The sequence below is a fragment of the Hippopotamus amphibius genome, chromosome 16, assembly GCF_030028045.1.
Source record: "Hippopotamus amphibius kiboko isolate mHipAmp2 chromosome 16, mHipAmp2.hap2, whole genome shotgun sequence".
NCBI classification, from domain to species: domain Eukaryota; kingdom Metazoa; phylum Chordata; class Mammalia; order Artiodactyla; family Hippopotamidae; genus Hippopotamus; species Hippopotamus amphibius.
Genome location: NC_080201.1, coordinates 15353076 through 15497254, shown reverse-complemented (window position 1 = coordinate 15497254; position 144179 = coordinate 15353076).

Sequence of the window (144179 nt, the reverse complement as noted above, 5' to 3'; positions counted from 1 at the left end):
AAAGGATACACTTAAGTTGCATAAGCAGGTAGACCAGACCCCCATATCATCCACTATAGTTCACCAGAGCCCTCCCTTGCTCACATCTGTGGCCTATGTAAAACCTATGTACAGTACACCTATATACAACACACCTATGTAAACCATGTGAAGGAGGTAGATAAAGCCTGAATTTTGGGGTAATTAATAGTTAGACTCAAGCCCAAAATGGATGGTAGCTGCATTACAGCCTCATTCAAGGGCAGCCTTTAAAGACAGTGGAGAGAGAAAATCTTCCCTATGGTCAGAGCTTCAGGCAGTGGTCATCCACTCTGTATGGAAGGAGAAGTGGCTCATGGTAAGAATAAGTATGGACTAGTGGGCAGTGACAAATGGCCTGGCCTATTGTTCAGGGATCTGAAAGGTAAAAGACTGAAAGACAAGAAGCCCTAGGGCAAAGGCATATGGACAGGCTTATGAGAGTAGATAAGAAGTGTAAAGATCTTCGTATCACATAGTAATGTTCACCAGGAAGCATCTATCACAGAAAGAGCATTAAACCACCAAGTAAAGAAAATGACGTGATGAGTTAATATACTTTTTATTTTTTTGTCACAGGCCATGCAGTTCAATGGGCCTATGAATAAAGTGGTCAGAGTGGCAGAGATGGTGGCTATTCATGGGCCCAGCATCCCAGACTCTAACCAAGGCTGATATAGCTACTGTTGTCTCTAAATGTGCAACTTGCCAGCAATAGACACAGACAGCCTTCAACATGGCAACCAGCCACTAGATGTAAAGTTGATTACATTTCATCCTGGAAGGGCCAGCTGGTTTTTGTTTTGGTTTGGGTTTTTTCTCATAGGAATTGATACATATTCCAGATATGAGTTTGCCTTTCCTTTTCTCAGGGCCTCAGTCAGCACTACTATCTAGGGGCTTAAGGAATACCTATTCCATAGGCACTCAACATAGCATCCAACCAAGGAAGCCACTTTACAACAAAGGGAGTATAGAAGTAGGTCCATGGGATCCACATGTTATTTACTGTACCATCTAGAAGCTGCCAACCTAACAGAGCATTGGAAAAGACTGCTGAATAGTAAAGCCGAAGCAACACCTCAAAGGTAATACCCTTCAAGGATGGGGAGCCATCCTCTAGATCATGGTATACACACTGAATCAGAGACCTTTATATGATGCTTGTGTCCTCAGTAGGACACAGCCTCCAACAGACAAGGAGTGGAAGCAGGAGGGGCTCCTACTTACCAGCACTGCCGACAAATCCAGGGGATCCTGTGTTTCCCAGATCCACAAATCTGGGCTCCACAGAATTAGAGGTCCTGCTCCTCAAAGAGGAAACTCTACCAGGAGATATAGCAAGAATGCCTTCAAATTGGTGCCTTGGAGCTACAAGTTACAGCTGCAACATGAGTACTTTAGGTCCCTTGTAAGAAGGGTCACCACCTTGTCAGGGAAAAATGACCCCTAAAACAACAGAAGAAAATAGGGTGTCTCCTACACAATGGGACAAAAAGGAACATGTGTGAAATTCAGGTGACACAATTGGGCATCTCTTGGTATTTTCTTGCCCAAATGTGACTTAATTGTCAAGGGAAATCCTTAGCCTGAGATGAGTATGATTAGCAAGGACCCAGGCCCCTCAGTAACGAGGTTTTGTTTTGGGTCACCCTACCAGGCAGGTCAGAACTGGTAGCTGAAGGTGAAGGGAACTTAGGATGAAAGTGGAATTTGGAGACAATTATTATCAAAATTGTAGTACTGAGACTAACTTGCAACAGTGAGGTTGTAGTTCATCCTGCTAATTTCCCTATTCTAAACTTCCCCTCAGGAATAGAGGTCCACCAGAGCCCTGGAGGAGCTGCTGTCTTCATGGGCAGAATACAAAAGGTAAACCGTGGCAGATATTGAGATATACTGCTCAGATTCCTGTTTATTAAAGAATTTGTTGCCCAGTGAGGTCAGCTGACAACCTCTAGATGTTAGTTTCAGCAGGGTCTACTTCAGCTTTTGAATCAAGGTCATGCTTTTCCCAGTGCAGCATCTGGGGAATGACTGAGCAAAGCAGCAGTAGCTGAAGGCATATTCTTCTCAGGGCAGTCCCAGCAATGACTGGACTAGGTGGTGGTACCAGGGCCTAGCCAACACTTGACAAATACAGGACTCCTCTAATAGGGGATCTTTGCTTTGGAGCTCCTCATAGGGCTGACAAAGACTCGGTCAGGTCAGTATCATATATTAATTCCCTCTCTCTGCCCAGTTGAGCTTCTTCCTCTTCCTTTCAAAGATGTCATTTGCACTCCTAACTCCATTTTAGCAACTGTTTCTCAGAGAACCCAACCTAGGTCATTGATATAAGCCTGATATTTTTTCTTCTTATAAGTGGTATAAACTTTTTGCCTGACTACCTGAAGGATGCATTCATTATTTTCTGGAATCTGATAACTTTACTAGGATAAAATTCATTTAGACTATTTTGGGTCAGTTTTGTTCAACATAAAGAGTGTGACCCTTTCAATATGTAATAGATTAAGAACTTTCATTTTGGGAGTGTTTCCTAAATTATATCTTTAAATATTTGTTCTCTTTTCTTTTTATGTCTTATTCTGGGACTACAGTTACACGTGTTAGAACTCCTTTGTCTTGTATCTCTCTCTTTCTCCTTCAAACTCTTCTAAGCTAATTCTTCATTTTTATTTAATGTTCAATTTTCTCATTTCTATCTTCTATTGCTTTTATGAATGTTAATTCATTCTGTGCTCCTTTCAATGTAATCTTCATCCAGTTTTTTTCTTCTACTTCTTTAATTACAGGCAATATTTTATTTCCTTCTTTTGTTTCACAATCACTTCACTGCATTCTTGCATTTATGCTTTGTGGTCTTCATTCTAGAAGTGATTTCTTCATTCTTCATCTTTTGGTTTTCATTGAAATTATTCCTTATTTACTCATTAAGCACCTTAAATATATCTACCTTAAGTCCCAAGAAATCAATTCTGTTTAGACTGAATTCATATTCTGATTGTTAATTTGGTTTGTTTCTTTCAGATGAGTAAACTTGTTTCTCTGGAATTTTTAGCTATTTTGAGGTTTATTTCCACCCTGCCTCTCTTCCTTTAGTGTTCAATACAATTCCTAATCAGGTAGTTTTATGTTTACCTCCACCCAAATCCTGATCCCCCAACTGAGAATGTCTGATAATGGCAAGTTAGGATTCCTGCCCTAGGAAGTTGATATGGGGAATATCCCTGATGCTGTCACAAAGCTCATGGGCAGCTTGGTTCTGTTCTGGTTATGAGGATTTATCTTCCTCCAAATGTATCCCAAGGTTTCCTGAAAGTCACAGCCCAACATAGTGACCAGAAATGTTTTTCGCCCCAGATTTCTTTCATGAAAAGATCCCTTACCCCAGGCTCTCAATTCATGTTGCGATCCAGGCTTCACACCTCTGATTCTTGTGGAGCACCTAAAGTACTCCTTATCTCACAGGAGCTACACTCATGGCAAATATTGCCCTTTTGTTTTTTAAACCCACAACACCGAAGGATACTTACTTCAGCTCCACTCACTATTTTGCTTTTCTATTCTGTTTAGTCCACAGAGATATCAATCTGTTTCTAAGTTTATCTCTGTCTTTTGATGCTTTAATATTTTACTGAACATCGCTAAGTGTTGGAGTGTTTCATACCATAAACTTAAGAAGTCACTGTGACTGGAAATTCCCTAAAGGTGGCATTTCAAATAGGAAATCTTTAAGAGATGTTTTTGGACAACTGAAAGAGCATTTGGGAAAAAGCTGATTTGGATCCCTACCTCATATCTCTTATTACAATAAATTGTTGATGACTTAAAGATATAAACTAAAAAATGAAGCCATTACGTTATTAGAAAAGATTTCTTAAAGAGGACACAAAAAGTGCTAAATATAAAGGAAAAAACAGACTCACAAGAATGTTGGTAGGGATGTGGAGAAACTAGAAGACATTGCTGGTGGGGGTATAAGATGATAAAACCACTTTAGAAAACTGGGGGTATCTACTAAAGCTAACTGTAGGCCTATTAAAGGTCATATAGGTGAAGTCATAGCCCCAGTCAAAGTCACAAAGTAAGGAATTGGAGGAAATGATGTCTATTTGATATCTGAGCCTTTGTTCTTTACTGCTATTCTGCTCTTCCACCATAACCCAGGTCCTTCTACAAACACATCACTGCCTTAAATGAACTTTATTTCTCTTTCTGGTTCAATGCTACTTGAACTTGTTTAAAATGGAAATCCTTATCATAGGCTGGCCCTCAGCTGATTGTCAGGGTTTACTAAGCATGTTAATAGAAGCCTAGAACTGAAATACTGGATCAAGATCAGAAGCAACAAGTAAAATCTTGCTGCCACCTACTTTGCCCCATCCTGTTCCTGATGTTAAGTTCAATATAGTCCCTCCGAATATACATCAGAAATATTTTTTAAAACTGGCTTGTCTTGCTACTATTTGTCTTGATTGTAGCCCTCAGTGTCCAAAATGTCCTCACTTTCTGCCCCTAATCAAAATTAAAGGCCATGGTCTTATCTAGTATTTTTGTTTCTGATGTCATCTATTATCTCAGAGTCCTTTGTAGTCTCATGTTTGTGAGTCCATTAAACCTAATGATATTTTATTATTTAAGGATCTCATCTGAAATCAGTTACCTGGAATTCATTATAGTTTTTTCCTCTAGAAAATTCATTTCTCGACAGTCAAGATGGCAGAGGAGTAGGAGGATGTGGAATTCACCTCTCCCCACAAATCAATCAAGATTACAACTACAAATGGAATAATCTCACAGAGCACCTGCTAAACACTAGCAGAGGACTGCAGACACCTAAGAGAATAAGAAAGACCCCCATGTAACTGAGTAGGATGAAAGAAAGAGGAAGGGGAAAGAAAGAGGAGAGGAAGCAGGACAGAACCTGTGCCCCTTGGGGGGAGCTGAAGGAAAGAAGAATTTCCCACACCTGGGGGAGCCCCATCACCAGCAGGGAGATCAGCTTGGGGAGAAGGGGAGCTTCAGGGGCTCAGAGGAGAGCACAGCAACAAGTCTGTGGCAGGCAGGACAGTGTGAGACCTACAAAGAGGGTCTGTGCCACAGCACTGCATGCCCCAGCCTGAGACGTGTGTCCACCACTGCAGAAGCTGGGTGCTGGAACATGGGATTTGGAGAGCAGACCCAGGGAAAGGACTGCTGTTGGCTGCAAGGAGACAGCCGGACAGAATGAGAATGAGGAGCTCCGCAACTGGGAATGCTCGTGGAGGTAGCCCAGACCACCATGGAAGTGAAGTGCCATTGTTGAGAGATGTGCAAAGGGCAGGGCCACCACTGCAGCCCCTCTCCCCATGTGCCAGCCCCTGCCTCTGCAGGCACTAGGAAAGGCTCCCACCCAGGGGGGCTTGTGAGCCCCTAGCTGCCGCCTTCTCCACCCCCTCCCTGCCAGGGTGGGCTCGCAAGTCCCCAGCCACCACCTCCTCTGCCCCCTCCTGTTACGGCGGTTTCATGTGCTCTGGGGCAGCCTCATGATCAGATGCCTGTGGGTAGTCCACATGCAGAGGTGGGACTGAAACCACAGCTGAGCCCCAGGGGCAGTGCAACTAAGGAAGAAGGGCTGAAATCTCTCCTTGTGGCTGTGTGAATTGCAGATTTACATCCCCATGACCAGCTTTGTAAACTCAGCATCTGCAGAACATCTGAATGGACAAGGGCTCCCACAGCCAAGATGGGTCTAACTTTAGCAGCTGTGGACTTTGTGGGCATGTACACATGGGGGTTGGGCCAGGCTGCCTCCAAAGTGCCCACAGCAGGTACAGATCCATGATTACTACAAACCTAGGACATGACTTCAGTGGATCTATGCTGGTGGCCTGTTGAAAACCATGCCTGAGAGACACCAGGGCCAATTGCCAGCATACCCACAGTTAAAGTGGGGCCAAGAGCAGTGCCAACAACAGTGTAATCTGAGAGTTCAAACAACAGGTGAAAGATGACACAACAGAGCACACTCACAGATGAACAGCTCCAGAGGAAGAATACTCAATGGCTTCTCTCCCAGTGGGGGTGCTCCAATCCCACCTACCTCACACTGCAGATCAGAAATACAGCTAAGAAACAGATGTGGGGGCTTCTACTCTAACAACCAGGGAGCAGACCCCATCCCTGACATGGCAGTGACAACCACAGAGCACATGGGAGGCCCGACTCAAAATCTAGTGCAGGCTCTGGTCATCACAACATAAGTCACACCCCCTAACAAGGGGATAATGACCAGGATATACTGAGAAAAGAGGTGATAGATATCCATGCTAAAAACAGTCCTTGCACCAAAAAATATTAAACTGATGCAAGCTACACAGGGATGTTCTCAATAAAAATAGCCCCCAAGACAATCTGAGGGTCTGGCATTGAGAGGAAGAACTTCCAGAGCACTTACCCTTGAAGGCCAGCAGGGCTGGAGTGCAGGAGCTCCACAGAACTTGGGGAAACAGAGACTCCACAAGGTCTCATGTGCACAAAGATCCACCACAAAACAGTACCTCAATAAGAACCCAGGCTTGACCTACCTAGGGGTCTTGGAGGGTCTCCCAGGGAGGTAATGGTCAGTTATAGCACACTGTAGGGGCAAGGACACCAGTAGGAGAGGCCCCAGGGAATACTGATCGGCATCATCTCTCCCAGAGGTCCCCATTTTGGTACCAAGACCCGGCCCCACCCAACAGCCTGTAGACTCCAGTGCTGGAATGCCTCAGGCCAAACAACCAACATGACAAGAACACAGCCCTACTCATTAGCAGACAGGTTGCTGAAAGCCATATGAGCTCAGAGTCACCTCAAAACACCCCTTGGCACAGCCCTACCCACCAGTGGGACAAGACGCAGCTCCACCCACCAGAGGGCAAGCACCAGTGCCTCCCATCAGGAAGACAGCACAAACCCCTAGGCCAACTTCACCCACCAAGGTGTAGACAGCAGAAGAAAGAGGAATTATGATTCTGCAGCCTGTAGAAAGGAGCCCACAAACACAGAAAGTTAGACAAAATGAGAGGACAGAAAAGTATGTTGCAAACAAAGGAACAAGATAAAAACCCGCAAGAACAACTAAATAAAGAGGAGATAGGCAATCTACCTGAAAAAGAATTCAGAGTAATGATAGTAAAGATTATCCAAATTCTCAGAAAAAGAATGGAGGAACAAACCGTGAAGATACAAGAGATGTTTAACAATGGGCTAGAAGATTTAAAAAACAAACAAACAGAAATGACCAACAAAATAACTGAAATGAAAAACACACAAGAAGGAATCAACAGCAGAATAAGTGAGGCATAAGAACGAAAAAGTGAGCTGGAAGACAGACTGGTGGAAATCACCCCCCACAGAACAGAGTAAAGAAAAAAGAAGGAAAAGAAATGAGGACAGTTTAAGAGATCTTTGGGACAACATTAAACACATCAACATTCACATTATAGGGGTCCCAGAAAAAGAAAAGAAAGGAAAAGGACCTGAGAAAATATTTGAAGACATTAAGCTGAAAACGTCCCTAACATGGGAAAGGAAACAATCATGCAAGTCCAGGAAGCACAGAGTGTCCCATACAAGATAAACCCAAGGAGGAACAGGCCAAGACACATATTAACTCATTACTGATGGGGATTTTTGCAGAAATTAACACATGTGGCTGACAATTTATATTTTGGCTGGCCAAAAATTAATTGTTACTTCATTAACACTTTGTGGGTTATTACATTCAATAGTTACACCTGACACACCTGTAAAGTCTTCTGATTTTCATGAAATGTTGTCTTCAGTCCACTCTTCTGTAGAAGCATTCTCCAGAACCATGGAGTTTCACTTTCACTTCCTGTATCAGAATCAATCACTAAGGCTTTTTTGTCTTCTGTTGATCTAATATTCACATCGTCTGAATCAGAACTATATTCTGAAGAACTATCATCTTCTGAGGCACTGATATATATGTTGCTCAGTCAATCAGAGAAAGTATTTGCATAAAATTCACCAAAAAATTCTACTTCCCTCAAAATTTCACAATGCATCATTTTTGAAAATTTTATATTTATAATATACACAAGGTTGGAAGAAAAACTTAACAGAGCAAAATGTGAAAAATAACAACAATCATAAGTTGTAAAATGAACCCTTGATCTATTTTAAACTATAACAACTTCACACAGCGATGTTACTTGTATCACTCTCTAAAAACATTGATATGTCTCTGGTCAGTAATGTTCGGGTAACAAAAGATATATTAACACAACTCCAGTCAATAATGTGTTAACCAAACTAAAAAAATTAAGTGCAAAAAAAATATTAAAAGCAACAAGGGAAAAGTAACAAATAATACACAAAGGAATCACCATAAGATTATCAGCTGAAGCTCTGCAGGCAAGAAGGGAGTGGCATTACATATCTAAAGTGATGAAAGGGAAAAACCTATGACCAAGACTACTCTACCCAGCAAGGCTATTATTCAGATTTGAAGAAGAAATCAGAAGCTTTACAGACAAGCAAAAGATAAGTGAATTCAGCACCGCCAAACCAGCATTACAACAATTGCTAAAGGAACTTCTCTATGCAGGGAAAGCTCACCAGTAGAGGCAAACACACAGTAGAAGTAGGAAATCATCAACACACAAATGTAATATCAAAAGCAGCAACCATGAGAATACAAGAGTACAAATGCAGGAAATGGGAATTGCATTTGAAATTAAGAGACCAGCAATTTAACATTGTATATATACAAACTGCTGTACCAAAACTTATGGGAACTGCCAACCAAAAAACTTAAATATACACACACAAAAAAAGAAAAAGAACTTAAACAAAACACTACAGATGGTCAAACCATAAGAGAACAAAAGAAGGGAAGAAAAAACATCAAAAAAGCCACATCCAAACAACTGAGAAAATGGCAATAGGAATACACATATCAATAATTACCTATGTGGACTTCCCTGGTGGTCCAGTGGCTAAGACTTTGCTTTCTAATGCAGGGGGTACAGGTTCAATCCCTCGTTGGGGAGCGAAGATCCACATGCCTTGTGGCCAGAAAACCACAACATAAAACAGAAACAATATTGTAACAAATTCAATAAAGACTTTTAAAAAAATGGTCCACTCTTTCTGGCTTCCTTTGCTCTGTGTGACACACTCTAGGTCCATCCACCTCACTACAAATAACTCAATTTTATTCCTTTTTATGGCTAAGTAATATTTCATTGTATATATGTGTCACATCTTCTTTATCCATTCATCTGTTGATGGGCATTAGAGAGAAAAACAAATACCATATGCTAACTCATATATATGGAATCTAAAAAAATGGTAGTGATGAACCCAGTGACAGGGCAAGAATAAAGATGCAGGTGTAGAGAACAGACTTGAGGACACAGCGGGGGTGGGGAGGGGATGAAGGGGAAGCTGGGACAAAGTGAGAGAGTAGCAATGACATATATACACTACCAAATGTAAAATAGATAACTAGTAGGAAGCTGCTGCATAACACAGGGAGATCAACTTGATGATGGGTGATGACTTAGAGGGCTGGGATAGGGAGGTTGGGAGAGAGTTGCAGGAGAGAGGGGGTATGGGGATATATGTATAAATACAGCTGATTCACTTTGTTGTACAGCAAAAGCTGGCACAACAGTGTAAAGCAATTATATTCCAATTAAGAGATAATAAATAAATAAATAAATAAATGGTCCATTGAAACTGAAACAATGATTTAAAAACTTCCACCAAACGAAAGTCCAGCACCAGATGGCTTCACAGGCAAATTATATTAAATACACACAGAAGAATTAACACCTATCCTTCTGAATCTCCTCCAAAAAATTGTAGAGGAAGGAACACTACCAAGCTCATTCTATGAGGCCACCATCACCTTGATACCAAAAACCAGAAAGATGCCACAAAATAGTAAAATTACAGGCCAATATCACTGATGAACATAGATGCAAAAACATTGAAAAAAATTAACAAACCAAATCCAACAATACATTAAAAGGATCAGACACCATGGTCAAGGGGGATTTTCCCCAGGGATGCAAGGATTTTCAATATCCACAAATCCATCAGTGTGACACACCACAGTAACAAACTGAAGAAGAAAAATCATATGATCATCTCAATAGAAGCAGAAAAAACTTCTGACAAAATTCAACATCCATTTACAATAAAAAACACTTTCCAGACAGTGGATAAAGGGAACCTACCTCAACATTACAAAGGCCATATATGACAAACCACAGCTAACATCATTCTCAATGGTGAAAGGCTGAAAGTATTTCCTCTAAGATCAGGAACAAGCCAAGGATGTCCACTCTCACCACTTTTATCCAATATAGTTTTGGATGTTCTAGCCATGACAATCACAGAAGAAAAAGAAATAAATGGAATCCAAATTGGAAAAGTAGAAGTAAAAGTATCACTGTTTGCATTCGGCATGATACTTTACATAGAAAATCATAAGACACTACCAGAAAACTACTAGATCTCATCAATGAATTTGTTATAGTTGCAGGATACAAAATTAATACACAGAAATCTCCTGCGTTCCTCTACACTAACAACGAAAGATCAGAAAGAGACATCAAGGAAACAACCCCACTTACCATTGCAACAAAAAGAAAAAAATACATAGGAATAAACCCACTTAAAAAGGCAAAAGACCTGTATTCAGAACAGTATAAGATGCCAATGAGAGAAATTAAAGACAACACAAACAGATGGAGAGATACACCATGTTCTTGGATTGGAAGAATCAATAGTGTCAAAATGACTATACTACCCCAAACAATCTACAGATTGAATGCAATCCCTATCAAACTACCAACGGCACTTTTCAGAGAATTAGAACAAAAAAATTTTAAAATTTCTACAGAAACACAAAAGACACTGAATAGCCAAAGCAATATTAAGAAAGAAAAATGAGCTGAGGTGACCCAGCCCTGGCTGGAGCTTACAGGCTCTTTGGTGGAGCTAATGGTGGACTCTAGAAGGGCTCACGCCAATGAGCACTTCTCAGAACCCCTGCTGCCGGTGCCCCCGTCTCCTCGGCAAGACAGAGCAGCCCCCCACCTCTGCAGGCAACCATCCAACACCAGCAGATGCATTGGGAATGCACGGAAGGACGCAGTAATTCCCACAGAGAACCAGCTGAACACCAGCAGACGGCCTCGGACATCAGAAAGGACTGCGGGGTGCCCGACATAGCCGGACAAGTAACCCCAAAGGTTTGGACAACCATGAGGAAACAAAGAAACACCATGCAGGCAAAGAAGCTGGAAAAAAACCCACAAGACCAAATAAATGAAGAGGAAATAGGAAAAATGCCTGAAAAAGAATTTAGAGTAATGATAGTAAAAATGATACATAATCTCAATAACAAAATAGAGAAAGTACAAGAAACAGTTCATAAGAACGCAGAAAAACAAACAGCAATGGATAACAAAATAACTAAAATGAAAAATACTCTAGATGCTATAACCAGCAGAATGACTGAGGCAGAAGAACGAATAAGTGAGTTGGAAGATAGAATGGGGGAAATAACTGCCACAGAGCAGGAAAGAGAAAAAAGAATAAAAAGATTAGAAGACAGTCTCAGAGACCTCAGTGATAACCTTAAACATACCAACATTCGCATTATAGGCATCCCAGAAGAAGAAGAAAACAAGAAAGGGTCTGAGAAAATATTTGAAGAGGTTCTAGTGGAAAACTTCCCCAACATGGGAAAGGAAATAATTCACCAAGTCCAAGAAGCACAGAGAGTCCCATACAGAATAAACCCAAGCAGAAATACACCAAGACACATATTAATCAAACTAACAACAATTAAACACAAAGAAAAAATATTATAAGCAGCAAGAGAAAAGCAACAAACAACACATAAGGGAAAACCCATAAGGATAACAGCTGACCTTTCTACAGAAACTCTGCAGGCCAGAAGGGAATGGCAGGATATACTGAAAGTCCTGAAAGAGAGAAACCTACAGCCAAGAATACTCTACCCAGCAAGAATCTCATTCAGATTTGAGGGAGAAATCAAAAGCTTTCCAGACAAACAAAAGTTAAGAGAATTCAGCACCACCAAACCAGCCTTACAACAAGTGCTAAAGGAACTTCTCTAAGTAGGAAACACAAGAAAAGGAAAACACCTACAAATACAAACCCAAAACAATTAAGAAAATGGTCATTGGAACACACATGTCAATAATCACCTCAAATGTAAATGGATTAAATGCTCCAACCAAAAGACACAGACTGGCTGAATGGATACAAAAACAAGACCCTTCTATATGCTGCCTACAAGAAACCCACTTCAGACCAAGGGATACATATAGACTGAAAGTAAAGGGATAGAAAAAGATATTCCATGCAAATGGAAGTCAAAAGAAAGCTGGAGTAGCAATACTCATATCAGACACATTAGACTTGAGAGTAAAGACTATTCAAAGAGACAAGGAAGGACACTACATAATGATCAAGGGATCCATTCAAGAAGAACATATCACAATGGTAAATATCTATGCCCCCAATATAGGAGCACCTCAATACATAAGGCAAATGCTAACAGCTATAAAAGGGGACATTGACAGTAACACAATAATAGTGGGAGACTTGAACACCCCACTTACATCAATGGACAGATCATCCAAACAAAAAATAAACAAAGACACACAAGCTTGAAATGACACATTAGACCATCTCGACTTCATTGATATTTATAGGACATTCCATCCAAAAACGACAGACTACACTTTCTTCTCAAGTGCACACGGAACATTTTCCAGGATAGATCACATCTTGGGTCACAAATCAAACCTCAGCAAATTCAAGAAAATTGAAATCATATCAAGCATCTTCTCAGACCACAACGCCATGAGATTAGATATCAATGACAGGGAAAAAACTGCAAAAAATACAAACACATGGAGACTAAACAATTCACTCTTAAACAACCAAGGAATCACTAAAGAAATCAAAGAGGAAATCAAAAAATATCTAGAAACAAATGACAGCGAAAACACAACCACCCAAAACCTATGGGATGCAGCAAAAGCAGTTCTAAGAGGGAAGTTTATAGCAATACAGTCCTACCTTAAGAAACAAGAAAATGATTGAATAAACAACCTAACCTTACACCTAAAACAACTAGAGAAAGAAGAACAAAGAAACCCCAAAGTGAGCAGAAGGAAAGAAATCATAAAGATCAGAGCAGAAATAAATGAAAAAGAAAGGAAAGAAACCATAAGAAAAATAAATAAAACTACAAGCTGGTTCTTTGAGAAGATTAACAAAATTGATAAACCATTAGCCAGACTCATCAAGAAAAAAAGGGAGAAGATGCAAATCAACAGAATTAGAAATGAAAAAGGAGAAGTAACAACGGACACCTCAAATATAGAAAAGATCGTGAGAGACTACTACAAGCAACTATATGCCAATCAATTGGATAACCTGGAAGAAATGGATACATTCTTAGAAAAATACAATCTTCCAAAACTGAACCAGGAAGAAATAGAAACCATGAACAGACCAATCACAAGTATGGAAATTGAGGCAGTGATTAAAAATCTCCCAACACACAAAAGCCCAGGACCAGATGGGTTCATGGGCGAATTCTATCAAACATTTCGAGAAGAGTTAACACCTATCCTTCTCAAACTCTTCCAAAATATTGCAGAAGGCGGAACACTCCCAAACTCATTCTACGAGGCCACCATCACCCTGATACCAAAACCAGGAAAAGATGTCACAAAAAAAGAAAACTACAGACCAATATCACTGATGAATATAGATGCAAAAATCCTCAACAAAATACTAGCTAACAGACTCCAACAGCACATTAAAAAAATCATACACCATGATCAAGTGGGGTTTATCCGTGGGATGCAAGGATTCTGCAATATACGCAAATCAATCAACGTGATACATCATATCAACAAATTGAAGGATAAAAACCATATGATCATCTCAATAGATGCAGAAAAAGCTTTTGACAAAGTTCAACATCCATTTATGATAAAAGCTCTCCAGAAAATGGGCATAGAAGGAAATTACCTCAACATAATCAAAGCCACATATGAAAAACCAAAAGCCAACATCGTTCTCAATGGGGAAAAACTGGAAGAATTCCCTCTAAGAACAGGAACAAGACAAGGGTATCCACTCTGACCACCATTATTCAACATAGTTTTGGAGGTTTTAGCCACAGCAATCAGAGAAGAAAAAGAAATCAAAGGAATCCAAATTGGAAAAGAAGAAGTCAAATTGTCACTCTTTGCAGATGACATGATATTATATATAGAAAACCCTAAAGACTCTACCAGAAAACTGCTAGCACTCATTGATGAGTTTAGTAAAGTAGCAGGATACAAAATTAATGCACAGAAATCTCTTGCATTCCTATACACTAGCAACAGAAGAGCAGGAAGAGAAATTAAGGAAACTCTCCCATTCACCATTGCAACAAAAAGAATAAAATACCTAGGAATCAACCTGCCTAAGGAGGCAAAAGATCTGTATGCAGAAAACTTTAAGACATTGATGAAAGAAATCAAAGACGACACAAACAGATGGAGGGATATACCATGTTCCTGGATTGGAAGAATCAACATCGTGAAAATGACTGTACTACCCAAAGCAATTTACAGATTCCATGCAATCCCGATCAAATCAGCAATGGCATTTTTCACAGAACTAGAGCAAGAAATCTTACGATTTGTATGGAAACGCAAAAGACCCTGAATAGCCAAAGCAATCTTGAGAAGGAAAAATGGAGTTGGTGGAATCAGGCTTCCTAACTTCAAACTATACTACAAGGCCATAGTGATCAAGACAGTATGGTACTGGCACAAAAATAGAAAGGAAGATCAATGGAATAGAATAGAGACCTCAGAAGTAAGCCCAAACACATATGGGCACCTTATCTTTGACAAAGGAGGCAAGAACATACAATGGAAAAAAGACAGCCTCTTCAATAAGTGGTGCTGGGAAAATTGGACAGCTACATGCAAAAGAATGAAATTAGAACACTTCCTAACACCATACACAAAAATAAACTCCAAATGGATTAAAGACCTACATGTAAGGCCAGACACTATAAAACTCCTAGAGGAAAACATAGGCAGAACATTCTATGACATCCATCAAAGCAAGATCCTTTTGGACCCACCTCCTAGAATCATGGAAATAAAATCAAGAATAAACGAATGGGACCTCAAGAAACTTAAAAGCTTTTGCACAGCAAAAGAAACCATAAACAAGACTAGAAGGCAACCCTCAGAATGGGAAAAAATAATTGCCTATGAAACAACGGACAAAGGATTAACCTCCAAAATATACAAGCAGCTCATGAAGCTTAACACCAAAAAAGCAAATAACCCAATCCACAAATGGGCAGAAGACCTAAAGAGACATTTCTCCAAAGAAGACATACAGATGGCCAACAAACACATGAAAAGATGCTCAACATCACTCATCATCAGAGAAATGCAAGTCAAAGCCACAATGAGGTATCACCTCACACCAGTCAGAGTGGCCATCATCACAAAGTCTGGAAACCACAAATGTTGGAGAGGGTGTGGAGAAAAGGGAACTCTCCTGCACTGTTGGTGGGAATGTAAGTTGGTACAGCCACTATGGAAAACAATTTGGAGGTTCCTTAAAAAACTACAAATAGAACTACCATCTGATCCAGTAATCCCACTACTGGGCATATACCCAAAGAAAACCATAATCCCAAAAGAAACTTGTACCATAATGTTTATTGCAGCACTATTTACAATAGCCAGGACATGGAAGCAACGGAAATGCCCATCAACAAATGAATGGATAAAGAAGATGTGGCATATATATACAATGGAATATTACTCAGCTATAAAAAGGGATGAGATGGAGCTATATGTAATGAGGTGGATAGAAATACAATCTGTCATACAGAGTGAAGTAAGTCAGAAAGAGAAGGACAAATATTGTATGCTAACTCATATATACGGAATCTAAAAATGGTACTGATGAACTCAGTGACAAGAATAAGGATGCAGATACAGAGAATGGACTGGAGAACTCGAGGTATGGGAGGCGGCGGGGGTGAAGGGGAAGCTGAGACGAAGCGAGAGAGTAGCACAGACATATATATACTACCAACTATAAAACAGTCAGTGGGAAGTTGTTGTATAACAAAGGGAGTCCAACTCGAGGATGGAAGATGCCTTAGAGGACTGGGGCAGGGAGGGTGGCGGGGACTCGATGGGGGGGAGTCAAGGAAGGGAGGGAATACGGGGATATGTGTATAAAAACAGATGATTGAACCTGATGTACCCCCCCCCAAAAAAAAAACAGGAATCAAAAAGAAAATAAATAAATAAAAGAAAGAAAAATGAAGCTGGAAGAATTAGTCTCCCTGACTTCAGGCTGTACTACAAAGCTACAGTCATCAAAACAGTACCTTACTGGCACAAAAGCAGAAATACAGATGAATGCAACAGGATAGAAACTCAGAAATAAACCCACACACCTATGGTCAATTAATCAATGACAAAGGTTGCAAGACTATACAATGGAGAAAAAGTTTCTTCAATATATGGTGCTGAGAAAACTGAACAGCTACATGTAAAAAATATAATTAGAACATTCTTTAACACCACATACAAAAATAAAATCAAAATGGATTAAGACCAAAATATAAGACTGGATACTATAAAACTCTCAAAAGAAAGCATAAGCAAAACACTCTTTGATATAAATGACAACAAGATATGTTTCGATCCATCTCCTAGAGTAATGGAAATAAAAACAAAAACAAACAAATGGTACCTGAAGGAAACCATAAATAAGACAAAACTACAACCCACAGAATGGGAGAAAATATTTGCAAACAATGAAACCAACAAGAGATTAATCTCCAAAATTTACAAACAGCTCATACATATAAAAAAAAAATACATTTCTCCAAAGAAGACATACAGATGACCAAGAGGCACATTAAAGTATGTTCAACATCACTAATTATTAGAGAAATGCAAATCAAAACTACAATGAGATATCACCTCACATCAGTCAGAACTGCCATCTTCAAAAAGTCTACAAACAATAAATGCTGGAGAGGGTGTGGAGAAAAGGGAATTCTCCTACACTGTTGGTAGGAATGTAAACTGGTACAGCCATTATGGAGAACAGGATGGAGGTTCCTTAAAAAAAATTAAAAATAGAGCTACCATATGACAGAGCAATCCCATCCAGGGCACGTATACAAACAAAAACATGGTTTGAAAGGATACATACACCCCAATGGTCACCACAGTGCTGTGTACAATAGCCAAGACTGGAAGCAACCTAAATGTCCACCGAAAGAGGAATGGGTAAAGATGTGGTAGATATATACAATGGAATATTACTCAGCCATTAAAAAGAATGAAACAATACCATTTGCAGCAACATGGATGGACCTGGAGATTATCATATTAAGTCAGACAGAGAAAGACAAATATCATATGATATAGCTTATATGCAGAATCTAAAAAAAAATGATACAAATGAACTTATTTACAAAACAGAAACAGACTCAGAGAACCAACTTATGAACAGGGAGAGTGGGGAGGGATAAATTGGGAGATTGGGATTGACATATACACACTACTATATATAAAATAGATAATCAACAAGGACCTAATGCATAGCCCAGGGAACTCTACTCAATAGACTGTAATGACTCATATGGGAAAAGAATCTAAAAAAAGAGTGGATATATGCATATGTATAACTGATTCACTTTGCTGTACACCTGAAACTAACACAACATAGTATATCGACTATACTCCAATAAAAAATTTAAAAAATAGATAACAAAAAAGGATCTACTCTATAGCACAGGAAACTCTGCTCAGTATTCTGAAATAACCTAAATGGGGAAAGAAATTGAAAAAAAAAACAGATATGTGTATACATATAACTGAATCATTGTGCTGTACACTTGAAAGTAACACAACATTGTAAATCAACTATAGTCCAATATAAAATAAAATTTTTTAAAAAACTCATTTCTGTTGCTTATCAGGATCCAGTAAATCTACATCATTGTAATCCTAAAATTTGTAATCCTATGGTCAAAACTTTTTAAAGCTTTTCAAATATTTGTCATTTGGACAATGTTAAACTTCTGCTTCCTTTCCAGTCAATGGATGTCCAATCATAAAGAAGGAACAAACCTGGGTATCTAAATATTCCTGTGATAATTAATATCACCACATTGATCTGATGAGTTAACATACCTTATTAAAATCATAATATCAACCAAAAAGGCATACAATGGAATGTTCCATTAAAAAGCAGCAGCTTGGGGGGGGAGAAAAGATGGCGGCGAAGTAGAGTGACGTAGAGTGCATCCCTCTCCACAGATGCACTGGGAATGCACGGAAGGACGCAGTAATTCCCACAGAGAACCAGCTGAACACCAGCAGACGGCCTCGGACACCAGAAAGGACTGCGGGGAGCCCGACATAACAGGTAGGGAGGCATCTACGAAGGCTCAAAGAGGGTGAAGCGGCGGAGCTCTGGTAGACGGGAGGGAGTGAGAAACATACGGAGGGTCTGCAGCGCAGCTCAGCGTTCCCGGACCCAGACATCGATCTGCGGCTGAATGGAGGGTCCGGGAGCGGGAGCATGGGAACCAGACAGCTGGTTCAGGGGGAAAAACATTGTTGCCGGTAGGGTGACGGACTGAGAGGACAGGAGGGAGGAGGTCCGCGGAGAGGAGTGCCCGTCCCTGGAGAGCTGCCCGACCATGATGGCAGCTGGAGGCTGCAGGATCACGGGGGGGGGGGGGGAGGAGTCGCACGCATAGCCTCTCTCTCTCTTTCGGCGCCTCTGCAACAGGCAGTGGAGACAGGCCCTGCTGGCCAACTAAGGTGCTCAGGGATAACAAGCACCCTCAGGCACTCGGGCGGGGCTAGATTAAAACCCCTTGCAATGCCAGCAGCAGGGAGGGTGCCAAGAGAAAAAAAACAACAACAACAGCAACAAAAAAAAAAATCCGAGAGAGGCCCAACTCTGAGACTTTCTGTTTATGCCTGAGCCACCTGCGTCCCTCTGCAACAGGCACCTCCAAGCCCGACTGAAACAACAGGGCGCCACTGCTCAATCACTCCCAGGAGAAGGAGCCACTATTGTACCCTCTCCCTCCCCACACACCGACGCTTACAGACAAACAATACAGGAACCTCTGCTTGTCACAGAATAATGCTAAAAAACCCAAGGCAAGGAGAAGGACACTTACAGCTGAGACACTAAGGAAACAGAAATAGTAGTATCAATACGTATTGAATTGGTCCATTCTGGGATCAGTTCTGGATTTTTTTTTTCTTTCGTTTTTTTTTTTTTCTCTCTTTCCTTTTTTTTTTTTTCTTTATAAATTAGGATCTTAGCACTAAGGGATCTACAAGTTTTATAACATAATTGTTTAATGATATTTTTTATTCTTTTTTTTTTTTTTTGCCTTTTTATATACTTCTATATCTAGCTAAGTTTTTGGTAGTATGGACAATATATCTCTCATACTTTCCTTTCATCCCTATCTTTTATACATTTCTATTCCTTTCTTTTTATTTGCATATTTCCAACCACAATACGCTCTTCTGTTCCCCTTTCTTCCAGCCTTTTTAAGTGTATTTTATCTTAACATACTTATAAGCAACACTATCGATCTGCTCAGACTCCTTGCTCTATTCTCCAGATGATGCACTGCCTTGGTATTTAATATTAGGCTTTTGTCTTTATCTTAGTTCTTAGTACAGTTGTCTAGTTACATTCTGAGAATCTCCATTCTCTCTAGTGGTACTCTGGCTCTTTTCTATATTTGATCCTAGCTTACAAAATCTCCCTGGATTAATGTTTGTATGTGTAAGGTGTTATTTGTTTGTTTGTTTGCTTTTGCTTTTGTCTCTGATGTGTTCTGTTTTGGTTGTCAATTTCTGTTAGGTTTCTCTTTGAATATCTGATAGCACACTGGGGTTCTGTCAGGTCTTTCTAGAGTCTTATGTCCTAATGGATTCAGTAATTGTGTGTCTTATACATGTATGCATTTCCTAGACTGAATATTTGTTTAATCCAATACTAGGACATTAGTCTGAGGCTTGGACAGTCTTCTGTAAACCCCTCTATCGCCAGGACAAGCAACCCCAAAAGTTTGGACAACCATGAGGAAACAAAGAAACACCATGCAGGCAAAGGAGCAGGAAAAAAACCCACAAGACCAAATAAATGAGGAGGAAATAGGAAAAATGCCTGAAAAAGAATTCAGAGTAATGATAGTAAAAATGATACAAAATCTCGATAACAAAATAGAGAAAGTACAAGAAACAGTTCATAAGAACGCAGAAAAACAAACAGCAATGGATAACAAAATAACTGAAATGAAAAATACTCTAGATGCTATAACCAGCAGAATGACTGAGGCAGAAGAACGAATAAGTGAGTTGGAAGAGAGAATGGGGGAAATAAACGCCACAGAGCAGGAAAAAGAAAAAAGAATAAAAAGAATAGAAGACAGTCTCAGAGACCTCAGTGATAACATTAAGTGTAGCAACATTCGAATTATACGCATTCCAGAAGAAGAAGAAAACAAGAAAGGGTCTGAGAAAATATTTGAAGAGGTTCTAGTGGAAAACTTCCCCAACATGGGAAAGGAAATAATTCACCAAATCCAAGAAGCACAGAGAGTTCCATACAGAATAAACCCAAGGAGAAATACACCAAGACACATATTAATCAAACTAACGACAATTAAACACAAAGAAAAAATATTAAAAGCAGCAAGAGAAAAGCAACAAACAACATATAAGGGAAAACCCATAAGGATAACAGCTGACCTTTCTACAGAAACTCTGCAGGCCAGAAGGGAATGGCAGGATATACTGAAAGTCCTGAGAGAGAGAAACGTACAGCCAAGAATACTCTACCCAGCAAGAATCTCATTCAGAGTTGAGGGAGAAATCAAAAGCTTTCCAGACAAACAAAAGTTAAGAGAATTCAGCACCACCAAACCAGCCTTACAACAAGTGCTAAAGGAACTTCTCTAAGTAGGAAACACAAGAAAAGGAAAACACCTACAAATACAAACCCAAAACAATGAAGAAAATGGTCATTGGAACACACATGTCAATAATCACCTCAAATGTAAATGGATTAAATGCTCCAACCAAAAGACACAGACTGGCTGAATGGATACAAAAACAAGACCCTTCCATATGCTGCCTACAAGAAACCCACTTCAGACCAAGGGATACATATAGACTGAAAGTAAAGGGATGGAAAAAGATATTCCATGCAAATGGAAGTCAAAAGAAAGCTGGAGTAGCAATACTCATATCAGACACATTAGACTTGAGAGTAAAGACTATTCAAAGAGACAAGGAAGGACACTACATAATGATCAAGGGATCCATTCAAGAAGAACATATCACAATGGTAAATATCTATGCCCCCAATATAGGAGCACCTCAATACATAAGGCAAATGCTAACAGCTATAAAAGGGGACATTGACAGTAACACAATAATAGTGGGAGACTTGAACACCCCACTTACATCAATGGACAGATCAACCAAACAGAAAATAAATAAAGACACACAAGCTTGAAATGACACATCAGACCATCTCAACTTAATTGATATTTATAGGACATTCCATCCAAAAATGACAGACTACACTTTCTTCTCAAGTGCACACGGAACATTTTCCAGGATAGATCACATCTTGGGTCACAAATCAAAGCTCGGCAAATTCAAGAAAATTGAAATCATATCAAGCATCTTCTCAGACCACAACGCCATGAGATTAGATATCAATGACAGGGAAAAAACTGCAAAAAATACAAACACATGGAGGCTAAACAATTCACTCTTAAACAACCAAGGAATCACTAAAGAAATCAAAGAGGAAATCAAAAAATATCTAGAAACAAACGACAATGAAGACACAACAACCCAAAACCTATGGGACGCAGCAAAAGCAGTTCTAAGAGGGAAGTTTATAGCAATACAGTCCTACCTTAAGAAACAAGAAAATGATCGAATAAACAACCTAACCTTACACCTAAAACAACTAGAGAAAGAAGAACAAAGAAACCCCAAAGTGAGCAGAAGGAAAGAAATCATAAAGATCAGAGCAGAAATAAATGAAAAAGAAAGGAAGGAAACCATAGCAAAACTTAACAAAACTACAAGCTGGTTCTTTGAGAAGATTAACAAAATTGATAAACCATTAGCCAGACTCATCACGAAAAAAAGGGAGAAGATGCAAATCAACAGAATTAGAAATGAAAAAGGAGAAGTAACAATGGACACCTCCGAAATACAAAAGATCATGAGAGACTACTACAAACAACTATATGCCAATCAAGTGGATAACCTGGAAGAAATGGATACATTCTTAGAAAAATACAATCTTCCAAGACTGAACCAGGAAGAAATAGAAACCATGAACAGACCAATCACAAGTACGGAAATTGAGGTAGTGATTAAAAATCTCCCAACACACAAAAGCCCAGGACCAGATGGGTTCACGGGCGAATTCTATCAAACATTTCGAGAAGAGCTAACACCTATCCTTCTCAAACTCTTCCAAAATATTGCAGAAGGAGGAACACTCCCAAACTCATTCTACGAGGCCACCATCACCCTGATACCAAAACCAGGAAAAGATGTCACAAAAAAAGAAAATTACAGACCAATATCACTGATGAATATAGATGCAAAAATCCTCAACAAAATACTAGCTAACAGACTCCAACAGCACATTAAAAAAATCATACACTATGATCAAGTGGGGTTTATCCCTGGGATGCAAGGATTCTGCAATATACGCAAATCAATCAACGTGATACATCATATCAACAAATTGAAGGATAAAAACCATATGATCATCTCAATAGATGCAGAAAAAGCTTTTGACAAAGTTCAACATCCATTTATGATAAAAGCTCTCCAGAAAATGGGCATAGAAGGAAATTACCTCAACATAATCAAAGCCATATATGAAAAACCAAAAGCCAACATCGTTCTCAATGGGGAAAAACTGGAAGAATTCCCTCTAAGAACAGGAACAAGACAAGGGTATCCACTCTCACCACTATTATTCAACATAGTTTTGGAAGTGTTAGCCACAGCAATCAGAGAAGAAAAAGAAATCAAAGGAATCCAAATTGGAAAAGAAGAAGTAAAATTGTCACTCTTTGCAGATGACATGATATTATATATAGAAAACCCTAAAGACTCTACCAGAAAACTGCTAGCACTCATTGATGAGTTTAGTCAAGTAGCAGGATACAAAATTAATGCACAGAAATCTCTTGCATTCCTATACACTAGCAACGGAAGAGCAGGAAGAGAAATTAAGGAAACTCTCCCATTCACCATTGCAACAAAAAGAATAAAATACCTAGGAATAAACCTGCCTAAGGAGACAAAAGATCTGTATGCAGAAAACTTTAAGACATTGATGAAAGAAATCAAAGACGACACAAACAGATGGAGGGACATACCATGTTCCTGGATTGGAAGAATCAACATCGTGAAAATGACTGTACTACCCAAAGCAATTTACAGATTCCATGCAATCCCAATAAAATTACCAATAGCATTTTTCGCAGAACCTAGAGTAAGAAATCTTACGATTTGTATGGAAACGCAAAAGACCCTGAATAGCCAAAGCAATCTTGAGAAGGAAAAATGGAGTTGGTGGAATCAGGCTTCCTGACTTCAAACTATACTACAAGGCCATAGTGTTGAAGACAGTATGGTACTGGCACAAAAATAGAAAGGAAGATCAACGGAACAGAATAGAGAACTTAGAAGTAAGCCCAAACACATATGGGCACCTTATCTTTGACAAAGGAGGCACGAATATACAATGGAAAAAAGACAGCCTCTTCAATAAGTGGTGCTGGGAAAATTGGACAGCTACATGCAAAAGAATGAACTTAGAACACTTCCTAACACCATACACAAAAATAAACTCCAAATGGATTAAAGACCTACATGTAAGGCCAGACACTATAAAACTCCTAGAGGAAAACATAGGCAGAACACTCTGTGACATCCATCAAAGCAACATCCTTTTGGACCCACCTCCTAGAATCATGGAAATAAAATCAAGAATAAACAAATGGGACCTCATGAAACTTAAAAGCTTTTGCACAGCGAAAGAAACCATAAACATGACTAAAAGGCAACCCTCAGAATGGGAAAAAATAATTGCCTATGAAACAATGGACAAAGGATTAACCTCCAAAATATACAAGCAGCTCATGAAGCTTAACACCAAAAAAGCAAATAACCCAATCCACAAATGGGCAGAAGACCTAAAGAGACATTTCTCCAAAGAAGACATACAGATGGCCAACAAACACATAAAAAGATGCTCAACATCACTCATCATCAGAGAAATGCAAGTCAAAGCCACAATGAGGTATCACCTCACACCGATCAGAATGGCCATCATCACAAAATCTGGAAACAACAAATGTTGGAGAGGGTGTGGAGAAAAGGGAACTCTCCTGCACTGTTGGTGGGACTGTAAGTTGGTACAGCCACTATGGAAAACCATTTCAGGTTCCTTAATAAACTACAAATAGAACTACCATATGATCCAGTAATCCAACTCCTGGGCATATACCCAAAGAAAACCATAATCCCAAAAGAAACTTGTACCATAATGTTCACTGAAGCACTATTTACAATAGCCAGGACATGGAAGCAACTGAAATGCCCATCAACAAATGAATGGATAAAGAAGATGTGGCAAATATATACAATGGAATATTACTCAGCTATAAAAAGGGATGAGATGGAGCTATATGTAATGAGGTGGATAGAACTACAATCTGTCATACAGAGTGAAGTAAGTCAGAAAGAGAAAGACAATATTGTATGCTAACTCACATATACGGAATCTAAAAATGGTACTGATGAACTCAGTGACAAGAACAAGGACGCAGATACAGAGAATGGACTGGAGAACTCGAGGTATGGGAGGGGGTGGGGGGTGAAGGGGAAGCTGAGACGAAGCGAGAGAGTAGCACAGACATATATATACTACCAACTGTAAAATAGTCAGTGGGAAGTTGTTGTATAACAAAGGGAGTCCAACTTGAGGATGGAAGATGCCTTAGAGGATTGGGGCAGGGAGGGTGGCGGGGACTCGATGGGGGGGAGTCAAGGAAGGGAGGAAATACGGGGATATGTGTATAAAAACAGATGATTGAACCTGATGTACCCCCACCCCAAAAAAAAACGTAAAATAAAATTCTCAGGAAAAAAAAAAAAAAAAGGGAGTCCAACTCGAGGATGGAAGATGCCTTAGAGGACTGGGGCGGAGAGGGTGGGGGGGACTCGAGGGCGGGGAGTGAAGGAAGGGAGGGAATACGGGGATATGTGTATAAAAACAGATGATTGAACTTGGTGTACCCCCCCAAAAAAATAAAAAATCAAAAAAATCAAAAAAAAAAAAAGCCAGCAGCTTAGAAAGTATAGAAGCTTAATTTGTGTTATTTAATAATAGTAGTAATCACCCAGGAGGTTCCTCAGCTAATTACGAACCCTTTCAAAAACATTTTAGGAATCCTTTTTAAACCATTAAAAAAATTTAGACAGTGCCTAAGAAAGAAAGGAGACTCTCAAATTTCAGTAAAAGGTCTGACTATTTCAGTCTGCTGGAACAAAGTGAAACAACGAATTTCTCCCCAGATGTCAAGGTTTTCCCTGGAGATCAAGAGGCGTGGACATGGACATGAGCAAGGAGGAGAGTTCCTCTAAATTCTGAATCTGCAGGAGAGCTTTTTCTTCATTGATTAAAGAAGCAAAAACGGCTAAGAATTAAAGCAATCTGGCCAAATGAGAGAACAGGTTCATAATGACTTCTTCCTCCTCCTCAAGACACTTTATGACGATTTTGCACATGTGGGAATATATTGGCTTCTTTAGCACAATTTTCATTTCAGACTTTGAAACTGTGAAAAGTTCTTCCATATGAACAACATGCAATGAAGACTAAACCATTTTAACAGAAGTTAATTCTGCATTACAATAAATCACAAATAATTTCAAATATTCAATAATATACGAGAGTGAGTCAAAATTTATTGCACTCCAGTTACATCAAAACTTGTTGGCTGCACTGTCTTATCAGTGCTTTCCATTCAAGGCTACTGTCTCCCCAGTCACTGCTGTGCAGGTGTGAACATGTTACATCAGTTCATTTGTAACTGCAGTGTGAACAAAAATGGATGCCCCACTTGTGATTTGCATAAAAGAGCAGCAGCGTGCAGTGATTCATTTTTTGTGGTGTGAGTGTGTACCTGGTGCCATTGTTTATCAAAGACTTTGTGCACAGTATGGAGAAAGTGTTTTGTCTCGAAGAAGTGTATGTGAATGAATAGAGAATTTGAAGGAAGGTCACACAAGTGTTAGCCATCAAGAAAGAGCCGGACACCCATCCAAGTCCACAGCTGATGATAACACTGAGTGTGAAATGATTCTGTTGAATATATGAGTGACAGTGGATTATGTAGCAAATCATTTGCAAATCAGCCATAGCTCAAAGGTTCAACAATCAACAGTGCTCCTTACACTGAGAGGCGTATTGAATAGCTGAAGCCTAAACTTCGGATTAAATGCAGAGGACTGCTATCCAAGGGCATTGTGATCCTGCATGACAATGCACGACCTCACACTTCTGCCCATACTGTTAACATTCTGCCAAAACTTCATGTTGAGGTGTTAAAGTATCCTCCCTATAGTCCTGATATTGCTTAATCGGACCTTTACCCCTGTTTGGTCCCCTGAAAGCAGCCCTACAAAGACAAAGATTCACTTCTGAGGAAGAAGTGAAGACAAGAGGGAGAAAAGATGGCAGTGAAGTAGAGGGACGTGGAATGCATCCCTCTCCACAGATGCATTGGGAATGTACCAAAAGATGCAATAATTCCCAGAGAGAACCAACTGAACACCAGCAGACGACCTCAGACACCAGAAAGGACCACAAGGATCCCAATATAACCAGTAGGGAGGCATCTACGATGGCTCAAAGAAGGTGAAGCTGCAGAGCTGTGGCAGATGGGAGGGAGTGAGAAACACATGGAGGGTCCGCACCACAGCTCAGCATTCCTGGACTGAGATGTTGATTCACAGCTGAACAGAGGGTCCAGGAGTGGGAGCGTGGGAACCGGAGAGCTGGTTCAGGGTGAGAAAAATTGTTGTCAGTAAGGTGACGGACTGAGAGGACAGGAGGGAAGAGGTCCACGATGAAGAGAGCCTGCCCCTGAGAGTTGACCGGCCATGATGGCAGCTGGATGCTGTAGGCTCACAGGTGGGGGGGAGGAGGCGCGGGCATAGCCTCTCTCTCTCTCTCTTTCAGCGCCTGCAGTGGGCAGTACAAGGACCCCTGTGGGCCACCTAATCACTCAGGGATATCAAGTACCCACAGGCCCTCGAGCGGGGCTAGAATAAAGCCCTGGAAATCAGCAGAGAGCAGGCTTGGAACTCCAGCAGCAGGGAGGCTGCCAAAAAAAAAAAAAAAAAAAAAAAACGGGAGAGAAGCCCAACTCTGAGACTTTCTGTTTACACCGCAGCCACCGGTATCCCTCGTCCCTCTGCAACAGGCACCTCCAGGCCCAACTGAAATGACAGTGCACCACTGCTCACTCACTCCCAGGGGAAGGGCCACTATTGTACCCTCTCACTCCCCACACACCAATGCTTACAGACAAACAATAAAGGAAGCTCTGCAAGTCACAGAATAACACAAAAAATGCAAGGTGAGTAGAAGGACACTTACAGATGAGACTCTAAGGAAACAGAAATAGTAGTATCAATTCTATGGAACTGGTCTATTCTGGGATCAGTTCTGGTTTTTTTTTTTTTTTTTGTCCTTTATTAATTATGATCTTAGTGCTAAGGGATCTACAAGTTACATAACATTTTTTTAAATTCTATTATTTATTCTATTTTTTTTTTGCCTTTTTATACACTTCTATTTCTAGCTAAGTTTTTGGTAGTATGGACTATATATCTCTCCTACCTTCCTTTCATCTCTCTCTTTCATACATTTCTATTCCTTTCTTTTTATCTGCATATTTCCAGTCACACTATGCTCTTCTGTTCCCCTGTCTTCCACCCATTTTTAGTTTACTTTATCTTAACATACTTATAAGCAACACTATCGATCTACTCAGACTCCTTGCTCTATTCTCCAGATGACGCACAGCCTTGGTATTTAATATTAGGTTTTTGCCTTTATCTTAGTTCTTAGTACAATTGTCTAATTTCATCCTGAGAATCTCCATTCTGTCTGGTGGTACTCTAGCTCTTTTTCATATTTGATCCTAGCTTACAAAATCTCCCTGGATTAGTGTTCGTATGTGTAAGGTGTTATTTGTTTGTTTGTTTGTTTTTGCTTTTGTTTCTGTTTTGTTCTGTTTTGGTTTTCAATTTCTGTTGGTTTTCTCTTTGAATATCTGATAGCATACTGGGGTTCTTCTGTCAGGTCTTTCCAGAGCCTTATGTCCTAATGGATTCAGTAATTGTGTATCTTATACATGTATGTGTTTCCTAGACTTAGTATTTGTTTAACCCAACACTCGGACATTAGTCTGGGGCTTGGACAGTCTTCTATGAACCCCTCTATTGCCAGGACAAGCAACCTCAGAAGTTTGAACTACCATGAGGAAACAAAGAAACACCATGCAGGCAAAGGAGCAGGAAAAAAACCCACAAGACCAAATAAATGAGGAGGAAATAGGAAAAATGCCTGAAAAAGAATTCAGAGTAATGATAGTAAAAATGATACAAAATCTCAATAACAAAATAGAGAAAGTACAAGAAACAGTTCATAAGAACGCAGAAAAACAAACAGCAATGGATAACAAAATAACTGAAATGAAAAATACTCTAGATGCTATAACCAGCAGAATGACTGAGGCAGAAGAACGAATAAGTGAGCTGGAAGAGAGAATGGGGGAAATAAACGCCACACAGCAGGAAAAAGAAAAAAGAATAAAAAGAATAGAAGACAGTCTCAGAGACCTCAGTGATAACAAATTAAGCAGACCAACATTCGAATTATAGGCATCCCAGAAGAAGAAGAAAAAAAGAAAGGGTCTGAGAAAATATTTGAAGAGGTTCTAGTGGAAAACTTCCCCAACATGGGAAAGGAAATAATTTACCAAGTCCAAGAAGTACAGAGAGTCCCATACAGAGTAAACCCAAGGAGAAATACTCCAAGACAAATATTAATCAAACTAATGACAATTAAACACAAAGAAAAAATATTAAAAGCAGCAAGAGAAAAGCAACAAATAACATATATAGGAAAACCCATAAGGATAACAGCTGACCTTTCTACAGGGACTCTGCAGGCCAGAAGGGAATGGCAGGATATACTGAAAGTCCTGAGAGAGAGAAACCTATAGCCAAGAATACTCTACCCAGCAAGAATCTCATTCAGATTTGAAGGAGAAATCAAAAGCTTTCCAGACAAACAAAAGTTAAGAGAATTCAGCACCACCAAACCAGCCTTACAACAAGTGCTAAAGGAACTTCTCTAAGTAGGAAACACAAGAAAAGGAAAACACCTACAAATACAAACCCAAAACAATGAAGAAAATGGTCATTGGAACACACATGTCAATAATCACCTCAAATGTAAATGGATTAAATGCTCCAACCAAAAGACACAGACTGGCTGAATGGATACAAAAACAAGACCCTTCCATATGCTGCCTACAAGAAACCCACTTCAGACCAAGGGATACATATAGACTGAAAGTAAAGGGATGGAAAAAGATATTCCATGCAAATGGAAGTCAAAAGAAAGCTGGAGTAGCAATACTCATATCAGACACATTAGACTTGAGAGTAAAGACTATTCAAAGAGACAAGGAAGGACACTACATAATGATCAAGGGATCCATTCAAGAAGAACATATCACAATGGTAAATATCTATGCCCCCAATATAGGAGCACCTCAATACATAAGGCAAATGCTAACAGCTATAAAAGGGGACATTGACAGTAACACAATAATAGTGGGAGACTTGAACACCCCACTTACATCAATGGACAGATCAACCAAACAGAAAATAAATAAAGACACACAAGCTTGAAATGACACATTAGACCATCTCGACTTAATTGATATTTATAGGACTTTCCATCCAAAAATGACAGACTACACTTTCTTCTCAAGTGCACACGGAACATTTTCCAGGATAGATCACATCTTGGGTCACAAATCAAAGCTCGGCAAATTCAAGAAAATTGAAATCATATCAAGCATCTTCTCAGACCACAACGCCATGAGATTAGATATCAAAGACAGGGAAAAAACTGCAAAAAATACAAACACCTGGAGGCTAAACAATTCACTCTTAAACAACCAAGGAATCACTAAAGAAATCAAAGAGGAAATCAAAAAATATCTAGAAACAAATGACAGCGAAAACACAACAACCCAAAACCTATGGGACGCAGCAAAAGCAGTTCTAAGAGGGAAGTTTATAGCAATACAGTCCTACCTTAAGAAACAAGAAAATGATTGAATAAACAACCTAAACTTACACCTAAAACAACTAGAGAAAGAAGAACAAAGAAACCCCAAAGTGAGCAGAAGGAAAGAAATCATAAAGATCAGAGCAGAAATAAATGAAAAAGAAAGGAAGGAAGCAATAGCAAAACTTAACAAAACTACAAGCTGGTTCTTTGAGAAGATTAACAAAATGATAAACCATTAGCCAGACTCATCAAGAAAAAAAGGGAGAAGATGCAAATCAACAGAATTAGAAATGAATAAAGAGAAGTAACAACGGACATCACAGAAAGGCAAAAGATCAAGAGAGACTACTACAAGCAACTATATGCCAATCAATTGGATAACCTGGAAGAAATGGATACATTCTTAGAAAAATACAATCTTCCAAGACTGAACCAGGAAGAAATAGAAACCATGAACAGACCAATCACAAGTACAGAAATTGAGGCAGTGATTAAAAATCTCCCAACACACAAAAGCCCAGGGCCAGATGGATTCACAGGCGAATTCTACCAAACATTTCGAGAAGAGTTAACACCTATCCTTCTCAAACTCTTCCAAAATATCACAGAAGGCTGAACACTCCCAAACTCATTCTACAAGGCCACCATCACCCTGATATCAAAACCGGGAAAAGATGTCACAAAAAAAGAAAACTACAGACCAATATCACTGATGAATATAGATGCAAAAATCCTCAACAAAATACTAGCTAACAGAATCCAGCAGCACATTAAAGAAATCATACACCATGATTAAGTGGGGTTTATCCCTGGGATGCAAGGATTCTGCAATATATGCAATCATTCAACATGATACATCATATCAACAAATGGAAGGATAAAAACCATATGATCATCTCAATAGATGCAGAAAAAGCTTTTGACAAAGTTCAACATCCATTTATGATAAAAGCTCTCCAGAAAATGGGCATAGAAGGAAATTACCTCAACATAATCAAAGCCATATATGAGAAACCAAAAGACAATATCATTCTAAATGGGGCAAAACTGAAAGAATTCCCTCTTAGAAGAGGAACAAGACAAGGGTGCCCACTCTCACCATTATTATTCAACATAGTTTTGGAAGTTTTAGCTACAGCAATCAGAGAAGAAAATGAAATAAAAGGAATCCAAATTGGAAAAGAAGAAGTAAAATTGTCAGTCTTTGCAGATGACATGATATTATACATAGAAAACCCTAAAGACTCTACCCGAAAAGTGCTAGCACTCATTGATGAGTTTAGTAAAGTAGCAGGATACAAAATTAATGCACAGAAATCTCTTGCATTCCTATACACTAAAAACAGAAGAGCAGAAAGAGAAATTAAGGAAACTCTCCCATTTACCACTGCAACAAAAAGCATAAAATACCTAGGAGTATACCTGCCTAAAGAGGCAAAAGATCTGTATGCAGAAAACTTTAAGACATTGATGAAAGAAATCAAAGACGACACAAACAGATGGAGGGACATACCATGCTCTTGGATTGGAAGAATCAACATCGTGAAAATGACTGTACTACCCAAAGCAATTTACAGATTCCATGCAATCCCGATCAAATCAGCAATGGCATTTTTCACAGAACTAGAGCAAGAAATCTTACGATTTGTATGGAAATGCCAAAGACTGCGAATAGTGAAAGCAATCTTGGGAAGGAAAGATGGAGTTGGTGGAATTAGGTTTCCTGACTTCAAACTATACTACAAGGCCATAGTGATCAAGACAGTATGGTACTGGCACAAAAATAGAAAGGAAGATCAATGGAATACAATAGAGAACTTGGAGGTAAGCCCAAACACATATGGGCACCTTATCTTTGACAAAGGAGGCAAGAATATACAATGGAAAAAAGACAGCCTCTTCAACAAGTGGTGCTGGGAAAATTGGACAGCTACATGCAAAAGAATGAAATTAGAACACTTCCTAACACCATACACAAAAATAAACTCCAAATGGATTAAAGACCTACATGTAAGGCCAGACACTATAAAACTCCTAGAGGAAAACATAGGCAGAACACTCTATGACATACATCCAAAGCAAGATCCTTTTGGACCCACCTCCTAGAATCATGGAAATAAAATCAAGAATAAACAAATGGGACCTCATGAAACTTAAAAGCTTTTGCACAGCGAAAGAAACCACAAACAAGACAAGAAGGCAACCCTCAGAATGGGAAAAAATAGTTGCCAACTAAACAACAGACAAAGGATTAACCTCCAAGATATACAAGCACTCATGCAGCTTAATACCAAAAAAGCAAATAACCCAATCCACAAATGGGCAGAAGACCTAAAGAGACATTTCTCCAAAGAAGACATACAGACGGCCAACAAACACATGAAAAGATGTTCAACATCACTAATTACCAGAGATATGGGCAAGTCAAAGCCTCAATGAGGTATCACTTCACACCAATCAGAATGGCCATCATCACAAAATCTGGAAACAACAAATGTTGGAGAGGGTGTGGAGAAAAGGGAACTCTCCTGCACTTTTGGTGGGAATGTAAGTTGGTACAGCCACTATGGAAAACAGTTTGGAGGTTCCTTCAAAAACTAAAAATAGAACTACCATATGATCCAGTAATCCCACTACTGGGCATATACCCAGAGAAAACCATAATCCCAAAAGAAATATGTTCTATAATGTTTATTACAGCACTATTTACAATAGCCAGAACATGGAAGCAACCTAAATGCCCATCAGCAAATGAATGGATAAAGAAGATGTGGCATATATATACAATGGAATATTACTCAGGTATAAAAAGGAATGAGATGGAGCTATATGTAATGAGGTGGATAGACCTAGAGTCTGTCATACAGAGTGAAGTAAGTCAGAAAGAGAAAGACAATATTGTATGCTAACTCATATATACGGAATCTAAAAATGGTACTGATGAACTCAGTGACAAGATAAGAAGAAGGACGTAGATGCAGAGAATGGACTGGAGATCTCAAGATTTGGGGGGAAGGGGGGTGAAGGGGAAGCTGAGATGAAGTGAGAGAGTAGAATAGACATATATATACTACCAACCTTAAAATAGATAGCCAGTGGTAAGGTGCTGTATAACAAAGGCAGCTCAATTCGAGGATGGATGATGCCTTGGAGGACTGGGACGGGGCGGGGGGGAGTCGAGGGAGGGAGGGGATACGGGGATTTGTGTATAAATACAGATGATTGACTTTGGTGTACCTCAAAAACTGGTACAAGAGTGTAAAGCAATTATATTCCAACAAAAAAAAATGTGAAAAAAAAAAAAGTGAAAACAAAAGTGCATTCGCGGCTCGCAGCTCAACCTAAAACATTTTTTAATTTAATAGGGAACACGAAAGCTTGTTGACAGATGGACAAAGTGTATTTAAAAGCAAGGAGATTATGTCAAAAAATGATGTATTTGTCTTTTCTAAAAGTTAATTAAAATAAATTCTACAGCCAGAGTGCAGATAATTTTTAACTCACCCTCATACATTTTATATACATGCATATTATGAATTGCTTTTTATGAAAGTTTGGTTCGCATTGTGCTATATGCCCTAGTGCTCATATGGATTTAAAAAGAAACTATGGCCCAATTTCCTTTGTTCCTCTTTGTTGTTTTAGTTTTGCTCAGTCTGCTATAACAAAATACCATAGGCTAGGTGGCTTATAAAAAACAGAAATTTATTTCTCACAATTCTGAAGCTTGGGAAGTCCAAGATCAAAGCAACAGCAGATTTGGTGTCTGGTGAGAACTCACTTCCTAACTCAAAGACAGTCGTCTTTTCACTGTATCCTCACATGGCAGAAAGGATGAGGGATCTCTCTGGGGTCTCATTTATGAGAGTACTAATCCCATTCATGAGGACTCTGCTCTCATTACCTAACCACAACCCAACGGTCTCATCTCCAAATACCATCACACTGGGAATTAAGTTCCAGCACATGAATTTTGGGGGGACATAAACCTTCCATCTATGGCAATTAAAAAAAATAACTGTCCTGAAGCTCAAGTTTCTAGTATTTTCCTGTATTCCCAAGACCTCTGCTTCACCTGAGCGTTCTTCTTTTTGTCTCTGAACCTGGTATGAAAGGGTTCACAACAATCAAATTCTGAGTCAGAGGCTGTAGGATGGAACCAGCCAGAAGGGTCTGAATGAAGGCAGTGGACATCAGGTTCTGAGGTACGACAGCAGTACCCAGGGATATCCTTCCTGGAACCCATCTTCCTCTACATTTGGCCACTTCAGAGATCAAACTTACAGGTGGACCATTACTAGTTTTGTCCTCACTCAATTCTTACAGAATATTAGATGTTACATATATTTTCTTCTAAAAAGAAAAGGAAGAGGAGAAGGATATTTCTTAGAAGCATCACTTGTGCTGTATGTTATTCTCATTGCTCTCTTGATCCTTATCACAGTCAGAATTTGTTTCTAGACTTCTGTGACAGGCACGTGTCCTGCAGAGCCTTCTCATACTTCCCTGGAATTCTATTTGCCCCCAAAGGTAATTAGGTCACCTCCTTAAAAAAAAAAAAAAAGCAGAAAAGTGAATGTCAAAAATTTATAATATAATCACTAACATAATTATTAGAAACATCAGTTTCCACCTCTGACGTACTGAATTAGAATCCATGAGAGGAACCCAGGAATCTTTACTTTTAGTAGGAACCCCAAGTGATATTTTCATTAGGTAACTTTAGGACACACTGAAGAAAGTCATAGTACTTCTGGTTTTATATACATGGAGACAACATAATTTACCATCTAAACAGGACACTTTTGAAAGAAAAGCAGGGCTATTAATAATTCATTGGCTCAACTGGCAAAAACTGGGACAATTCTGGGCAAATCAGGACACATGGTCATCCTAGTTATAGATCACTATCTTCATCTCCATCTAGGTCCTTTATTTTTGTAACAGTTTTATGGACATATATTTCACATATCATGCAGTTCACCTATTTAAAATGTCCAATGCAACGTTTTCTTAGAGTATATTCAGAAAGCTTCACAGCCATTACCACAATTTTGGAACATTTTCATCATCCATGAAAGAAACCCTGTATCCTTTAGCAGTCACCCTCACCTCCCCACACCCCTTCCCAAGCCTTAAGCAACTACTACTCTCTTTTCTGTCTCTGTAGATCTGCCTGCTCCTGAAATTTCCTAGAAATGGAATCATACAATATGTGGTCTTTCATGAGTCACTTATTTCACTTGGTATAATGTTTTCAATGTGCCATATTGTAGCATGTATCAGTATTTCATTCCTTTCCAGTGCTGCATAATATTCCACTGCATGGATATGCCACATTATAGCCATCTATTCATCAGCTGATGGATGTTTGGGCTGTTTCTATTTTTTGGCTATTATAAATAATGCTGCCATGAATATTTATGCAGAAGTTTTTGTGTGGACATATATTTTGATTCCTCTTGGGTATATACCAACACCATCCCCCCCCTTTTTTGTCACCTCCATCTTGGAAGACTCTACTGAAGAGTTTTTACTAGCCTTATAGAAGAGCAAGAAATCAGTAGGAAGGATTGAAAGGCAGAAAATTGTGTTACTTAGATTAAGTGAAACAGCTATTTTATTTCAAAAATACATTTGTTCTCTTTATAGTGATGACCCAAATACCTGTTCAGAAATTAAAGTTGTTGAGAAAGAAACACAGGTAGGTTAGGAACCAACCTTAAGGATCAGCAAAAATCCCTGCTGGGCTACCAAGGATCCTTCTTTTGGAGATTAAAGTCATTCATTTAAAAGCAGACGGACTAATATATCAAAGCTAATATAATGGTTGCAAAAAGCTCCTGGGTCTTTGTTCTCTGACCAAATATTTGCATTCTGTGTCTTGAATCAAAACTTTTAATTTCTAGTGTTAATGGTTTACTCACTGACATCTTCTTTACTTTGGTCTTTTTCTTTAAAATGCATGACAGACAGGCTAAGTTTTCAGGAGATGTGTTTAACCTTATAAAGATCTACACATAGGTGTAATGGTCTTATGTGAGGAGAGACACAGTAAAGTTAGTTGTGTTAAAGTAAAATCAATACCTACAGAAGGGAAAATTAGAAAGGAAACTGCTGGTTTTCCTTTCCTCTTTCTTTTCTTTTTTCCTGTCACTACTCTGTACAAGGTTGGAACTCTAAGAATCATTACATTATAAAAGTATCCAGGTTTCCATTCTAATGGGTTCCAGGTTTTCCTGCTATAGGGATGAAACTAGCAGACTTAGTAAATCCTTATTTATTTGTCCCAAAGGCCAGGCAGTACTCTTTCTTCTCTGGTGCTGGTTTCTATTCACTCACTGCCTCTTCTCAGGTTCTTCTGCTGCCCATTATTAATCTTTCAAGATACAGCTGGTGGGTTCAGAACAAAGCCATCAGAGGAACTGAAAAATGAAATATTTACCTGTAGCAATGGGGGGAAAGGCCTATCAACCTTGTTCTTTCAATGCAATCACATTTTTATTTTATTCACTTTCTATATAGAAGACAGAATACATGCATACACACACACACGTATATTCCCTCTTTGTGTTAATATATTATTTTTCTTTTACTATCAATCCTGATTTGTAACGAGGTATAATATATAGAGCTCGGTTAGTTACCATGGAGACACTAGTGCTCTGTTTCTTATCATAGAGCTACACTATCATCTGGTGTCAGCCAAGAAAGGATGACAAAGGCCTCCCCAAGAGCCTAGCGCTGCAATTACTGAGCAATCAAGCGTCTCTTTTAATAGAGCACATCCAGGTATACATGGCACCTCACTCAGCACTTTCTCTTCTTCCTTTTTAAACTTACATAGCAGGATGCACTTACCAAGTAGAGATATCCTCCTCTGTTAGATGGTCTGTTTATTCAGGATTTCAATTATATTCTTCAGTTTATCTAACAAAGCTTACTAGCTACCATCCTCTTTACTTTGAGATCTCCCATATATTTTAACTTAAACAGTATGACCTCCTTGTGAAGATACACAGTGACTCTCCTGTTGAGTGCTAGCCTGTTTTTATGCTTTGTCATTAACTGATGAAACAAAGGAGTGGGTAAGTGAAAATCACAGTCTCTGAATTCCTTCTTACTCTAGACCTTTTTATAACATCTCTAACCAAACTGCTAAAGCTATCAACAAAAATTTTAAAACATGAATAACTGGTGTTCATTTTTTATCTTCTGGTGGTGGTATAAATGAGAAGCTAAACAAATCAAAGACATATAATAGAAGAAAACAAAAAAACCAAGTATTTCTTCAAGGATTTTTAACTTATTTGCGGGTTGGCATGACTTCTCCAGAGATGACTTGCATGCTCCAATTCGGATGTTCTAAACTCACTTGGAAATTTGGAGTGAAACAGGGTACAGAGGTATGCCCTGAGGATTCTAATTGGCCTTGGTCTGTTATTGTAGATGGCCTTCTTACAAGAATAGCTAAGTTTTTCCCTGTGTAGTATCTGTAATGTCATAAAATATATGGTTGTCCTTGATTCAGTTCAAAAGGTCTAAAACTTTGCTAACATGGCCTTTTCCTTGGAAAGAGGAATGTTCAGATGTTTAAAAAAGCATGATCATTGTTGGGTAGGAAGAAATGGAAACAATAAGAAACTAAAAATGTCTATGACATGATCACTGCTCTAAAAAAAAACAAACTTAAAATCTAACTGAGAAAACAAGCCTTTAAACTTATACGCTACACCGAATAATGTGAATTAAAAAGCAAACAGTACCTACCAGCAGGGTGAGGGGAAGGGCAAAGACCAATCAAATCCAGAGTAGGTAAGGTTTACTGGGAGGGGTAAGAGCTAAGATTGGTATTGAAGGATGGAAGAAGAGAAGAGAAAAAAGCATCTAGGCAAGGAAAGTAGCAGATGCTAAAATGTGGCTGTGGGAATGGTCTTCTCAGAGGACGATAAGGTTCGCATTACTGAAGCAAACCATTCTTGAGTTTCAAGAAAACTTCTAGAATCAGTTCAGGTGATGATGTTAGTTTCCTCCTATTATACCACCACAACGGTTCTTCTAGTCTCCCTTTACTAGAAAAGAAAGAGAGAGAGAGAGACAGAGGCAGAAAGAGAGGGAGGGGGAGAGAGGGAGAGAGAAGGAGAGGAGGGAGGAAGTAAGAAGAAAAGGAGAGGGAAGAACAGAATAGGTGGGAAGAGAGGAGAGAGTCCAGAGGATAGGAGAGGAGGTGGGTGGGGGAAGAAAAGAAAGAGGGAGAGGGAGAGAAAGAAAGGGAGAACAGTTGTATTCAAAATGATGCAATAAAGAAACAAAAAGCAGAGGTTGCCAATTTTTTTCTTTTTTTTCAGCTAGAGAACAAAGTGCGTTTGGGTTTTTGCAGGCAGAGTATGAACACATTCTGTGTTATATGATCCCCATATGCCAGGAATGTCATTAATTAGACAGAAGTGAATGACTGGAGACTTGCCAAATGCAGCTCAGGAGATCAAAGGCTACATACTCACACGTTTTCACCTATGCTCTGGAAACCTTGGCATAGCTACACAGTATGTATAGGGTTTGTCAGGAGCTTGACAGGAGCCTGAATTAATACTAGGTTTTTAATAGACCACTGGCTCCTGGCATTTTTGTTACCAAAAGATGGTCTCATAAATATAAAATTTCTTTCAGCTGGACACTGAAGAGAAAGGTATTTGATCAGTGGCATGAGCTGGGGGAAAAGCCAACATAAAAGTTTACTGGGGCTCCTTGAAAAAGTTTGTAGAGAAGGTTTACTGGGAGGTGACTGGAAGGAATGAAGATGTTCATGATAACATGATAACAGTAAGTGCTCCATAAACATGATCTAGTCTATGTGCGTAGTACTATGCTAAACAGACCACGTGCATAATCTCCTGTAATCCGCACAACTCTATGAGATCAAGAGTAGTTAGTTACCTTCACGTGTTATAGATGAGGAAACTGGGATTCAAAAGAGGTTACATAACTTGCCCAAATTCACATGTGCACTGACCTGATGGAAGACAATTGCCTGAATCTTTTATAACAAAGGCCGAATTTGCTTCAAAAGATACAATTACTATAGTATGTACTTCTTCAGCATTTTCCTCTTCTCCATTTTCTTTGATAAGATTATAATGAAAAGGCATAAAAGAAATAATCTGTATTTCCTTTGTAAATTTTATCAAAAAGTAATCATTGGGGAGAATATTTCTGAATAGTCAAAGGAGGAGGAATAGAGGTATGGTATTCAAAGGTACAGATTTCTAAGGACACTAAGGGAAAGTAGTAAAACAGTCAAGATAATTCTGTTCTTTAAGATGGTTCATCCCATCTCTTCATCTATGAAAGGACACATGCAAAAATAAAAATCTGTAAGTAAAGAGATTTTAGCATTTCTTATCTTCTCTCATTTGTCATTCTGTGGCTGTAAGATTACAAGTTCCAAGGAACCTATTTACTTTATGACCTGGCCTTGTCATTCCTTGAATAAGCCAAGTTTGTTCCTATCACAGAATCTTCACAATGCTTGTTCCCTCCACCTGGAATTTATGCAGACTTCTCAACACCCATGGCTCTGGTTCAGCTATCAGATCTTCAGACTGACCGTTCCTGACTAACCTATTTAAAAAGTTTCTCCTTTTTCCCTGCCCAAAACTCACGATCTTCCTCACACTGTATTTCAATAGCCTGCTTTATTCTCGTCACAGCACTTATCACTTTCTGAAGTTCTTTATTAAATTCATTTTTATGTTATGTATTTTTGTTTTATTTATGTATTTATGCATAAAATTTTATGTTTTGGTCATTACTATTTTTCCAGTACTTATATTAAAGTAGTTGGCACATAGCATGCCCTTGGTCAACATTTGTTGAGTGAATTAATGACCACTATACCAATCAATGGGAATGGAACAATCCTAAAGGAGATAACGTTTGCTGATGCTTCACAATTTAGAAAGTGCTTACATATACTTCAATAATCAATATCCCACAGGAGGGTAACCTGCATATCAACTAGTTACATTAAAACACCTACAAACAAGGGAATTCTGTTTGCTATCAAAATTTCTTATTTGCTTGAAGGCCCTCAGCTTAATTTAAAGTCTTGGCATAGTTGTGTGCCCAGTTACTGTTCAAATTCCTTTCAAAGCATTGGTAAGAAGGACAGTCAGTAGAATTTAGAAGAGTAACAAAATGTGTTATTTCAATGAGTTTTTATTGCCATTTCCAATACATAGTAAAGTTCTTGCTTTCATTTGAAAGAAATGTCCCTGAAAAAGTTAAGGTTTTTATTTCTGCTTTTCGGACTAGTACAAGTTTGCTGCCCTGAATAGCTACAAAATAACATGTGTTATACTCACACATGATAAGTATAGGCTGAATATTTGTGTTCCCCCCAAATTTATATGCTGAAACCTATTCCCTCAATGTAGTAGTATTTGGAGCTGGGGCCTTTGGGAGATGATTAGGTCATGAGGGCAGAGCTCTCATGAATGGGATTAGTAACCTTACAAAGGAGACTCCAGAGAAATCCCTCAACCCTCTTGCCCATGTGAATACAGAGAAAAGACAGCCATCTACGAGCCAAGAAGCAGGTTCTCCCCAGACACCAGATCTGCTGATAACTTGACCTTGGACTTCGCAGTCTCTAGAGTTGTGAGAAATAAATTACTGTTGTTTATAAGCCACCTAGTCTATGGTATTTTGTTTTAGCAACCCAAACATATGAAGATGCCATAGCTAACAAATGAAAAGTAACTGGTCAGAGCAGGTAATTTTTTGTTTATAGCCAAGAGTTAGTTTGGAATTTTCTGAGTATTCAATGAGAGAATGGCATCCAGGGCTGAGAATTCAATCTCACACTCTTGGATGCTCATGTGTTTCCTTTGCTAATTTACGTAGGAATTCAGAATGTGCCCATCATGGGTTCCATCCCATTTCAATTTCACTGGCCTGATGTTATACTGAAGAATTAGCAGCCTGAATTTGTCTCTTGCCCCTCAATCTCCCGCTACTGGGCTTGGCACATCTCATCATATTTGGATTTGGCAGAACATACAGGTAGCAAATGGTTAACCCTAAGCTGAGAAGCAATTATATTCCAAAAACAATTACTGGCATTTTTGCTACCAAATGATTTTTTTGTATGTTTTCATCTGCAAAATCCTATGTTGGAGTTGACAAAGAGAACACAATTCCTTCCAATATCTCCAATAGGAGTCTTGAGGTTTTTGGTTAAATTGATGACTGAAGGCTTTTCCTTACTGTCTTTTCTTTTCAACCAGAGGCAGAGACTACAGTTCACAATGACCTCCAACCAAATTTCTGCTCTTAATTCATCAAGGAATTCTGTTTCATTTTTAGGATATCACACGTTGTTTCAAACTTTTTTTCACTACGGGAAATGAAAAGAGATGTCACGTTTCTTGGACACATCTGGTGGAAAAGAACCCCACTCCTGTATAGTCTCCAGTCACAAGAGCCCTTCTTAACTGACTGCACATTATTAATCATTGTATTTTGTGGATTATTGTGCAAATACATATCCCATTATGTATTCATTAATTGATAATTTTTAAAGATTTATAAGTTGGAAACATTTCTAGCAGTTTCAATTTAAAAGCTTGCATTGTGGTTCATTTACCTGAAAAAAGATGTCTTAAGTAAAACACAGTGTGCAATGCTGCTTCTAGGGAAGCATTTGGCCCTTTATCATCATTCCAGGATAGGTGTAAAGTGAGAAAGCCGATAGAATCAGCACATAGGGCAACATTTAGTGAACTGCACAAAGGCAAACAATATGGTAAAGAGACCCTTAATAAACCAATGTTATCAGGATTGCAATAGAATATAGAAAATGGCAGTGCAAGAATGCATCTTTGAGCAGCTATGTAAAGCCTTTCAGATCACCCAAGTATAAAAGAAGTCCCATCTCCAGCTTTAGTAGTTACTAAAGTTGACAAATCCTGGCTTGCCCACCTTGCCTTCCTTCTTTCACTTTAAATAGCTGGTATTTTTTAAAATAGAATATATAATAAAACCATGAATAGAAAGAAAGAAAAACAACAAAATGTGGCAACATCCAAGAGGTACATATGTTAGCAGAAAATGGTAAATAAAATGAATAAAAGGCCAAATTCTGGTCTTTATCCTTCAAGTATTTTTATCCTCATTCTATAAGAATATATGTAAGAAATTATCATTATAAATTATGACTTATTTTTATACTTTATTAAATGTTTTCACTAAAAAGGTAGTATATGCAACAATACTGATGATTAAATAAGTACACTAACATTCATACAACCAAATGAGGATTCTCCCTTACAGTGGGGAAAATTATATATCTATTCCACTGACAAATGTATTATACATTTTTTGTTTTCTAGCAAATTTCTTTCAGAATTGCCTTTAGCATCAGTTTCAGAAGCCATAGACAAAATCCATCGAACTACTATTAAAAGTCATCTTTTTGTTGTATAAGTAATGATCAAAGGATCAATCCAAGAAGAAGATATAACAACTGTAAATATCTATGCACCCAACATAGGAGCACCTCAATACATAAGGCAAATGCTAACAGTCATAAAAGGGGAAATCAACACTAACACAATAACAGTAGGAGACTTTAACACCCCACTTACATCAACAGACAGATCAACCAAACAGAAAATAAGTAAGGACACACAAGTTTTAAATGACACATTAGACCATCTTGACTTAATTGATATTTATAGGACATTCCATCCAAAAGCGACAGAATATGCTTTCTTCTCAAGTGCACACGGAACATTTTCCAGGGTAGATCACATCTTGGGTCACAAATCAAGCCACGGTAAATTCAAAAACACTGAAATTGTATCAAGCATTTTCTCTGACCACAATGCCATGAGACTAGATATCAATGACAGGGAAAAAACTGTAAAAAATACAAACACATGGAGACTAAACAATATGCTATTAAACAACAAAGAAATCATTAAAGAAATCAAAGAGGAAATAAAAAAATATCTAGAAACAAGTGACAATGAAAACACAACCACCCAAAACCTATGGGACGCAGCAAAAGCAGCCCTGAGACAGAAGTTTATAGCAATACAGTCCTACCTTAAGAAACAAGAAAATGATCGAATAAACAACCTAACCTTACACCTAAAACAATTAGAGAAAGAACAAAAAAACCCCAAAGTGAGCAGAAGGAAAGAAATCATAAAGATCAGGGCATAAATAAATGAAAAGGAAATGAGGAAACAATAGCAAAGATGAAGAAAACTAAAAGCAGTTTCCTTGAGAGGATAAACAAAATTGATAAACCATTAGCCAAACTTATGAGGAAAAAAAGGGAGAAGATGCAAATCAACAGAATTAGAAATGAAAAAGAAGTAACAGCTGACACCACAGAAATACAAAAGATTGTGAGAGACTACTACAAACAACTATATGCCAATAAATTGGATAACCTGGAAGAAATGGATACATTCTTAGAAAAGTACAATCCTCCAAGATGGAATCAGGAAAAAACAGAACATATAAACAGACCAATCACAAGTACAGAAATTGAGACTGTGATTAAAAATCTCCCAACAAACAAAAGCCCAGGGCCAGACAGGCGAATTCTATCAAACATTTAGAGAAGAGCTAACACCTATCCTTCTCAAACTCTTCCAAACTATAGCAGAAGCAGGAACACTCTCAAACTCATTCTACGAGGCCACCATCACCCTGATACCAAAACCAGGAAAAGATGTCACAAAAAAAGAAAATTACAGACCAATATCACTGATGAATATAGATGCAAAAATCCTCAACAAAATACTGGCTAACAGAATCCAACAACACATTAAAAAAATCATACACCATGATCAAGTGGGGTTTATCCGTGGGATGCAAGGATTCTTCAATATACGCAAATCAATCAACGTGATACATCATATCAACAAATTGAAGGATAAAAACCATGTGATCATCTCAATAGATGCAGAAAAAGCTTTTGACAAAGTTCAACATCCATTTATGATAAAAGCTCTCCAGAAAATGGGCATAGAAGGAAATTACCTCAACATAATCAAAGCCATATATGAAAAACCAAGAGCCAACATTGTTCTAAATGGTGAAAAACTGAAAGCATTCCCTCTAAGAACAGGAACAAGACAAGGGTGTCCACTCTCACCATTATTATTCAACATAGTTTTGGAAGTTTTAGCTACAGCAATCAGAAAAGAAAATGAAATCAAAGGAATCCAAATTGGAAAAGAAGAAGTAAAATTGTCAGTCTTTGCAGATGACATGATATTATACATAGAAAACCCTAAAGACTCTACCCGAAAAGTGCTAGCACTCATTGATGAGTTTAGTAAAGTAGCAGGATACAAAATTAATGCACAGAAATCTCTTGCATTCCTATACACTAAAAACAGAAGAGCAGAAAGAGAAATTAAGGAAACTCTCCCATTTACCACTGCAACAAAAAGAATAAAATACCTAGGAATAAACCTGCCTAAGGAGGCAAAAGATCTGTATGCAGAAAACTATAAGACACTGATGAAAGAAATCAAAGACAACACAAACAGATGGAGGGACATACCATGCTCTTGGATTGGAAGAATCAATATTTTGAAAATGACTACCTTACCCAAAGCAATTTATAGATTCAATGCAATCCCTATCAAGTTACCAATGGCATTTTTCACAGAACTAGAACAAGAAGTCTTACAATTTGTATGCAAACTCAAAAGACCCTGAATAGCCAAAACAATCTTGAGAAGGAAAAACGGAGTTGGTGGAATCAGGCTTCCTGACTTCAGGCTATACTATAAGGCCACAGTGATCAGGACAGTATGGTACTGGCCAAAAACAGAAAGGTAGATCAATGGAACAGAACAGAGAACTCAGAGATAAACCCAAACACATATAGGCACCTTATCTTTGACAAAGGAGGCAAGAATATACAATGGAAAAAAGACAGCCTCTTCAATAAGTGGTGCTGGGAAAATTGGACAGCTACATGCAAAAGAATGAAATTAGAACACTTCCTAACACCATACACAAAAATAAACTCCAAATGGATTAAAGACCTACATGAAAGGCCAGACACTATAAAACTCCTAGAGGAAAACATAGGCAGAACACTCTGTGACATACATCCAAAGCAAGATCCTTTTGGACCCACCTCCTAGAATCATGGAAATAAAATCAAGAATAAACAAATGGGACCTCATGAAACTTAAAACCTTTTGCACAGCAAAAGAAACCATAAACAAGACAAGAAGACAACCCTCAGAGTGGGAGAAAATACTTGCCAACTAAACAACGGACAAAGGATTAACCTCCAAAATATACAAGCAGCTCATGCAGCTTAATACCAAAAAAGCAAATAACCCAATCCACAAATGGGCAGAAGAAGACCTAAATAGACATTTCTCCAAAGAAGATATACAGATGGCTAACAAACACATGAAAAGATGCTCAACATCACTAATCATTAGAGAAATGCAAGTCAAAGCCACAATGAGGTATTACCTCACACTGGTCTGAATGGCCATCATCAAAACATCTAGAAACAATAAATGTTGGAGAGGGTGTGGAGAAAAGGGAACTCTCCTGCACTGTTGGTGGGAATGTAAGCTGGTACAGCCACTATGAAAAACAGTTTGGAGGTTCCTTAAAAAACTAAAAATGGAATTACCATATGACCCAGTAATCCCACTACTGGGCATATACCCAGAGAAAACCATAATCCCAAAAGAAACATGTACCGTAATGTTCACTGAAGCACTATTTACAATAGCTAGGACATGGAAGCAACCTAAATGCCCATCAACAGATGAATGGATAAAGAAGATGTGGCACATATACACAATGGAGTATTACTCAGCCATAAAAAGGAATGAAATTGTACTATATGTAATGAGGTGGATAGACCTAGAGACTGTCACACAGAGCGAAGTAAGCCAGAAAGAGAAAAACAAATACCGTATGCTAACACATATATATGGAATCTGAAGAAATGGTAGTGATGAACCCAGTGACAGGGCAAGAGTGGAGATACAGAAGTAGAGAGTGTACTTGAGGACATGGGGCTGGGGTGGGGGCGCTAAGGGGAAGCTGGGACAAAGTGAGATAGTAGCATAGACATATTTACACTACCAACTGTAAAATAGATAGCTAGTGGGAAGTCGCTCTATAACAATAGGAGATCAACTTGATGATGGGAGATGCCTTAGATGGCCAGGACAGGGAGGGGGGGAGGGAGTTGTGAGAAGGAGGGGATATGGGGATATATGTATAAATACAGCTGATTCACTTTGGTGTACCTCAAAAACTGGTACCAAAGTGTAAAGCAAATATATTCCAACAAAAAGCTTAAAAAAATAAAAAATAAAAAGCTTTAAAAGTTAGTATGTATGTGTTGTGCAGACCTTATGATATCTCTTGCATCCATCTTTTCCTTTTCATTCTCGCAGTCAATGCCCCAGTCCAAGCCCTTATTTCCCCTTCCCAGACCTCTCTTTTTTAACTAATGTCTTTCTGATGATCAATTATACACAGTACCATCAAGGACCATCTTCTCAAAGCATAACTCCTATCTTTTTGCCCTCTTGCTCAAAAATTTTCAGTGGCTTCCAGGGAAGATTCTCCTTCTCTCTCTGTCTAACACTTACATAGTACTTGCTATGTGCCCGGCATTATTCTAGGTGGTTACATGCATTATTCTTCATATCAACCCTGTAAAGTAGGTAACAATATTATCCGCAATTTACAGATGAGGAACCAAGACACAGAGTTCAAGTCACCTGTCAAAGAACACAGATAATACGTTTCACTACTGAGATTTTTACCAAGGGACGCTGGCTCCAGAGTTTTACCTCCCTGTTTCTTTTCCTAGCTTGACTACTATTCATCATTCTCTGACCAAAACAAATGCTTTCTACTTTTGGGTCTTGGTTACAATTTTCTCTGTGCCTGCTATCCACACCCATCAAGTTCTATCTGAAATGCTCTCTCTTCCATGAAGCTCACTCAGATACTTCTACAAATAGTACAATGTATTTTGTACTATTTTAATTTATAAATACACTGCTAAATTATAACTCTTGGAGGAGTGGAACCATTTCTTATTTTTCACTGTGCCCCTTCGGCACTCAGATACTAACAGATGCAAGATTGGCAGGCAATTGCTATAATTAAACATAAATGAACTACTGACGGGTGAGACCATGAAATAAATAAATAGATAAACACACACACACACACACACCTCCCATAGGCACTCCATAAATGTTAACTGATATAAAAAGATGACTATTCAAAAGACAGTACTGCTAGCTCTGAAGGCAATTACAGAACTGTTTTGGACATTGATGTAATAAAGATATGGCATCCCAAAAAACTAACTTTAAAAATAACAACATATTTTTATGGACTCACTCAACTACTATTACTTATTGAGCACCAACTACATGCCAAGCACAAGAGACATGAAAATACAAAAAATAAAAGTTTAAATGGGTTACACACACACATACACACACACACACACACACACACAATCCATCTAGCCCCCTCAAATTTTTAAGGAATGATGTCTTAATCACAAAATGTAATTTAGAACTTTCCTGTGCTATGAAGTCACTAACAAACTTACCAACATGGCATAGGTCTCTCTTTAGTGGAGATAAGCAGGAGGAACCCAAAGGAAAAGTTCTAAAAACAATTAGATATAATTCATACATTTCCAGGGACTTGCATGAAGAAAGGTCTATTATTCACATATTTGAACATGCAATAACTATTATGTACAGAATTTGTGGGAATTTGAGATTCCTGGGTAGGAAATGCTATAGTAGTTCAAAGTATAAACAAAGATGATAGCTTTGTCTGCCATCAAAATGCAGCATATATATATATATATATATATATATATATATATATATATATATGGGTACATTTAATGCTGTGCTATTTCCTAGATCTCTATATGATAATATCCTCAAAAGGGAAGTGTAAGTTTTTGAGAAGTGCAGATTTTTCTTCTCTCGTTCCACAGATGTATGTTTCTATTTTGAGCCACTCTTCCTCTTATTCCTAGGGAATAAACTCAATCAAAATGTTCCTTTTCCTCCAGTTTTTGTTTATTTAATTAAGATGATCTTCTACATGATTGATTATAAGGCCATAATTATACTGTCAAATTCCTGTCAAAATAATGATCTAATGTAAAATGTTAACACTTGGCAGTGTTTAAACCTAAAACATAATAGTAATTAAAAAAACCACTGTGTATGAATAAGGTGAATTTATTCAGGCTATTTATTTCTGCTGTAGTGCAAAAGAAAGTTATGGCTACCTCATTATTTAGTATTACACACTACTGTAAGGAGAAAACATTTATAAGTTGATGGAAATAGTAGATGGCTGTGCGAAACCAAGATCCTTTTCTGATGTGTTTATAAAGGGCATCAGTTATTATCAAACCAGTAAAGATAGTGTGACAATGGAAGACTATAGCTCAAGTAAGGTACACATTAGCAGGTAACATTTACAGTAAAAATATTTGGGAGAAACAAAGTCAGAGGATTGTGGGGCTAGAAGGGGATTCATTAGAATCTTCCTGAGGGATTGGAGACAAGAGGGCAGAGTTGAAGGACCTGAGCACATCTCCTCTCACAAAAACACCAAAACTGCAACTAACTGGTGAACAACCATTGACAAAAAAAAAAAACAGACTGGAACCTAACAAAACAGATATTCTACATCTAAAGTAAAGGAGAAGCCACAATGAAATGGTAGGAGGGATACATTCGCAATATAATCAAATCCCAAACCCACCAACTGGGCAATCCAGAAACTGGAAAATGATTGTATCACAGAAGCTCTCCCACAAGAGTGAGAGTTCTCAGACCCATGTCAGGACACCCAGCCCGGGAGTCTGGCATCGAGAGGAAAAGCTGCCAGAGCATCTGGCTTTGAAGGCCAGTGGGGCTCAACTGCAAGAGCTCCACAGAACTGGGGGAAACAGAGATTCCACTCTTAGAGGGCATGCACAAGGTTTCATGTGCACTGGGGCCCAGGACAAAGCAGTGACTGCATAGAAGCCTCGGCCAGACCTACCTGCAGGCCTTGAAGGATCTCCTGGGTAGGTGGGGGTTGGCTATGGGCCACTGTGGGATAAAGGACACTAATGGCAGAGGCCCCTAGGAATATTTATTGATATGAGCTCTCCTAAAGGTCAGCATTTTGCTTCCAAGACCTAACCTCACCCAACAGCCTGCAGGCTCCAGTGCTGGAAAGCCTCAGGCCAAACAACCAAGAGGGCAGGAACACAGCCCAACCCATCAACAGACAGGCTGCCTAAAGTCCTCCTGAACCCACAGCCACCTCTAGACACTCCATTAGACATAGAGCTCCACCCCCCAGTGAGCAGGCACCAGTCCCTCACGCCAGGAAACTTGAACAAGACTTGAGACCAACCTCACCCACTAGGGGCAGACACCATAAGCAGGAAGAAGTACAACCCTGTAGCCTATGGAATGGAGCCCACAAACACAGCAAGGTAGACAAAACGAGATGGCAGAGAAATGTGGTCCAGACAAAGAAATAAGATAAATACCCAGAAGAACAACTAAGTGAAGTGGAGATAGGTAATCTGTCTGAAAAAGAATTCAGAGTGAGGATAATAAAGATGATACAAGGCCTCAGAAAAAGAATGGAGGTGCAGAATGAGAAGATACAAAAAGTGTTTAACAAAGAGGTAGAAGATTTAAAGAACAAACAGAGATGAACAATACAATAAATGAAATGAAAACTACACTAGAAGGAATCAATAGCAGAGTAACTAAGGCAGAAGAATAAATAAGTGACCTGGAAGACAGATAGGTGGAAATCACTGCCACAGAAGAAAATAAAGAAAAAAGAATGAAAAGAAATAAGGATGGTCTAAGAGACCTCTGGGACAACATTAAACATACCAACATTTGCATTATAGTGTTCCCAGAAGGAGAAGAGAGAGACAAAGGGCCTAAGAAAAACATATGAAGAGATAATAACTGAAAACTTCTCTAAAATGGGTAAGGAAACACTCATTCAAGTCCAGGAAGTGCAGGGAGTCCCATACAGGATAAACCCAAGGAGGAACATGCCAAGACACATATGAATCAAATTTTAAAAATTGAAGACAAACAGAAAATATTAAAAGCAAAGAGAGAAAAGCAAAAAATAACATCCAAAGGAAGCTCCATAAAGTTATCAGCTGATTCTTCAGCAGAAATTCTGCAGTCCAGAGGGAGTGGCATGAAATACTTAAAGTGATGAAAGGGAAAAAGCTACAATCAAGAATACTCTACCCAGCAAGGCTCTCACTCCAATTTGACTAAATATTCAAAAGCTTTACAGACAAGCTAAAGCTAAGAGAATTCAGCACCACCAAACCAGCTTGACAACAAATGCTAAAGGAACTTCTCTAGGCGGAAAAGGCCACAACTAAAAACAAGAAGATTACAATTGTGAAAGATCACTGGTAAAGGCAAACATACACTAAAGGTAGGAAATCATCCACACACAAATATATCAAAACCAGCAATTGTGCAAAGAGGAGAGTACAAATGCAGAATATTGGAAATGCATTTGAAACTAAGGGACCAGGAACTTAAAACAATCCTGTATATATACAGACTGCTATATGAAAACCTCATGCTAACTGCAAACTAAAAAACTACAACAGATACACACAAAAAAAGAAAAAGAAATCCAAACACTATACATAGTCCTCAAATCACAAGAGAAGGGAACAAAAGACTAACGTAAGAAAAAAGACCTACAAAAACAAATCCAAAACAATTAACAAAATGGCAATAAGAACATACACATTAATAATTAGCTTATATAAAAATGAACCAAAAGACACAGAATGGCTGAACGGATATGAAAACAAGACCAATATATATATATATGCTGTTGACAACAGACCCATTTCACATCTAGGAACACATATAGACAAAGTGAGGAGATGGAAAAAGGTATTCCATGCAAATGGAAATCAAAGGAAAGCTAGATAGCAATACTCATATCAGACAAAATGGACTTTAAAATAAGCACTGTCACAAGAGACAAAGAAGGACACTACATAATGATCAAGGGATTAATCCAAGAAGAAGATATAACAATTGTAAACATATATGCACCCAACATAACAGCACTTAAATATATAAGGCAAATGGTAACTGCCATAAAAGGAGAAATCAACAGTAACCAGTAATACTGGGGGACTTTAACACCTACTTACATCAATGGACAGATCATCCAGGCAGAAAATTAATAAGGAAACACAGGCCTTAAATGATACATTAGACCAGATGGACTTAATTGATATTTATAGGGCATTCCACCTAAAAGCAGCAGAATACACTTTCTTTTCAAGTGCACATGGAACATCCTCCAGGATTGATCACATTCTGGACCACAAAGCAAGCCTTGGTAAATTTTAAAAACCTGAAATCATATCAGGCATCTTTTCCAACATCAATGATATGAGATTAGAAATGAAATACAAGAAAAAAAAAACCTGTAAAAAATACAAACACGTGGAAGGTAAACAATATGCTACTAAACCACCAATGGATCACTGAAGAAATCAAGAGGAAATCAAAAATCACCTAGAGATAAATAACAATGAAAACATGAAAGTCCAAAACTTATGGGATGCAGCAAAAGCAGTTCTAAGAAGGAAGTTTCTAGCAATACAATCTTACCTCAGGAAACAAGAAAAAAATCTCAAATAAACAATTTAACCTTACACCTAAAGAAACTAGAGAAAGAAGAACAAACAAAATCCAAAGTGAGTAAAAGGAAAGAAATCACAAAGACCAGAGCAGAAATAAAAGAAATAGAGATGAAAAAAACCAATAGAAAAGATCAATGAAACTAAAAGCTGGTTCTTTGAGAAGATGAACAAAATTCATAAACCTTTATCCAGACTAATCAGGAAAATAGGGAGAGGGCTCAAATCAGTAAAATTAGAAATGAAGAAGTAATTACAATGACACCACAGAAATACAAAAGATCAAAGAAAATACAAGAGACTGCTATAAGAAACCATATATCAATAAAATGGACAATCTAGAAAAATGGACAAATTCTTAGAAAGGTACAAACTTCTAAGACTGAAGCAGGAAGAAATGGAAAATATGAACAGACCAGTCACAAGTACTGAAATTGAAATAGTGATTAAAAAACTTCCACCAAACAAAAGTCCAGGACCAGATGGCTTCACAGGCAAATTCTATCATTAACTCTTCTCTAAATGTTAGCGAAGAGTTTACACCTATTCTTCTGAAACTATTCCAAAAAATTTCAGAGGAAGGAACACTCCCAAACTCATTCTATGAGGCTAACCATCGCCCTGATAACAAAACCAGACAAATATACCACAAGGAAAGAAAACTACAGGCCAATTTCACTGATGAACATAGATGCAAAAATCCTCAACAAAATACTAGCAAGGTGAATCCAACAATACACTCAAAGGATCATACACCATGCTCAAGTAGGATATATCCCAGGGATGCAAGGATTTTTCAATATCCACAAATCAATTCATGTGATACACAACATCAACAAATTGAAGAAGAAAAACCATATGATTATTTCAATAGATGCAGAAAAAGGTCCTGACAAAATTCAACACCAATTTATAATAAAAACTCTCCAGGAAGTGGGCATACAGGGAACCTACCCCAAAATAATAAAGGCCATATATGACAAACCCACAGCTAATATATTCAGTGGTGAAAAACTGAACTCTAAGATGAGGAATAAAACAGGGATGTCCACTCTCACCACTTTTATTCAACATAGTTTTGGAAGTCCTAGCCATGGCAATCAGAAAAGATATAAAAGGAATCCAAACTGGAAAAGAAGAAATAAAACTGTCACTGTTTGCAGATGCCATGGTACTATACATAGAAAATCCTAAAGATGCTACCATAAAACTACTAGAGCTCATCAATGAATTCGGTAAGGTTGTAGGACACAAAATTAATACACAGAAATCTCTTGCATTCCTATACACTAATAAGAAAAGATCAAAAAGAGAAATTAAGGAAACAATCCCATTTACCACTGCATCAAAAAGAATAAAATACCTAGGAATGAACCAAGCTAAAGAGACAAAAGATCTGTACTCTGAAAACTGTAAGACACTAATGAAAGAAATCAAAGATGACACAGATGGAAAGATACACCATGTTCTAGGACTGGGAAATTGATTGAGCATTTGATTGTACTACCCATAGCATATTGAGAAAATGAATGTACTACCCATAGCAATCTACAGCTTGAATGCATTCCCTATCAAATTATTAAAGGAATTTTTCACAGAATTAGAACAAAAAAATTTTATAAACTGTGTGGAAATACAAAAGACCCTGAATAACCAAAGCAATTCTGAAAAATAAAAACGGAGCTGGAGGAATAAGGCTCCCTGACTTCAGACTATACTAGAAAGCTACAGTCATTAAAACTGTGGTACTGGCACAAGGACAGAAATATAGATCCATGGAACAGGACAGAAAGCCCAGAAATAAAACCATGCATCTATGGTCAATTAACCTACAACAAAGGAGGCAAGAATATTCAATGGGGAAAAGACAGTCTCTTCAGTAAGTGGTGCTGGGAAAACTGGATCACTACATGTCAATGAATGAAATTTGAACATTCTCTAACACCATACACAAAATAAACTCAAAATGGATTAAAGTCCTAAACGCAAGATTGGATACTATAAAACTCTTAGAGGAAAACACAGGTAAAACACTCTTTGACATAAATCACACCAATATCTCTTTGGATCCACCTCCTAGAGTAGTGAAAATAAAAACAAAAATAAACAAATGGGATCTAATTAAACTTAAAAGCTTCTACACAGCAAAACAAACCAGAAAGAAAATGAAAAGACAACCCACAGAATGGGAGAAAATATCTGCAAATGAAGCAACTGACAAGGGATTAATCTCTAAAATATTATGAACACCTCATGCAACTCTATGCAAAATAAATAAATAAATAAATAACCCAATCAATCAATAAATAACCCAATCAAAAGATCTAAATAGACATTTCTCCAGAGAAGACATATAGATGGCCAAGAGGCACATGAAAAAATGCTCAACATCACTAATTATTACAGAAATGCAAATCAAAACTACAATGAGGTATCATCTCACACCAGTGAGAATGCCCATCATCAAGAAGTCTACAAACAATAAATGCTGGAGAGGGTATGGAGAAAAGTGAACCCTCCTATACTGTCTGTGGGAATGTAAATTGGTACAGCCACTATGGAGAACATTATGGAGGTTCCTTAAGAAAGTAAAAACAGAGCTACCATATCACCCAGCAATCCCAGTTCTGGGCATATATCTGGAAAAAAAACATGGTTTGAAAGGATACATGCACCCCAATGTTCAATGCAGTGCTGTTTACAATAGCCAAGACATGAAAACAACCTAAATATCCATCTACAGAGGAACAGATAAAGAAGATGTGGTACATATATACAATGGAATATTACTCAGCAATAAAAAAGAATGAAATAATGCCATTTGCAGCAATATGGATGGACCTAGAGATTATAATACTAAGTCAAGTTGACAAATATCATATGATAACACATATATGTGGAATCTTAAAAAATGATACAAATGAATTTATTTATGAGACAGAAACAGACTCACAGACTACAAAAACAAACTTATGCTTACCAAAGGGAAAATGTTGGGGGGAAGGGGAAGGATAAATTAGGAGTTTGGGATTAACATATACACACTACTATATATAAAATAGATAATCATCAAGGACCTACTGCAGAGCACATGGAACTTTACTCAATATTCTGTAATAACCTATATAGAAAAAGAATCTGAAAAAGAATGTGTGTATATATATATATATATATGTATAACTGAATTACTTTGCTGTACACCTGAAACTAACACAATATTGTAAATCAACTATACTCCAATAAAAATTAAAAATTAAAAACATAAATAACACTTTCATTATACATAGGGAAAAAAAAGAATCTTCTCTTTCCTTTGACTGGGAACACATGTACATAGCTATTCTAGGTAAATTAAGCATATTCTTTGTGTTTAGCCTCTCATAGGGTTGGAGATTCTGTCATTCTCTTTGGTCATCCATACTGTATTTAGGCTACAGTTAAGTCAATTTCTCTTCTTCTCTCCTGAAGATGAACAAGAACTGGCAACCATCTTTTCTGTAACAAAAGCCTTCCAGTACCTGAAGATAATGTTTAATCTCTCATCAGCTTTATTATCTCAAGAACAAAAAAAAAAGTACCTTTTTTTTTTTTTTTTTTTAGGTTGTTAGAGAATATGGTTTAATGTTGACCTACATAAAACATCCAAAAACCCTTAAGGAAGTGAGGGAAGAGGAAAGGAATAATCAAAAGGAAAGGAACAGCAGGCCAGATGAAATAAGAAATAAAGGTTAAAAGGAGAGAATAATGAAAACATCCTTGATGGACTTCAAAAATAATATCTGAGTGCTTATCATATGCAAGGCACTGTGTAGAGGGCTTTATACAGTTGTCGTATAGCTAACACTTAACTGAATGTGAACCTCATATCAGGGATCATTCTACGTACTTTTCATATATGAGCTGATGTAATATTCACAATATCCCAAGGGTAGGATATTCCTGTCTTTCAGATAAGGAACTGTAACAGAGGCTCAAAATTCCTTCATATTCTTGGTGCATTCTATGAAGGACATCATTATTTCTATTTTACAGATGTGAAAACTGAGTATCACATTAAATAACAAGCCCACGATTGGTAAGTGACAGAGCTTGGTTTTAAACCAAGAATTCTCTTATTCCAAAGTACTTTTCAACTACATGTTTAACTTCAGAAGAAAGAAAATAGTAACAACAATGAGCACAAGAGCATATATCACATGTCAGGCACTATTCAAAGAGTTGGGGAAATGGGAGTCAAACCCAGGAAGTCCAGTTCCAGAGCTATGCTCTTACCACAACACTATACTGCCTCTTGTAATTAAAATATACAATGGGAGGGACTTTCCTGGTGGCAGAGTGGTTAAGATTCCATGCTCCCAATGCAGGGGAGCCAGGTTTGATACCTAGTCAGGGAACTAGATCCCACATGCACGCCTCAACTGAGTTTGCATGCCACAACTAAGGAGCCCACATGCTGCAACTAAGGAGCCCCCTGTGCTGCGACTAAGGAGTCCACATGCCTCAACTAAGGAGCCCACAAGCCACAACTAAGGAGCCTGCCTGCCACAACTAAGGCCTGGCACAACCAAATAAATAAATAAAATTTAAAAATATATGAATATATATAACGGGAGCAACTGTTTGGGATCATGACACATGAGAATGGTCTCATAGGTAAATATACACTGGTACTACTATATAGCTAATATTTGTTGAACACTTACTAAACACTTCTGGTAGACATTGTAACATGTCACCCAGATCCCCATCAGGAATGAAGGACTTATGTCACCAGTTGATGGGAGTCCTAAAAGAAGACAGGCCTCGATTGTCAGCTCTCATTGAAAAAACTTACCTATGAGGTTGGCTGAGATCTTTGCTGGGATGCAGTGCAGCTCATTTCCCACAAGTGCTGATCCCAAGAGCACTCCCTAATAAATAATAAACATCCTGAATATTAATTTTGAACTGAAAGTTTGCTTCCCTAGGAACCCAACCTGAAATATTTTACAGAATCTCTTTGAACTCTCACCATCCTATGAATTAGGTGCTATTATCCTCATATACTCATTTTACAAATAATGACACTAAGGCTTAACTTTCCCAAGGTCACAGAGCTGGTCAAGGATGGAAATAGAATTTGAACACAGAATGTATAATTCTGGAGGCTATACTCTCAACTTCTACAGAGAGACAGGCTCTATATATACAGACTGTATATGTTGAGACTTGTCATTAGTTCAACATGGATTTAATACTGAGGGGAAAGAGGCACTCTGAGGACTCTCAGATCTTGAAGGAAAAGAAATCTAACATTTATGTTTAAAGCATAGGTAAGAATAATGTTAGTATTTGAAATGACCTGAAATGTAAACCAGGTGGCCTGAAAAGGAAGACAGGTCAAGAAAATAGTCAAACAATTTTTACCTCTATGCCTTCTACAATTTATTTCTTAACAAGAGAGAAATAAGGACCAAAAAAAGAATTCCCATATGAAAGAGGAGAGGAAAACGTTCCATTAAAGATACCTTATGCATTAAATTATCTTAAATTCAAAGAAAAAAAGGCTTCACTCTCTAATATGCAATGTTTATCCTCTGATACATCTTTCTAGCACCTTTCCTCATGTGAGAGAAGTTGAAAACATAAAATACCAGCGTGTGGCCCAGACTTTAATGAGAAGTTACAGGGTATGATATCTGTTCACAATATCCTAAAAGAAAAGATGGGAAGGGGAAGAGAGGAGTTGACATGGCATAGAGCCATAGCTTTTGCCTGAGTTATGCTATTCAGTCACAGATTTTCTCCAATGTTGTAAATTTCCAAGTACTATTAGCCATCTTAATTTTCTCACTTTTTCCAGGACAGATAAGATTGAAGACATAAATCCCTTGACTCACATGTAAGCTTAAATTGTGTAGAATCCACTTTCTAAAATTACACTTTTTTATGGGCATGGATAATTTCCTGTATTTCCAATGGAGGGAAGGGAAAGATTACAACAACAACAAAAAATCCAAATACTAAATCTATCCTCTCAGTGCTTATACATCCTGGGTGCATCTTTGATTTCACTGAAAATCTAAAGTAAATCTAAAATATACCCAGAACATAAGAGGGCCTGAACAACCAAGTTCAGAGAAAATGGGATGCAGTTAGCAAAGATTACATGCATCAGTGAACTGTACTAAATTGAACACTTTTAAATGCCAGAGATTTTCTGTGAAACTGGGGAATTTGAGAGGAAAATCAATAATGTTGGGAAAGAGAAACCCTCTTCACATATCTCTAATTAGTCATAGCAGAATCTGGTGGATTTCCATATTACAAATGGGTCAAACTTGTGAAATTGGTTTTGATCCCAGACTCATTCAGTACATCTTCCAGAAGAAGCTCCACTCAAGGCAATCAAAGGCTTTTCAACCTTGAATGATCCCCAAGATCACTCTTTCAGTATGCATCCATCCTGTATTATGTTCAGTGTCTGTCTAATGTTGCCTCGAGCCAATCTCCCTGGAATTACCCTGAAAGAGCTCCATTTATAAGAACAGGCAAAGAATCTTCAAACTGGTCGGATTCAACTTTAGCTTGAGCCTTCAAAATCTATATTAGTAAGTGAAACCAGGCATAAAGAGGCACAGTTCTTCAGATCTTTTATTTTTTTAATAAATCGAATAAATATTGGCCATATTGTTTATATTAGGGCACAAACCCCTCTCTAAAGTCATTGCTTAAGTCTAATAATGAAATAGGTAAAGGATTTCTGTATTTTTCTGAATAATCAATATCAAAGCTGCTGATGCAAATTTATTTGAACCCCAGGGAACACATCCTTTGAAGTTCTGGGAAATTTTTAAATATAGTGTGCAAATCAATAAGTGGACCAAAACATCTCTGTCAATGTGTTCATTTTTATTTGGAGAGGAAATATATCTTTAAATGTAATCTCTCTCTTACTCCCTCTATGAACCCTTTCCCCAAATCATTTCTTTTACAAAAGAAACTCGTGACAGTCAGCTGAACATAAAACATTATTTTGGGCCATAATTAGAAGTGGTGTAGATGTCACCCCTCTAAACAGGATGACTCCTCAAGCCTGAGAGACAGTCTTCCTGTTTCTACTTTTTTGTAATACTCTCATGTTTTTTTCTTTTCCCATCATTTCACATCCAGTTTTGGAGGCTTAGCTAACTGGTATAGTTTGAGGGCATTTTCAGAAGGGATTCTACTGGCCTGGTTTGGTGGTATGTGCTGTTTTGAATGGGACACATCTATGAGATTAAAAATATATTTCTTCATTACTGCCTATTTTCACAGTCCACTAAGCAAAAACACAAAGCAATTTTTCCCTCCCCCCATTCTCCCTTTCTCCCTTCCTTCTCTTTCTTCCCCTGTGGAGTTCAAATTAAAGGAAGGTGAAAATTGAAGCTGTTGTGGGCAAGGAGATTGCAACATGCATATTTGATTTTTATGATGGATCTAAATTGCTGAATAAGGCCATGGAACAAAGGGAGACTGCAGCTTCCTGCCCATCACATGCAGCCACTGAATGCAGAACAAAAGCTTCGGCCATTAGGGGCTCAGCAGGGAGACACATTATATAAATGACTTTGTCTTTTCTGCCCCCCACCCCCACCCCGCACTGGGTGCACTGGACAGGGATGGGTGTGGGGGGTTGTGTGTGTGTGTGTTATGATAAGAAATCCTGGAAGCAGCAATGGGAATAGAAAATGTATGTTAAAAGCATGTTATGATTCAAAAAAGCCATGCTTTACTCACTGGACCAGTGTGGCTCTCAGCACTGTGGTCAGAGCACCATCTAAGACAATCACTTCTCTGAGAAACTTGGTGTCTTTTCAGAACAACCTGTAGCTTTCCTCTTAACTATTTCATTTTTCTTTCATCAGGAATGATGAAGCATAAAGAAAAACACCTGGAAAAAATATGAAGGTCTATTATTCCAAGGTAATTGCCAGACCTGTCTTAAAGAACAAACTGACATACAGTTCATTGTGGCACTAGTTTCCTAAGAAGTTACTACTTTTAATTTCTTCCAGACTCAAGATTTTTCTTTTGGCAGAAAAAGAAAACTATATATCAAAAAAAAAATCATAAGCTATCATAGCTGAGTCAACCTGTTTTTAAGAGACCTCTTGTGGTGGTGACTTGAATAAGTGCTACTGTTTATCCTGGATTGAAACAACAGCAATCCTACACATATACATTCAACAATCTTTGTATAGAATTTATTTTGTAGGATTTTAGTATGCTTCACAGAGGTGGATTATTTTTATTATTTCTAATATCACTGTAAGAGGTAGGTACTAGGAACTCTTTGCAAGTTCTTGCTTGAAGCACCAAGTGATTAAGTGCATTGAAGGTGACACAGTAAGTTGGAGGCAGGCTAAGAGTGAAACTCAGGTCAGTGGGTGCTCACTTCAGGCCTATCACTGGTTGTTTCATGAGAGGAAATAGCTCAATGATAAGTTTCTATTTCTTAGTACACTTAAGAAATTATACTAAGATGTTCTGAAAGTCCTCGTAGTCTCTAATATAGTAGAGAAAGCAGTCCCACTACGGACCAAAGTAACTGAAAGTCAGTGTCAGGTGCTGCGAAACTAGAACTGAGGGTTCTTGGTGAGACTGATTCCCAAAGACAAGCTCAACATAAGGGCATATACATCCTTAAGTAACCTAATGATGATGGAATTGTGTAAAGCTAGCTAAGCGAAATGCCATGAGACAACTGCCATCTGTCATATATGTTATTACTCTGTCTCAAAATGGGCAATTCATTTAAAATAAAGTAGACTCTTATCACTTATATGAAAGCTGAGGGGCAGACAGTGGGTTGTTACTGTAGAGTAATTCAGTTCTGAGCTACAGAGGTTACCAACCTACCTTTTTACAAATTCTTTTGGGTCTTACTTTAAGATGGTTAAATTTCTTATCAGTGGGTAGGAAAAGGTCTCTCAATAAAGCCTACTTGGTGGATTAGACAGTATTGAGTCTTATGCTTATCAATAATTTTAAGCAAATGGGATGAATAAATGGTTAAGGGGAGTCCCTAACACTATGCAGCCAGAGGAGGAGGGGGTGATAGTATGGATAAATATGCAGATAGATCAGTATAGCAGAGAAGAAACTGCTGAATAGTTATTCATTTCTTCATACATTTATTCAGTAATCAAATATTCATTAAGGGCCTACTATGATTCTATGTGCTGTGGAATCAGCATGAATAAGACACTGTTCATGCCCTAGGTAATAATCTTATATGTGGTTAGGGGTTGTGGTAAGGATATTAAATAGTTATATAAATATCTACATAGATTAACATATGGCAAGCGATATGAAGAGAAAGAGCAGCACTCTATGAAAATATTAACTGGGAGGACCTACCTCACTGGTAGGGGGTCAGGGATGGCTTTAATGAAGATGAGATATTTGAGCTGAGGCAGGAAAGAAAAGGTTAGATATGCTCTAATTACCTACATTTCACCTTCTGAGGTACATCTCAAGATATCATATACCTTCACATCTCATTTATCCTATCAAAAAGGAACACTTTGTTACTTTGCTTAAAACAAAATACAATTTGGCTACAGGCCTTCAGTAATTTAAGTTTATTTAAGAATAAAAGTCAAAGGCCAGAAGGCTATAGCTGCACAATACAACATGGTAGCCACTAGCCACACATGACTATTTCAATTTAATTTAATTTAATTTAAATTTAAAATTAAGTTCTCCAGCTACATTAGCCACACTTCCAGTGTTCAACAGCCACTATGCTGGACATCATTGCAGCTAGAGGCTATTAAAATCAAAATTAAATTAAACTAAGCATTGAGTTCCTCAGTTGTATTAGCTATATTTTGAGTGCTCAATTTCAAGTGAATAGTAGCTATCAGCGGACAGTAGATAGAGAACATTTCTATCATTGCAGAAACTGCTATTGGGCAGCATTACAAGACTATCTGGCACCGTGTTGACTCTCTAATCTCATTTTCTACCATCCTTGTTTATGCTTCCATAGCCATGCTGGACTCCCTGTTGTTCCTTGAGTATACCAGGTAGGATCCTGCCTCAGGACCTTGCATAGTTTAGTCCCTACCGTCTTCTCCAGCCACATCTTATACAACATTCTCCAGCTGCTGTCTGTATCCTTAGCCATGCCAGTTTTCTTTCCATATTCTCATTTTCTAGGTCTCCTTTTCTCAGGGGTTTGCAAATACTAATACCTTTCCTTAGAAGGCTCCTCCTTCCTTACTTTACCTTTCCTTCAAATATCAGCTTACTTATTATTTCATCAAGAAAGCCTTTTCTGACTAGGTCAAATTCTCTTCTTACAAACTCACATCCCTTTTTTGAATAGTGCTTATTACAGTGGCAGGTTTACATTTGTTTGCCATTTTTTATTCATGTCACACTCTTCATACCCACTGAGAGTTCTATGAGAGCAGGAACCATGTCTGTTTTTGATCACTGTTGTATTCTCAAATTGTAGCAGAATGCATGGAACAAAACAGGAGTTTAATAAAAACCTATGATTGAATTATCAGTGAATGAATGCTTAGGGGGAAAATAGCCAATGGTCAGTTTAAAATATACATTCTGTCCCGCTTCTTCCATGCATGTCAAGTACCCAAATTTCAAAGTAAGATTATAGACAGTAAACAAAAATGCATGATGGGGAATGTAATAATTTCAGAAGTGTGAAGTATTTCTTTCATATTCATAAAAAGTACTGCTCCCCCAAAGGATAACAGAATTAGTTTAGGTATAATTTGCATTCTTTCTGCTTATCTGAATCTTCTAATATTTCTCCATCATCATGTATTGGTGTTGTAAGGATGATACTTTTTATTGCAACATCAAAAATCATTATACTCCAATGCATCAGAAAGCCAAAATACCTAGAAGTACAGTGGTTAAAAACAAAAGTGCTTTAACCTAAATGTCCATCAACAGATGAATGGATAAAGAAGATGTGGTATATATATACAATGGAATATTACTCAGCTGTGAAAAGGAATGAAATTGGGACATCTGTAGAGACATGAATGGACCTAGAGACTGTCATACAGAGCGAAGTGAGTCAGAAAGAGAAAAACAAATATCATATTTAACACATACATGCAGAATATAGAAAAATGGTACAGATCAACTGGTTTGCAAGACAAATAGAGACACAGATGTAGAGAACAAACATATGGACACCAAGTGGGGAAAGCGGGGAGGGTTAGGGGGGAATGAATTGGGAGATTGGGATACCAAATTGTACACTCTAAATATATGCAGTTTATTGTATGTTAATTGTATCTCAATTAAAGTTCTTAAAAAAATAAATAAATAAATAAATAAAGTGCTCTTTTTTCCCTGCCAGACAAACCAGAGATGAATTCCTCATTCTGAATTTTGGTGGCTCTGTGACCTTAAGCATGTCACCTAACCTCTCTGAAACTTGCCTTTTAAATGAAAATAGTAATATGAACTATATAGAGTGGTTCGGAAGATTAAATAACGGATATAAAACATTCAATAAATAGTAGCTTAAAATGTACATGCAGAAATGGCCACATTTAAAATGTCATGGCTAGCTGAGCAAAGATCTCAATAACTATTTTGTTTCGTAATTATTAATTTGAAAGTAAAAGATTTTAAGTCACAGATTCCGAGTTTGGCTTCGCATACTAGATATGCTCCCAAGGTATCTTTCTTTTGAATGTGACTGTTCCACATACTCTAGGAATTCAAGTTAGTGCCAAGGAATTAAAAGTATTCACTTATTCAACCAATATTTTTGTGTGTCTCCTGTACATCAGGCACTGGGTTAGGAATGATACAAGTAGTAAGACAAAACATTCAATCTAAATAACCTACATCATGCCTGGGTGAGCATCTAAGATGAAAATTTAGTTACCAACTGTCACAAACCATTTGCATTATACTGGTATGAAAGTATTTGAATAAATGATTTTTTAATGAGTGCTTTTTATAGATGTGTGAAAAGTACTTTTATAAGGATATTCTCTTAGCACTGTGTTTATACTATTGAATATTTAAGTGCCCAGTAACTGTGGATTAGTTACACAGATGATAATAAATCTATCTAATGGAATAGTATGTAACTATTAAAAATGCAGTGGCAGAAGTATATCCACTGGTATGGAAAGATGTTTATGACATGTTGGTAAATCTAAAAGGTTTAGATTTTAAACTTTAAAAGGTTTCAAAGCTGCATGTTTAGTAAGAACCTTTTTATATAAAAATTACATAGTGTACGTCTATATAAGCAAAAAGACTGTATTGAAAACATCAGAATGTTATTTTCTATATCAGTTGTTTACAAATGTGACTGCATATTAAAATCAACAGGGGAATTTAAAAAAAAAACTGATGTAAGGACACAATTAGAAGTTCCGATTTAATTGATCCTCTAAGGGGCCCAGGCATCGACATTTAAATAATGCATTCTAGGTGATTCCAGTGTGAATCTAAGATCAAAAACACTTTTTCCTAAGTGGTGGAACAATATTTTATTTTGGTATCTTTTTTTCTGAATTATATACATGAGCATTAAAAAGTATTTATGCAATGAAAAGCTATGACACAAGCAGAATACTGTTATAACTATAGATTGCCAACACAGTGAATTAGGATATATAGTAAGGTTCCTCATTTTTTAATTTCTGAATTTGGTTAGTTATGCCTTTTTTAAAAAACGATGAGTTTATGATGAGTCTTGCCTGGGAATAAGTATCAATTTTATTATATCAAGAAACAACTTTTGACTTTGTTGATTTGTTGAATGTTTGTTCATTAGCTTTTTTTTCTTCTAGTTTCTTTTGGTTTTAATTTGTTCTTTTTTCTACCTTCTTCAGATGGATGCTTAGATCATTGAGTTTTCAGCTTTTCTTCTTTTCTAATATATGCATCTAAAAGCCAAAATTTTCCTTCTAAGAATGCTTTAGCTATACTCTTAAAAGTTTTGATATGTAATATTTTCAATATTATCTATTTTTAAATATTTCCATTTTTCCATTGTGATTTCCCCCCCTGAGACATGGGATATTTAATAGTGCATTTTTAAATTTCCAAATATTTGCTTATTCTAAAAGTCACTGAAAATGAGTTAAAATCTCCCCCTGTGATCATGAATTTCCATATTTCTCCTTTTAGTCTTATAAATTTTTTTCTTTTTTAAAATACATTTATTTGTTGGTTTATTTATTCATTTATTTTTTGGCTGCATTAGGTCTTTGTTGCTACGCATGTACTTTCTCCAGTTTTGGCAAGTGGAGGCTACTCATCATTGTGGCACAAGGACATCTCATTGTGGTGTCTTCTCTTGTTGCAGAACACAGGCTCTAGGCACACATGCTCACTAGTTGTGGCTTGCAGGCTCTAGAGCACAGGTTCAGTAGTTGTGGTGCATAGGCTTAGTTGCTCCGTGCCATGTGGGACCTTCCCAGACCAGGTATCAAACCCATGTCCCCTACACTGGCAGGCAGATTCTTAACCACTGACCCACCAGGGAAGTCCTAAAATTTTGTTTTCTGTATTTGGAGGCTAAGTTATTAGGTACATAGCTATTTAGAATTATTTTAGCTTCTAGGTAAATTAAGTATTTTTGTCAAGAAATGTCACTGTTTGTAACTAATAAAAATATTTTAAATGATTGTATATGATTTTGATATAGCATTCACATATTTCTTTTGGTTAGTGTTTAAATTATTTGGTACATTGTGTTGTTGACCCTACTTCTTCACCCCTTCTAGTATCTACATTCTTTGCCATGTGACTGTTCTTCCTTCCACTAGAGGCAGAATACTCCCTGAGCTTTTGCCTTTGGGTTCAGTCATATTACTCATTTTGCCCTTGAGATGGTAGTAGCTATACTGCATACAGAAATTTGAAATGTGCTTGTTCAGTTGAACCTGCCCATGCTTCTACCATTATCATAAGAATATGCCCTGACTATACTGGTGGTCCAAGGAAAAAGACCTGACCTGGACTCACATTCCAGTTTGGAGCCAAGCTAAGCTTATCAACTCATCCAAAGATGTATGAGAAGAAATAAATTATTTTTGTTTTAAGTCAGCTAATCAGGGGCATTACTGTGGCAAAAGTGAACAGACATAGAAGATGGTAAGATATAAATGGGGTGCTTTAGAAATAAAAGTCTAAAATATATAACAGTAGATTTGCAACCAGGAAGCAGGTAGTGAGGAAACTGTAATAAGAAGCTGTAAAAATGGCAAGGAAATCATTAGTGAAGATTGGGAAAATGATGACTCATGTAATGGCAAAACATTTTGTAAAAATGTTGCATGTGATTATCTGACAGAAAATTATTTAATAAACTTGGGGGAGCTAATAAGAGGCTGGGGGAGTAGAATTTGAGGGAAATTGTTAAGTGTACAAAATGTTTGTTTCTACCTGTATCTGGTCAGATAATACAAGAAAGAGGTGACTTCAGAAAAGAAAAAGTGGTCTGTTTGCAAGCAGAATTAAAGAGACTACAATCGCCTAGCCCTTTCAGGACTGGAAAATAAATCTTTATCAAACAAAAGCTGTACCCATTAAGAAACAGCTTCAGGGAGAAGACCAAACCCAGGGTATGAAGTAAAGAGCAAATCAAAGGTATGGCTATTAGACCTTCTGTTAAGGCCTCTAGAAGAACTGAGGTAGTGCCCTGCAGATCATCTTTACTCAGGGGAGAAGGGTTATTTTAAGAAATATAAAAGGCATAGTCCCACAAGAGTGTGATGTACAACCAAGTACCTGTAATTCAAGTGTAGAGAGAAGATCATGTATCAAAAAGAATTGTGGTGGTGGGAGAGGATAAAGATGGAGAAGGAGTAGGACGTGGAGCTCACCTTCTGCTACAAAAACATTAACAATACATCTACAAGTGGAACAATTCACACAGAACATCTACTGAATACTGAAGGAAGATCTCAGACTTCCAAAAGGGCAAGAAAACGTTCACGTAACTGGGTACAACAAGATACTAAGTGAAGTAAGTCAGACAGAGAAAGACAAATACCATATGATATTACTCATATTGCAATCTAAGTTAAAAAATGACACAAATGAACTTATTTACAAAAGAGAAACACACTTACAGATACTGAAAATTAACTTACGGGTTCCAAGAAACACTGCAGGGAAGGATAAATCAGGAGTTTCGGATTAACATACACATGCTATTATACATACGATAGCTAACCAACAGTGACCTACTGGATAGCACAAGGAACTCTACTCAATATTCTGTTACAACGTATGTGAAAAAAGAACCTGAAAAAGAATGAGTATGTGTACTATTGAATCACTTTGCTGTATACCTGAAACTAACACAACACTGTAAATCAAACACAATCCAATAAAATTTTTTTTAAAAATTGTGGGTGTTGTTTTTGGAATATAGAGTTTAACAGAGTCAAATATGAAATCCCAGGCAGTTTTTGAGAGAGATGAATCAGTAGAAACACTGCCATTGTGAAGTAAAAGAAATTATATACTGAGGTGTAAAAATATTTCTGGATACCACTATACACCTATTAGAATGACAAAAATCCAGAACAGTGATAACACCAAACGCTGGCAAGAATATGGAGCAATAGAAATTCTCATTAATTGTTGGTGGGAATGCAAAATGGTACAGCAACTTTGGAAGCCAACTTGGCAGATTCTTACAAACTAAACATATTCTGATCATATGACCTAGCAATTGTATTCACTCGTTCTTACTGAGAGGAGTTGAAAACTCCTGTCCACAGAAAAAATTGTAATACGGATGTTTATAGCAGCTTTATTCATAATTGCCAAAAGTTGGAGAAAGCAAGACCCATTCATTAGGTGAATGGATAAATAAACTGTGGTATATCCATACAATGGAATATTATTCAGTGCTAAAAAGAAATTATCTATCAAGCCATGGAAAGGTATTGAGAACCTCAAATGGATAATCATTAAACAAAAGAAGTCAATCTGAAAAGACTGTCTACATGCTGTATGATTCCTATTATATGATATTCTAGAAGAGGCAAAACTATGGAGACAGTAAAAAGATCAGAGGTTGCCAGGAGAAGGGGAGCTAGGAATAAATAGGTGGAACATAGAGGATTTTCAGGGCAGTGAAAATACTCTGTATGATACTATAATGGTGGATATATATCATTATACTTTTGACTAAACCCATAAAATGGACAACACCAAGAGTGAACTCTAGTGTAAACTATCAATTCTGTGATAACGCTGTCAATGTAGGTGCATCAGATGTAACAAATGTACCACTCTGGTGGGGGAGAGTGATAATGGGGTTGGGCTATGCACGTGAGGAAGGGGATATATGAGAAATCTCTGTACCTTCCTCTCAATTTTGCTATGAACCTAAAACTGTTCTAAAAAATAAAAGGTCTTTAAAAAAAAAAGACTTTTGTGGCAAGAGGGTTCTGGGAAGATAGTGAGAAGAAAATACCATACCAGGAATCTTTCTCCCCATCTAGGTAAAAATTGCAGTGACAGAATATTTCTGATGTAACTATTTTGGAACTATGGAGTCTATTTGAAGGCTTGTAACTTCTAAATAAAGAAATAACATAAAATAAACAGCAGTTAATTTTGGCCAGATCTTATTACAGTTGCAGTACCCATCCCCTGTTGCCGAGCCCCATGGCAAGCAGCCTTGCATATGTTCCATAGAGCAGCTTTGTATGTAGCTTGTGAGAGTCATGGTGGGCAATAAGGAACCTGCCCCCCAAATAATGGGGACATGTACTCTGTTTGCTGATTGCTGCTCCTGACAATGGAAGGACAGATGCAGATTCAGGCAGCCATCACTGTAAACACCTCTACCTCCACCTGAAGTGACTTCCAGGGGATTTAAAGGGCTCACACACTTTTCTCCCCCTTCATTTTTGTATTTTTCTCCCTTTAGAAGACACATATTTAAGGAGTAGGAAATTCAAAACCAACTATGTATACGGAATTTAGAAAGTCATGGCACAGGCCCAGAGAAAGGTGCAGGCAGAGAAAAGAGCTAAGAAGACCTTAAGTTTACATTTCAGCCTGAGCTCACACAGAAATCAGCCTACAACAACAGAAACAAACAAACAGCAAACCCTGGGGAAGAGGGAGAATTTGACTTTCAGAGTCACTACATTATAGGATTTAGTTTTTGTCCAGTTTTCAACAACAACAGATCACAAGGAATACAAAGAAACAGGCCCCTTCAAAGGAAAAATTAACAGAATATACTACTGATATATGACGTTAACAGAATAAAGGGAAAAAAACACACGATCATCTCAATTGATTCCAAAAAAGCATTTGACAAAATTCAAAATGCCTTCATGATAAAAAAAAAACAACACTCAATAAACTAGGAACAGTAGGAAACTACCTCAACGTAATAAAAGTCATATATGAAAAGCGAACTTTCATCCTCAATGGTGAAAGACTGTTAGCTTTTCCTCTAAGACCAGGGGCAAGGCTAGGATGCCTATTTTAGCCACTTCTATTCAACACAGTACCGTAGGTTTTAGTCAGAGCAATTAGGCAAGGTAAAGAAATAAAAGGCATCCAAAATGGAAATAAAGTAAATTTATCTGTTTGCAGATAATATGCTCTTAAATGTAGAAAGTCCTAGGGATTCCACAAAAAAATTGTTAGAATAAATAAATTGAGAAAAATAGCAGAATACAAAAATGACAAACAAACAATAGTGGCATTTCTATACACTAATAATGAACAACCTGAAAAGGAATTTAAGATAATTACATTGGGAATTTCCATCCAAAAGAATAAAAAGCTAACGAATTTTAACCAAGGAGGTTAAAAAGATTTGTAAAGGTGAAAGACTTATAAAATGAAAACACGAAACACTTCTGAAAGAAATTAAAAATGACATAAGTAGGGCTTCCTAGGTGGCTCAGTGGTTAAGAATCCGCCTGCCAATGCAGAGGTCACGGGTTCGATCCCAGCTCCAGGAAGATCCCACATGCCATGGAGCAACTAAGCCCGTGGGCCCAAAAAAAAAAAAAAAAAAATGACATAAGTAAAAAGAAAGGCATCCCATGTTCATGGACTGGCTACTTAATATCATTTAGATGTCAACACTATCCACAGTGACCTACAGATTCAATGTTGGAATGTTTTCTGTAGAAATAGAAAAATCCATGCTAAAACTCATATGGAATCTCATGGGACCCCTAATAGCCAAAACAATCTTGAAAACCAAGAACAAACTTGGAGGACTCACACTAATGATTTCAAAACTTACTAAAGCTATAGTAATCCAAACACTGTAGTACAGGCCTAAAGACAGACATATAGACCAATGGAATAAAGTAGAGGGCCCACAAGTAAACCCTCACATACAAGCTTGCTATGGAATGAATTGTATGCCCTTGAAATTCATATGTTGAAGCCCTAACTTCTCATATGATTATGTTGGAGATAGGACCTTTAAGGAGAGACTTCGGTTAAATGAAGCCATAAGGGTAGAACCCTGATCTGACAGACTTCGTGCTTTATAAGATGAAACACTATAGCATGCGCCCTCTCCCTCTCTCTTTCTCTCTCTCTCTGTCATATGAGGACACAGCAAGAATATAGCCATTTGCAAGCCGGAATAAAGCTCTCAACAGACCCCAACCATGCTGGCACCCTGATCTTGGACTTCTAGCCTCCAAAACTCTGAGCAAGTCAATTTCTGTTGCTTAAGCCACTCAGTCTATAGTGTTTTTGTCATGGCATCCTGAGCTCCCTAATAAACGGTCAAATGATCTCAACAAGGGTGCCAAGACCATTCAGTGGGAGAAAGGACAATCTTTTCAGCAAACAGTGCTGGGAAAACTGGATATCCACGTGCAAAAGAATGAAGTTAGACCCTTACCTAACATCACATCCAAAAATTTTGAGTTCAAAATGGATCAAAGACTGAAACATAAAAGCTAAAACTATAAAACTCTTATAAGAAATATTGGACAAAAGTACCATGATCCTGGATTTAGCAATTACTTCTTGGATACAACACTAAAGGTACAGGCAATAAAAGTATAAATAGACAAACTGGACTTCATGAAAATTATAAACTTTTGTGCATCAATGGATACTATCAACAGAGTAAAAATGCAGCCTACAGAAAAGGACAAAATATTTGGAAATCACATATCTAAAAAGGGATTAATATCAGAACATATAGAAAGTTCCTCTATTAAGCACATTCATTATGAAATCCCTGTCTAAAAACTATTATGTGACTCATCTGTGTAAGTTTCTTTCTATTAGGTGTTGTTTCTCTTGATTTTCTATCAGGTGGTTTTATCCTTTCCTGTTGCCTGTTTTTTATTTTGATTGAGCACCAATAAGTGTATAAAAACAACTGCAGAGAGACAGCTGGCAGACTAGGATAATTTTATCTTTCACTATAAAAGACTTAAATTTATTTCTTGGAGTGGGTAAGAGCACTAGCAATTTTATGTCATCTAAATCAGATAAAGATTTGAAATAATGTGAAGCTTGTTTTCAGTCCCTGGGTAGGCTGGTCTATTTCAGGTTCATCTTTTGTCTTAGATCTAACTAGCTATTACTTCCCCCTTTGTAGGCTTGAACTCCAGTTTTTCTCACAGGCTTCATGATTCTGAGTATCTCTAATTAGCTTCTCAGCCTTTTAGCCATCTTTATTAGAAATGACAGATACTTGGGTCTACAGGAAATGGCAGACATCTCTGGGGGAAAAGTACTTCTAAATGCCAGATTCACCTCTCTTGGATGAACTCTGAGTTGGTCTCATAAGTTTCTACTATACTGTTAGCATTACAAGGTCTCAAACAGATTTTTTGCTTCTATCTCATCCAGCTTTTCTAATTGTTCTCAGTAGGAGGGGTGATCCAAATTACTTGGTCTACGATTATTGCTAGAAGCCAAACTCCATATCTTACTTTTTAAAAGCATACTTAACTGTCAAAGTAAATTTTCAGAAACTGGTCTGCAGATCATTTATATAAGTATCTATAATGCTTGTTTAAAATGCAAATTCCTGAATTCTCTCTCTAATCTAGCTGAGTCAGAAATGTATGTTTAACCAGCATCCCAGTTTACTGAGTACTTACTGAATATATGTTTGTTAAAAATGAATAACTGTAGAGATACCCTTATTTATATAATGATAGTTGACTATCCAGTCATAAAGTAACTACTACTTTACAGAAGAGTTAAGGGAAGTATTTGTCTTCTAAACAAAAGTTCCTAGTATGATTGCATCTTTAAATGTTATTAGGTAAAAGGAAGGAAAAATACAAAGCAAACTTCCATAGTTTCAAAATGATCTTTCTTAAATGGGTAGGCAGGGACTTCCCTGGTAGTCCAATGGGTAAGACTCCACACTCTCAGTGCAAGAAGCCCAGGTGCGATCCCTGGTTGGGAAACTAGATCCTACATGCATGCTGCAACTAAGAGTCAGCATGCCACAACTGAGAGTCTGCATGTGGCAACTAAAAAGTCTGCGTGCTGCAACGAAGATCCCAAGTGCCACAACTAAGACCCAGTGCAGCCAAAGTAAGTAAATAAATAATTTTTTTTTAATGCTTAAGCAAATATACTGGCAAACTTTGCACATAAAAAACATATGTTATCTTTCTGATCTTTCATTTAAATGCAAAGTGTTAATTTTAAAACATGATTAGGAGATCTGTATCTATATGTGTACAATATGAAATGGAAAGATACAAATCAAGACAATCTCATCTCATTAATAAGATCAGGATGTGTTATAATGAGAAACTATCCAATAACAGTCACCATTTTATCTTTTCTGTACTAATTTGGGCTTTTTATTTAGTGAATTGTTAGATCAAAGAATTATAAGATGAAGATAAATGGTAAGGGTAAACATTATAGAACAAATTGAAAACTTAGCCTAATGAATCTTAGTTAAAATTTCCTAATGGTGAGCTTAAAACTTCATGTTTAAGAAGAAATGATAAGCAATTTTATTCTCTTACATATATAACCCCCAGTGGCATGTTAGACACCCTATATTTCTCCTTGAAATTTTAAATGTTTATGGCCAGTTCTCATTTAGCTTTTGCTTAGCCAAGCCTTACACATTAACTTCTATTAAACCTGTGATATTAGTTTCTTTTAACTCTTCAATGTCTGAAAATAGTTTCATTCATTTCCTTTTATTAAAAATCTTCAAAATGCAACACAATTTTCTTGTGTAGCCCTGCAGAAAGAAACAGAAGCACATAACTAAATTCCTTCCAGTTATTTGCTATATAATTTTTCATATAATTACTACTTTGCCAGGTAGGAACATTTTAATCAATTTTTATTTCCCTAGTATTTGTTTCTATCTATTACTTAGTCATTTTCATAAAAGTTCTGCATAGTCTTTGATCTTTTAACCCAGTCTAACCACAACACTTCCCAGCACTCTCTTCATCCTCTCAGAATCTTCATCTCTCACAAAAAAAAGATGACCTTCAACTGTGCTGCCCAATCCTCAAGGGATTTTGAGTCATTGACTTGTCCGCCTCTTTAAACCAGTGTGGTTTTTTTTCCCCACTCTGTAACTGACCTTTTTACAAAACTATCTATGAAACATTTTACAAAAACCAAATCCAAACTACATGTTACTAAGGAAAAACAGAAAGCCAATAAAGTTAAAAGAGAGCAACCCAACTACTGAGGAAGTTTGGGACCATATGGATGGTCAATTCAAGTTATTCGGGCCAAGCATATTTTGCTTTGGGATGAATTACATGAATTGGCTGTTTGATTATGAATTCTACATACATATATAATTGTATCATACATGCTCTGTGCTCTATCCCCCAAATACTACTCTTTAAGTCCATAAGTTAATCCTCAATAAGAAGCTTCTGGGCATCTACAACATTGAGTTTGATACTGACAATGTGGGTTTTAAAAAAAAATTGTGTTGCTTAACACGTTTTAATGTATGTGCTCAATTTTCTTGTACTTCCTGGTACTCCCATTCTCATTCCAGCCCAATTTATGCTTCTCAATATTAAAGTCAGGGAATTTGTCTATCAGTTCCTCTCATGTAGACAAAAATTGTATCACTCAACCATACCTGAAGGATTGTATTTACCAAGATTTGCAGTAATAGTCTCTACTTGTCCTCATGAAATTAACACTACAGTGTAGAGAACATTAGCAGAGTAATCTTTCCTAGTTATGATGTGAATTAGGTGAGAAGATATAATGCTGGGGTGAAGGCTAGGAGTCAATAAAACAAATTATTGTTATTAAGTAAAAAATAGTTGATATTTAATTTGGTAAAATTTCATGCCTGAGGGGAAGTTAATTTTAATGTATTTGGTTCACACTTTTGTTTTGTTTTGTTTTTTTGGCACACGGGCTTAGCTGCTCCACGGCATGTGGGATCTTCCTAGAGTTGGGATCGAACCCGTGACCTCTGCATTGGCAGGCGGATTCTTAACCACTGCGCCACCTAGCAAGCCCCTGGTTCACACTTTTTATGGAAATAGTATTAAGAGAAAAATCTCATGGGAATAATGTTAAAATCAACGAAATTAAAATGTTGAGAAAAACTTGCCAGGTTAGAAACCTAAACCCATGGCCATAAAATTTCATACGTCTCTCACATTTTCTTTCTTAGGCTCAAAAAAAGAGCCTAAGATTTGAATTAAGGGCTTAGAATGTTTTCTTTTCTTCATTCTGTAAAGATGAGGAGATAAAGGAGGTTGAGAGAAACAGGACTGTGTCCTCCCTTCCCTCTATGATCCCACCTCTAACATAAAAAACTAGATGGTGGCTCTCCAAGGAATGCCTGAATTAAAAGAATGAAAACAAGTATGCAAAACACTTGAAGCATTTTAATTACACTTTTTGTTTGCTGCATATTTTTTCCTTTGTTCAGGGACTTGCAGTGGGAAAGGAAGCTGTGCCCCTGAGAAAGAATTCTTAACATGCACCATGATTTGTGCTACATCTGAAGCCTCTGCTCATTAAGAACACCTATGAGTTTCTTTGTTTTTTTAAGAGGGCAGAATCCAGTAATAACTCAAATGCCCAGACCTCTCCCCAGACATCATTTTTAACAGTCCAAGAGGAGCTGATTCAAGGTCAGAGGTCATAGACTGTGCTCCATTTGCCAGCTGGCAGTAAGCTCCAAGGACAGAGGGTGCAAGAAGCGTGACGATTCCTCAAGATGCTCATTCACAGAGCATTGAGAGTATCCCCACGGATACCTCAGAAATACTCATTTTATCTCAGTTTGGTGGGTTGGGAGAAAAGGGGGTCGATTTTCTGTGTAGCTTTGCAAATCTTCCCATGTTATGATCCTATCTCACTGAAACTGACTTTATTTTACACTAGCACAATAAAGCTTAAGAGAGGATAAAAAGTTTCTATTATAGATAAACATTATCTGCCCTGTTACTCAGAACAGAGCAACACTGACTAAAAGGCAAACATCTGGAAGCTCAGTTAAGGCAGAAACAGTGGCTAGTGTAAATACTCTTAGAATGATAAGGAAAATTCCAAATAGAAGGAAATGGTGATATTAAAATGTTGATCTATAATTATTTGGGGTGAATTCTTTTCTCTCTCAAACTTCTTCCTCAATTTTTGTGCACTGGCCCTCTACCACATTCAGAATTTGACTGTTTTTCCTTTTCTAAATGGCTAAACTGAGATGCTCTGTGTAAGAAATGGAAAGTGACAAGATATGACCGAAGCATTGGAAATCAATCCAAACTAAATGTGCTTCTTAACTATAACTGAACAGTTGAAAACAATCCTCCTTTATAGCCATGGAGATAAATACTCTGTTTTTATTAGGAAAAAATTGCTTTGGACTGAATAAAGTCATTTGATTAACAAGTCAAAGCAGATGGTTTATTGATATTTCAGAAAGGAGTTTACAAGGTCTAGTGAAAAAAGAGACCCAGCTCTGAATTAACAAATTACCCTGGTATATAGGACACTGACAGTTCACTGCTAATAGATTTATGGGCTACTGCTGGGTGTTTCATCCCTCTTTGGTTTATTATGATAAAATATTGGGGCATGGGTAACCTATAGCCTTATTGCAATATACTATATTGACCTTTGACCTTTAGGACCTGACAGCAAAACTATGTATTAGATTTTTAATTTGTCTTAATCTAACAGTATCAACATCACTGTTGTGTGGTTTATTTTAAAGAGGCTATTCAGTATAACTAACACATGGCATGCGGGCTAGAACTCAGTAAGTTAGCTCTCAGAGGCTATAAGAGTCACACGATAAGATCCAGAAGTCACTGGCAAATGGCATGTGGTTTGAGTAAAACGAAGTGTCTATAAGGAATCTCATTGTTCAACACAGAAGGAAATTATTTTTGTCTCTTGGGAAGTTTCAGAATCTTTGTATTTGAACATAAATCTTTTGATTTCAATAAACTTAATTTTTTTTAAAGTGAATTTAATTTTTCATCTCTAGAAGTTCTTTTTTAAAAAATCTGTCTGGATATTTGATACTGTCTGTTCTTTTCTCATGTTTTCCATTCTTTCTGTCTTTAAGTATTTAGAACAGTTATTTTATATTCTCTATTAATGCTATTATTGGAAATTCTTGGGCATCTACTACTGTTACATTGTGTCTGTTGATTCTTAAGACTGACTACTTTCTTTCTGTATTTTCTAATTTTGGGCTATGTGTTCATTTTTAGTGGGGTTCTCTTTCTGGGAATCCTTGGATGAGGGTATGTCTCTCCAAAATTTTTGCTTTTGCTTTTTATAGGTGCTACAGGAATCTTTCCAGCCTAGGTTGACTTTTTATGTCAATTTCTTAGCCTGGGAATTCCTGAACAATGCAAGTAAGGTAAATTTGATCCCAAATCAGAATGAGGGCAGGCCTGTGGCAATGAATACTAAAGAGAAACTAATGTATTTCTTTTCTCTCTGTTTCTTTCTCCCTCTCTCGCCATCCTCTTATTCCAGAGCCCAGCGCTAGTTGGACAACTTCTTTTGAGCTCTTACAGTCCCAAAAAGACTTTTTTTTAATGTCCTCCCTTTCACCTGAGATGCAGTCTTTTGAGCTTTTCAGTTTTATATATGGCAAACTTAGCTATGATTCTGTGCCTTTCACAGCTTTAAGTCCTACGTGGTACTTAAACCCTTAAACCCTTGGGTATCAAGATTGGCAAACTCCTCCAGACAGCTACATGGTAGCTCATGCTTACTCAATTTCTTTATCATCTTTTTTTTGGGCTCCTGAAAAATAATTTTTCTTACTTTCTTATTAGCCCATTTATGCATTAAAATAGTTTATCAAGAAACATTTGATAGCAGTTTTCAGGTTAACATATCCACCAAATTGTCAGGATTGTAAGTTAGAATCTTATTTTAGAAATGTCCCTTTTCTTGTAAATAAATAAGGTAGAAGCACGTAGGAAACAAGGTTCAGAAAATTTGTTCTACTAACTTTACTCACTTTATAATATACTTGTGAATAATCTTATTTATTGCATTAGCCTACATATCTCACAACTGCATGTTTCTTATATTCTGTCTTTTTTAAATGTCTTGGATATTGTGTTCGATATTTTGGGACAGCATATAGAATGACACACTAATGACAGCATATAGCACTTTCTAAAATTCCTGTGCAAGGCAACCTACTGAATGGGAGGAAATATTTGAAAATCATATATCTGATAAGTGTTTAATATTTGAAATATATAAAAAACTCAACTCAATCACAAAAACAATCTGATTGAAAAATGCGTAGAGGATCTGAATAGACATTTTTCCAAAGAAGATATACAGATGGCCAACAGGTACATGAAAGAATGCTCAACATCACTAATCATCAAGGAAATGCAAATCAAAACCACAAGGTGATATCACCTCATATCTGTTAGAATAGCTATCAACAAAGAGAGAAGAAATAACAAGTGTTGGTGAGGATGTGGAGAAAAGGGAACTCTTGTACACTGTTGATGGGAATTTAGATTGGTGCAGCCACTCTGGAAAACAGTATGGATGTTTCTCAAAACATGAAAAATAGAAAATATCATTTAATCCAGTGATTACTCTTCTGGGTATATAAATGAAGGAAACGAAAACACTATCTCAAATGGATATATGCACCCCAATATTCACTGAAGCATTATTTACAATAGCCAAGATACGGAAATAACCTATCAGATTAAAGGATAAAGAAAATGTGATATATATATATATAGAGAGAGAGAGAGAGAGAATTATTTGGCCATAAAAAATTAGGAAATCTTGACATTTACAACAATATGGATGGAAATTGAGGGCATTACACTAAGTGAAATAGGTCAGACAGAGAAAGACAAATACCATGTAATTCAACTTATACAAAGAATCTTAACAAAAAACTCACAGATACAGAAAACAGATTGGTAGTTGTCAGTGGGGAAAATGGGGTAGGGTGGGTGGGGTGGCAAAATGGGTGAAGGTCAAAAGGCACAAAACTCCAGATATAAAATAAATTAGTCCTGGGGATGTAGTATATAGAATGATGACTATATTTAATAATACTCTATTGCATATTTGAAAGTTAAGAGAGTGGAGAGTTAAAATTTTTCATCACAAGAAAAAAAATATTGTACTATGTGTGGTGATAGTTGTTAACTAAACTTATCATAGTGATCATTTTGCAATATGTACAAATGTCAAATCATTATGTTGTACATCTAAAACTAATATAATGTTATATGTCAATTATTTCTCAATAGTAATTTAAAAAAACCTGCCTATCCTTGAAATACGGGATCTGCTTTAAGTGGCCCATTTTATGTAAATTATCAAATCATCAAAATTTTCATGATATAGTAAACATTTACCTTGACATATTCTTTTTTTCTTTTTTTTTTAAGTGCTCCCTATCTTGTTTATTTTTTTTCACCATTGCCTTGCCTATTCCTAGCCCTTTGTCTTTTCACCTAATTTTAGGGTCAGCTTTGACACAGTATTCTCAAAGGGATTTTATTTACATGGATCATTCCAAATATGGAGATCATTGTATTTAAAGAGCTCACAGGTACATTTTAGAAATCTGCAAGGCTTTAAACATTTCTGTTTTTCCATAGGAGCAATGACCAACCAATAAATACAATTAATGCTTCAATCTCTGTGACTCCCGTATTCCTTATTGCCATAATACTGGATGCAAGAATTTTTTTTTGGCATAACGTATTTTGATACTACAGATTACCTAACCAAAAGATAATGAAAAAGAAGTGATAAAAGGTAAGATTGAGAATTAAAGTTTTGATAGATACCTATACTTCTGTCAGACAAAATAAAGATTGAAATGGGAATAAAAGAAGCCAACAATGAATAAAATTAGAAAAAAAATTGATGAACTAATATATTTATCATAGGTTTTCTTCCAGGAGACCACGGACATATTTCAGAAAATGTTAATTTTATGGCATGTACTTTATTATAAAATATTTAAACTCTTTTTCTTACTCTGTGCTTTTGGACTAGAACTTATTATAAAAATGAGAGAGACACCACTTATTGATAAAGTAATTCAAGGGCTCTATAAAAACTGTTTTTGAAGTACAAGCAATGAAGTTACTGTTGCCTTAATCATATGATGAGTGAGACTATATCAATATTTTTCTGACCTCTTCTATCAAAATTTTGCTTTGAGCATTCCCTGGACATAAGGGAAAAGGATTCGCTTAGCAAAAATATTATTTCAAGTTTTAGCTTGGTAAATATGAAAGCAAGATTATTGAATTGAATGAGAAAACTGGTACAGAGATATTTCTATTCTTGCCCATTAAATTATTTCAAGTAGCTCTAGCTTAGTAATTCAATTTGTTATTTGGGTATGGGGTTCTTATTCAACTTCAACATTTATACTCATCATCTGATAATTTCTGCTTATGGTTCTGTCTCTGGTTCAACATACATACATACATACACACACACACACACACACACACACCCCTTACAAACTGTATACTGGAGGTTACACTTAAATGTGCCATTAATTTTTTGTTTTCTGCTTGATCCCCCTAAAATATTAACAATGAAAGTAGAGCGTTTTAAAGAACATGTCCAAGAAGTTGTGACACATTATTACTAAAGCTACAAGAAGCAATGAAATAGAAGAACAGCTGCTGCCTTTCAAAAATTATACCACAAAATATTAACTCTGGTGCAAGAATAAAAACTGACTCCTACATTTTGAAAAACTGTCTAAAAAAATGAATCAGATGATGTTTTCCTTAGGAAAATAAGAGGAAAAGGCTGAGTTATTCTGAACCGGTGGAAGGGAAAATATCAGAAATCAGGATGTTAATTTGTACCAAATTTTAGCTCTGCAGTGTTGTTAAACATTATCTGCATCTGATGGTGACAAAGTGATGAATGGGACATGAATACATCTTTTACTGCCTCTTCCAGTCTTCTTTAGTGATTGGTGCATACAGGAATTCTTATGATTTGTTATGTGGCCTTTTTTCAACACTCTACTGTAACAGGATCTGCATAAATAATTTAAAATGCTGAAAGATAATTTAGTATTTTCTCTATGCCTTCCCTCCTCCATGTCCTTTACACTTTCCACAAGCACTAGGTACCCTCCAAGTGAACTAATCCTATTGCAAAATATTATTTCTGTTCTTTATTCTTCTAATCTGTCAACAGTCCTCAGTTTTATTTACAAGGCTTTAGATTAACTCTGACGGAAGTCACTGTTCTTGATTTCTGTGTTCTCTTCAGGCTTTACTCTTATTTATTCTTTTAAAAGCTGCTATTTTTTCTCTCTCTCTCCACTTTTCTCTCTGTCCATTAGAGTGGTATTATATAAAAATAGAATTGTAGAATTTCAGTTTTTATTCTCTCAAAATTTTATTCAAGAATTCTTACTCTTTAGAAAAATAAACCCCAATTATCAGCATGGTTTTAAATATCCGGGTAAATACATTTTTTGTAAATGAAAATGTTTATTTTATAATTGAAAATTGAAAATGAACCTATAAAGTAATAATAAACAAGATTTGTTAAATGATATAGCCCACCCAAAGTAAACTGTAGGATAAGAGGAAATGTGAAGAGCTAAGAAGCTGAACATATTGCTAGGTGACTCTGCAGCACAATCTGCTATGGTTCAAGGATGGAACACTGATAATGTGATACCAAGTCTATAGAGTTAGCCTTAAACAATGGAGAGATGCAAACCTAAGCATTTTTGCTTCAGTGAAACCACCTCTAATGAGATCATTCATTTGTTTCATAAAAAAACCAAAGCATTTCGAATTGTGTGTATCTTTCAGATCTGAACTGCTTGTCATGACTAGGGAACCTCCACTGTTTCCTCCTTTTAAGCAATCTTTAGGAGTTGAAATATGCTTATGGAGGAATATAAAATGGGCCTCCAAGTCAAAGAAACTCAGTTTTAAGAGCGAGAGTTGTGATAAAAGGCACAGGTAGATGTAAGTGCCAGCCTAAGTGATGCACTGAATAACTGTTTGGGTTTACCAAGTCCACCAAATAGCTTTAGGAGAAACCATGATGCTATCCCAATTTCTGCCACTCTCACATTGGTATAAATTCCCTTTTATCAGTTGCTTGTCTTTGATCTTGAGTTTTTAACTTCTAAAGATAAATGAAAGCATATTTAAAGGTAAGAAAAAACTTGGGGGTTGTAGCCACAAATTAATCAAATTTATGATATAAAGAAGGGTTGCAGTTAAACTAGACACAGAGGGACACTATATTTTTGAAAAGCATACAGTTAAAATGAAAAACACCATAAATGAGAAATGAATTTTAAAAATAACTGTATAGGAAATAGAAAAGGGGAGAATGAAAGGACAATATGCTAATCATCAAGGAAGGCAGACTTAAAAGAGGAGACAAAACACCAAAACAAAATAATGCTCAATACAGCAATTAAAAGAAATCAAAAGGGATTCAAAACAGATTCAGAAGAGAGTGGGACAGGACCACTATAAAGCACAACAAATGAGATTTGGCAGGAATGTTAAATAGCTCTTTTGCTTAACTTTATATAAAAAGGTTAATAATAAGAAAATTAAGAACATTATATAAGACACCAGCAATTGAAGCCAAAAGTTGAAAAAAACCTACAAATGTAAAGGGTTAATAAAGAGATTGGAAAGAACAATTTATGTAATTGTACAAGTGTGAGTCAAAAATTATCCACACCCTGGCTATAGAATTTATTTTAATTAACTTTTAGAAAAGACAAATACATCATTTTTCAGCACAATCTCCTTGCTTTTCAATACACTTTGTTCATCTGTCAACAAGTTTTTGTATTCCCTATTAAATTAAAAAATGTTTTAGGCTGAGGTGCAAGCCACGAATGCACCAGTGTCTTCACTTCTTCATCAGAAGTGAAACTTCATCCTCGTTAGGGTTGCTTTCAGGGGACCAAACAGGGAAAGTCTGATGGAGCAAGATTAGGACTATAGGGAGGATGCTTTAACACCTTAAAATGAAGTTTTTGCAGAGTGTCGCCAGTGTGGGTAGAAGTGTGTGGACGTGCATTATCATGCAAGATCACAACGTCCTCTGCGTTTAATCCAAAGTGTAGGCTTCAGCACAAACTTTTCAAAACCTAAGTCTGTCGTGTATTATTTCATAGGCAGAGCCATGGCTGATATGCAAATGATTTGCCACATAATCCACTGTCGCCCGTCTATTTGACAGGATCATTTCATGTGTACACTCAATGCTGTCATCAGCCATGGACGTGGATGGCCATCCGGCTCCTTCTTGATGGCTAACACTTGTGCGACCTTCCTTGAACTTCTCTATCCATTCACACACACTTCTCCGAGACAAAACACTTTCTCCATACTGCGCACAAAGTCTTCAATAAATAACGGCACCAGGTACATCCTCCAACCTGCATGTTGCTCTTCTTTCGTGCAAATCACAAGTGGGGCATCCATTTTTGCCCACGCCGCAGTTACGAATGAACGGATGTCACACATTCACACCTGCACAGCAGTGACTGGGGGGACAGTAGCCTTGAACGGAAAGTGCTGATAAGACAGTGCGGCCAACAGAAGTTTTAATATAACCGGAGTGCGGATAATTTTTGACTCATGCTTGTATTTAAATCTACAGTTTTGTATGAAGTAGTCTCAAGAATGAAAACCTACGGAACACCCATAATTAATCTTGGAGTCCAGTGTCAAACCTATTATCAAGGGACAAGCAAAAAACAGATGGACTAAAAGATTCTACTTCCACATTCTCAAGAAAACAGAATTTGAAACCTTGCATTACATAGCCTGGCATAAGTCAATGAAGACTATAAACTCACTGTTAATTCATATGTAAAGAGCGAAGAGAAAGGTGACTAATTGATTATTAGCAACCCTAATTTTTCCTAAATAATCCTTATCAAATAAACCACATAGGCTTTTCATAAAACTTAGAATTTACTTAATGACAATTTAGAATGGAGAGAGCAAGAATATTTGGATCTCATCAGGCATTCTGCAATACCTACTTCTTATTTTAAAAACCTCTTGTGATAATGAATACATTCCAAGAAAATAAAATTATCATGGGCTGATTTCTCTATGACAGAGTCTGTAAAGGTAACACCAAAGTCCCAGTATTTCATTTTGGTCACATACTGCCTGATTATATGCAGTTGTAATGAAATGAGTGCAAAAGAAAGTAAGCTAAAAGCTCACCATACCATGTGTTAGAGTTTGATTAATAAGCCAGGAATAAAGAATAGTCATCCATGGTGAAAGGAATAATAATAGGAAAACCATAAGAAATGGAGTTAAACCCCACATTACTTTCCCTTTTTATCAGTTTCTAAACTAAGCACTGACTCTTGTTTTAAGTTAATGAAACACATATCCTACTCCTAGATTTTATGCACAAGAAAAAGATGTGACTCTTGAAATTTCTTATCAAAATTTTGTGGAAAAAGAGTAGTATGGGAGGAAATGAGTCGGGAACAATAAAAGAAAACATTTTAAACTGGCGTATAGAGATAGTAGTACTCAAGGATACTTCAGAAATCCATATGGGGACACCAGTTTGAAAAATATTATAGAGTCTATTATGACTACCTCTATAAATGTCAACATCCCTATAAAGGAAAGTAACAATAACTCAGTGAATTCAAATTATGATGAAAGGATAGAAGATAAACACTAGATGAAGTTTCTCAAATGATCTAAATGGTGTTACATTTTGTAACTCAAAGTTTAGCATACTTGCTTGCTTTTTTTTCCTACATAGTATAGGAAGTAGATCACAATAATATAAAAAGCAGTATAGATATCTCATTTCATGATGATAATATGTGAATGGCAATAATAATAGAATGGAAATCTAATGTCATAATTAGGATAATTCCATAATTATTTTAATATTTGGTTAGTCTAAATAAAAGTATAAAAAATAAGGGGCAATAGTCTGTGGTTAGGAAAAAATTTCTAAGGAAATTCTCTGAAGAGAGAGAACAACTGAGTAATGTAAAAGATGAAGACAAAAATGGAAGAGCCAGACTCAGAATAAATCACCTACTTGTTAAAGTGAAATAGAAATCATATCTTTAAAATGATGAATTTATGAAATAACTAGACAAAATGAGGCAATCAGTAATTCTAATATTAATTTTTATAGAAGTAGCACGAAAATATCCCCCAACATCTTCCAAGTGGTCCCTAATAGTACTTTTCAGAATCTAGGACAAACCCCTATAATAAGATAATGTAAATTTAGATAATAACCATCGTTCCTAAACTTAATTCATTACCCAAAAGCAGTTCTAGAACATGATAAATTAGAAAAAAATTTATACATATCATGAATGTCAGATCCATGGTAAGCTAGAAGGGCTCCTACAAATCTCTAACTTTCTGAGATTTGAAGGGTGGTGAACAACTACTGACTCCTAAAAAACATACTTTGGCATTACTTCTGGAAGTTGAGTACCATGCTGGTAGAGCTACAGGTATCACAAAGCATGGCAAGTCTTATGTTTCTTCTACTTATATCATAAGGCCTGTTTATATATAATGACTATATTGATTATATTCAGAATGGAATGTTGGAACATATTCTACTAAAATCTACATGAAAAACTAACATCAGAATCCAAAAAATCCAGGTCTAGCAGCAAATTTCCTGAGCTGTATCACACCAACTCCTTTTCCCCTTAGGACTTTATTTCTAAATCACAGATGTACATATTTGTTTTTGTATTTTAACTGTTGTCAGGACTGAAGTTTTACAGCTTCAGAATTACAACAGTAGCAAAAAGAGAGTACTTCTCATCTTTGTGCACATTATAAAGAATCCAAAGCTTGTGTTATATTTTGGCAATAGTAAGGATACTAGAAATAAATATATTCTACATTTAACCAAAACCTGTCTTGAAGTTTACAACTGTAAAATACATTTTAACAATATAGAGTTTCTTTAAAGATGTCAGTTACATGAGATTATTCCAATCCATGTGATATATATAAAGATCAATATATCACAGGTGATGATAGCTGGAGTAAAGCAAGAAGAATGATGAATGAAACAGAGAGAAATCTTAAGAATTCTTAGAGGGTGAATATGGATTTTGACTGGTTTGTTACAGAGAGGATCAAAGGCTAAGGCAATAGGTCTTAGGATGAAATCTGAAGAGTCAGGAAGTTCATTCAACACTTTTCAAAGGTGCTTCCAGGTGGTGGAGCCAATAAGAGAAATCTACCACCCACCATGATACAAAGATTAAAGGAAAATCCAGAAAAACCTGGAAATTTGCAAAATGAAATGGACTAATAAAATCTTGCTCCTGTAAATAGCAAAGGAAACAGTCAACAATTTACTTTCATTACTGTTTAACCAAGTTTGCATTTGATTGTAACAAACATCTTGTTGCTCAGTTTTTCTGCTTTACAATCTATTATAAAAATTATTTGATGGAAATAAAGGAAACTGGTAAAGCCCATAATTCATGGCTGTCATTTTAAGGAAGAATACTTGGGAAATAATTTAAATGAAAGATAATTGACCCTACCTAGAATCAGGAGCCCTTTTCAATTATAAATAGTCAAAATAGCTCCTAATATTTTGACTATAAAACGGTGAAAGATTTAAAGATAAAGACATACTAGGCAGCAAAAAACTCATGGTCAAGCGAATAGTCTTAGTTTCTAAGGAAGAGGTATAGATGTTAAGACCTAAATAAAAATTTAAAAATAGTAACTAATGGCATCTAGGATGACAAGGATATGAAGCTTTCTAAAGAAACTAATTACATTCTAGATAAGCAAAATTAGTAAACCAGATTCTTCTATGCTTTCAATTAGTGGACAGGATCAGTTTACTATCTGTTCTTGAAGTGACAGTAGAAATGACAGTTATGCCTCTGACAGATGAGTGAGAATAAAATTATGACAGAGTTATCTCAGGAATATAAAGAAGGGAGCTTCTTGGAGTTTGCTATAAAAATATCTAAAACAATAATGAACAGTATGAACTGTTCAGTATAGAAGCATCATGCCCCTTTTTATTTCTCATCATGAAGTTTTTCAAAGAAATTAATGATAAAAGTGCTTATGTCTAAACTTCTAACCTCTCCTTCCTTCCAGTATTTGGAGTTCTGAATTTTATGAAAGTTAAGATTAGGCTAATTTGGGCTCTAGTTGCCAAGCATACCACCTAGGCAACTAGAGCCCAAATTAAGGGAGTTCTTATTGTACTTTATACATTCTTGCTGTAACGTGAAATTTGCTGTATTTTATTTTGAAGAGGTATTCTCCAACGGTGGGGAGGTTTATTGAAAGAAGTGAATGGGTGATATTCTATTTTGTTTTGTAAAGATTCGAAACAACCAAATTGTGTTTGTACTTATAGGCATTCAAGTAGCCAAATGTTTAACACAAAATATCCTCAAAGCATGAGAAGGGACCTTAGAAATGATTTGGTCCTGTCTTCCATCCAGTGTAGGATACTCCCAAGTTGCTCAAAAACAAACAAAAAAATCAATTTATTTTATGGTTTAACACCCTTTTACCAACCACGTGGGGGTGGTCTTTCCTTCCATTCTGTGCTATCGATGATATTAGGTATAAAAGGAGGAGTTTGAGACAAGATCTCAAATATTCCTTTTAACTCATTGATTCTCACATATTTGTTGCCACCTGGAACTTACTGAGCTTAAACATTATGTATGCTCTCATGATTATGAATACTTTTCAGAACCAAAGTTAAAGAAATAAATATTCTTATTCTTAAACCATAAAAAAATGAAGATTCATACAGACATTTTTGTGTTGAGAAAACTTTTAAAAAGCATTGAGACTTTCCAAGATGGCAGAGGAGTAGCAGGATGTGGAGTTCATCTCTCCCCACAAACATATCAAGAATACATCTACATGGGACTTCCCTGGTGGCGCAGTGGTTAAGAATCTGCCTGCCAGTGAAGGGGACATGGGTTCAATTCCTGGTCCGCATTCGATTCCTGGTCCAGGAAGATCCCACATACCGCAGACCTACTAACCTGTGCTCTAGAGCCCATGAGCCACAACTATTGAGCCCAAGTGCCATAACTATTGAAGCCCACGTGCCTAGAGTCCAAGAGAAGCCACTGCAGTGAGAAGCCCACGCACCACAACAAACAGTAGTCCCCACTTGCTGCAACCAGAGAAAGCCTGCACACAGCAATGAAGACCCAATGCAGCCAATAAATTAAAAAAAAAAAAAAAAAAAGAATACACCTACAAATGGAACAGTTCTCATAGATCACCTGTTGAACACTAGCAGAGGACCTGGGATACCTAAAAGGACAAGAAGGATTCCATGTAACTGGGTAAGATGAAAGAAAGAAGAAGGGAAAAGGAAGAGGAGAGGAAGTAGGATGGGACGTGCACCCCTGGCAGGGAGCTGAAGGTGAGGAGAGGTTCCTGCATCTGAAGAAGCCCCCTCACCAGTGGGGAGATCAGCTGGGACAGAAGGGGAGCTTCAGGGGCTCAGAGGAAAGCCTAGCAACCAGTCTGTTGCAGGCAGGACAGAGTGAGACTTATACAGTCAGAACCACAGCCCTGGATGCCCCAGCCTGAGATGGGTGTCCACCAGTGGACAGAGGGCTGGGTGATGGAATGTGAGGTTTTGAAGAGCAGATCCAGGGAGGGGGCTGCTGTTGGCTGTGAGGAGACAGCCTGAGGGGATGGGAGTGAGAGGTTCCACAATTGGAAATTCTCCTGAAGGAAGCCCGGACCACCACAGAAATGAAGCACACAAAGGGAGGAGCTGCCACTGCAGCCTCTCTCCTCACATGCTGGCCCCTGCCTCCAGGGTCACTAGGGAGGGCTCCCATCATAGCTGGCTCACATGCCCCTGCCATCGCCTCCTCCATCCTGCCCCCTCCCACCCTCCCCACCCCCCTGTGCTCCAAAAACCTCTGAAGCAGACTCCAGTGGGAGCAATACAGGCAGAAGTGGGGCTGAAATCACAGTTGAGCCCCAGGAGCTACATGACTAAGGAAGAAGAGCTGAAATCTCTCCTCACAGCTGTGCAAACTGCAGAGTCACACCTCTGCTGACAATTTCCTAAATTCACTGCCTGCAAAACATCCAAAAGGACAACAAGTGCTCCTGCAGCTGGGATGGGTCTGGCTTTAGAAGCTGTGGACTTTGTGGGCATGAATATGCGGAGGTTGGGCAAGGCCAGAGTCTGAGCTGCCTGCATAGCTCCCACTGTGGGTCCAGGTCCACAACTACTGCAGTCCTGGACCTGACCTCAGTGGATCTGCGCTGGTGACCTGGTGAAACAATGCCTGAGAGTCACCAGGGCCAATTGCTGGCATACCCACAGTTAAGGTGGGACTGAGAGCAGTGTCAACAACAGCATACTTTGTGAGCCCACACAACAAGAGAAAGGGGACACAACAGAGCACACTCACAACTGAACAGCTTCAGAGGAAGAATACCCAGTGGCTTCTCTCCCAGTGAGAATACTCCAATCCTGCCTACCTTAGACCACAGATCAGAAACAGAGCTAAAAAACAGATGTGGGTCCTCTACTCCAACAACTAGGGAGCAGTTACCCTGCCCCTGACAGGGCACTGACAACCACAGAGCAAAGGGGATGCCCTGGCTCAACATCTAGGTCATGCTCTGGTCACTGCAACACCAGTCAAATCTCCTATCAAGGGAATAATGGCACAAGCCTTTGGACCAACCTCACACACGAAGAGGCAGACACCAGAAACAAGAGGAACTACGATCCTGCAGGCTGCAGAAAGGAGACCAAAAACACAGTAAGTTGAACAAAATGAGATGACAAACAAATACGTTGCAGACAAAGGAAAAAGATAAAAACCTATAAGAACAACTACATAAAGAAGATAGGCAATCTACCTGAAAAAGAATTCAGAGTAATGACAGTAAAGATGATCCAAGGTCTCAGAAAAAAAAAATGGATGCATGGATTGAGAAGATACAAGGAATGTTTAAAAAAGGCCTAGAATAATTAAAGAGCAAAGAAACAGAGATGAACAATACAATAACTGAAATGAAAAATACATTAGAAGGAATCAATAGCAGAATACCTGATGCAAAAGAACAGATTAGTGAGCTGGAAGACAGAATGATGGCTATCACTGCCATGGAACCAAATAAAGAAAAAAGAATGAAATGAACACAGTCTCAGAGGTCTCTGGGACAATATTAAAGGCACAATTGAATTATAGGGGTCCCAGAAGAAGAAGAAAAAGAGAAAGGGCTTGAGAAAATATTTAAAGAGATTATAATGAAAAAAATACCCTAACATGGGGAAAAAAAAATAGTCACCCAAATCTAGGAGGTAAAGAGAGTCCCATACAGGAAAAACCCAAGGAGGAACACACTAAGACACATATTACTCAAACTAACAAAAATTAAATACAAAGAAAAAACATTAAAAATAACAGAAAAGCAACAAATAATATACAAGAGAATCCCCATAAGGTTATCAGCTGATTTTTCAGCAGAAACTTTGCAGGCCAGAAAGGAGTGGCATGATATATTTAAAGTGATGAAAGGGAAAAATCTACAATCAAGAATACTCTACTTAGCAAGGCTCTCATTCAAATTAGATAGAGAAATCAAAAGCTTTACAAATAACCAAAAGCTAAGAGAGTTGAGCACCACCAAACCAGTTTTACAGCAAATGGTAAAGGAACTTCCCTAGGCAGGGGGAAAAAACATAAGGAGGCTACAACTAGAAACAAGAAAATCACAAGCGGGAAAACTCACTGCTAAAGGCAAACATACAGCAAAAGCAGGATATCAGCCATACACAAATACAATATCAAAATGAGCAACCATGAGAAGAGGATAGTACAAATGCACAAAAATGGGAATTGCATTGGAAATTAACAGACCAGCAACTTAAAACAAACTTGTATGTATATAGACTGACTTATCAAAACCTCATGGGAAATGCAAACCAAAAAACTACAATAGATACACACATGAAAAAGAAAGAGCAACCCAAACACAACACTAAATATGGTCATTGAGCCACAAAAGAAGAGAACAAAACAGGAAGGCAAGAAAACAGACCTACAAAAATAAACCCATAACAACTAAGTAAATGAAAACAGGAATATACATATCAATAACCTTAAATGTAAATAGATTAAATGCTCCAACCATAAGACACAGAATAGCTGACTGGTTAAAAAAACAAGACCCGTATATATTCGGCCTACAAGAGACCCACCTCAGACCTAGGGAAACACAGAGACTGAAAGTGAGGGAGGGGATCAAAAAAGATATCCCATGCGAATGGAAATCAAAAGAAAGCTGGAGTAGCAAAACTCATATCAGACAAAACAGACTTTAAAACAAAGACTGTTAAAGAGACAAGGAAGGATACCATACAATGATCAAGGGATCACAATCCAAGAAGAAGACATAACAATTGTAAATATATATGTGCCCAACATAGGAGTACCTCAATATATAAGGTAAATGCTAACAGCTATAAAAGGGGAAATCTACAGTTACACAATAAAGTGGGGAACTTTAACAGCCCACTTTCCTCAATGGATAGATCATTCAGACAGAAAATTAATAAGGAAACACAAGCCTTAAATAACACATTAGACCAGACATACTTAATATTTACAGAGAATTCTATCTGAAAGCAGCAGAATACTCTTTCTTCTCAAGTGCAAATGAATATTCTTTAGGATAGATCATGACTTGGATCAAAAATCAAGCCTTGGTAAATTTCAGAAAATTGAAAAACATATCAAGCATCTTTCTCAACAACAACACTCTGAGATTAGAAATCAATTACAGGAAAAAAACTATAAAAAACACGAACACATGGAGGGTAAACAATATGTTACTAAATAACCAATAGATCACTCAAGAAATCAAAGAAGACATCAAAAAATACCTGGGACAAATGACAAGGAAAATACAACAATCCAAAACCATGGGCGGCAGCAAAAGCACTTCCCTTCCCTTCTAGGAGGGAACTTTATAGCACTACAATCTTACCTCAAGAAACAAGAAAAATCTCAAATAAACAACCTAACTTTAACCTAAAGCAACTACAGAAAGAAGAACACACAAAAGCAAAAGTAAGTAGAAAGAAATCATAAAGATCAGAGCACATATAAATGAAACAGAGATGAAGAAAAAATAGAAAAAAATCAAGAAAACTAAAAGAAGAAATGGACAAATTCTTAGAAAGATACAACCTTCTAAGACTGAACCAGGAAGAAATAAAAAAAAGTGAACAGACAAATCACAAGTATTGAAATTGAAATAGTGATTAAAAATCTTCCAACAGGCAAAAGTCCAGGACCACATAGCTTCAAAGGTGAATTCTATCATTTAGAGAAGAGTTACACCTATCCTTCTGAAACTATTTCAAAAAATTGCAGAGGAACATTCCAAAGTTCATTCTATGAGGTCACCATCACCTTGATATCAAGACCAGACAAAGGTATCACAAAAAAAAGAAAATTACAGGCCAATGTCACTGATGAACATAGATGCAAAAACCCTCCACAAAATACCAGCAAACCAAATCCACCAATATGTTAAAAGGATTGAACACCATGATCAAGTGGGATTTATCCCAGGGGTGTGAGGATTTTTTATTATCCACAAATCAATCAGTGTGATACATCACATCAACAAATTGAAGAAGAAAAACCACATGATCATCTCAATAGATGTAGAAAAAGCTTTTGACAAAATTCAACACCCATTTATGATAAAAACTCCAGAAAGTGGGCATAGAGGGAACCTATCTCAAGTTAATAAAGGCCATATATGACAAACACAGAGCAAACATCATTCTCAGCAGTGAAAAGCTGAAAGCATTTCCTCCAAGATCAAGAACAAGACAAAGATGTCCACTTTCACCACTATCACTCAACATAGTTTTAGAAGTCCTAGCCATGGTAATCAGAGAAGAAAAAGAAATAAAGAGATTAAAATTGGAAAAGAAGAAGTAAAACTGTCACTGTCTGCAGATGACTTGATACTATAAATAGAAAACCCTAAAGATGCTGCCAGAAAATTACTAGAGCTCATCAATGAATTCAGTAAGGTTGCAGGATACAAAATTAATACACAAATCTCTTGCATTCCTATACATTAACAACAAAAGATGAGAAAGAGAAATCAAGGAAACAATCCCATTTACTGTCATATCAAAAAGAATAAAATACCTAGGAATAAACCTACCTAAAAGGCAAAAGACTTGTACTCAGAAAACTATAAGACACTGATGAAAGAAATCAAAGATGACACAAACAGATGGAGAGATATACCATGTTCTTGGATTGGAAGAATCAATATTGAGAAAATGACTATAGTAACCAAAGCAAGCTACAGATGTAATGCAATCCCTATCAAATTACCAATGGCATTTTTCACAGAATTAGAACAAAATTTTTTTTACAATTTATATGGAAACACAAAAGAGCCTGAATAACCAGAGCAATTCTGAGAAAGAAGAATGAAGCTGGAGGAATCAGGCTTCCTGACCTCAGACTATACTACAAAAGTACATTCATTAAAACAGTATGGTACCAGCACAAAAACAGAAATATTGATCAATGGAACAGGATAGAAAGCCCAGAAATAAAACCACGCACCTACGATCAATTAACCTACAACAAAGGAGGCAAGAATATACAATGGAGAAAAGACAGTCTCTTCAGTAAGTGGTGCTGGGAAAACTGGACCACCTCATGTCAATGAATGAAAACTTGAACATTCTCTAACACCATACACAAAATAAACTCAAAATTCATTAAAGACCTAAAAATAAGACTGGGATACTATAAAACTCTTAAAGGAAAACATAGGCAAAACACTCTTTGACATAAATCACAGCAATATCTCTTTGGATCCACCTCCTAGAGTAATGAAAATAAAAACAAAAATAAACAAATGGGATCTAATTAAAAGCTTCTGCACAGCAAAGCAATGAAATAAAATGAAAAGACAATCCACAGAATGGGAGAAAATATTTGCAGATGAAGCAACTGACAAGAGATTAATCTCCAAAATATACAAACACCTCATCCAGCTCTATGCAAACAAAACAGGAACAAGAACAACAAAAACAAAACAAAACAAAATCAAAAAATGGGCAGAAGATCTAAACAGACATTTCTCCAAAGATGACATATAGATGGCCAAGAGGCACATGAACAGATGCTCAACATCACTAATTATTACAGAAATGCAAATCAAAAGTACAATGAGGTATCATCTCACCCCAGTGAGAATGCCCATCATCAAGAAGTCTACAAACAACAAATGCTGGAGGGGGTGTGGAGAACAGTGAACCCTCCTACACTATTTGTGGGAATGTAAATTGGTACAACCACTATGGAGAACATTATAGAGGTTCCTTAAGAAAGTAAAAGTAGAGCTACCATATCACCCAGCAATCCCACTCCTGGGCATATATTCGGAAAAAGACATAGTTCAAAAGGACAGATGCACCCCAATGTTCACTGCAGCACTGTTTACAATAGCCAAGACATGAAAGCAACCTAAATGTCCATCTACAGAGGAATGGATAAAGAAGATATGCTAAATATGTACAATGGAATATTACTCAACCATAAAAAAGAATGAAATAATGTCATTTCCAGGAATATGGATGGTTATAGAGATTATCATACTAAGTGAAGTCAGACAGAGAAAGACAAATATCAGATGGTATCACTTATATGTGGAATCTTAAAAAAATGATACAAATGAATTTGTTTACAAAACAGAAACTCACAGGCTTCAAAAACAAACTTATGGTTACCAAAAGGGAAAGTTCATGGGGAGGGAAGAGATAAATTAGGAGTTTGGGATTAACATACACACACTAGTATATATAAAACAGATAATCAACAAAGACCTACTATATATCACAGGGGACTATATGGGACAATCTAAAAATGAGTGTATATAAATACATATACATATATACACACTCATTATATATATATGTATACACATATATATAAACTGATTCACTTTGCTGTACACCTGAAACTAACATAACATTGTAAATCAACTATACTTCAATAAAATTTTTTAAAGAAGACACCAAATTCAAGAAAAGCATCTATTTTATAATACTTAATAAGCATATGTGATCACCCTAAAAAGAGATTTCTTCATTTATTATCCTGAATGACTCCTTGCCAATGAGTGATAACATTCTGGGGCTACCTGATTTATGCTGTGATCATTAGAATATTGCATTGCCAATGGAATTCTGATCTGTGGTTTATTTCAGTTGTTATCTACTTAGGTATCAATTTCAATACTCTTCTCAGATATTACTCTTGCTTATGCTCTTTGTTTTATGGCTGCTGGTGGGGGCACATGCATGTATTTGCAAATAAGGCTTACAGCATTGACATGTTGATATTACAAAGGCAGAAGTCAGTTTTAACAAGCAATCAAAGAAGCCTATGCATAATTTAATACAAAATAAAATAAGAACATATTAGAAAGTAGCAATTTGTAAATTTAATTTGAGAGAGAGGGAAGATTAAAAAGAGTTAGGTAAGCTGCTCTGAGGCTCAGTATAAGTTATATACCTAAGGAAGGAAGGTTCAACTACATGGGATATGAAGTAGAATCAGTAATTATAAATGGAAACACTAGTAAAACAGTTCAGTATAATTTGCTGAAGATGAATATACTTGTCTGCAGTGTGCTAAGGCGTAATCATTTTTATTACTACTTCTATTTTGTTGACAGCAGTTAGGTACCAACTTGATACAAAATGAATTCTGTCTTCCTGATATCATTTTGCTAGAAGTACGAAGAACGGACTATTCTGTTTCTGTGGCATGCAGTATATGTAGCCATAATCTTCAAAATCACCATGTCATAAATTCATACCTACTTTTTTATTCATTTTCACCCTTAGGTCTTTTTGACCATTTGATGACTTTCAGATTTTGCTCCCTTTGAATACCTATTTTATTATTTTTCTCCTAAAGCAGTTGAAGTTTCTATTTTGAAGGGGCAGAATCTCATTTTGTTGTTTCCACTCCATATTTCTAAGCTCTCTGGGTACCTTTATATATTGCTTTGCTGCCCTTGCTGTTATTTGCATCACCTCCCAATTTAATATCATCTGTGAATTTCATTAACATCCGTTTTACTCCCTCTTCTACATTATTAATGCAGCAGCTATATAAGATAGGACAAATCACTGATCTCTACAGCACCTAGACATATTCCTCAACTTGATACATTTCCATTTATGGTTTATCAATATTTTTTATGGTTCTCCAGCCAGTTTTGAATCCATGTGACTCTGCTTATATCCAGGACAATCTGAATTAATTATCCACAGATGTCATGAGACACTGCATCATAGGCTTCACTAAATCTGATAAATACTGTCTACCGTATTTTTTCATTTACTAATATTATATATAGAAAACTCACATTTTCAGACTAGCTCAATGATTATAATTCTAGTATCTCTACATATTTACTTCTCTTTTAATATTTACACCATTACTTTCATGTAATGAACAAAGATAACAAAATGATTTTTACTACTCTTATGTTCCTTAACTTTTACTTTTGGAATAATTTTAGACTTACAGAAAAGTTACAAAGATAGTAAAGTGAGTTCCCTTATATGATTTAGAACACCACATTACATTTAGAGGTCATGTCTCCTTAGTCTCAATGATCTGTGAATTTCTCAGTCTTGTTTTTTCATTACCTTGACACTTTTGAAGAGTGCTGGTCAGATATTTTATAGAATGTCCCTCATTTTTGGTTTGTCTGATGTTCTCTCACAATAAGACTGGGGTTACAACTTTTTGGGTAGACTATCACAGAGGCTAAATACCCTTTACATTTCATCATACTGGGGGTATAAGGCATTAACATGAATTATCACTACTGGTGATTTAACTTTGATCACTTGTTTAAGGTGTTGCCAGCTTCCTCCAAAGTCAGAAATTTTCCCTATCCACACTCTGTCCCATGCATTCTCTGTGAGGGTTATTATAATGCCCCCAAAGGAATAAAAGTTTGTTCTTGGGGGGAAGAGGAAACTTACTCTTTTATGCATAAAACATGGATATACATATAATACATAAACAGATATAAAGTATATTTCTGATATTAAAATTTTCATCAAGAGTATGGGGGAGGGTGTTAGGAAAAAAAAAGTCTAAAAAGGCTCATGTGATTGTCAGGGTGGAGGGTGACAAAAAAAAAAAAAAAAAAATTAAAAAAAAAAAAAGCACTGATAGATTCTTCTCTATCCATTGGAATCCAGTTACTAAGCTGAGCCGAAATCCAAACAGAGGGAAATTAAGTTCTATTTTCTAGAGGAGGAAGTATCTGCATATGCTACTTGGGATTTTTCTCTAAAAATATTCTTCTTTTAAAAGTCAATTTTGGGGACTTCCTAGGTGGTGCAGTGGTTAAGAGTCTGCCTGCCAATGCAGGGGACACAGGTTCAATCCCTGCCCCAGGAAGATACCACATGCCACGGAGCAACTAAGCCCATGCGCCACAACTACTGAGCCTGCGCTTTAGAGGCCGTGAGCCACAACTATTGAGCCCATGTGCCACAATTACTGAAGCCCATGTGCCTAGAGCCCGTGCTCTGCAACAAGAGAGGCCACCACAATGAGGAGCCCGTGCACCACAATGAAGCGTGGCCCCCACTCGCCACAGCTAGAGAAAGCCCGTGTGCAGCAATGAAGACCCAACACAGCCAATAAAAATAAATTAAAAAACACATAAATTTTTTTAAAACAGTCAATTTTGGTCAATTTTCTGTCAGTACTTTGGGTCTGTATTTCTGTATCAGCTTAGGTCTCCAAAAAAGCAGATACAAAGATGGGATTAAACATGCCAAAGACTTATTAAAGGATTTACCTTTGAAAGGCAGCAAAGAGGGAGCAAGAGAAGGCAGGAAAGCCTTCAGATACCTGTGATGGAATAATGGAAAGAAGGAGGACTGGGTAGGAAGAATCTCAGACTGCAACATGGTTCTAAGATGGATTTGACCCAGTCAATTGGAAGTCCTTTGCCAAAATATTCCATTAATGGAGTCCTATATCTCATAGAAAAGAACCTGGATTACAACCTCCACCATAGGACTCATGGCCTGGAAGGATCACTTGGGAATTATGGCCTTGGTACAAACTTAGGGATGGGTTCGAAAAGATTACAGCACCTGGAGCAATTATGTTCCCTGCAGCAGGAGGTTGAAGTAGTACATTTTCATGCCCACCACAGTCCATAATTTTACAGTGTTATTAAAACACCAGAAATTATTTTTGAAAGAATACTACCTAATTTTTTCCCATTCTAGCAAGTATCTTTTTACTTCTCTCAATATAGCTGCATATAATACAATAACTAACAATTTCTTAGAAACCATACCTTTGTTTTTCCATTTAAAAATACCACTTTAATGGTTTCTATCACTCATAAGTAGTGAACTATCTTAAATTAGACAACTCTTCTGACAATGACAATTATAAATTCTTTCTAAAAGAAAGCAATTATTTGAAGGCACTGTGGAGAAACTGAAGGACATATAACCCTTGAAAGAAGGAAAGTCAATAAAATAATATCTACATTTTTCTGATTTTTTTCTTGTAAAATTATTTCCTTGTTTGCATGGTGCACATGGAATAGAGCTTAAGCAGAAAGCAACAGTTTTGGGGGCTGAGGAATCAGAAATTGGAGTTTGAGGCTGCTGGAGCAGCTGGAAGTTGAAAGAGGAAGTCTCCAAAAAGGGGAAGCCACTGGGGGTTATGTGAGGGAGAAGGGTAGCTCCAATATCTGTATGATACCTCTCCTTACATCCTTTGCTGACTCCTGAACAGTGCATGTATAGAGTGATATCCGAGAAACTGAGAAGAAACAGCCAAAACACTAAAACAAGTAAGCAGAAATTTCAGCAGTTTCCGAGTAATGATAAGTCAGAGTTTAGATAAGTGAATCCCTTAAAGTTAGAGGGTCTTGGTAAACACCTCAGACTCTCTACAAACCTCAGAAGGGGCAGAACTTATCAGTAAGGTCCATGCCTAAGACTAGGAGAAAAACTGAAATACATAAGCTTGAACCAAGTTTAAAACCAAGCCGCCACAGAATCAAGAAAGTATACCAGTAATTTAACCACCTCCTAATGCTCTGGTTTCTCTTCAGATCGCATAAATCTTTCGCCTTTTTTAACCACCTCCTAGAACAATATTCAAAACACTGTTCAAAGGAAGATAACAGTATCAAGTTCTTAAACATATCCACAATGGTAATACACTGTCAAAAAAACTGCAAGCTGAAAGAGAATTTGGGAAAATACAACCCAAAGTCAAAAAAAAAAACAAAGTCAACAAAAATGGACTCACTAACAATCTAGATGTTGGGATTAACAAAGATTTTAAAGTAGCTATGACATATGTTAAAGAATGTACTGGAAAGAGAGAATAAGTAAAAACATGAGAAATTCCAGTAGAGACAGGAATTTCAGTAGAGATAGGAATACCAAAAATAGAAATCAATTGGAAATTCTAGAACTGAGAAATATGATATCTGAAATGATTAAAGAAAATCACTGAATGGAATAGCAGACTGGATAGTACAGAAGGAAGACTCAATGACCTTGAAGACAACTCAACAGAAATTATTTAAACTGAAGCACAGAGAGAAAAAAAAGTATGGAAAAAATTAGCAGATCATCAATGATGTGTGAGTTCAAAATTAAGCAATCTAGCATGCTTATAATTGGAGTCCCAGAGGAAAAGGAGAAAGAGAAAAGTGCAGAAAAAATATTTGATAAAATATTGGACAAACTTTCCACAATTGATTAAAACATAAGCCCATAGACCCAAGATGCACAGCAAACCCCAGGCAGAATAAATAAAAATAAAACCATGACTAGGCATATCACAGTCAAACCGCTTAAAACCAAAGATAAAGGAAAACAATTTTTAGTAGCTGGGGTGGGGCCGCTATGGGATGTCTATACAGGGTAACAACAATAAAAATGGTGACTGACTTCTCATTACAGATAACATAAGACAATGGGACCACATCTTTAAAATGATGAAAAAAATGAGCCTAAAATTCTATAGACAGTGAAAATATCCTTCAAAAATGACGGTGAAATAGGTATTTGCCAATAAATGAAAAATGAGGCATAGGGAGGGTGGGAGGGAGGCTCAAGAGGAAAGAAATATGAGGATATATGTATACATATAGCTGAGTTACTTTCTTATACAGCAGAAACTAGCACATTGTAAAGCAATTATATTCCAATAAAGATGTATTAAAAAAAGAAAAATGATATAACACATTATCAACACACTTGCACTAACAAGAAATGCTAAGGGAAGTTCTTCAGGCTGAAAGGAATACTATACTAAAATTTAGATCTATGGAAAGAATAAAAAGCAGTAGAATAGAAAACATATGTAAATATGAAACCCTCTCTCTTCCTTTTCTTAAATTCTTTAAAAGTCGATTGACTTTTTAACAAATGGTGCTGGGGGAAAAATGGATATTCACAAGCAAAAGACTGAAGTTGGACACTTACCTTACACTACATACAAAAATTAGCTAAAAATGGCTCAAAGACTTAAATATAAGAGCTAAAACTACAAATCTTTTACATGAAAACATAATGGAAAACTTCATGATATTGTATTTGGCAATGATTTCTTTGATATGACACAAAAGTACAGATAACAAAAGTAAAAACAGATAAATTGGATTATATAAAAATTTAAAACGTGTGCATGGAAGGACACAATCAACTGACTGAAAAGGCAGTCTATGGAATCTGAGAAAATATTTGTAAATCATATATCTAATAAAGAGTTAATATCCAGAATATATAAAGAACTTCTACAACTTAGCAACAACAACAAAAGCCAAATATCCTGAATAAAATTGGGCAAAGTACTTGAATATACATTTTTCCAAAGAAGATATACAAATGGCCAAAAAGCACATGAAAAAAGGCTCAACATCACTACTCATTAGGGAAATACAAATCAAAACAACGAGATACCACATCATATCCACTAGGATAGCGACTATGACAAAAACAAACAAACAGAAACAGCAGCCTTAGAGAGGAAATCCTTACACACACTGCAACATGGATTAACCCTGAGAACATTATACTAAATGATATAAGCCAGTCACAAAATGACAAATACCATTATGATTCCACTTATATGAGGTGTCTATAGCAATCAAATTCATAGACAGAAAGCAGAATGGTGGTGGCCAGGGACTTGGGCAAAAGGAACTGGAAAGTTGTTGTTTAATAGTCACAGAGTTCTAGTATTGCAAGATGAAGAGTTCTAGAGCATAGCTGTATATCAATGCAAATGTACTTAACACTAGAGATCTGTACACTTAAAAATGGTTAAGACAGTAAATTTTCTGTTATTTTACCACAATTTTTTAAAGTCAATCAACTGTTAAAAGCAAAAATAATAATATATTCTGGAGTTTATAATGTATAGATGTAAATTACATGACAAAATAGTACAAAGGATGAGAGGGAAGTAGTATTACACCATTGTAAGGTTCTTACCTTGTGAGTGAAGTAATATATGAATTTGAGGTAGACTGTGACAATTTAAGTACAGGCATACCATGGAGATATTACAGGTTCAGTTCAAGACCACCCAAAAAACGAGACTATGGCAATAAAGCAAGTTGTGTGAATTTTTCTTTTGTTTCCCAGGGCATATAAAAGTTATGTTTACAGTAAGTCCCCTACATACAAACAAGTTCTGTTCTGAGGGTGCATTCGTTAGTCCAATTTGCTCGTAAGTCCAACAAAGTTAGCCTAAGTACTCAATCAACACAATTGGCTGTATAGTACTGTATTGTAATAGGTTTATAACATTTTTCACACAAATAATACATAAAAACACAAAAAATAAAACATTTTTAATCTTACAGTACAATACCTTGAAAAGTACAGTACAGTAGTACCTTACAGTAGCTGGCATACAGGGGCTGGCATCGAGTGAACAGGCAAGAAGAGTTACTGACTGGAGAAGGGAGAAGACAAGGGAGATGGCAAAGCTGAAGGATTGTCACCAACAGGAGATGGAGAGCAAGCTGCAAATTTACTCACACCTGATGATGATGGAACGCACGTTCGCATCTTTGAAAGTTTGCAACTTGAAGGTTCACATGTAGGGGACTTACTGTACACTATAATGTAGTCCATCAAGTGTGCAAGAGCATTGTGCATAAAAAATGTACATATATGCCTTAATTTAAAAATACTTTATTGCTAAAAAATGCTAACCATCATCTAATGATGTAGGCCTGCCACAAAACTTCAATTTGTAAAAAAACACAGTATTTGCCAAGTGCAGTAAAACTAAGTGTGATAAAATGATATGCCTGTACATATTGATATTGTAACATCTGAAGCAGCCAATAATATAATAACACAAGAAAGTATGATCGAGACAGGATGGCAGAGTAGAAGCACATGAGCTTACCTCTTCTGATGGAAACACCAGGATCATGACTAACTACTGAATACCCACTGACAAAGAAATGCTGGAATCTACCAAAAAAGATACCCTATATTCAGGGATGGAGAGGAGGCCACAGTGAGATGGAAGGAGGAGTGTAATCATGAAAGAATCAAATCCCAACCATGCTGGATGGGCAACCCACAAACTATAAAATATACCACAGAAGTTCTCCCAGAGGAGAAAAAGTTCTAAGCCCAACATCAGACTCACCAGCCTTAGGGTCTGACAATGAGAGGAGGATTCCCCAGAGGATCTGACTTTGAAGGCCTTCAGGGTTTGACTGTAGAAATTCCACAGGACCAAGGGAAACAGAGACTCCACGCTTGGAGGGCACACAAAGGGTCTCGTGCATACCAGGACGCCGGGGAAAAAAGCAATGACATCACAGAGACTGGGCCAGGCTAAACTGCTAGTAAGGGAGGGTCTTTTGCAAAGACAAAGGCTGGCAGTGGCTCACTACAAGCACAATGGCAGTGGCAGTGCTGGGGAGTACCCATTGGCATTAGCCCTCTTGGAGTCCGCAATTTTCTCAGCAAGACCTGGCTCCACCAAACAGCCTGTAGGCTCCAGTGCTAAGATGCCTCAAGCCAATCAAATCAACAGGGTGGGAGCACAGCACCAACAATGAGCATACAGGCTGCTTAAGTCTTCCTGAGTAAACAGCTGCCAGATAAATATACCCCCAATACAGCCCTGCCCACCAGAGGACAAGACCCAGCCCCACCTAGCACTGGGCAGGTAACAGCCCCCACCACCAGGAAACCTGCACAAGTGTCTTAGACAGCTTCATCTACCAGAGGGCAGACAGAAGCAAGAAGAAATATAATGCTGCAGCCTGAGAAACAGAAACCACAATTGCAGAAAGTTAGACAAAATGAGACAACAGAGAAATATCCCCAAGATGAAAGAACAAGATAAAACCCCAGAAGAATAACTAAGTGAAGTGGAGATAAGCAATCTACCTGAAAAAAAATTCAGAGTAATGATAGTAAAGATGATCCAAGATCTCAGAAAAAGAATAGAGGCACAAATAGAGAAGATATAAGAAATAGCTAAAAAAAACATAGCATAGAGGAACTAAGGAACAAACAAAGAGAGATGAACAATACAAAAACTGAAATAAATAATAAACACTAAAAGGAATCAATAGCAGAATAACTGAGGCAGAAGAATGAATAAGTAAGCTGGAAGACAGAGTGGTGGAAATCACTGCCACAGAACAGAATAAAGAAAAAGGAATAAAAAGAAATGAGGTCAGTCTAAGAGACTTCTGGGACAACATTAAAGACACCAATATTTGCACTATAGGGGTCCCAGAAGAAGAGAAAGAGAAAAGGACTGAGAAAATATTTGAACAGATTAATAGATGGAAACGTCCCTAACATGGGAAAGGAAACATTCCCCCAAACTCAGGAAGCACAGAGAGTCCCAGGCAGGATAAACCCAAGGAGCAGCAAGCATAAACACATAGTAATCAAATAGAAAAAATTAAAGACAAAGAAAAAATATTAAAAGCAACAATGAAAAGCAACAAATAACGTACAAAAGAACTCCCATAATGTTCCCAGTTGACTTTTCAGTAGAAACTATGCAGGCCAGAAGGGAGTGGAGCAATGTATTTAAACTGATAAAAGGGGAAGAACCTACAACCTAAAATACTCTATCCAGCAAGGCTTTCATTCAGATTCAATTGAGAAATCAAAAGATTTACAGACAAGCAAAATCTAGAAGAATTCAGCACCACCAGACCAGCTCTACAACAAATGGTAAAGAAATTTATCCAGGCAGAGAAGGCCACAACTAGAAACAAGAAAATTAGGAATGAAAAAGCTCTCCGGTAAAGACAAATGTACAGTAAAGGTAGGAAAACATCTGCATACAAATGTAATATCAAACCCAGCAATTGTGAGGACATGCAAATACAAGATATTGGAAATACATTTGAAATTAAAAGACCAGCAACTTTAAAAAATCCTGTTTACATATAGACTGTAACATCAAAACCTCATGGTAACCGCAAACTGAAAATTTACAATAGAAACACAAACAAAAAAGAAAAAGGAATCCAAACACAACACTAAAGTTAGTCATCAAATCACAAGAGAAGAGAACGAAAAAGGCAGGGAGAAAAAATACCTACAAAAACAAATCCAAAACAATTAACAAAATGGCAATAAGAACATCCATATTGATAATTACCTTAAATGTAAACAGATTAAATACTCCAACCAAAAGACACAGACTGACTGAATGGATACAAAAACAAGACCCATATACATTTGGTCTACAAGACACCCATTTCAGACCTACGGACACATAGAGACTTAAAGTGAGGGGATAGAAAAAGATATTCCATGCAAATAGAAATCAAAAGAAAGCTGGAGTAGCAATACTCATATCAGATAAAATAGACTTTAAAATAAAGACTGTTATAAGAGACAAGGAAGGACACTACATAATGATCAGGGGATCAATCGAAGAAGAAGATATAGCAACTGTAAGTATATATGCACCCAATTTAAGAGCACCCCAATATATAAGGCAAATGCTAACAGCCATAACAGGGGAAATTGACAGTAACAATAATAATAGGGGACTTTAAAACCCCACTTTCATCAATGAACAGATCATTCAGACAGAAAATCAATACAGAAGCACAGGCCTTGAATGACACATTAGACCAGGCAGCCGTAATTGATATTTATAGAGCACTTCGTTTAAAAGTAGCAGAATACAATTTTTTCTCAAGTGCACATGGAACATGCTCCAGGACAGATTACATCTTAGGTCTCAAAACAAGCCTTGGTAAATGTCAGAAAGCTAAAATCATATCAAGCATCTTTTCCAACATCAATGCTACCAGATCAGAAATCAACTACAAGAAAAAAAAAACTGTAAAAAAAACCCCACAAACGTGTGGAGGTTAAACATTGTGTTACTAAACAACAAAGGATCACTGAAGAAATCAAAGAGGGAATCAAAAAATACCTAGAGACAAATGAAAACAAAAGCATGATGATCCAAACCTATTGGATGCAGCAACAGCAATTAGAATAGGCAAGTTTATAGCAATATAATATTACCTCAGGAAACAGGAAAAATCTTAAGTAAATAATCTAACCTTGCAGCTAAAGCAACTATAGAAAAAAGAACAAACAAAACCCAATATTAGAAGAAGGAAAGAAATCATAAAGATCATAGCACAAGTAAATGAAATAGAGACAAAGAAAAAACAGAAAAGATGAATGAAATTAAAAGGTGGTTCACTGAAAAGATAATCAAACTTGATAAACTCTTAGCCAGACTCAACAAGAAGAAAAGGGAGAAGACTCAAATCAATAAAACTAGAAATGAAAAAGGAGAAGTTACAACAGACACCACAGAAATACAAAGGATCATAAGAGCAACTACATGCCAATAAAATGGACAACCTAGAAAGATGGATGTTTTCTCAGAAAAGACCAATCTCCCAAGACAGAACCAGGAAGAAATAGAAAATATGCACAGACCAACCATGAGTATTGAAATTGAAACTGTGATTTAAAAACTTCCAACACAACTGCCCTGGTGGAGCAGTGGTTAAGAATCTGCCTGAAATGCAGGGGACAGAGGTTCAATCCAGGAAAATCCCACATACCACAGAGCAACTAAGCCCGTGTGCCACAGCTACTGAGTCTGAGCTCTAGAGCCCATGAGCCTCAACTGCTGAGCCCACACACCACAACTACAGAAGCCTGCACGCTCTAGGGCCTGCAAACCACAACTACGGAGCCCACATGCTGCAACTACTGAAGCTGGCATGCCTAGAGCCTGCACTCCACAAGAGAAGCCACCACACTGAGAGGCCCACACACTGCAACAAAGAGTAGCTCCTGCTTGCCACAACTAGAGAAAGACTGCATGCAGCAATGAAGACCCAATGCAGCAAAAAATAAATAAATAAATAAATGAAAATAAAAATGAAAAATATAAATAAGTACAAATTTGCAACAAACAAAACTTCAGGACCAGATGGCTTCACAGGCCTAGCCTATCAAACATTTAGAGAAGGAACACACCCAAACTCATTCTATGAGGTCAGTATCACCCATGACCCAAACCAGACAGAGATACCACAGAAAAAGAAAAACACAGGCCACTATCACATAAACCCTCAACAAAATACTAGCAAACCAAGTCCAACAATATGTTAAAAGGATTATGCACCATGATCAAGTGGGATTTATCCCAGGGATGCAAGGATTTTAAATGTCTGCAAATCAATGAGTGGGATACACTATATTAGCAAATTGAAGAAGAAAAACCATATGATCATCTCTACAGATGCAGAAAAAGCTTTTGACAAAATTCAACACCCATTTATGATAAAAACTCTCCAGAAAGTGGGCATAGAGGGAATCTACCTCAACAAAATAAAGCCCATATATAACAAACACACAGCAAACATCATTCTAAATGGTGAAAAAGTGAAAGCATTTCCTCCAAGATCAGGAAAAAGATAAGGATGTCCACTCTTGCCACTATTATTTGATGCAGTTTTAGAAGTCCTAGCCACAGCAATCAGAGAAGAAAAATAAATAAAGAGATCCAAATTGGAAAAGAAGTAAAACTGTCACTGTTTGCAGATAATCTGATACTATACTGTACAGAAAATCCTAAAGATACTACCAGAAAATTACTAGAGATCATCAATGAATTCAGTAAGGTTGCAGGATACAAAATTAATACACAGAAATCTCTTGCATTCCTATACACTTAACAAAAGATGAGAAAGAGAAATCATGGAAACAATCCCATTTACTGTCACATCAAAAAGAATAAAATACCTAGGAATAAACCTACCTAAAAAGGCAAAAGACCTGTACTCAGAAAACTATAAGATACTGATGAAAGAAATAAAAGATAACAGAAATAGATGGAGAGATATACCATGTTTTTGGATTGGAAAAATCAATATTGAGAAAATGACTGTACCACGAAAGCAATCTACCGATTCAATGCAATCCCTATCAAATTATCAATGGCATTTTTCACAGAATTAGAACAAAAAACTTTACAATTTGTATGGAAACACAACAGACCATGATTAGCCAAAACAAACTTGAGAAAGAACAGAGCTGGAGGAATCAGGCTCCCTGACTTCAGACTATACTAGAAAGCTGCAATCATCAAAACAGTATGGTACTGGCACAAAAACAGAAATATAGAATATAGATCAATAGAACAGGATAAGAAAGTCCAGAGATAAACCCATGAACCTATGGTCACCTAATCTATGACAAAGGAGGAAAGAATATACAATGGAGAAAGTCTCTTCAATAAGTGGTGCTGGGAAAACTGGACAGCGACATGTAAAAGAATGAAATTAGAACATTCTCCAACACCATACAGAAAAATAAACTCAAAATGGATTAAAGACCTAAATGTAAGTCTGGATAGTATAAAACTCTTTGAGGAAAACATAGGCAAAACACACTTTGACATAAACTGCAGCAAGATATATTTTGATCCACTTCCTAGAGTAATGAAAATAAAAAGAAAAATAAACAAAAGGGATCTAATGAAACTTAAAAGCTTTTGCACAGCAAAGGAAATCATAAACAAAATGAAAAGACAACCCTCAGAATGGGAGAAAATATTTGCAAAGGAAATAATCAACAAAGTATTAATCTCCAAAATACACAAATACCTCATGCATCTCAAGTTCAAAAAAAAAAAACCCAATCAAATAATGGGCAGAAAATCTAATTAGACGTTTCTCCAAAGAAGACATAAAGATGGCTAAAAAACACATGCATAGATGCTCAACATCACTAATTATTAGAGAAATGCAAATCAAAACTATAATGAGGTATCACTTCACACTGGTCAGAATGGCCATAAACAAAATAATCTAGAAACAATAAGTGCTGGAAAGGGTGTGGAGAAAAGGAAACCCTCCCACACTGTTTGTCGGAATGTAAACTGGTACAGCTACTATGGGAAACAGTTAGGAGATTCCTTAAAAAAGTAAAAATAAAGCTACCATATGATCAAGCAATCCCACTCCTGGGCATATATCCAAAGAAAACCATGATTTGAAAAGATACATGTACCCCAATGTTCACAGCAGCACTATTTACAATAGCCAGGACATGGAAGCAACCTAAATGTCCATCTACAGAGGAATGGATAAAGAAGATTTGGTAAATACATACAATGGCATATTACTCAGCCATAAAAAAGAATGAAATAATGCCATTTGCAGCAACATGGATGGACCTAGATATTGTCATACTGATGAAGTCAGACAGAGAAAGATAAATATCATAGGATATCGCTTATATGTAGAATCTAAAAAAAGAATACAAACGAACTTATCTACAAAACAGAAACAGAGTTACAGATGTAAAAATCAAATTTACGGTTACCAGGGGGGTAAGGGTAGGGGATGGATAAACTGGAAGACTGGGATTGACAAATACAAACTAGTATATATAAAATAGATAACTGATAAGGATCTACTGTATAGCACTGGGAACTCTACTCAATACTCTGTAATGGCCTATGTGGGAAAAGAATCTAAAAAAGAGTGGATATATGTATAACAGATTCACTTTGCTGTACATCTGAAGGTAACAAAACATTGTAAATCAACATACTCTGATAAAAAATTTTTTAAATCTTGCTGCTTTTAGAAAATACACTGACAAATATTAACAGTCCCATTGGAGAACTCTTTCTAGATATAAGGTTTTAATATGAAAACCTGCATTATAGTTATAATGCCTCATTCTTCAGATAGTTCTAATTTTACAATATCTGTTCTAGTAATCTATATTACAAATGTTTTAAAAATGCTTCCAATGAGACATACTATCAGTAACACTTCTCCATGAAAAAAAGATGATGGTACAAATATGAAGAAATTAACTTATAATTAGTTTGTTCATGGGGAGGTTTTTCTGAATGAATTTTAACTCTTGTCTTCCAAATCAGGTTTCACTCTTTTCACCACGGTCTGAATTCTTTCAGCTTATAGATTTTACAGAAATAGAGGGTAAAAGACAGATTATGTAAATGTCTTGTTTCTTATGAAAATGATTTATATATCAAGGCAAGTCCGTAGTAGCAAACAGATTTTTAAATGTAGTTATAGAGGAAGAAAATGGAAATTAAAGCATTTCCCATGTATATTTCTATATAATTATACCACTCTCTTTTATAAACTTTTGGTATAACGAAAAATATTTTGTAGACCATTCTTTGTATTCCTTCACAAATATGTTATAATTTCTTATTTGGTTCTCATCTTAGTGCTAATACAACAGAGTACCTAATCTAAATGGAAAGTAAATTAAAAAATAACGTTAAAAAAATTTTTATTTTTATTTTTTATTTTATTGGCTGTGTTGGGTCTTCATTGTTGCGTATGGGCTTTCTGTAGTTGCGGAGAGCAGGGGCTACTTTTCATTGTGGTGTGCAGGCTTCTCACTGTGGTGCGCAGGCTTCTCACTGTGGTGGCTTCTCTTGTTGCAGAGCATGGGCTCTAAGTGGGTAAGCTTCAGCAGCTGTGCAGCATGGGCTCAGCAGCTGTGGCTCACCGGCTCTAGAGCACAGGCTCAGTAGTCGTGGCCCACAGGCTTAGTTGCTCCTCGGCAAGAGGGATCTTCCCGGACCAGGGCTCGAACCCACATCCCCTGCATTGGCAGGTGGATTCTGAACTGCTGCACCACCAGGGAAGTGCCAAAAAGTAACTTTTTAATGGATATTTTTTTAGCTTGGAAAGCAAGATTCTGTATTTATAAGTCACGTATAGTAATGCTATAAATTTACTTCTGTCCTAAGATGAAATTCACCTTAACAAAGTAGCTACAGTTAGCATGTCATTTATGTTTATGATTTATTTCAGGTAAACCTGATATTCCTAGGTGTTTGCCATTTTTAGCTGTGACACTTCAGTAATCTTCTGCCAGTAGGAGCAACATGACAGAATAAAAAGATTAAAAAAGAATGAAACTGGCACTAGTTTGTCTAATATGCTGATGACAGTGATGTAACTGATGGATGATGAGAGCAAGTAACTGAGCAGTGATTCAGATACCTGAATCTCCTTCATGTTAGGATAAAAAAGAATGGCAAATATTCTGTTATGCAGACTATAGTATAGTATAATCTATAGTATAGTATAGCTATAGTATACACCCATCTCCCTTTAGTTAACAGAATACCAATCTTTGTTTAGGCATCCACCCTTTAAGAAAGTGACACAATCCAAAACTTGGGGATAAATCTTGATTTGTCTAAGCCTGTTCCTAGGTAATTCATAATTCCTTTTTCCTTGCCAGTGATCATACAGGAGGTGAGGATACAGTTCAGCCAATGAGTCATGAAGGCAAGTATGCTGGAAAGTTTGGGAGATAGATTTTGCTGTTTTTAAAAAGAAACACACATGAACAAGTGGTGTTTTTTTTTTGGCTGAACGCTGATTTGACTTGATTAGATGAATGAAACTGCAGCAGTCATCTTCTGACCATGAAGAAACCTAGTCTGAAGGCAAGGGCAAACACTTTGAGGAAACAATGGAGAAGATTTGGATCCTGATGATGCCACCGAATAGTTGAAATAACCAACCTGGGAGCTATCCTATCTTGAAACTTCTTACTTGAGAATACACTTTCCAAAATTTTGAGTAATTTTGAGGTTTAAAAAATTTTATTGCAGTTAAAATTACTCTTAAATGTATACTTACTAGGTATCTGTTATTATGCTAAGTGCTATACCTAGATTATCTCATTTAATACAATAAAACCTATGAGATAGCTATTGTAATGCCCACTTAATAGAAAAAGAAATTTTGTCTCATAGACTTAAGTCACATTACTCACAGTCACATAGCTAATAAATGACATAGTTGAGAATTCAAAACTTTTTTACTTCAAAGTTAGACTCTTAGATACAGTATCTCTTGAGCTACTGACTCAATGTCCTTTTATCAGTATAATTCCACAAAAAATTATTAACATATTATGGGGTATGTACTGCGCTAATCTCCTGAAATTTGTATTCAGATAAAAAGGTTTTTAGAGGAAGCAATATCTAAGATTCTACATGAGAACAAATATTAAGCCAATTCTACCAATAGGCCTGGTAACAGTGTTTTCTATTTGATAAGTAACAGCCTCACTAAATAAGTAACATGCTTTATTTATTTCTGTAGCTTTAGTCTTAGAGTAGCTTAGAAAGCAGGGCAGATTGCAAAGATCTGTGTTGTGCATTGGAGAGGTATGAATCAATTCTGTCAGGTCTGCATCTGTTGGGATACACCCGAAGGTCACCTTTGACTAATGGGAATTCTCAAGAGTGCAGCAGCAATCACATGTTCAAGTGACAGTTAATTCTAATTGCAATCATGATATGCTTAAGGGCCTACTTAGAAATCAGCAATTACTAAAAGTAAACAAATGTTTACTGAGTATTTAATTAAAGAACACAACTGTGCTAGATGTAGGAGACACAAGAGAAACATGAGCTATGAAATATTAGCTATCTTCAAGCAGTATACACGTTCTTATTTGGGAGATAAGATGAATGCCCCCCAAAATGATAGAAAGATGGAAGGAAGTATATGTCATCAAACATTTACTTGTATGATATCAAAAATAAGAAGTTCAGAAAAGAGAAGGGATCTATAATCAGTTTCCAAATGTCTACTTATATACCACCATGCAAATTTCAAAAAGACTTCATGTTTTCTCATGTGATATTCACAAAATTGCATAAAGGTAGGAAAGTCAAGTAATATTTAATTAATAATGACAACTACCATTAATGCTAACCTCCAATAGATCAGACATTATGTAAAGCACTTTTCATTCTCTTTTTCTCATTTTATCCTCACAAGAATCTCATTTGGTAGGATCTATTGTCCCCATTTCCAGATGCTGAACCTGAATTAAATGAACTGCTTGAAAATACACAACTAGTAATTCACACAGTTTGTACTTAACACTCACATTGCAAGCTGAGAGTTCTACCACTGAATTTTTCCCGTACTATGAAATTGTAAATCTCCACAACCTACAAATACCTCAACTAAAAGAAAATTTTTCCTTATTTTGTCTGAAATAGCCTGAAACAAAACTTCAGTAAGTCTAACCTTACTTTAAACATCAGTTAGTTCATAATGTGAAGAAATTTTTAAAATATAGGTCAGTATGGAAGAGCCAATGCTATATATATGCTCATCACACCAAATCTACAACAGCCTCCAAGGCAGTTAGGTTGGGACTAAATACATGGGGATTTTTCCAGTCTCTTACAGTTAGTTGTTGATGAGAAGGTGACGCCAGAGAAATACAGGGGTTTGTTACTGTGGCACAGCCTATCCTATCCTATTAAGAGTCAATATTAATTATGTTTTTAGTTATTATTTCAATAGATAATATTAAATAGGTCATTTGAATCACGCTGCTTGTATAACAAAAGTCAGGTACTCTGTTTCTACTGGGCTTCCAGGTTAACTGCTACCTAGATACTCTACATTCTGGACTCTCAGCCTCAAAACCCAGCTCAGTTAAGCCTAAGCAATCCATAATAACTAGGCCAGTGCACCAAATTCTTCTGAGAAAGATTTGTAAAGTATCCCATTAATTCATAAAATGAATATCAGAATAGTCCTGATGCATGCATTCTATTTTTTATAGAATAAAACATATGGACTATGTTCTATTCTAAAAAAAATCTAGTTGGAAAACCTAAATAACATTAAAATAGGAATATAGAATCAGAACAAAGAAAAGTAAAGGCTTTTCTCATTAACTTGTAAGTTAGAGCAGTGATTCACAAAAACAATACTTACATTGAATTGTTATATAAATTTTAATTGTGGTAAAATACACATAAACATAAATTTTACCTCTGTAACCATTTTTAAGTGTATGATTCAATGGCATTAAGTACATTTACAATGTTGTGTGGTCACCACCACTATCTATTTACAGAACCTTTTCATCACTCCGAACAGAAATTTTGTATCCATTAAGCAGTAATTTCTCATTTGCTCCCTCTATTGCACCCCTGGTAGCATCTAACCTACTTACTGTCTTTGTGAATTATACAACTTCTGGAATCATAAAATATAGGCATTTCATATACAGCTTATTTTACTTCGCATAATATTTTCCAAGTCTATCCATCCTGCAGCATATATCAAAACTGCATTCCTTTTTATGGCAGAATAATATTCCTTTGTATGTATATATCACATTTGTTTAACCATTCATTTGTTGATGGACACTTGGATAGTTTCCACCTTTTGGTAACTGTGAACAACACTTTTATGAACATTGGTGTACATGAATCTGTTTACATCCCTGTTTGGTTACATACTTAGAAGGGGAATTGCTCTGTTTAACTTTCTGAAGAACTGCCAAACTGTTCTCCACAATGACTGTACTATTTTACAGTTCCACCAGCAATGTAAGAGGGCTCCAATTTCTCTACATACTTGCCAACATTTTCATTCTCCCTCTTGCACTTTTTCTTTTCTTTTCAAAAACAGCTATCCTACTGAGTGTGAAGAGGTACCTTATTGTGGTTTTATTTTCATGGTATATCACTACTTTAGATATTATATATGTATTGATAGTTTCAAAATTTTTGGAATACAGTTATGGCACATCTTACATTTACTCCTACTTATTTGATGTTTCTAGTGCTATTCCTAATTGTTTTCAAAATTTGTTTTTCTTGATGCTGGCATATAGAAATACAATTAATTTTTGAATATTGACCTTGTTTCAGTTGACCTAGCTATTACTTTTAACAGTTTACCTGTAGTGTTTTCTTAAATTTTTCTATGAACAGAATTTTATGATTTGTGAATAAGAACAGTTTTTCCTTCAAGCCTTCTCCAGTTTACAGGCCTTTTTTTTTTTCTTACCTTATTGCACTGACCACTTCTTGTTCAATAATAAATGAAAGTACTAACAGTGGACATTCTTATTGTGTTCCCATTATTTAATACCCTTACTTGTGTGTTTTTATACATTATCCTTATCAGATTAAAGTAGTTCCACTGTACTTCTAGTTTGCTGAGAGTTTTTTCATCAATGGCTGTTGGATTTTATCAAATTCTTTACCTGACATTATTGAGAAGATAGTACCTTATTCTTTTTATATTAATGTAATAAATTTATTATATTTTTTCTACTAATGTAATGAATTATAAAGATTGCTTTTACAAAAAATTTTATTGAAATATAGTTGATTTACAATGTTAGTTTCAGGTGTATAATAAAGTGAATCAGTTAGGAAACACAAAAGACCTCAAATAGCCAAAGCAATCTTAAGAAGAATGGAGCTGGAGGAATCAGGCTTCCTGACTTCAGACCATACTACAAAGCTACAGTCATCAAAGCAGTATGGTACTAGCACAAAAACAGAAATATAGATCAGTGGAACAGAACAGAAAGCCCAGAAATAAACCCATGCACCTATGATCAAATAATCTACGACAATGATGGCAAGACTATACAATAGAGAAAAGACAGTCTCTTCAATAAATGGTGCTGGGAAAACTGGACAGTTACATGTAAAATAAAATGAATTTAGAATATTCCTTAACACCACACACAAAAATAAACTCTAAATGGATTAAAGACCTTAATGTAAGACAAGATACTATAAAACTCTTAGAGGAAAACATAGGAAGAACACTCTCTGACATAAATTGCAGCAATATCTTTTCTAATCCATCTCTTAGAGTAATGGAAATAAAAACAAACCAATGGGACCTAATTAAACTCAAAATCTCTGCACAGCAAAGGAAACCATAAACAAAACAGACAACTCACAGAATGGGAGAAAATATTTACAAACAATGCGATCAACAAGGGATTAATCTCCAAAATTTACAAACAGCTCATGTGGCTCAATATCAAAAAAAACAAACAACTCAAGCAAAAAATGGGCAGAAGACCAAAATAGACATTTCTCCAAAGAAGACATACTGATGGCCAAGAGGCACATGAAATGATGCTCAGCATCACTAATTATTGGAGAAATGCAAATCAAAACTACAATGAGGTATCACCTCACACCAGTTAGAATGGGTATTATCAGAAAATCTACAAACAATAAATGCTGGAGAGGATGTGGAGAAAAGGGATCCAATTTGCACTGTTGGTGGGAATGTAAATTGATACACCTACTATGGAGAACAGTATGGAGTTTCCTTTAAAAAACTAAAAATAGAGCTACCATATGATCCAGCAATCTCACTCCAGGGCACATATCCAGAAAAAAATCATGGTTCGAAAGGATACATGAACCCCAATGTTCACAGCAGCATTATTTACAATAGCCAAGACAAGGAAGCAACCTAAATGTTTATCAACAGATAAGTGGATAGAGAAGATGTGGCACATATATATACAAGAGAATATTACTCGGCTGTTATAAAGAATGAAATAATGCCATTTGCAGCAAGATGGATGGATCTGGAGATTATCATACTAAGTGAAGTAAGCCAGACAGAGAAAGACAAATATATGATACTACTTATATGCAGAAGCTTAAAAAAATGATGCAGATGAACTTATTTACAAAACAGAAAGTCTCACAGACTTAGAGAATGAACTTATGGTTACCAGTGAGGAAGGATGGGGGAGGGACAGTTTGGGAATTGGGGACTGATGTGTACCAACATAAATAACAAGGACCTACTGTATAGCACAGTAATGCTCAATACTCTAATAACCTAAATGGGAAAAGAATTTGAAAAATAATAGATAAATGCGTATGTATAACTGAATCACTTTCCTGTACACCTGAAAGTAACACAACATTCGTAATCAACTATACTCCAATATAAAATAATTTTTTTTAAAAAATGTAGATTCATATGCTTCACACTGCACCAAACAGGATTTCATACATATAGTCCAGCAACCTGCTTATTAAATAAACACTTCATGTAAGTCTAAACCACAATGTTTTGGGAACTAGTGCATTAAATCAATTTTCATCTAATTCTGTAGATTCTTTTCTTTCAATGTTTCTCATCCATTTCTCTCCTTTCCTATGGCCTCCACCCTACTTTAAGCCTACTTCATTTCTTAGCTGGATATCTGTAAAAGGATTTCCTTGCCTCTAGGATATTTTCCACTCTAACTCATTCTACACACAGGGGCCTTATTAATCTTACTAAATCACAGCTCCGCTCATTTAATGTGACAAGAACTTATTGAGAGCATACTATATACCACGTGCTCTAGGGCAGAAGGTTCTAAGTGAGGCTGATAATCAGAATCATTAAGTGGGAGAAACCTTTTAAAAACAGAGATTCTCTACCACTCCTCCAGGCCTATTAAATTGGAATCTACAGAGCCAGACTGAGAAAAGTTTACTGTTAAAAAGTTCCACAGGCGACTCTGATACTTTTAAGCAACACTAGACTGGAGCATATAAAGATTAAAACATTCTTGTGTATTTCAGATTGTACTGGGGGAGATGTGAACATATGCAAATAACTAACACATTGATTAATGCTATATTAGAAGCACCAAGTGCTATTAGAAAGAGTAATTCTAATTGCATTAAACACTTTTAGTAACACACCAATCTGGAAAAAATCTTTTCTAATTTCTCACAGTACTTTCTAATTCTCTTACAGTCCCATTTTTATCTTGCACTATAATTATTTTTGTATATGTCTCCTGTCCTCTCCACTTGTACTTGAGGCCAAAGCCTTGGCCTTATCAGAGCACATAATCTGACAAAAATTTTTTTTCAGAGTCTTAATTTATTTACAAGATAATGCTGTGCCCCCCAAAATACTAAATTATGCATGGTTATGCATTTAATAGATTATCTCAAAAATTGGATGTCCTTATAACTCTTGGATATATGTGGCCAAATTTATGGATTTTAATCTCAGTAAGGCATTTACTACAATTCCTTCAACAAAACAGGTACTAAATAAAAAAGGTTATGTGTGAACCAATGGGGTCAGGGGAAAATGTCTTTGGATATGCAAAAACATACCTAATATGAGAGTGAGTCAAAAATTATCTACACTCTGGCTGTAGAATTTATTTTAATTAACTTTTAGAAAAGACAAATAGATCGTGTTTTGACATAATCGCCTTGCTTTTCAATACACTTTGTCCATCTGTCAATAAGCATTCATATTCCCTCATTAAAAAGTGTTTTAGGCTGAGCTGTGAGCCACAAATGTACTGGTGTCTTCACTTCTTCATCAGAAGTGAATCTTCATCCTCGTAGGGCTGCTTTCAGGGGACCAAACAGGTGAAAGTCTGACGGAGCAAGATCAGGACTGTAGTGAGGATGCTTTCACACCTCAAAATGAAGTTTTTGCAGAGTGTCAACAATATGGGCAGAAGTGTGTGGGCATGCATTGTCATGCAAGACCACAACACCCTTGGATAGCAGTCCTCTGAGTTTAATCCGAAGTTTAGGCTTCAGCTCTTCAATAAGCATCTCACTGTAACGAGCACTGTTGATTGTTGAACCTCTGTCCTAATAAGAGTTCCAACACTGGTCCTTGAGAATCCCAGTGACTGAGGAGGGATTTCCAAGGACCAGTCGTCTGGCCATTTACTCTAGAGCTCGGAGTGATCAATCCATTCCATCACCAGATGATTCTCGTTACAGTGAGACTGCTCTCCTTGAGAGTGACAGCCCTAAACTTTCGCAGATATCAAACACTCTGTGTACTGCTATCCAAGGAGTTGTTTTGATACCTATCTTGCACAAACTTTTCAAAACCTAAGTCTGTCATGGATTACTTTGTTTTGAAGTGTTAAAGCATCCTCCCTATAGTCCTGATCTTGCTCCATCGCTTCCCTGTTTGGTGCCCTGAAAACACTCCTACAAGGACAAAGATTCACTTCTGATGAAGAAGTGAAGACAGCAGTGCATTCATAGCTTGCAGCTCAGCCTAAAACATTTTGAAAGCTTGTTGGCAGATGGACAAAGTGTAGCGAAAATCAAGGAGATTATGTCGAAAAATGATGTATATGTCTTTCTAAGTTAATTAAAATAAATTTTACAGCCAGAGTGTAGATCATTTTTGACTCACCCTCGTATGTCCAGTATCCACTTAAAACGTTTTAGATTCCAAGTGAAATAATATGCTGGTGGTTTTTGCAAACCAGCTCCCTATGAGCCAAAACCAGTCAGCCTGTTTTTTTGTTTGTCTATTTGTCTGGATGACCTGGTATTGTGTTGGTGTGCTGGTGTGCATGTGTTGTGTTGTGCTTTTTGTTTTCTGACAAATTTTAATTTGAATGTCTTTGGGCAAATAGTCTCTGATTTGCCACAGGCTATCCCACTTCCTATTATCTTAACTAATCTGATGTACACAATTATGTTATCTATAGGTCTAAAGATGACACTTCTAATGATGACAGACAACTGCTCCCAATCATTTCTGTTTTCTGAGTGTTGGTTATTGTTATGGACTGAATTGTGTTCCCCCAAATTCATATGCTGAAGTCCTAATCCCCAGTACTTCAGAATGCAACCATACTTGTAGATAAGGTCTTTAAAGAGGTAACTAAATTAAAATGAGGTCTTTAGGATGGGCTCTAATCCAGCATCACTGATGTCCCTATAAGAATTCCAGACGCATGTGAATGTGCACGTGTACGTGTGTGAAATAAAGACCATGTGAAGACAAAGGCAAAACTACATGCCAAAGAGAGGGGCCTCATAATGAAATCAACCCTGCTGACACCTTGATATTGGACTTTCCAGCCTCTAGAATTGTGAGAAAATAAATTTCTGCTATTTATGCACTCAGTCTGTGGTTTTCTGTTATAGCAAACCCAGCAAACTAATACAGCCACCAACTATATTTAATATTAATTGTAACAGGCATTTTTATCTCAGAATTACGTTTACCATGTTCAAGTCATTCTGCCAGGTACAGTGGTGAATACAACTCTAAGCAGCTTAGAATCTAGCAGATGAGGCAAACTATATGTAAGATACATTCAACAACATAAATGACAAAAACATCACCAGGCCTAAAGGAAAAAAAGCCAAATAAAGAGTATATTTATAATTCTACAGGTGTTCTGGAGGAGGAGCATTAACTGCTGGTTACAGCTCAAAAAAATTCATAATTTGATATGGGTCTTGAGAGAGAAGTAAGATTCAACCAAGCAGAGGGGAGAGGACATTTAGGTGAGAGTAATGGGGAGTACAAAGTCAAATGCTACTACAGAGAACATTGTTTTTCCCAAGTACATCTAACTTAGATTCAAGTCTCCTTTCTCTGCTTTCTGAACTCTATAATCACTATATATTTTTTAATTAATGTCCTAAATCCTTACAAAATTTAGCCATTTTACCCCTGCAGATAAATAACAGTATAACTGACTTTGTTCAGTACAATACTGACATCCAAAGGATGGTCTGGTTCATCTCTAAAGCCTCCTGGGCTTCTGCTGAGAGTTGGTTTTATTTTCAAAAGATCTATGAGGGCAATAAGCAGCTCAGAGAATATTCTCTTGAAATCAGGCCACTTTTTGATCTCCTGCCTATCTATCAAATCTCATCATGTTAGATGGCTCCACAATGCATGTGGCCTGTGTTTTCTTAAGTGCCTCTTCTTCTGAAGAATGTGTTACTCGGATCATTAATGTTTCATACCTAAGTATTCTAATATATTTAATTTTTAATTTAGTGAAATTCCTAATCTTCAGGCTGAGGAAGTTACTCAGAATGTTTCATCCAAGCTGCTGGAAAAGTGCTCATTAGCAGGGAGTTTTGAAGATGGAATTTTAAGAAAGGGGTTGGCAGAAACCTAAACACATATAGATCTAAGCTTGCATGAATGCTTCCCTGTCTTCAGTGTAGAGGAAGAAATTCTTCTTGATAAGCAGGTAAGTTCTGCTTAAGTTTTCTTTTAGAGTTTGGTGACAAAAATTTAACAATGACTTTTGTTTTGTTAAAAGGTGTGTTTCAAAGCTGTAAGGTTTTTAAAAAAGAATTATTTGTCTGTAGAAAGCCTTATTTCTCCTTCATCATTTCAACAATGCTTGCTTTCTTCCACAAATAAGAGACTTATGTGAGACCATCATTACCAAAAGAGATACACTTTGAACCAAAGGAGACATGCTTAGCATCTGGTTTCAATTATTTTAGATTCAAGTGATTATGAAAGGAGGAGCCTCAGCTGGATTAGTTTGATTCCTGTAATGGCTTGGACTTGAAGCACCTGCCCATCTTACCGTCTAACCAGATTTATGGGAGATTAAGAATTTAAGTTAGAGAAGCTTTTAGACTGTTACATGAAATTTTAAAATTAAGGTCTTTAATACCCGGTTCAGATGAAATTCAAATGAAATAACTAAAATTTTAAATTTAATCGTAACTCAAATTGCACCCAATATTTAAAGACTACAAAATGTGTACAATAAAATAAAAAATTCACACGGTAAAACAGTACTAAATGTTTAGAAAAACAAATTTACATCTTTTTCTTTTTTCAGTACCCGCTCCCCGGGTGACAAAGTGGACTCAAGTTTCCGTTACCTCTTATACAACAAGGGAGTGGTGGTACTACACGCTTACCTTGGGGAAACAACTTGCATTTTAAAACTGGACAGGAAAATCTTTTGGTGAGAGAGAAGGCTAAAGGAAACGGAGGCCGGTGGCGTGACCGTACCACAGGCCCGCGGCTACTCTCGAGGAGACGGCCCCAGCTCCAAACCACCTTGACCACCTAACAGGACCGCTTTTCCCGCGGAGTCTCGCCTTCCGGCGGTAAGTCACTACAGCAAGCCCACCGGAAGCCGTCGTCATGGCAACGCTGTTTGGTCCCACCCCATCCCTTCGCCCCGCCCACCGTCCTGTACGTCTGAGGCCAGCCAGGCTTCGATTGGTCCATCTGTCCTTCACTCTGGGAGGCGTTCGGGGCCGCGAGGCTCTGGAATTCTTATTTGAATTTGTGGCGCGGAGAGTTCGTGAAGTGGGGACTGCAGCTGCGAGTCTTGCTGGAGCCAACAAACTCCGTGGTGAGCGGCCCTAAGGGGAGAATGACGAAAAGGGCGGCCGAGGTGCAGAGGCGCTGAGTCAGACTGGCCGCCTCGAGATGGGGGACTTCAGCCGGGCTACTTTCCTTCCTGAGGCGGGCCCTCTGTTCGCCTTCTCGCAGCCTCTAGGTTCTTCTCTCAGGTCTTTTTGCTGGTGTCGCAGAGACAACGCGCCCGCCCCTCTTCTGTCGCCCCTGGAGGGAGGCTCCTCCTGACGCTTCCTTCCCTCTCTCACGAAAGGCGTCTCTCAGCCTCCTTCCCTCCCCAGTAGCAGCCCTCAGACTCTGAAGTGCTTATCCCTCCCTCAAGCGTACGCGACGCCCCCCGACCCCTTTCGTAATTATATCCTGTTCTCCATCACCAACACTGTCAGAAACTCTCTACCTGCCCCTGACTGCGTGGAAAAGACTCCTGGGGAGCGCCCCACATCTCACAAACTGAGTCCTTGTCAAGGAATAGGATGCTGCTATCCACTTCTTCCCAACTGGCACCGAGTGAAGGTCCCGTGGAAAGCGGCAAGTGCAAGCGCTGCATAAAGCGCTACGGAAATGTAAGATCTTGTCTCAGTTGCTGACTCTGAATGATTGGATTCCCGTCGAAAACATGATTATTTTGTTTTTGGTCGGACCCTGTTGACACATACATTTCGTATTGGCGTTATGAATACTGTCCAGACCTTGAAACAGAACAGAGCCAATAGGTCTGTTGAAGTACATTGAAACTCTGAGAATTTTTCAGAAAGATTAAAAAAAAAACAAAAACAAAAAAACAGATTAAAAAGTTTTCTCTTCATTAACGTGTGTCTATTATAATCTAATTCTCCCCACTACTTCCCCATCTATTGAATTTGAAATTGAGATTCAGAACCACTTAAGGAGTTTTACAGTATAAATGGACATCTTTTCCCACATCCCCTATGACTATGACAAGCCTCTATTTTCTTTCTAATCTGATAACTCAACTTTATTTTCTGTATGTCCAGCCTCTGGAACAGGGAGTGGGGCAGGTCATAGTCCCCTTTAAGAAGCAAGAAAAACCTTGAAGCTTTTGAATAGAATATGACACACAAAAATTTTGTATCAATTTCAGGGGATTTTAAAGTCCACTCTAAACTAAGGATTTTCATTGGACCCAGTCCAGTTCTAGAAGTGTATTTTTATTTCTTAAAAAGTAGAAATAAATAGCCGAAGCAGCTAAATGCTTTACTTCTTAAAAATGGCTCTCTTTTAATTTCTGACCTAAGACTTGTTCTGAAGAAAGTTGGGATTGAGAAAGCTTGAAGCAGTTGTATTAGTAGCACAACTTTCAAATGAGCACTGGGTTAAGAATTTTAGAAGTCACTGAAACGCTTTCTAAAATTTAAGGAAGGTCATTCACAGATGACAGTATGGACACATAGGCATACAAGAAGTAAATTGACAAGATTTTTTATCTTTTTGCATTAACATAAAAATTAGGAAAATATTTGATCAACATCGAGTTAAAATAATTTTTGTGCCTTAATTTCTTGGATGTCTTATATTAAAATGAGTTTTATTGTGAAATTGCACCGGCCTGTCCTGAATGTAATTTACATCATCAAACATTATTTCTTCACATTAGTACTTTAGTTCACCTGAAACTTAGTTTTGTGTATGACATGAGAAATGGTTTTAACTAAAAATTTTCCATTGTTTTGTTGCTATGTGGAAAATATGGCACATTGGCCAAATCTGGTCCACTATCTGTTTATGTAAATAAAATTTTATGGGAACACAGGTACAGCCACTTGTTTACCTATTGTCTGGCTGCTTTTGTGGCTACAGCGTTGAAGTTGAGTAGTTGCAACAGAGACTATATGGGCTTCAAAGCCTAATATATTACTCTCTGGCCCTTAACAGAAAGTTTGCCCATCACTGAATGGATAATGTCATGTTCCCATACAGTGTGTGTGTGTGTGTGTGTGTGTGTGTGTGTGTATGTTTGCCTTTATTTTTGAGCTTTTCTGGTCTGTTTCATTTGTCTCATCTTGCACATATGACATAGTGTTTTTAATTACCTTCTCTCTAAAATAAGACAATATTCAGTAGGTTAAACAGCTTTCCTTATCCCCATGCCAAGTTGTTCTCTTGTCTTATTTTTTATAGGCCCTTAGATCTTCCATATTAATTTTTATGACCAGTTCATTAAATACCATGAGAAATCTTGGGGTTTTGATAGGAATTGCTTTGAATATACACATTAATTTGGGAAGAACTGTCATCTTTACAATATTCAGTCTTTCCATCCTTTTTTATTTCTGAAGGATCATTTTTTTTCTCTCATGTTTTCTTCCATCTCTTTACCACCAAACATCCAAAGAATATCACTTTTAAGTCACTCATTGTCCTCTCCCCTAGAAGTGTCCTCTCCAAGACCATCTCTTCTATTTCTTGCAATTGCAAGCCTCTTCCTTTAGATTCCATAGTAATCAATGCTCTGACCTAACAAGTCTTAGAACTATTTTTAGGATTTCCCCACTTTCTGGTGCTTATTGTATCTGTATTTTGTCATCCCTAACCCCCTGCTTCTCTCTCCTCTTATCTACGTGGTCTCTTTCTCTAGCATGGGCTTCAGAAATAGTTGCTGGCTTTTAGTATTCATTTCTCTACTACACGTATTTGAAGTTTATGGTAATATTTGTCTCTTAGTTATGCTGTAGATGTGGATTATGAATTTTTTCACTCTGTTTTTTTATAAATGTATTTATTTATTTGTTTATTTTATTGGCTGTGTTGGGTCTTCATTGCTGCACACAAGCTTTCTCTAGTTGCGACGAGTGGGGGCTACTCTTTGTTGTGGAGCACAGGCTCTAGGTGTGTGGGCTTCAGTAGTTGTGGCACGTGGGCTCAATAGTTGTGGCTCATGGGCTCTAGAGCACAGGCTCAATAGTTGTGGTGCACGGGCTTAGTTGCTCTGCAGCGTGTGGGATCTTCCTGGGGCAAGGATTGAACCCATGTCCCCTGCATTGGCAGGCGGATTCTTAACCACTGCGCCACCTAGGAAGTCCCTTCACTCTGTTTTTATTTTTAAAGATTTGTTGAGATTATGTGGAGACATTGAGATGTAGGTGATTGCCCTTATTTTATGGGCAACTGGAGTGTCTTCTATTTTCTTGAACATATTAACCTAAGATACTTTAAAGTCCAGGACTAATAACTTCAATCTGTATTTTCTGTACTTCTGTTCTTTTTCTTTTCTCTTCTATTCTTTTAAATCTTATTGTGGTTTTGACTTCTGGTATGCTTAGTAATTGTCAGAGGAATTCAGACATTGGATGTGATATTTTGAGGATCTGGATGATATTTACTTTTCCCAAAGAGGGTTTATTTTTGCTTCTGGCAGGTGGGTAGAGTGGAGACAATTAAACTTAATCCAATCCAGGACTGAGTTGATATATAGCTGGGTTTCATTCTTCTGTTACGTTTCTGGTTTACTGCTAGCAGTGCCCACACTTCACATTTCTTCCTCCTATGTGTGATTACTCTTAACAGTTCTGCTTAGCTTCTCCACCTCCTGTCTGAGGATTGGCAAATGACTTAATAAAGCCCATGTTGAAAGTTGAGCTTACCTCTCTAAAATTCTCTTTTGTACTTCTCGGCTGCCTTTGGTAGCTCTCTACTACCTTCACATTGTTGTTTTCCATATTTTATGCATGTTCTCTAGTTGTTTTTTATTGGGAGGGTTAGTCTCTTCTGAGATACCCTGCGAAAGCCTCTTCACTGAGCTTTAAAATTTCAACTACTGTATATTTAATTCATATAAATGTCTTATAAACATTTTATGTCATGTTTTTAATTTTCCATTCTGTGAAGATATTTTTACACTTTTAAAATCATTTTAAGCATATTAAACACAGTTATTATATAATCTATATCTGATAATTCCAAGAAACAAAATCTTATAGGTTTGTTTTTAATGGGTTCTCTTTCACAGTGCCTTGTTTACTTATGTATTTAATAGTTTGTTCCACCAGGTAACACTTGTGTTTGTTGCATTCTGGCTCCTGGGGTATGACTAGTTGCATACCACTTTATTTATTTTTTTGGATCCATTTGGGTGATGTGAATTTCGCATGTATATTTACTTGAGTGCTAGGTTGTGGTTACAACTTGCTTTATGTTTTCCCGTTTTGCTCATTTCTAAGACAGCTTTCCTTATAGTCCCTTAAGCCGAGACTCCTGGATAACCTTTACTTTGAGCAGGTAACTCTTTGAGTTCCCAGCTTCTCGGGAGGACAGCCTCTTGTTAGGCTTTTAAGTGGTATTTGTGTTTGTTTTCTATCCTTCATTCCAAACCAGATTTGTACATTTTAGCTCTGGTCAAAATCAGCAAAAGCAGATTCAGCACTCCACTCACTTTCACTGAGTTTACACTTTCATTTAGATTTTGTATTGGTAATTTCTTAGTATTGGGATGACTTAAAGTAGTTTTTGTATATTACTTTGCATTTTTAGTTGTTTTCATTGAAGGAGTTGGTGCAAATACTCTGGTTCTCTGCATTGCCTGAAACAACTTTCTGTTTGATGATAAAATTTGGAAAGCCATTCATAGGAACTTTCTTATTCTCTTACCATTTTGTTTCCACTATGCATCCACACACCCACACCCTCACCTACACACTCACACCTTTAAAAGGAGACAAATTCTTCTACTTTTTAAAATTTACTTTTAGATAAAAGGTTTATGAAATGCATCTGATATTGTCTGTAAAGTTGAGTTTTATTTTTTGGCGCAGGATTCTAATTATTATTCGTGACATTCTTTAGGCTTTGGGGAGCCCTTGAATAGTTTTCAGAAGGAAATTTAGGCTGCAATCAATGTATCTGGTATATTTCTGTTATTCTAGCAATTTACTTGTACTCAAGTCATATTACCTTTAATAGTGAAGAATAAGTAAAGGTTTAACATGAAAATCAGGAATAGTCTCCTTTTCTATTTATGTCCCACCCCTTAGCGCTCCATTTCCTGAATGGTTAGAAAGTTGGTAAATTGGAAGTTTTTTGAGAGTTTGTATAATCATGTGATTGTTTTATAAGTAGTTTCAGAATTCATTTTGTCTTACTTAAAGCATGAATACCCCAAAGACAAGAACTTGTTTTAAGATGATTTTTAAATAGTTTCCTTTTATGAAAGATTACCTAATCAATGTTAGTTGTTGAAGAGAGCTATTTTATGATAAAGTATTACATAACTTTAATGTTCCTTTAGTATTTGGCTTTATAAATAACTATGAAAAGTGATTATCTTATAACATTTTTAAAATTCACTTTCTTCTTTCCCCAGAAAGTAGCAAAGTAAATAAAACCATCATTCTTTTCTAATCTTCATGAATAATTTCTCACTGGCTCTGGGTGAGAGGCTGTTTTCAAGGCCGTCCCATGGTATCTACAAAGATACAGTTTAGACCTTGCAGTTTAGGCCTCTGTGAAAATGCTTCTAAATTACAGAAGTGAAGAGAGCTTACACTTAATCTTTGGATAATTTCAGTCTTGGACTTTAGAATGAAGCAGCTGGGGGAAAAAGATTCCTTGTTAGAAGCATAAAACCTACTGACTGTATCTTGGCCAGTGTTCTCTTTTTTCCAGTAAGCTGTCTGCTATACAGAGGTGTATAACCCTAATGGCTTGTTGTATGCCATTAAAAGGTATTGTACACTCATAAAAGAATGACATTTTGATCAATGCTGTTAAAAGAATTACTGTCTTGACACAGAAAAGCTTTCCTGCTGCAAGTTTAAAAATATGCCTTTAAAAGCTTTTTATTGAATACCCTTGCATCCCTCAGAAATGTGCCATTTTGGCATGAGGTTACCCTGAAGTATTCCACATTGTAACTTAACTACAGAACCTCCTATTTACCTTTAAAAGTAGCAGAGACAAACAGGTATTTTCCTACCAAATGGAGCTTAAAGACATGGTAGCATCTTCAACCACTGTATCTGACCTAAAAATAGAATTTTTGTAAAGAGAAAGCTGAAAACTAAATTATTCCTTTTTATTTTGTGAGGTATTGATTTTTTTTCATGCTGTTTTGTTTAAACTTTGTGGTTTTAATTTCCCTTTGGATTTAGGAATCATGCCTTTCCACCCAGTTCAGAGATAGATCTTTTCTAATCACCTGGGAATTGGTTCTCTTAAATGGTGATATGTTGGATGTATTTTTCTACTGTTTCTTTTCCTTTTATTATATTTTTGATTAGGACCTTATGAAAACCATGTCATAATAGACACATGGTTTCTTCTATACACAGTTGGTCATCTACAGATTTTCTAATGTACTAGTGCTATAATTTTAGCTTTATTTCATTCTGTGTAATACTTGTGCTATTACCTAACTTTTGACTTTATGCCATATTTTCTGACTTGTGAACTGAGCATTTTAAAATCTAATACTCTGAAAACCACAATTTTCTTAAATATGTCACTATAGAATGATTGTTTACTTGATATACTTTAAGTTTTGTACTTTTTAAATTTGACATTTAATCCCATTCTAATGAACTTCACATAAGTGGGCATATTTTAAGATAGATGGCATTGTTTTTTTATAAAGCATGTTGCCTTTTCATCTGTTTTACTTGTCAAAGCAGGTGTTTTGTTGTTGATGGCAGTGGTGGTTTTTACTATTCATTACCCACTAAGTTCCAGGTGATTTATATATAGTACTGATAAAACTAAAAGTTGTCACAGTTATCATGTTCCGTGTTCTGTGCTAAAGTGCTTTCCACGGCTCAAAGAAGCTATATGACTTGGTCAAATAACAAGTAAGTTGTGGAGTTGGGATTCAAAGGTTGGTAGTGTGACTCACAATTATTGTGTTCTTCTAACCCTTTTTATATGTTATTTATTTGTTCTAGGTGGTATTATCCCCATTTCATGGATGAGGAGCCTGAACCTCAGATAGAGTAAGTCCTTTGCGCATTGACACAGAGGGAAGGAATGACAGAGCTGGCCCTGTTAGACTTCAAAATATATTTTCTACTACATAATGCTAGTTATTTTTTCCTTTATCCTTCTCATCACAGCTCCCATTAATTATCTTTATATATTCGAAGACAGTTTTTAATAGAAATTTTGGAAAAAGAATTTGTCTCATGACTTTCACTTATGATTTCGAGAGAAGCATGTTGAACAGATAATTGAAATAGGTATCAGAGACTTGAATTTTTGTATTGTTTCTGATTATGGCCGTATGATATTGGACAAATCACCTTTTGGGGGTCTTAATTGTAAAATGAGGGCATTGGATTGGATGATTTTAAAGGTTTCCTCAAACTCTAAAATCTAATTTGACTCTACTTTGATTTAATGTTTATATTTGTTCTTTTTAGTACAGACAGAACTTTACCACCTGTATTTTAGCCCATTAAATATTATATTTTATTAAGTTTAGGGGGCAAGGAGCTCTGATTTTTATTCTCTACTTGCACTATTATATCCAATGTTGACATTCACTAATGGAAAGAAATTCCTTGTAAAGAAGTCATCTTATATAAGGACACTCTTTTAAACTATTCAACATTCTCTTACTTTTCACACTCAGAAAGAATCTGGAAATCTTAATGTTATAAAAGGAAATAAATTGTTTTTAATAGAAAATGTTTCCTTCAAAGAAGACAGGAATGGGTGACTGCCACCTTCAAAGCACTTGCAAGTTGTAACCTGTACAATATACTAATAACAGTTATAGTAATAAGTAAACTTTTTGGGGAATTAATTTTATGCTAAGCATTTTATATACATTGCATTGTTTAATACTCGTGAAGACCCTATGATGTAGGTACAATTAGTATTCCTATTTTGCATAGTAGGAAATAGAGAATTGATAGGTGAAGGAAGTTCTCTTAAAGCTACATTGTTGGTAAGTGGTGAAGCTAAGATGTTAACCTATAGAATGCCAGAGATTTTCCTCATATTTACAAAACAGAGCATAATTGTAAGAGGTTAACCAATAGTAATGCTTATCAACATACGAATGAAACATGAAACTTTTTAGGGAAGGGTGGGTCTGATGACTTGTGATGAATGGCAGTTTCTCAGTGCTCAGATTTGATCATTGCTAGTTACATATTTTATTGATATAGTCATAAAACATGTAATAACTTTTGGATAATTTTATAACACCACTTATTTTCTGAAGAGTTAATAAATTCATTATAAGTTATAGGAAAACATTTTTGGAGGTTGGGATGTGAATGGTGAGTGTGAGGGGGTGTATGCACACAAGCACATGCAAGGTGCATGGATTGGGAGCTGTACATTAGGGTAACTAATCATCCCAGTTTGCCTAGGCTTGGGTTTCTAGATCATGGAACTTTCAGTGCTAAAACTAGGAGCCTTGCAAAAACAGGTAACAGGCAAGAATGTATCTATATATACATGTATGTATATGTGTGTGTGTCTCTAAAATAATGGTAGTAGTTGAGCTACAAGGAATTCAGATCTTGTAGAGCATAAAACAGCTCTGAATTCAGTGTCTAGACTGATATTTGTCTGTTTTATTAGCAGAAAGCTCAGTCTCCTGTGTTTTCCCTGTTTCAGATAACCTTTTCTTGTCATGAAGAAATTAATTTCTTTGTTGGAATCATTGCAAGTAAACTTGATAGCAGGAGTCCTGTTATTGAGGCAGCTTACACAGTGATTTGCTAAGTATAGCCTCTTCATAAAAGGTGAAGCAGAAATCGATTTATTGATCACTACCAGGATTTCAGTAACCTGTTGAACTACCTGATTTTTTCCCCTTCTCATAAAGCCCACTATTCTTATTTCTCTTTATACCTTGTATTTAGTTGTTTCCTTTGGAAACATTTTTTACGTGTATTTTCACATCATGTAAACAGTTTTTTTGTGTGTGTGTATTTGCTTTTTTCTAGAGGTTAAATTGTTTAAAAAACACGTATTAAACTACATGAAATTGCCAAGATCTGCCTGTTTTTGACCTATAGCAATGGCACCGTCATATGACTCAACTAATAGTTAATTCAACTTTTGGTTATTTGAAAACATTGGGCTACTAACGTAAATCTAAGTAGAGTATTCTTTTGAAACCCTGTTAATGTTATGGAGGAACTGAGATGAACTTTGGGCTTATTACTCTACGCTGCCTGTTTGCTAAAATTACATTTTAAAAGGTATAAGTTATGAAAAACTGAACGTTGTACAGCCATTAATATTAGACAGGCTTTTAAAAAGTTACTTCAACCAAAGGTTGAGACCAAATTTAGCCACTTTTCTTTCTCAGAATTTTGAACCATTATATTAATTTTAAGCTGTAGTGGATAATATAAATGTTCTTTTTGGAAGAAATATGCTCCTTTCATGGAATATGATTTAAAATTGTTGCTGTAGTATTAACAGAAACAAATACCAACCAATAAGATTACTTTCTGTGCCTTTTGGATAGTTAGACTGATTTGGGGTTTGCCTTCTTGGGATTATTTAGACTTCTAGAACAAACACAGTGTGCAGCTATTAACTTTTTGAAGAAACATAGCCAGTTACTACTTGTCTCAGCTGCATACGCTATCATAATTTTGAGATTCTTGTGGTATGTGTAAAATTGTACACGTGAAATTTTGATGTTAAAAAAACATACTTTGTTTTTCTTTTTATCTCTTCCCTCTTTCAACCCACATTTGTATAACACTTGGCTCATAAAAAGGGAAGGGATCCCTTTATGGTTCCTAGTTGTGGATACAGTAGACTAAGCTGACGTGAGCAATGATTCTACCTTATAAAAATAATAAGCTAATACAGATTTTTAAGGAATTAACTATAACTTTAAGACTTTTGCATTTCTTATACTGTTACAATGACCTGGGAGATAGGTATATCTTTTAACAATATTTTGCAAAATTGGAACTCATATCTGGGTCTCATTCTTTTTTATATCATGATATTTCTTAAATACTTTTGATGTGTCTTAGCATATCTCTTGACCTGCCTCTGTCATTGATATCAAATATTTTGAGTGTCCTCTGTTACTGAAGTATTGTACTCAATGTTATGTATTTTTCACAAAGTATTTTGTGACTATTAAAGAGTAATATGCATGAATCGTGACTTGGTAGGTCTTTTCAGGAATAAAGCATCATGATTATCAAGACTATTTAAAAAATTATTTCCTAAGTCTTTAGAATAGAAATCATTGTCATTTTTATAAACTATATTATGAAATAATAGACCCAAATGTAATGAAACATGTTCTGTTGCTGTAATATATCTAACTTGAGTCTATCCTTAAACAGTTCAGCTTGAAAAACTGAAAAACAAGTAGGTGTAAAGCAGGGATGATCTTGATCAAATGGGAATTTGATACTATAGCTTTTCTCAGAAACTAAATTCATGGGGCAGTTGACTAGAGGACGTGATGTTTCTTTGATCACAAAGCTTCTTTGGTCACAAAGATTCACATATTGTGAGTGTATAGCTCAGTGAATTTTTATAACCTGATGATACCTATGTAGCTAGCACCTTGATCAAGAAATAGAACATAACTTGCACCCTGGAATCCCTCTTAGTGCTAACTTCTAAACTAATCAGGCTTTATTTACCCAGCTAAATTTTAGTTGAGTATTTAGTTTTTGAGATTTAAAACTGTCTGAAGAGCAAGACTACTTAATATTTGCACAAATTATCCAGATAGTTACATTTTCATCTTTGGCATACTAGCTATGGCAATATTCAGTTTAAATCAGCAGAATTTTAAATGTCTACGGTTTCCTTAGTTGTCTTTGTGATTGCTGAATAAGGATTTAGACAATTTCTGAGTGTGATCTTGATTTTTCTGGTTAACTACATTGCTTGGACAGTGACTGACATTCAAAGCTGATTTGATTGGCCCCTTAAGTTTCTCTGTTTTGAGCTGCTGAAATTACAAAACTCAATCATATGCAGAGAATTTGCTGTTCAGACTGACAGTTCTGTCAGGTCAGATGGTACGATTATTATGCATGCTGCAAGTGCATTGTTATTGCTGTGTGGGTTTTTTGTTCTTTATTTTGTTGTGTTTTGTTTTTTCCCTTGAAATCTAGATGGAAGCTCTGGTCTCTGAAGGTAAAAAACAAGAACATCAGCCTATCTCCATTAGGCTTTAGTTTTGCTATTGAGTTTCCATCTGTGATCCACTCATAGCCCCAAACTCAGTTTTTTTCATTAATGTTTGTCAAAGAAAGATCTGTCCTCTTTGGAGAGGTTGAAATGAGTAATAGTTTTTTGACACTATTGGCAAGTGGCTTTCACAGTCCATGGCAGATCTAATGAGCTACAGCTGCCTGGTTGGAAAAATCAGCATTTGATCATGTGAAAGAATCCTTGGAATATGGACTTAAGTTTCTGTGTGCATTAAAACAACAGCAACACTATCCTGACAAACTTATAAATGTGTTATAAATTGCTTTGTAAGCTATTTTTTAACAACATTCAGAGGTATCCAGTTTCAACTGCAATACTCACTTTTTGCAGAAACCTGGGAAAATGAATAATATAAACAATTTGACAAAGATAGTTTTGCATCAGGAACTGAATTTTTGTTATATTAGTTCTACAAAGTCAGTTGTTCATATTTAAGAGAAAGGATAGTGTGGGTTGTCTATATTGATCTTCTTGGAGCATCAAGTTCTTTCTTCATATACAACTAGGTATACCATGATATGAGAGTAAACTGTATTTCATGGAATCATATGCCTGAGTGTGATAGGCTTGTGGTTTAGTGGCTAACCCAGTGTATATAAGCAGTTACACTCAAGAATTAGGGTTGCAACTTCAGTTATTTCAGTTATTCTGAGAACAGAGAATGATCTCTTATAATGCTCATGTAGAAAAGTAGCTAAAGCATTTCGTCTAAACTCATGAGGGAAGTATTTCGTCTCATGGTTGAAGGAACCCCTGTTTATAGGCTTGGATAATGGTATTTTATTAACTTAAATAAACTACAACTTTAATGTGTCAGTTTCAGGAAAGTGTTTTCTTTGAAACGGCTTGATCACTTGTTCAAAGGGGACATTTAGTTGATTATTTTCATATCAACTATAAGAACACTTTATGCAAAACCTTGCCTGACCTTCCACTTTGTACGCATAGCTACCTAGTGATCTCTGACATGCAGTTTTTCTTCTGCTCTGGTATTTGGGTAAAGGAGATATCATTGTTCTTGAGAAAGAGAATGCAGATAAAAAGTAGTGCAAAGAGCTCATTCAATAACACTGTACAGATCAGTGGAGTCACTATTAGGCACTGTAATAATTACAGCTATAAAATAAAGCAAAAATTATTTGAATTTAATATGAGAATCTTGATACAGGAGGCATGAATCTTACACAACCTGTTGTGGTACATGGAGTGATTTAGGACATATAGAGGAATTGGCGCACAATACAGAATGAGGGTGACAAAACATAAGCATCTAAAACAGGATCAGGATGGGAACACTTCCCTCCTCTATACTTACCCTTGAGTAAAGAGCATTGGGAGTTAACATCAGAATCACATTCTACATTATTTATAATTTTTGGAATAAATTTGTTGTATATGTTGTATGCATATATTAATTGATTAGTAAACTGAAAAAAAGAGGTGGAAAGTTGTGACTTTTCCAAAAGAATCTATAAAAAGCTAGAGTAAAGAATGAGGAGGAAAGTAATAGATACTAAAATATTAAGGAAAGGTCATCAAGATCATAAATTGCATAAGACCCGCCCCCATTTCATCCTAATATTTAATCAGGTCCTCCTCTCATTGCCTTCTCTTTGTGACCCGTTTTTCTTTTAACAACGTTATTGAGATATAATTCAATACTATACAATTCACTCATTTAAAATATACAGTGCAGTGATGTTTTTTTGTTATTCATAGAGTTGTGCAACTATCACCACAACCAATTTTAGAACATTTTTTATTTTCCCAAAACAAAACCCCATGTTCATCAGCAGTCACCCCCTATTCTCCCCCAGTATCCCAGCCCTAGGCAACCACTAATCTGTGTGATCCAAGTTTTAAAAGTTGTTGATTTGAAATTCGCTGCTATCTTCCAAGGACATTCTACTTCAGACCATTTGATTTATTACACGGGTACAATCAGAAAACCATGACTATTCTCCTTATTGATATAAGTCTTATAAATCAAAGAGGGTGACATATAACTGCATTCTTAAATATATCTCATTATATATAGCTTCTTAAACACAATTTTCAAATGGTTGTTTTTATCATAGGTACAGACCTGTTTAATATGCTCCTGATTCTGATCCTTAACTTAAAGATTCAGAATATCGATTTTGTCCGAGTCCTCGAGTTTTTGGACAAGATGTTCTGACTCATTCTGACAGCATTCACAAGATACTAATGTATAACTCAGGAAACAAATTAGTCAATATAATGTAAAATGTATTTGCCCAGGGCACAGGACACTGTATCATCCCCCCTCCTCCCCACCGGCCCCAAACAGCACATTCTCTTCCTATGAGTAAGCTATAGGACAGGCTAAAGTGTTGTCAGTAAGTTGCCTGGCACACGTGGAACCAGAATAAGGAGGCTGGTTACATGGTTCAAACATTGAGTGGCACCACTCTCTTAGTCAGACTGTGGTAGGCAGAATAATGCCCCCCACCGACCCCCATAGATACCTGTGTCCTAATCCTACAACCTGTTACCTTACACAGCAGAGAGAACTTTGCATATGTGATTAAGTTAAAGTCTTTGAGATGGAGAGGTTATGGTGGACTATTTAGGAGTGTCGAATCTAATCACCTGTTTTCTTATAAATGAAGAATCTTTTTGTGGTGAAAGGGTGATGGGATTATGGAAGAACAAAAGATATGGTGGTATGGGAAGAGCTCAACTCACCATTGCTGGCTTTGAACATGGCAGCAAGGAGCCATGTGCCAGTGAATTCTGGTGGCCTCTAGCAGCTGGAAAAGGCAAGGAAGTAAATTCTCCTCTAGAGTTTTCAAAATAGAATACAGCCCTACTGACACCTTAATCTTAGACCATTGAGACTCATGTGAGACTGCTGACCTTAAGCCACAGAATTTGTGGTAATTGGTTACAGCAGCAATGAAAAACTAAAACACAGACCTCTAGATTTCTTATAATATGAATCTAGTCAGTAAGCCTTGGGCAAGCACATCTTCTCCTAGAACAGTGTATGGGTGGGCCTTGCACTTGTTTGCTTCAGTGGCTCTTCTTTCTTTGTATCTCAGGTGCCTTCCTCAAAGCCCTTTCTTGAATGACTTATTTATTAAAATGCATTTAATAGTAACATAGACTTGAGTTAGATGGGCCTGGGCTACATTCTGGCTCTGCCATTATACTAGCTGGAGAAACTTGGGCAGGTGATTTAATATTCTAAGCCTTGATTTTTATGAACAAAGTGGGAATAATAATGCCTACCCTTTGGGGATGTTTGGAGAATATAACGACATGATATATGTAAAATGGCACAATGCTTGATAAATAGTGAGCACGTAATAAATGATAGCTGATATTATCATCTCTTAAAGGCTAGAGGGAATTTGCCAATAGCATGCATTCTAACACTTGCTCAGATACAAATATATTAAGAACTCTTGGTATAGCTATTATGTTTAAGTGACTGTTCCACAGAATTCTGTTCATAGCCCTCTGCCTCCTGGTACTGAGCCTTTTAACTGAAAAAGGCTTACTTTTGGCAACTTTAATGAGTAAGTTAAAACCACCTTTGATTTATAGTGCAATATGTAATACCTTTTAATATTTCCTTTTTTCTTAGAGCTAATGTGAAATAGAATGCATTAAGGAACACCTGGAATTCTGTCTCTACAATTAAAAAAAAAACCCTAATGACTGGAATTGTTTTTTCAGTTTTTTAAATCCCTAGTGCCTGGCAAATGGCTGACACATAATAGGCAGCAATAAATGTTTATTGAACTGAAATAAACTGAGTTCTAAGTAGTTATTCTACATATGGCAATCACAATCTGCCATATATACATCACTAATAAGAAAAAAAACAAATTGTACACTTTAAATATATGCAGTTTATTGTATGTCAATTATATCTCAATAGAAGTCCTTAAAAAAAATAAGTACTTATTCTTTCACACCCTGTTTTGAGTTCATCTCTTTTGTTGCTGCCCTAATTTAGGCCTGTATTTTTTGCACCTTGCCTATTACAGCAGTCTTTGAACGGCTCTTTTTGCTCCTTGTCTTTTCCCTCTTGATATTCCACAGTTACCACCAAACTAGGCAGTGACTACTGTACAGTATATCCTCTTCTACATCTTCTACATCTCCGTCCCATCGCGTACTGCCTAATAGCCATGTTTTAAACTCAGCGTTTCCCAACTTTCTGTGGTATGGTACACTTAGAAAATGATGGTATTTGTGTGGTACACTGGGGTAGGAAGCAAGCCATCTTATGACTGGAGGTTTTGGATTCTAAGGGCTGAGTCACCCTCTCAGTACAGTTGCCACCTAATTTGGGCACAGCAGTATGCCCTGGTGTACTTATTGGGAAGCTCTGCTTAATCTAGCATTTTAGACTGGCTACAGTTGGAATTCATTCTGTCCTTTACATAGATATTTAATGAGCACTGTTCATGTCCATGCTAATCTCTGGGGGGAAGGAATTGGGAGCACTGTATCAGGTATTCTCCTACGTGAGCCCTCAGTTCCAGGCAGACACATCTGTTTACTGGCCTCCAAATAGGCCTTCAGTATTCCTCTCATACCTTTGCTCATGTCTTTTACTGTTTTTGAATAACCTGTATTTCCTTTGTCATCTCTCTGAATCTTCCTCCTGTCTTCTCCGTGATGCTGTCCCTACTACAGTTAAAATATGGCAGTTTTGTTTGTTGTATTCTTTTCCACTTGATTACATCATTAACTCATTTGGTACCCTCTGTAAAGCCTGGATTCTTTCTTCATATTAATTCTTATTCACTTTCTCTGTTATATTTTTCAATATTTTCCCTTTATACATGTTCCTATCATTCCTATCATGGTATTTACCCTGCTCCCTCTCCCTACAACTTTATATGATATAAATTCTGAGAAATACTTAATATTATTACAATAAATACAAAATATTGTTCATTGTGCGTATATATTTATCAGGTAATAGCAAATGTTTTTCAAGCCCATGCTTGGATCAGGCGTTATTCTAATAGCTTTATGTATATTGAATATATTTAATCTTCACAGCAGCCCTATGAAGTATTTTTATATCTCCATTTTACAAATGAGGAAATTGAGACATAAGTAAATTAACTTGCCAAAAGTTGTACGCTATTAAGTATCAGGGTCAGGATTGAAATGTCATCAGTTACAGCGGGCAGTGTTGACACTGAGCCCACACTAAGAACCATTCTGTAATACTGTGCTACAGAAAAACCAAGTTATATATGTATGAGCAGACTGCTAGGTACTTACACCTAATGCTAAACATTCCTACTAAGGTTAGTTAGGCTATATTACAGGTAGAAAGAGAAGTAGTCATAAGAAACATACAACCTGGAGAGTGTGATAGCATACATTCAGGAAATGGTCAGTGTTTTAAAAATCAGTAGTTAATAAAATATTATTTATGAAGCATCAACTGTATGTGCCAAGAAATGAACTGGGCACTTTACATATATTATCCCATCGAAGCCTCACCATAACACTACTGAGTAGTTGCTATCATCCCTATTTTATAGATGAGGAAAAAGACTCTCAAGTAGGTAACTTGCCCAAAAGTTACTGAGCTGAGAGGTGGTAGAGCTAAGGTTGGCACCTGAGCCCAACTGCCCTGTCTTCTTTTCACTGTGCTGTTCTGCCTCTCTGATGGTAGGTGCCCTGGCAGAAGGTCAGGAGAGACACCACTGTTAGGATGTAGTTAGAGCTGTGCTTAACTTTTGGAAAATAGTACTGTGATAATGGTACTTTTTGTCTTCAAATTATTTTGAGGAAGAAATATACCAATATTCCGGAATAAACTCAGTAAAAGCATTATTCATTTTTGCTAAACCATTACATTTTTATCTTGGCTAAGCTTGTTTGTCTTTTTTTTGCTTTAGCTCTATCTTGTATGACATATATATGGTTAATAGGTATCTATTTATATCCAAAGATGTTTTATGATGTTAGGAGTAGTGTTCAGACTCTGAAAGTAAGTAGTAAGTACTACACAAATACTAATTTTTAGTTCTTAGTCTGAATATTGATGTTTGACACCACCATGTTTTCCCTTTATAGCATCACCCCTTTACTTTGCCGTGCCTTTTTTCCCCTCCTGACACTGACAAAGAGATTTGTTCATAGAGAACTGACTCTGAAGATGACACTCTTCATTGTATCTCAGTGGCTTAGGCTCCACATGCGGTTTCTTCTCTGTCTTTAATTAAACTTGTTTTTTTCAGTGCTATAGCTGGGAGCACTGTGTTGACACAACTCATTCTTGTACAGAACAGATTAAAATGTCAGTGTTCTAATGTTCTCATCTGTGGGAAAAAGAAAATATTTGGGATATTTTATTTATAACTTTTAAAAGACTCCTCTGTGGAGAAAGATTAGTTGTAGGCTGGAAAGCCATTTGACAGTTAAAGGGACAGAACTCTATTTACTATTAGCCTAACAAAAAGGGGGGGAAAAGTATGAAAGCTTACTAAAACTCTTTTCTAGGGATTTAGAACACATTTTTCTTTCTATTTCCTTCTTCATTTTCACTTAATTGTATCTTTTAGTTCCCTAGTGTTCTACTTAATCCTTTGAGATGCTGTATATACAGAATATTGACAGTTTCCGGAGAAAGCAGTTAGTCAGTCATTACAGTAAACACATAAATTATGTGAAAGAGGCCTGCTGGTCAAGGGAAATGGAGTTGGTGTATTGAGCCTTTAACCTTCAGATCACAAATCTGAATGTATCTATTTTTACAATAGAGTCATTAATATTGGCTAGCTAGTTATTGGTGAATAGGCCAGCAAATTCACCGTGCTACAGCTTGAGACTCTTTTCTGCCTGTCAGGCATTCACGGGGTATAAGCTACATCAGTTAACGCTAGGTGCTGTGCAAATTTTAGAAGTCATGGAGATAGGCTTGCTGCAAATTGATAGGGAAGTAATAAGAGGAGTTACGACTAATGGAACACTTGCATGTATCTAAAATATTTTGTGTCTCTATGTATTAGTGTATTGACTGTCTAATCCACACAGTTCTATGAATAGGTGATATTATCTTCACTTTATAGATGAAAAAATGAGGCCTGTAAATGTAAAGTAACTTGCCCAAGGCAACACAGGAAATGGAGAAGCTGGATTTGAATCCAGGGAGTTTGATTCTGTAGCCTATTCTTCTAGAGAGTTTCTGAAAGTTTTGATATTGTACAATTTGGGAACTTTTACATTGTTAAATCAACATATGATATTGAGTAGATGAAGAAGATAAATATTAAAAAGGCAGGGAAAGTCCCTTCTTATTTTCAGTGTGCTAGGTGGTGGCCAGGCAAAATTTCTAATCTTCTTTGGGTATATCTTATCTATAACTGGCAAAGGAATTGTGAATTGTTCTGGTTTGCCCATATAAAGGCAAAAGGTAGCTTTCCAGAAGGGCAGACTTCAGCATTCCAAGTGCCCACTCCATACTCCTGGTTTTGGCAGTTAGCTACCCTCTAGCAGAGCATCTGCCTTTCAGACCTTATTTAGAGATTTGCTTGATTTGAGTTGTCCCCTGGGTTAACAGCTGTGGAATCTGTATTTCTTTGGCATTGCTCCCTCCTATGTAAATTACAGATGTTCTCTAATGCCCTTTTGAATTGCTTTTGGAAAAAAAGAAAGGATTAAAAGCTTTTTTCTTTTTAAAGGAATCTAGGCTAGGTTCTAAGTAGGAGGAAATATATTTACTGAATTTTTCCTCATTTATGTTTCCCTTCAATCTTTGAAACTACTCCCTGCAGCCCTGCTGCTATGGGATCAATTTGTTGGCAAGGGTTATTCAAACATGAGCAGAATTTGTGTCCTCTTTGGATTAAAGTGCTAAAGCCAACAATAACAATTTTCATGTGGGAACTGGTGCTCAATGTCCAAGTCAGACTATACTTGGTGGTCCGTAATTTACTCCAGATTAAAAACAAGCATTTGAGGGGGGAGCGAGGGTCTTTTCCCAGGTTTTTGTTTGTTTTCATTTCCAGTCTTTTTATTACTTTTTTTTTAACCTGTTTTTAAATAGACATTGTTTTAGAGGTACTTTTTTACCTCTTGATTTGCGGATGGAAGGGGTAGGGTACTTGAACTGAGACGTGTAATAGAGTTCTTAAAAAAAAAATCAACATTTATATTAAGGTATAACTTAAAACAGTTGAGTGAGCAAATCTCCATTATACAGCTTAGGTGAATTTTTACATATGTAGAACTCATTTCTCTCTTCTCCACTTCCATTTTATTTAACTTTTACTCTTTTATCCTCTGTGGTGGAGGGGGAAAAATCACATAATCTTGAAGACTGCTATACTTAGTTTAAGATTTTTTAATTTAACTTCATTTGGACCCCTAGTATTGTGCCACACCATGCAGCATGTGGGATCTAAGTTCCCCGCCCAGGGATGAAACACCTGCCCCCTGCATTGGGAGCGTGGTGTCTTAACCACTGGACCACCAGAGAAGTCCCTCTTATTATTCTTTATAACATTTATTTCAAACTTTTGTCACTGTCCTCAGAATTTTTTTTTTATGATTTACATATTACCTTTTAGCATGTGACTTCACCTCTTAGTTCACCAGGTAAGTTGAGGCATTCAGGAAGCAGCTGTGCTCCCTTATCTCCTGGTAGCCCTCTCACCACTCCTCTGTATTTGTATACCCTTATCTGTTCTTCCTGTCTGAAGCTGTGATTACATCCCTTTTGATCTTCTCAGTGATTCATTTTATCAGTTTATCCCCCTTTAGCTTCTCTATTGACCTCTACTCAGTATATATGCATAGTTGAGACTTCTTATTTAAACAAGCAAGTTAATACAAAGTTTGCACTTAACCCTGAACCACTCTAGTTGCTATCCAACCTTTCCCCTTCACCTCGTGGTCAAGCTTCTTGATATTCTCACTGTTTCCACTTCTGATCTCTTTTTTTTTTTTTATTATTTTTTTGGGGGTACACCAAGTTCAATCATCTGTTTTTATACACATATCCCCGTATTCCCTCCCTTCCTTGACTCCCCCCGCCTTGAGTCCCCCCCACCCTCCCCGCCCCAGTCCTCTAAGGCATCTTCCATCCTCAAGTTGGACTCCCTTTGTTATACAACAACTTCCCACTGACCATCTATTTTACAGTTGGTAGTATATATATGTCTGTGCTACTCTCTCGCTTCATCTCAGTTTCCCCTTCACCCCCCGCCCCCTCCCATACCTCGAGTTCTCCAGTCCCTTCTCTGTATCTGCGTCCTTGTTCTTGTCACTGAGTTCATCAGTACCATTTTTCGATTCCATATATGTGAGTTAGCATACAATATTTGTCCTCTTTCTGACTTACTTCACTCTGTATGACAGATTGTAGTTCTATCCACCTCATTACATATAGCTCCATCTCATCCCTTTTTATACCTGAGTAATATTCCATTGTGTATATATGCCACATCTTCTGTATCCATTCATTTGTTGATGGGCATTTCGGTTGCTTCCATGTCCTGGCTATTGTAAATAGTGCTGCCATAAACATTATGGTACAAGTTTCTTTTGGGATTATGGTTTTCTTTGGGTATATGCCCAGGAGTGGGATTACTGGATCATATGGAAGTTCTATTTGTAGTTTTTTAAGGAACCTCCAAATTGTTTTCCATAGTGGCTGTACCAACTTACAGTCCCACCAACAGTGCAGGAGAGTTCCCTTTTCTCCACACCCTCTCCAACATTTGTGGTTTCCAGATTTTGTGATGATGGCCATTCTGACTGGTGTGAGGTGATACCTCATTGTGGCTTTGACTTGCATTTCTCTGATGATGAGTGATGTTGAGCATCTTTTCATGTGTGTGTTGGCCATCTGTATGTCTTCTTGGGAGAAATGTCTCTTTAGGTCTTCTGCCCATTTGTGGATTGGGTTATTTGCTTTTTTGGTATTAAGCTGCATGAGCTGCTTGTATATTTTGGAGATTAATCCTTTGTCTGTTGTTTCATAGGCAATTATTTTTTCCCATTCTGAGGGTTGCCTTCTAGTCTTGTTTATGGTTTCTTTCACTGTGCAAAAGCTTTTAAGTTTCATGAGGTCCCATTCGTTTATTCTTGATTTTATTTCCATGATTCTAGGAGGTGGGTCCAAAAGGATCTTGCTTTGATGGATGTCATAGAGTGTTCTTCCTATGTTTTCCTCTAGGAGTTTTATAGTGTCTGGCCTTACATGTAGGTCTTTAATCCATTTGGAGTTTATTTTTGTGTATGGTGTTAGGAAGTGTTCTAAGTTCATTCTTTTACATGTTGCTGTCCAATTTTCCCAGCACCACTTATTGAAGAGGCTGTCTTTTTTCCATTGTATACTCATGCCTCCTTTGTCAAAGATAAGGTGCCCATATGTGTCTGGGCTTACTTCTGAGTTCTCTATTCTATTCCATTGATCTTCCTTTCTATTTTTGTGCCAGTACCATACTGTCTTGATCACTATGGCCTTGTAATATAGTTTGAAGTCAGGAAGCCTGATTCCACCAACTCCATTTTTCCTTCTCAAGATTGCTTTGGCTATTCGGGGTCTTTTGGGTTTCCATACAAATCGTAAGATTTCTTGCTCTAGTTCTGTGAAAAATGCCATTGCTGAGTTGATCGGGATTGCATGGAATCTGTAAATTGCTTTGGGTAGTACAGTCATTTTCACGATGTTGATTCTTCCAATCCAGGAACATGGTATGTCCCTCCATCTGTTTGTGTCATCTTTGATTTCTTTGATCAATGTCTTAAAGTTTTCTGCATACAGATCTTTTGTCTCCTTAGGCAGGTTTATTCCTAGATATTTTATTCTTTTTGTTGCAATGGTGAATGGGAGAGTTTCCTTCATTTCTCTTCCTGCTCTTCCATTGTTAGTGTATAGGAATGCAAGAGATTTCTGTGCATTAATTTTGTATCCTGCTACTTTACTAAACTCATCAATGAGTGCTAGCAGTTTTCTGGTAGAGTCTTTAGGGTTTTCTATGTATAATATCATGTCATCTGCAAAGAGTGACAATTTTACTTCTTCTTTTCCAATTTGGATTCCTTTTATTTCTTTTTCTTCTCTGACTGCTGTGGCTAACACTTCCAAAACTATGTTGAATAATAGTGGTGAGAGTGGACACCCTTGTCTTGTTCCTGTTCTTAGAGGGAATTCTTCCAGTTTTTCCCCACTGAGAACGATGTTGGCTTTTGGTTTTTCATATATGGCTTTTCTTATGTTGAGGTAATTTCCTTCTATGCCCATTTTCTGGAGAGCTTTTATCATAAATGGATGTTGAACTTTGTCAAAAGCTTTTTCTGCATCTATTGAGATGATCATATGCTTTTTATCCTTCAATTTGTTGATATGATGTATCACGTTGATTGATTTGCATATATTGCAGAATCCTTGCATCCCAGGGATAAACCCCACTTGATCATGGTGTATGATTTTTTTAATGTGCTGTTGGAGTCTGTTAGCTAGTATTTTGTTAAGGATTTTTGCATCTATATTCATCAGTGATATTGGTCTGTAGTTTTCTTTTTTTATGACATCTTTTCCTGGTTTTGGT